Source organism: Corvus moneduloides, chromosome 11 (genome assembly GCF_009650955.1).
Source record: "Corvus moneduloides isolate bCorMon1 chromosome 11, bCorMon1.pri, whole genome shotgun sequence".
Lineage (NCBI taxonomy): Eukaryota > Metazoa > Chordata > Aves > Passeriformes > Corvidae > Corvus > Corvus moneduloides.
This window is the reverse complement of record NC_045486.1, coordinates 13047254-13150574: the sequence shown is the minus strand read 5'-3', so window position 1 is coordinate 13150574 and position 103321 is coordinate 13047254. Positions and strand designations below refer to the sequence as shown.

At 46.2% G+C, this 103321-nt stretch overlaps 1 protein-coding gene and 1 long non-coding RNA gene across 4 annotated transcripts; one reads left to right on the top strand and one right to left on the bottom strand.

The window, feature by feature from the left end:
* Positions 1-22458: 22458 nt before the first annotated feature.
* LOC116449173 lies at positions 22459-23547 on the bottom strand. The gene is made up of 2 exons (XR_004242264.1): positions 23137-23547; positions 22459-22751 (listed from the first exon to the last, which is right to left on the bottom strand). It is a non-coding gene; the product is annotated as an uncharacterized LOC116449173 (long non-coding RNA).
* Positions 23548-23613: 66 nt separating this feature from the next.
* Positions 23614-95669, top strand: FLNB (filamin B). Of its 3 annotated transcripts, XM_032120347.1 has the most exons (46): positions 23614-24086; positions 47682-47930; positions 48950-49047; positions 49933-50080; positions 53191-53309; positions 54043-54120; positions 54908-55070; positions 56345-56542; positions 58244-58381; positions 59532-59658; positions 60204-60340; positions 60713-60906; positions 61260-61373; positions 61878-62021; positions 62342-62465; positions 62714-62874; positions 63402-63492; positions 63730-63899; positions 66065-66182; positions 66874-67136; positions 67753-68350; positions 68573-68746; positions 69125-69287; positions 69673-69833; positions 70645-70812; positions 72320-72443; positions 72716-72872; positions 74448-74637; positions 76483-76730; positions 78473-78547; positions 79261-79363; positions 80259-80399; positions 81935-82063; positions 82542-82715; positions 82869-83027; positions 83424-83627; positions 84224-84376; positions 84681-84803; positions 85349-85615; positions 85849-85986; positions 86082-86197; positions 88002-88134; positions 89160-89336; positions 91716-91934; positions 92863-93066; positions 93853-95669. In XM_032120347.1, exons 1-46 carry the CDS (start codon positions 23738-23740, stop codon positions 94038-94040), a joined length of 7869 nt encoding a protein of 2622 aa, XP_031976238.1. In that variant the 5' UTR covers positions 23614-23737; the 3' UTR covers positions 94041-95669. The 3 variants fall into 3 exon arrangements, with proteins under 3 accessions (XP_031976238.1, XP_031976239.1, XP_031976240.1); XM_032120348.1 differs by lacking the exon at positions 78473-78547 and having other exon boundaries at positions 23674-24086; XM_032120349.1 differs by lacking the exon at positions 91716-91934 and having other exon boundaries at positions 23687-24086.
* The last annotated feature ends 7652 nt before the right edge of the window (positions 95670-103321 follow it).

Below are 103321 nucleotides of genomic sequence, written 5' to 3'. Positions count from 1 at the left end.
CCTGCCTGTGCAGCTGTGGGAGGCTGATGTCTGTCCCACTGCTCTGCCTGGAGACTGCCCAGCTCTGGGAAATCTATGGCTGCCATAGGTGCTGGGAAATGAAAAGGTGTCAGCTCGACAGGGCAGCCTGTAGGATAAGGTCTGGTTGCTGTCTGGAGCCTGTGGCAGCATTCCCAATGACTTGAGTGGGAGAAGCACCAAGACCCTGATCCCCTGAGATGATAAAGATCTAAGGCTTGCTAAATCTGGACAAAATCAGCTGTACTTTTGTTTTGCTGTGAGTTGTTCCATGCAAGAAGAGACTTTGAAATGCTCTTAATACCTCACAGAGGATTGTTGCACTTACGTGTTGCCAGTGGAATCAGTGGATGCTCCAGTGGGGTCCCAGGGTGCAGTTAGGTCTCCAGCCCTCTCAGCGGCAGCAGTAGATTATGGGCATCATTCAGGTGTTTTCCAAAATGTTCCGAACTATTTTTTGCTGCAGTCACTTCCAGCAGGTGTTTTTAAATGTGGTGACCATTTGTTCTTTTTCCAGCCTTTGTTTTTCTTCCCTGTTCACCTGTTTGAACACTGTTGCCGCAGGGGAAAGGATTCAGAGGGTTCAACCACTGGCTGGAATTTTTTTATTTTTATTCTTTGCCTTTTCTTTTTTTTTTTTTTTTCATGACTGCATTTTTAAATGGCATGTTTATAAGTGTGGACCTCATTTTCAAAACAAAGTGTACCACTAATTTTGCAAACAGCTGTTGCAAAGGAGAGCCCAGACCGGAGACCTTTCGCATCTGTATCTCTGACTGTGTCGCTGCAAAAGCAGTGTCAGCACAGAAGGTTCTGGGGTAGGTACAGGAGGGGCTCGTGACTCCCACAGGGCAGTAAAACAGCTGTTTTGATCTGTCCTGGTGTCCCCTCAAGTTCTTCCACCAGCTCAGACATCCCCAGCACTACTCTTCCTTGAGAAAATATGCAATTTTTAAAGTGGTTTAAATAGAGTAACTTGGGGAATCAGCATGTTGGTGAAACAGACCCTGTCCACACCCGAACCCCTTCCCCCTGCTCCTGCTCCCTGTGAGCACCAGCCTTGGGAAGTTGTGGCATTTACCAGCAAAACCAACACGTCTGTGGGTATGTTTTCAGTGGCACTTTGTGCATCTGCTTTAGATTGCTTTAAATTACAGCAAGGGGCCAGCTCTGTTTAAATGGACTCAGAGGTGAGACCAAAGAAATGAGGCTTAAAATTCAAAGCAATCCGACCTGCTCTGCCATGGAGTAATGGTCTGAGTAAGGCGCTGGCACAGAGCCATCTCCCTGACTCCTAGGAGAGATGCTTTAAAAGCTCCTCACATGGGCAGTTCAAATGATGTACACATGGGGGAAAAGAAAATAGTGTTTAATTGAAGCTCTGCACATGTATATATGTTTTTAGGATAAACAAAACAGATTGGGCAAATATTTACTTCTGCCCCTACTGCTACAAAGCAAACTTTCCCACAGCTTTTGACAGAGATAATCTGTTTTTTAGCCATGATGGTGAATTTGTAATGACAAGGTTTCATTCTGAATGTTTCAGGATTTCCTGATTGGTTCTCATGCAATTATTTTGATTAACAATGAGGTTTTCAGACCAACTTGAAAGGGTCTCAGAGCCTCAGGAATAACCTGGCTCTTGGTTATTCCTCTCACTGGGATTATTTTCTGCAGATTTCTATCACTGGAATCAAATTCTTTGGAAATCAAAGAAAACTACCTCTTAAAAACATTTCATATCTCCACCCCCCTCTGAGAAAGGCTTCTTTAAGTTTAGAAAAATGCTTGTACTCATGTCAAAAAAAAAGAAAAACATAGAACTGGAATAAGAATGAAATCCCAATGTAATTTTTAAATGAAAAGATGTATTTTTTAAAAAAAAAGATGAATGCTTTAGGTGGTCATTTCTGTGAGAAGGCAACATCTGAAAACAGAAACTGAGAAGTATTCAGGGCATTTCTGATTAAAAAAGAAATGAGATCTCATACTAGAAATCTCTGGATGTTTCTCTTTCATTTATAAACATAGGAGGGAGCTTAAGAAAGTAGGAAACATCCATTAGAGCTGTTTGCTCAGATTTCATTGTTCTGTTCTTATCACTTAGATTTTTTACCCTTTTTTTAAGATGATGTGGAAATCTCAGACTGACTTTAGAGTGCGCATGCCAGCAGGTTCCCTCCTCAGTGCCTGTCTCTGTAGTGCAGGCAATGGCATCTTTCTGCAGATGGGAACAGTCCTCAGGAGTTCCCATTCCCGGCAGAAAATGCCATCAGTGGCAAGTATCCTTAAGTAAGAGCAATGTATAATGTGCTTGGACCCAGTGCATCCTGGGCAGGTCCAAATCAGCGGGGACTGCACCTCCTTGAATTGTCCCCACAACTGCCCACAGCGCACTGGGTTCCTGTCATGGGCAGGTGAGAAATGAGACCTGGCTCCTGCTCACAAGAGATGCACGTGGGATAACCCACCCTCTCTATTTTCAGCTGGGAAGTCGCCAGCATTTAATGCATCTGCTTACCTGGCACCAGGAAAGGCTGTGGCCGGAGTGCTGGAGCTGCGTTGCCCCAGGGGGAGGGCAGGGTCGCAGCGCAGCTCCATACTGCCCACCCTGGTACTGCCACCCCTCACTGAACTGTCGGGGAAAATGGAAGGTTGATTTCAAGCAGGTGAGCCTAAACATTTGTGATGGAACGCTGTGAGATGTCTGCTGCGACAGATCTTGCATTCACCATGCCCTAAATTAATTTGTTACCTTATAAAAATTTAAATAGAATAGTGGATTTAAGTGTCATAGTGACAGAACTCAGTGAGGATTGAGAAGGGTGGTTTTTGATACAAGCTGAGAAGCCTGTAAATGAAAAAACCCCAGTTTTTGCATTCTGTGAAAGTGAAGCTTTCTGAGTTCAAGCAGATACCAAACCAAACTGTCCAAGTTTAGCAAACACACTAGCCAAAGGTAAGTACGTGCAGCAGCCTATTTTCTTTCACACCACCGAAAGTGGAAACATAAGCTGTGTGTCTGATGTCATCTCCATACAGATGGGTTTGAAATGCTGGCTCCCATCTGAAACATCATTACTTTTACAGTGAACTTTTAAAAACTCTATTATTGCTGCTAATATTATGTGTATGTATTTTAGAAGTAATTTCCCCAGACTCCAATAAAACGTTCTAACAGAGTTTTGTTCTCTTAACAATTTTAACTCGTGTTTTGCCTTTTGGGGAGTATTTTTGGCCCCCAGGCAACACAGAAGAAAAATTGCTGGCTAAGTAACACCAGATGCAGGAGAGAGTGCTGGCCACTAGAGAGCTCCCAGATGAGAGAGCCTTTCAGGTTGAAATACAAATATGTTTTGTAATGAAAGCAGAAACCCTCTTTTACTTTAGGGCACAGGGACCAGCCATGAACACAGAAAGGTTTCTTGCTTGGGTTAGCAAGAGGCATCATTATCCATAATTACATTTTTCATACCTGAAATGAAAAGCCCCAAAGCTGTTCTCCCTCCAGAGCAAGGTTTAGAAAATTATCTTAAATGTTGGTTTTTGCTGACCTCAGGGATGAATGAAAAGCTGCTGCAGCCCCTTCATAAGGGTGTCTGCATGGGGATTATATGTCAGCCACCATCTCATGCCCCATCAATGGTGCAGCCTCAGAGATGCCATGTGTCACCTGGAATTACAGCACTGCAGTCACAGCCTCCTGCTCTGGGGAGAAAGGGCAGGGGGGCACCTCTCCCCTCTCTCTCCCTCACTCAGACTCCTATTACTGGGGACAAAAGTCATCTTTTGCACAACTCACAGTGCCTGGAACCTGACGGGGTCTGGCTGGGGCATGAGCCAATAGTCCTTTGGGAATCACCTTTGGGACAGGAAGAGACTCTGCCAGGTGCAGCCCCTCTGGAGGGGCTGTCTGAGGGTCATGTTATTTATGTTGGGCTAAAATACACTGGATTGACTCAAGGGTCTCAGCAAAGCCTGTGCCTGGACAGCTCACAAATCAAGCCCAGCCACAGGGTGCAGGGTGGGACGTGCTGGTGTCGGAGCTGTGGGTTACAGGAGCCTTGTGTTGGTTGTTTGCTGTGAGCACTTTGTTGCCAGCGACGAGGACTTGTCTGGATTCCTGCGGATGCATGGGCTGGTGCACTGGAAAGGACACAGAGGTTGAGCAGGGGTGGGCAGCAGCTGGGCTCAGCATGGCGAGTGCCAGTGCGCTTGGGCCGGCAAGCGCTGTGCCCACAGGGCACTGCAACACCCTGGGTAGAAAACCTCCAACACAGCTTGGACCTGCTGCCAGCCCCATGAAATGCTCCTGTCCCTGCCATTTGTGGCCTTCCCTGTGATGTCCTGCAGCCTGCTCACCTGGCACATTCTCCTTAGGAGGAAGATGGTAAGTTCACACCTGTCCCTTTCCTGTGACTGCCACCACAGCTGGGCAAGAGGCAGCCCATGTGTGGCAGCGAGAGTGGGCTTTTTTACTGAGCCCTGATTTCATGCCTAACAAGTGGTGTTTGAAGAAGCCTTGCATGGGGCCAGATTTAGTTTTCGGGGGGGGGGGGGCGGGGCAGGAGCCTAAAATTTCCCATCTGCCAGCTCTGAATAGGCTGCAGAGAACAGTGTGGTGGCTGAGGGTGAGAGGGAACCCACAGCCAGGGATGGGGGCAGGACACAGTGCCTTGAAACCCAGAAAGTGTTTCCATTGCTCAACAGTCACACAGCAGAGGAGTGCAAGAGGGACATGGAGGTCAGGATTGACATCATCATGTAACCATTTTAAACATCTTGCTGGAAATAGCAGCACTTGGAGTTCCTGGTGGCTGCCACTACTCTGTCCTATGCATTTTGGCAGTACCACATGCAGGGCCTGGGACTGGTGTGCAAAGACCTGAAAACCCAGTGGGCTGTGAGGGCAAAGCAGAGGCAGCTTCTTCCCCATGCTCTTGCCCAGGCATCTTGAGCTGGACCACAAAACCCCATCATCAGGAACATCTCTCTGATCAAAGCAAGGAGGGAGGTGGGTCCCCAGGGATGGGCATGGCCAGGCTAGCACTGGCTGGGGTTTCCTGGCAGCAGGGTTGGGGCTGGGATTTTTTAGGGCCCCTTCCCAGTGTGCCCTTTCAGATCTGGGTTTCTCCTCTGCCAGAAGCAATTTCCACCCCCTTCGGTTTCCCAGGGACTTGGTGAGAAAGAGAAAAAGTGCTGTCAAAGGTTTTCCCCTTCCCTTCCAAAGTGTAAGCCCCTGGGGTCCCCGGCGGGGATTTGGCAGCCACAGGAATGCGTGGGAATACAGGAGACTTCAGGACAGGGCTTAGGGGTGTGTGTTGTTAAGAGAAATATCTCATCGAGGACTTCTCTGTGTCACACTCACCCCCAAGTCTCTGGGCAAAACTGCCCATGCCAACCCCCCGTATCCTGGTTTCTCCCAGGTGTGTGTCCTTGTTCTGAGCAGCCTGGGACAAGGGTGTGCTCAGCATCCCTGGCAAGGGATGAGCGCAGCGCCGCAGTATTTGCAGATATTTTGCCTTTCAGGGCGTGAAGGAGTTAAACTTTTCAGATGGAAAGCGAACTGAAGATCAGACCAGCAGCCTGGTGACCTCCCGCTGCTGGGACAGCAGCAGCTCCCAGCCAAGCCCGGCAGTTCCATCCATCCATCGGCGTGGTGGGGCCGCGGGGAGCAGTGCACGGTAGGTGCGAGGGGTGGCGTGGCTGGGCACCATGTGGGACCTGCCCTCGGCTCCGGCGGGACCCCGGGGCTGGGACCGGAGGGCGATAGAAGCGGGTGAGGGTCCGTGGGATGGAGGGAGCGCCCGGAGGGCTGTCCCTGTTCTGCTTTCAGAAAAGGAGTTGCTCAAAGTGAGCTTGTCCCGGCACTGCCTAGGGAATTGTGATTTCTTGCCTTTTGGGACACCCGGTCGGCAGATACCGAGAGTTTGGGAAGAGCATAGTTTTGTAATTGAACTCCTTGCATGCAGCAAGGGAGGACACTGTGGGTTTATTTCTCCCTGATGAGGAAGAAATGACAGCCACATTATTTAATCCTGTCCTCTGATGATGGCCAGCAATTTACCAATAAATGCAAAAAGCAGCAGATGTCAGTTTACAGTTTCTAAACACTGAAAGACTTTGATATAATGGAAATTGTTTTTTTTCCCTTGAACTGAAAACATTGTGGTCTGATTCTAAGTAGTATTAGGCATAGCCTGTTGTGCTAAGTTGTCTCCCTGGCTCTTCAGTTTGTTGAGCGATAGCAAAGACTCTCTGGTTCAAAGACAAGGTGTCAGTAATCTGAAAGTTTATTTTGCAGTAATAAAATTGTATTGTTTTACCTATGGATTTCCATAAAGATTTATCATATAATTTACATTGTAATGTAATAATTTTGCATTATAGAAATCTCTTGTTCAGAAATCATGGCTAAATCAAAAGTCATAATAATTTCTGGTGAAGAAACAAGGCTTACTTAACATCGTCAAAAGAAAAACGAGTAGAACCACAACCCTATAAAATTAAAACCAAAGTAGTATATTGTTCCCTTCACTGCAAGAATATCCTCAACCCTTATGGCATTTTATGTTTTTCCTTAGAAAGAAACCAGAAGTCATATTTCCCTAAAATTTGAGACTTCTTTCTTAACTGAAATGCTCTTGGGATGGTGTTTGAAGGAGGTTGCCAGGCTGCTAAGCGGTAGTTTCTGCCCAGGCGAATGGAACTGCAATCACCACATTTCAGAGTCAGAAAAGCTCAAATTGCTCTTTACTGGCCTCCTGGTCGCTAGAACTCGATTCCCCCTAGGTACTTTCTGGCCAGAGATGAGGCTCTTGATTACAAAAATGCAGGTCTCCTGGTAATTGCATTTGATTTATTCTTCCGTATCATGGAGAACAAGTCAGTGTTATTCTTTGGAAGTATCAACCCTTCCAAATGCTAATGTGTGGGGAGAAAGAAAACAGCAATTTTTATTATCTTCTTAACAACAGCCCACAGGAATGTGCTTTGCAATGAGTGCAGCTTACGAGTCCTCCTGCCTCAGCCCTGGCCTTTCTTGGGGGCTGCCAGCACAGCCCTCTGCCAACTGACCAAAAATCCATCAGGGAAGCAATAATCCAAGAGGGGGGAAAGGAGGCCATGGGATACGTTAAGAAAGGAGCTCTGAGAAGTCCTTAGTAGAACTGCAGTGGGGAGCCCCACTCCTGAGGGTACCCCAGAGACAGCCGGTGGCTGCTCAGTAAGATCTCATGGGGGATCTGGGGCCAGGCACCACCTGATGTAGGTGACATCACATGGTTCCCGGGTGATTTGTTTCTTAGGACTGCTGGGAAGGGATGCTGGATGCTATGGCTTTTGTCATTGACTTAATGCCTTTCTACAATGGTAGGGTTTGGCCTGCAGGCATCCCTGTCTGCCCCTCTCTCTCTAATGGATGTCACAGAGGAAATGTCCTTAGGCAGATGGTAATTTGTCTGAGGGGAGCAGAACCTGCCCAGGCTGGTGGGGTTTATTCGTCAGGGACTTGATATTGCTCTCATTTAAGTGGATAATAAAACTCCCATTGATTTTTTTCAATCACTGATGACTTTCTATGGAGTCTCGATTACCACTGCAGCCATGCTCAGAGTGTGCGAGTGTGCGGGGGTGCACAGCGCAGAGAAGTCTGCTGTATCCTGTTTTTGTAAAGGGCTTTTCCTCTTAGTAGTTGTAGTGAAAACAAACATGTGGGAGAACAATGGGACTTTTTTTCTGTTTTCCTCTAGATTTTTAAATACAACAAAAAGCCTATTAGAATTAAATAAAGTGTGTTAACACAAAAGGGACTCCTATATGTTAATGAGGAGAATAAGTGTAACTATGTGAACATACAATCACAAGCACAAAGGTAATTTGCCTTCTTGATCTCGGCCTGTGTTTTTAGAGTTGAAAGCCTATTCATTAAATACCTTGTGAAAACAGGGCACTGGTAAAGAATAATGCTTGTGCCATAAAGCTGTTATCTGTAATAGAGGAGGGTCAGCTTCACACCCCAGAGAAACACCCTCTCATGCTGCTGGGCACTCTGCAGGCTTTGGAGTTGGCAACTCAGCAGGAACCAAAGGGGAGTCCACAGAAAGGATTTCCTTTCTTCAGATAAACCCAGAGCTATTGTATTTGTTGTGTCTAAAATATTTTTCAATGAGCAAACAGGGATAATTCTAGCTGCTGTAAAAATGGAAGTAATACTAAGATGTTAATACTTTCTAGGAGTAAAACTTGGAATCACTGTTCATAGGATGAATTCCTCCCAAGAAAACAGGAACTAGGATGAAATACAGTATGTAAGGTGGGACGACTGCCTTCAACTGTTCCTATTTAAATTACATGGATTTTAGAGAAAGATCTGACATTGATTCTTCCATATTAGAGGTGGAGGATCTACTGTAAGAGATAGTTAAGGGTACAGTTAGCTGTTCACAAGGTCAAATTACTCCTGTTTGAACATTTATTTCCCTAGTGTGTGGCTGCTTAGCTGCAGCTTTCAGCCATGAATCACTTTTCCCCTGGGAAGTGGAAACCCCTTGCCTCTGACATTGCTCTCTCCATGCAGGTGCTGCAGCTCGTGACCGTGTCTGGCTTTGACCTTCTCGGCAGCAGATCAGGGTCCTGAAGCCCTTCAGTACAAGGTGGGTTTCCTGTGCCATAGTCATCATCCTCCTTGCTGCTCTTCTTTTTCTTGTTGTCTTTTCTGAGTGGCAAATACCATACTGGGATGCAGTTTTAAGTATGTTTATATGGAATGAGATTATTCATGCTACTGACAAAGTCCAGTGCTCTTCTGGACAGAGTAACTTGCACTTTACTTTTAGAAGACACCATATCCAGGGCTCTCCAGGTGTCACAGACTGTGTGTCGCTTTATCACCAATTTAATAAACTGGTGTCACTGGTTTATTAAAGAAGGGCTGCTTGTTGTCGTTGCTTGAAGTGCAGCTGTGTGTGGGCACCAAGGTGGGGACACTTTCCAGACCCTGTCCATCGGTGGGCAGGTGAGAAAGGCTGAGGAGACTTTGGTAGGACCAGATTTCATCCCAGTGTGTTTTGTTTCTGCTGAGATCAAAGTGCTTTGTGAAATCAATGTGAATTTGGAGGGATCATTTTAAGAGTGGGAGAAAGGGATAAAGTACAATAATATCAAAGTACCACATTCAACATTACTTGGAGTGTAAGATTTTGGATTTATTTCGAAACAACATATCCTTTCAAGAATTGGTTTGCTCTTATTCAGTTCTAACACATAATACGAAGTCAAAAAGAACATTATAGAAGTGCCTGAAACTGAGACAAGCAGCTTTTTGCCATCATTCTCCTGAGAACAGTATGCATTGGGGTCTTGGCTCCAAGTCACAGTGATGCTAAATTTAAAAAACCTTTCAAAACAGGGCTCAACCTTTCTCACAACTCTGTTCATAAAAAGCTCAATGTTGAAGTGATAATGTTCGGAACAAAGAACACTTAATATAAACATTTAGCTTGTACTAAATAAATTACACTTGGTCTTACAGTCACGTTACTGGTGACAGCTTGTACAGCCTGCACCCTTCCCCTGTAATTCACCAGAATGAAGCAAATATACATTGTTGGGAAAAATTTCTTGACTTTTGTCAAAGAGCCCAACTGCTGTCAGCAAACATATTGTGGGAATATGAATCTGGAAACAAACAGATCATTAGAGGGTGAGTTAAGGTTTTGTGATTTAATTCTAAACATGTTGAGTGAGTGAACCAGAGATGTGCAATGCCAGAAAAACTGTGCAGCAAAAGGGTTTTTTTCTTTAATGAAAGCTGGTATTTTTATTGAATACAAAGTACTTTGGGTGACAAAGATGGTTACATATGGAAAATATGAAGTTTTGCTTGTTCTGGAGAATTATGAAGATCACTTGATTAGAAGTAACGTTGTGCCAATGCAAGTTTAACATTCTTTCCTTTGTGGAAATTATTCATCCATTTACAGAACTTTATTAAAGTACAATAATTTTCCAATGTTAAAAAGAGAATGTATACGGAGGATCTCTGCTTGGACAGCAAGTAGTGACCTGGGCTTGTGCAGTCACATCTCTGGTTGGATATCATTCATGTTTTGCCCTGTTACAACTGTACTGGGATTGAGAAAATAAAACAACTTCCCTGATCAGAGCATCTTTTTTTGGGAAAAGCCTGAGCTGGTGTTGTGGTACTGCCCAGCCTGCTCTGACTGCCAGAGCCACTTGGGTCAAGGACCACCAGGAAGGCGGGGGAGCCAGAGGAGCTCTTTGGAGATCTCCTGAGAGGACCTGTAAGTCATCTGTGGAACTCTGAGAGGGCACAGCTATTCTCAGCCTTTTAGAGAAATGCAGTCATGTCAGGGCAGGAAGGAGGAAGGGAGCCAGGCCCCATTCTCCAGCATGAGACCCTGCGTCCCTTGGGATGAACCAACTGCCTGTGACTAGGCTTGGGCCTCTTCTGGGCTTTCATTGTTGTGCCACATCTCAAAGCCCTCCCCCGTGTCTGGAGACATCACTGTAGAACAGATATCCCCATCTGCCCCAGCCCCTGCTCTGCAGGGACAGCCACAAGGCGGTCTGTGTCCTTGTGTACTTTGGCAGATGCTGGAACTTTGCTCTCTCAGGGAAAATCTGCTTTCGTCTCTTCCCTTCCTATAGCCAGACAGCTACTGTCTTGGCCTCACTGCTATCTGAAAGGCAGCCTGAGCTGCTCTATTGTACTTGAGAGGAGAAGGCTACGGTGAGGGAGCAGCAGGACATCTCCACTTCAGAGTGTACCACCAAGCCCATGCAGACCTGGAAGTCTTCAAGGGTGGCTCCTCTGTGGGGCACCTGTCCCTGGAGCACTTTCTTCAGGCAATAGCAGCTCTGCCATTAATGGTTACCTGCACAGTGTCAGTCTCGTGAAAAGAGAATATCCTTTGAGATTGTCAACCTTGTCTACCCTCTGTCACATCCAGCTACACCCTGGGTTTCCCTAAAATTCAAGGATTTGCTTCCTATGATCTTCTTTTTATCCCACTAGCACCCTTAACCTGAATACAAATAGGAAATTACGAGACATTTCCCAGAGTCTTTGACAAGATAGCAAAACACTTTCTGAGGAGCAGAAAGATGTTTATATTGGAGTAAATGCCCCTGCAAAACTGGCTGCAGCCCCATGAGCTGCTTGTGGCTGGGGACACCCTTCCTGGGGGGGTAATGGATCTTGGACTTGGAGGTGGCTTCAGCTGCCCCTGCTGCAGAAGGATCCCTTCATGACCACAAGCCAGAGGCTTTCTCAGTGCCATCAACACAGCTTCTCTTGCCTGGCCTTTCTGCTGGGCTGTCTGCAGTGTGGTCAGGCTTCCAGTTATTTCAGTACTGTGTTTTATATGCTGTTAATTTTATAACAAGATAGAGGCTGATCAATACTTTCTGCTGTTTCCCTCCTTCTCTCACAACACTGGTTCAAATAGTTATTAACAAATGAAAAACTCCAGCCAGCTCTGTGAATCCAGCCCAGCACTCAGGGTATGGTTATGAGGGTTGCACAGGATGTACCAATGCTCATCTCAGGGTGAAGGAACAGCTTTTTGCTGCCCTTCATTTCCCTCTAGGAGAGAGCACTGATGCAGGAGCAAGCTGCAAGAACACGGGAGCACCGCCTGGAGATTTCATGCTGTCGCGAGAAGGTATCAGATGACAGTTTCAGAAAATCTGCCCATTGGAATCTGAGGTTCAGAAGTGCTAATGGCCGGGATAATGTGTTGTTTATTGCAAACAGGCATCTGCAGTGGCCTCAAAGGCCTGGATATCCAACTGCCCTGCTGCACACATCAAAACCCCTCTTAAGAGTCTCAGTCCTAAATTCAGCCTCCAATGCCAAACGGTGATGGTATCACATTCGCTTTTCATTTCTGTGTGGGCACTGTGCCCATGCAGTTATAACACAGCTGAGTCTGATTTTCATATAGTTCATTGTTTACTTATGACTTACTATAAAGTTGAGCTTGTCTTATTTATGAGCAGCCATGAAGATATGGGATTTCATCCACTGGGTGATGACTCATTCATTGGGTTGGACTCTTTAGCTCCTAATACGTGACATATTTTGGACTATTGGATGAACAGCATTTCTGCATGAACCCAAATTAAATGAGGTGAATGGAAATAATTACTTATTTGTTTTTAAAATCATGTTTGTAGCTGGGTTTGTGCTGGTTCAGCTCCGGGCTCGTTCTAGCAATGTGCACAAGGGCAGGATGAGTTGCTGTATGCTATGGTGGAGAGATGACCAGCATTTCAGAGTCAGACGTCTGAACATGCCAGGGGCGACTTTGCCTTGTTTCTGTTGCACAAGGAAAAGCTTTGCGGTGATGGAGCATTTGATACTTTCTATGAACTTTAATGACTGCAACATTTCTTGTGCTGCTGCAAACAATTTGAGAAACTAATTTGTAAAGTCACTCATAAAAATCTCATGTTCTTTCTGTAATAATAAAGCTTCTAAGCTGGAAAAAGAAATACAAATCCTCAGAAAGAGCAGCTCAGCAGGAGAGTATTTCAGCCACTCTTGTCTCGGGCATGCTCTCCCCTCCTGTGGGTGCGTCATGCCCCATGAGTTCAGCAGGAAGGATTCATGCACAGTCAGAAATATTGCCCCTGGTAACGCTCAACTACGTAAGGAAAATGAAAAGTTTTTAAAACCTTTTCCCCCTCTTCCTGCCCCCAGCTCTGAGGGATGGGACCGGGACCATGGGAAATGTCGGAGTAACTTTGTCGCAGTGAGAGGTTGTTACGGCTTACAAGTTTTCACAGCCAGAAGCCCTGCCAGCAGAAATTTATGCCTCCATTTCAGCAGTAACGATGCTTCCCAGAGCTGTCGGCCGGCGGCCGGCTGGGAGGCAGCGGCGGGGCGTGTGGGGGACTCGCCATGACATAACCACATTCCTGCGGCATGAGGAGATACTCCCAGGCCGCAGCAGGGGCAGCACAGCCCCTTCCCTGCTCCCACCCCACCACTGCGGTTCTCAAGCCCTGAGGAACACGAATGAACCCATCAGCTGCGTGGGCTTTGGGTGATTTTGGGGCAGAGCGGCTGGAAAGTTGCCCATTGGAAAAGGACGTGGGAATGTTGGTTGACAGCGGCTGAACATGAGCCAGCATGTACCCAGGTGGCCAAGAAGCCCAGTGGCATCCTGGCTGTATCAGCAATACTGTGGATAGCAGGACCAGGGCCTGACTGTCCCCCCGTACTGGGCACTGATGATGCCACAGCTCAAATCTGGGTTCAGTTTTGGGCCCCTCACTACACAAAAGACACTGAGGTGCTGAAGTGTGTCCAGAGAAGGGCAGCAGAGCTGGGGAAGGGGCTGGAGCACAAGTCTCCTTGGGAGTAGCTGGGGGTGTTTAGCCTGGAGAAAAGGAGGCTCAGGAGGGACCTTATGGCTCTACAACACCTGAAAGGAGATTGTAGCCAGGTGAGGGTTGGGCTCTTCTCCCAGGTAACAAGTAACAGGACAAGAGGAAACAGCTTTATGTTGGACCTGGGAAGGTTTAGATTGGATATTAAGGAAAATTTCTTCACCAAAAGCATTGCCAAACACTGGAACGGGTGGTCTAGGTCAGTGGTGGAATCACCATTCCTGGAAGTGCTTAAAAGCCACGTAGTTGGGGCACTGAGGAACATGGATTTAGTGGTAGCTCGGCAGTGCTGGGTTAATGGTTGGACTTGGTGATCTTAGAGGGATTTTCCAGCCTAAGCGATTCTATGGCTCTATGACTGCACCGCCGCGGGGTTTTTTTTGCAGGGATTTTTATCAAATTAAACCGATAAGGCGTTTTGCTGGGGCTTGTCCGGTGCCGGGAGCGGCGGGGCCGCCGTGAGGGCCGGGCCAGGCGGGGCTGCGCGGGCCGGCAGGGGGCAGCAGTGCCAAGGGCTTTGAGGGGGCGGTTCGCTGTGAGGGCGCGGCGGGGATGGAGCCGCGGGCATGGAGCCGGGTGTGCCCACAGGGACCCCCTGCCCACTTCATCAGTGTTCCTAGGAGCTGTCAGAGCGGCTGGATCTGCCGGGAAGGGAAACCGGCCTGCCGCCCCCTCAGACAACGAAGCCGTTCTCCAGTTGTATTTGACCAGTTTGCAGCTGCTTCATCACCCCCTGCCACTTCGCTACTGGATATTTGCTGCTGTCAAGGAACCTGGGAGAAGATTTCTGCTTTGCAGAAGGAAAATTTGCGGTTGCTGTGAGAACCGCAGAAAACTAAGCACACCACTGCCAAGGCTGGCGAAGGAGCAGGAGGAAGGCTCCTGTGGAGCCAAACCAGCCTGTCACAGGACAGGGAATGGCTCATCTGTCTGTATGGAGCTCCCAGGCTCTGGGCTATGGCTGGCCGCGGTACCTGTGCCAGGTGAGCACCAGCAGCCCCAGTGTGTTAACAGCCAGATTAGTGTTTTTCCCACAGGATCGAAGCCTCTCACTTGGAGTCTTCTCACCTACTGCTCCCAGAGAGATAACACAGGTGTGCTGGCATGTGCCCCACTCAGCCCCATGCTTTAAGATGCAGTCATACCAGCTGCTTGCCAGCCAGCGATGGCTGTGCCAAAGGGACTAAAGTCCGTGCAGAACAGAGGAAGAGTTTTACATACAAAGTTCAACAAAGGGGAGATATGTCCAGAAGACAACTGCTGTGCAGGAGGCAGGAGAAGGAGACTCCTTGTGGGTGCACCTGGCCCTCTTAGTGCATCTTGCAAGCTGGGGGCTGTTTCTGGTCCCTAAAGGAGCTGCTGCCATCTCCCTCCCCAGGCTTGAGTCTCAGAGAAGCCAAAAGCAAACAAGGGCCCCCAGAGGTACCTGGGCGGCCACCATGCTGTGCCTGTGCAAACAGCCAGTGCCTCTGAGAGGGCAGTGGTGATAACCCTGAGCTTTGCAGAGGTCCTGCAGCCCTGCACTGGTGACATCCTCACTGCCAGGCCCCCATGGGGCTCCCACATAGCACAACTAGCCCCAGCTGGATCAGATCACCTCCATCCTGCTGCAAACTCTGTTATCACCAGGGCTGTAAAGATAAAACCACTTACCTGGGCTGCTCTATCTATAAATCACTCTTCCCTCCCTCTTCTCTACCAGTATTGCAGCAATGGGGCAGCCGGAACTAAGGCACAGTGACCACCCTCAAAAAAGGGTCTCAAACCATGCCCCAGCTCTGTCCCCCTGTTACATTTGGCTCTTGCTCACTCTGATTAGTAGGACTGGGCTTGGCAGGGCTCTGTTTTTCCCCTCTGTGTCATACCAGGCTCTTGGTTGCTGTTTTAACCTGTAGGGAAGTGACAATGCTTACAAGGACAATGTTCCTTGCTTGGAGTGCCGTACCAGATGGCTGATGTGCAGTGCAATGCCAGCTGCTGCAGTGGCTGAATTGCCCTTTGAAATACATAGTTTGAAAAGGATCTATTTTTACTTTTTGGTCCTTTTCAATTAGACAGCTTGTGACTGGGCTCACTCTCAATATTATCTCCCATTTCAGGACTATGAGGCACACAAGGAGCAAGAGGTGCCAGCTGCCCAGCTAGCTCCACCAGTAACACCTTTCTGATGCCATCTTCTCCCATTAGCGTATGATTTTGGGCCTGCTTCACAAAATCCAGGAATCATCATTTTGAGAAAAGCAGGAACCTGGGAATTTCAAGTTTTGCCCTATAAGCCAAAGGTTGAGCCAGAGCAGAGTGAGGATCTCCCAAGAGGAATCTCACATTTTTAGGGAAAGTATATGGCCAGAGAAGATCCTAGGAATTGGTAAGGCAGTGATTGTGCCATAGGGTGGGTGATCTATTCAGCTTTCTTCCTGCCCTGTTTTCTCCCATCTGAGAACTCTGGTTTCTTTGGACAAACCCTTACCAAGCTGTCCCCATACAGCCAGCCCCCTAGTTCATGCAGGGAACACACAGCCCAGGATTTTTCAAACTGCCACCTTCCTCCTGCCCACCCTGGGGTGGTGTCTTCCATTTGTTCTGGGACAACGGCAACACCCTGCCCTTTTCCCCCAGCTGGTGCTTCTTGCACCCACACACCCGCCTTTCCTCTTTGAGGGTGTTGCTGGGCAGAGCTCAGCTGCAGGACATTGTTATGCTGCAATATACTCACTAATAGCAGAACTGACTAACAGCTACGCAGGGGGAAGGGTGGCTTTAAGCTGGTGACTGCTGGCCAGGTCCAAGTGCTTTTCTTCTGCCTTTTATTATTCCTAATTCTCACCCAAATCAATGTGATGCTGTCCACAGAGGCCTCTGCCATTCCTTCTGTTTCTGCGACATGTTTAAAACGTTAGATTCCTTTTGAGTAGAGGAATGCCCCCGAACACATGGCCTCACACGTACAAGCATTTATGGAGGAAGTTAAATTCTCTAATTGCTTGGCTGGATCAAGCCCAGGCTGCTAGCACTGCACTGAGCTGAGCAGCAGAACAATGCACAGCCCTTGTGTCCTTATGCACCAGGCAAGGCTTATCAGCCCATGTAGGGGCTAATAAAGCAGCTTTCAAATGAGTCAGTAGACTTAAGTCTTCTTTTATGCAAGATTTCTGTCTGGGAATATTTTTGTGGGAATGTTTAAAAAAGAGAAAAGAGTATGACTTCAGCCTTTTGCAGAAAGCAAATCCACTTAAAATGCTTTTGGTGTTGATTATTCACCATCATGAGAACACTGCAGTGGGGACGGTAGAACCGAGCACCGCAGTGTCACGCCTTTCCTCTGAAATAGCTGGGATGTTGTGTTTTCACTCACTCTGTGCACTGGCATTCTCACCCCACTGCTGCATCCTGGGGCATGTGCCAGGAGAGCCAAACAACCTCTCCCTTTCGCTGGACACGGGTCAACAATTTTGTTTATGTCACACAGAAGAGTTTTGGTTTGTTTAAAAAATATACCCTGTTCCCCTGGAAAGCGTTCCTTCCTACGCTACATCCAGCTGTCCCAAGGAGGAGCTTGGCCGCTCCTCTGCAGTCAAACACAACTATTCATCTGTATCTCAGGTTAAAACAGCTCCTGAAGACTAACTGGGGAACACTTGGAATTCTGTGCAGTCCATGAGCTCTGGCAGATGTGAGCTGCTTAATTCCAACTTTACACCATCATTCCTGCAAGCTCCAACTCATGGAGTAAAAGCACAAGCAAAGAAATTCAAACCCTGAGAAAAATGGGTGTATCATCTTAGGAAGAGAGCTCTGGTTACTCTGAGTGCAAACACAAGCAGTAGGTAAGGTTGGAAGTAAGCACAGAAAATGTCTAATGAGGCCCGTGCCTGCGGTATCTGCTAGGGGCAGGAAACCCTGATTAGCTGCACACTGGAGCATTGTGTGGGTTTGTATAGGATCTGACTTCCCAGGTCATGAAATCAGATCCTGAGTTATTTTAAAAATGAGCTGCTATTTCAAATTATTTTTCAACTTCATGTTTGATATGTCAAGTCACATTTATTTGGGTAAGCTATGTTTCGCTCGGACACCCACAGCGCAGCCATCGCCGCATTCCTGGTGCTCGGTGGGGGTTCTGGCTGAGAGCAGGCACTGCTGTGGGGACATTTGCACTGCCAGGCATTGTCCTCAGGTACCAACACAACTTTGTTTGGATTTAGGAAAGAGAGATGCTTATACATGGCTGTGAATATATGTTTTTTCATTTAAAATCAACTTCACAAATCAGAAGTAAAATTAAACCCCCTGCAGCAGTTTATCAGTCAGAAAAACAGATGAACCAAGAAAAAGAGATGAACTTCACAACATTTCCATGGGAACAAGCAGCAAGGGTATTTTGGACAAATAAATTAGGTGAATTCCTGCATGAGACACTCCCAGGGAATGCCCTGTCCTTGCTTTTCCAGTATGTGCTAGATGGATTTCAGTTTAGTTGTCTCCTCTGATTTCAGGATAGCAGAAAGCACAAGCAACCTTGCTCTTGGGCTGTTTACAGCCTGTGTCAAAACCAGAGGTTTAAATTCCAGCTGTGAGTCTCCCTGGGACCCAAGGCAAAAGCAGCACTGTAAGTTCTGGCAAAACACTGTGTTTGCCAGATGGATGGCTGCTTTTGGCACCAGTTTCAGCTTCTGGATACATATATAATGCAGCAAGACATATATATACATACATATAATGCAGCAAGAACTCTGTGCAGAAGAAAAAACATGTTCTTCCAGACACAGAGAGATGAAAATTGCCCCAGACACAACTGCTACTAGAAGCAACTGTTGCCTGAATAGACCTTCGAATGATAAATTTCAATACAAATTCCAGAACAAGCTATATTTTTCAGCATACTTCTAGAGATTTCTCTGCCTAAAGACATCCCTCTGTCCAATTTGGACTGAACTGCTGCTGCAGGCTCTCATATTGCTGTCTTCCTTGGATAACAGAGCAGGAAACAGAAGATGGAAAAACTCAGAACAAGTTGTATCAAAGGTCTTAGCCGATATCTGTATAATGCAGAGCTTCTTTGCCTTCCATAGAGCTGCTGAATAAGGAAAATGCAATCCATATGATGCAATCCATTTGATTCATGCTTTGACTTGAACAGCTTGTCTGGGTTTGGCTTTGCTTGGTAGAGATCATGGTAACGAAAGGAGAGGTTTAATGACGACTTCATCAATTGAGAAGAAACACTTCTATTGTCTTGCAGAACCCAGTAAATAGGTAATGGGTGAAGGAGATGTGTGGTGTGTTTGGAAACCTTTGACACGGGAGGCTGGGAGGACCCAGCTGTGATGCTGAGCCAGGCTCGGTGCTGCCAACTGTGCGGCAATGCCATTTATGGTCACTTAGTCATGAAATCCCATCGAGTTATGGTGCCTGCGGCTTCTGAAAAAGCAAACCTTTAACTACTGTGAGCCTCAGCTGCTGGATCTTTAGTGTTACTAGCTGGATGCTGGGTTAGAGGATGAGCTGCCCCACGGGGATGTGAGGATTAGCATCTGCACACTGGCTTGAATGTGCTAGAATTTATTTTATGGCATTTGTTATGCACGGCTTTTGTTTTAATGCACAATGCTGTCCTGTGTTTGGATAAGGCTATTATGTGCCAAAAAATTATAAATATTTAAAATCTCCTGATTTATTTCTAAAGCTAGCCGGGTGCTATAGCCTGTGGCCCAGTTATTCTTTTTCCAAGCCATTGCCTTGACAACTCACAAGTTTTGACAGCCGCAGGGTACAAACCCTCAGTGTGCTGCCTCTTTGACAGAAACCTTTGGAAAAGATGGAGGCATCCTGCTGGTTTTTCCCCACACATTTCTGCTGAGACATGATGCATCTTCAAAGTCACTTGTGTGGGGTTAGTTGTAGTGTGGGGAAAAAAAAAAAATCATTGCTCCTTGTGTATTAGCAGCACCACTGAAATCTTTAAAAGGTGAAATTTCTGTTGCACAGATTCTCTGAGGTGATAATTAAACCACAACCTTCCAGGGGCAGAGAAAAGTCCTTCTACCTGTGAAGACTCAGCCTGAATCCTCAGCCATGGCCGATTCCTGCTCTAAGCAAAGTGTGCAGATGTTGGATTAACAGTTGAGATTAATTCCGATTCTTGTCCTCTTACAATCAAAGCAAGCTGTTGCTGAACAATGCGTCAAGCAGAGAGCATGTACAGTGTCCCAAATGGCCGGGATCTCTCATGTATGGCCCATGACTTGGAGTAATCCAAGAACATATCATCACATGAGACTGTTATAAGTTGATTACCCTGAAACAGACCTGACTTCATTAGTCACCCCATCATGCGCTGCCTGTTCGCTGATGTCAGTGAGGGCCCGTGCCGCCGCTCCCCACACCCTTCTGCTTTTGCACAACCAGACTTCAACAGACCTTTCCTCAATGAAACAGCCGGTGTTAGAGCTGCCATTTCCCTCTGCTGTTAATATGCTCCAAAAAAACTAATGGCAAGTGTCCACCATGGAGTCCCATGGTACCATTCCAGGGCCCCCAAAGATATGATAAATGAGATTAAATTTCCATTAAGGATTGTCAATGATCCCAAAAAGAGCAGCAACATACCTGCAAAGGCCAGCCAACTTTTATTTACCTTTACAGTTTAAACTGTGCTCCTAATTTTTTTTTTATTCCTGCCAGCAAAGCAACTCCCTGTGAGTTCAGAGAGCTTAATGCCATATTCTGGTTTGAGAGACATTCTGCAGTAACTTTTTGCTGAAAATAGAGTATGCCATAATGAATTGCCCTTACAATTTATTCCATTTGTCAAGGCTGTATTTTCGAACACAAAATATACTGAGCAGTTCCATGATAAAACAGTGAGTATGTGGCAGTGGAAGCCCTCTGCTGCTGAATTAAATTGTTTTTGTTTTTTTTTTTAATTCAGCCTTGCAGTGAATTACCATAGAGGAAGCCTATTTTTAAAACAGTGGAAAAAAATCATTGCTGTGTTTTTACAACTGCTTAAAGAGAACCAAGAAAGCAATGACAGTGTTCTTCCTTCCTTGTATCTGCCTCTAGCAAGTAAAGGAAGAACGGGATGGAAAGATCCTTGACATACAGGACAAATCAAAAGAAAAAAGTATCCACCCCAGAGCACAGTATTGAAATCTGCCTCCCTTTCTGCCTATATACATACATCCACACAAATATCTACCCATATAAATATGCACATAAGGTATTTCTGCAAGGCATACATTAGTTCATTTGTAATAATATACAGTACCAAGATGGTATTCCAGCAAGTACAGATTCATAGGTTAGCTTGTCTTTACTTCTCTGTCTCTTGATGAAACTTGAAACACGTGTTCATTTGTGTTAAAGTGTCTTCCAACTTCATTTCAAAGGAAATGCAGTTTTTCAGGTCAAATGTGACCCCCATAAGAATCCGATCACAGAGCAGTACAGAGGGACTCCCTCATCAGTAGATGAGACAAGGCATTGATGCCCAGCCTTGCAGTTGCTGCCACAGCCGGATATCACACTTGTGTCCAGGCAGGTCCCAGACAGAGCACCTCTCCTGATCTCAGTCACCCGTGCAGGCGAGGGGGTGCACGCAGGGACTGCTCCTCTTTGCCACCAGTCAACCAGAAACGTTGATCAGACCATAGCTGCAAGGGTCATCTGTGACTGGGAAGAAAGGAACGAAACAAGATCTGTTCCTCAGAGCAGAAATTATTTTGCTTTTTTCATTCTCTTGCCATAAAGCAGTCTTTGTTTCCCAATAATCATGAAAGCAGTCAGGATGCAAAAGGCTGAATTCTGATTAAAAGCCCTGTGATGTGCAGGGAAGGGCAGCTGCAACATGGGCTGCTGCATCCAGACCACCAGCACCCCATCAACCCTGCATGGTCCCAACAGCAGCAGCCCTGACTGTGCCACTGCCCTTGTCCTGAGTCTGACAGGGTGAGCTGGGTTTGCATGTCCATGCCAGAGCTTTGCTGAGCACTTCACATCTGGTTTTGTGCCTGAGTGCTTCTGATGGGATGGATGGATGGATGGATGGATGGATGAAATGGTGGAAAACCACTCAATGAAACTGCTGTCCTTATGTGTGCAGAGCATGGGATGAAAATTTGCTTTGCTGGGTCTATGGAAAAAATTACTTTTATTGAAAATTTTTAGTAAATATGTAAGTTAAAAATAGAGGTCCTAATACTAATTCTATCTTTTTCCTATGTAATTCCTATTCACTGTCTTTGTTATAGAAAAAAAATGTCTGAAGCTTCAACTTTCAGTATGGCACGGGCACAAAATGATATTAAAGAGTGTGCATTACTAGGTGTGGGAGTGAAAAGGAACGGAAATTAAAATATTATAAGCAATCAGCTAATCCGGATGTGGAATGGTTGCTAAGGAGTCCCAACCCAGGCCAAAGTCAATAAGCAATTAGTATCTATTAAAAGATGAAGTATAGGATGATGGGAGAAAAGCCCTTGAGAAAAGCCTCAGCTCCATGTTTCGAGGCTGCTTTCCCCTGGGTTGGACAAGCCTGCGCTGACAGCAGAGAGCTGCTCACAGAGGCACAACCTGCCCTGGTTGCAGCATCTCTATGTCCTGTCACTGCTTTTGCTCTGTGAATTAAAGCTCTCACTTAATGTCAGTTTTTATTTGAATCCTTCCTGCCGCTTGGCTCAGTAATTTGAAGTGGCTGCTGTGCCATGAGATACACCTCAACATTTCAGTATAGTAAATCTGATCTCTGATTTCTTTGATTTCAAACAGGAGACAATGCTGATTGGGAAACAATGGAAGCTTAGATATAACTCCCACTTTCCCTCATCTTCATATTTGCTTCCTTCTTAATTTATTGTCAACAAATGCATCTAATATAACTTAGTCCGGGGGAAGGATCTATTAGGTCACTGGAGAGAAACCACAGTGTCATGGTTTAGTGGAGGCATTAGAATAACACCCTTGAAAGAAAATAATTGAAAATCTGTGTTCTAATTTTCTAGCTGAGAATAGCTATAGTAATTTAATAAAATAAGACTTTATTGATTGTGTTTTAATGGATCTGTTTTATCTGACAGAGTTCTGCACCTTTCAGCGTGGCAGCCTTGATGTAAATAAGTAGACATACACACACTTCGCTTGAATCGGTGGAGCAGCTCCTGGTAGCAAAGCCAAGACCGTAAGTGCGTGCAGGATTGGACCCAGGAGGAGGGTGAGCGGGTGGGCACAGGCTTCCCTCGGGGTACGTCACGCAGGGACACCTCACCGCAGCTATCATTGACCCAGTAAGTGTCATGAGATGTCTCGGCGACCTGCAAAGATTCAGCATGCAGCAAGGCAGCTGGAGTAGTTCTATTGACTGCTGTCGTCAAATGAGTCAGCAGCAAGTCACAGTCTTGTATGTCAGCAGGGAGTGGCGCGCCAGGAAATCAGTCACTAAAGTAGGGGAAAAGCACAGAACCCCCCAAGAATTCGAACCTTAATTGACTGCTTTTAGAAGTTTCTATAATCTTCAAATGGCCGATAAAATCGTGTGTGTCGGCACAGAGGTTGCTGTCCCTTTGCCACATCGCATCTCGTGTAAGCACCCCCAGCCTCTCCCGGCGCGGGCTGTGCAGAATCAAATCCCCCCAGCCCAAAGCCCGGGCTCTGCCGGCCCCCTACACAGTTCTGCAGGCCCAGCGAGGGGTCACCCACCCGTGGCTGCATCCACCCGCGGCCGGCACACGGCTGGCGGCCTGACTTGTGTCGCCTGAGTGCGGCTGTCATAGGGGTGTGCGGGTGGGTCGGGGTCTGCGCTCCTGTTTCTATTGCGGTTTCATTTGTCTGTGGGGCGAGGGGGCTACACGCCGGCCGGGCACTATCGCCAGGCCAGCTGTGCTCCTGCCCGTGCCCCGGGGCCGCGCCCCGGCCCCGCCCGGCACCTCGGCCAGGTGAGTGTGGGCCCAGCGTGGCCCCCACTCCGTCGGGGGCTCTGCCAGCCCAGCCCAGCCCAGGCCGGCCCCCACGGGCCGGTGCGGCGGGGCGCGGGGTTGATTCGGCGGAGGGCGTGCCGCTCCCAGCAGATAAAGGCCGGGCGGCGGCGCGAGGCCGCATAGAGCCGGGAAGGAGCGGCGCAGAGCGGGCGGGTCGGGGCAGCGGCAGCAAGAGAAGCGGGCGCGAGAGCAGGAAAAGGAGCGCTGCGGCCGCTGAGCGCCGCGCTCTTCACTCTCTCCCTCCCTCCCCGCAGGCGGGCGGGCGCGGCCGGGCGGGGCGCGGGCGGAGCGCAGCGGATCGAGGAGGCGGAGCGGGGCTGGCCATGAGCACGCAGGCGCGGGGTCAGGGCGCGCGGAGAGCGGCCGATCCTGACGGCGAGATGCCGGCCACCGAGAAGGACCTGGCGGAGGACGCGCCTTGGAAGCGGATCCAGCAGAACACCTTCACCCGCTGGTGCAACGAGCACCTGCGCTGCGTCAACAAGCGCATTGGCAACCTGCAGCATGACCTGAGCGACGGGCTGCGGCTGATCGCTCTGCTGGAGGTGCTCAGCCAGAAGCGCATGTACCGCAAGTACCACCAGCGGCCCACCTTCCGCCAGATGCAGCTGGAGAACGTCTCGGTGGCCCTCGAGTTCCTGGAGCGGGAGAGCATCAAGCTGGTCTCCATCGGTGAGTGCGTCTCCGGCGGGTGGTTTTGTTGTTTTTTCATTTTATTGTGTTTTTTCCTGCGCTGGTCCTTTGCCTGGTGGAACCGTGACGGGGCTCAGGGCAATGGGGGCTGCGGGCTCGGAAGCTGCGTGGCTTCTGCTGCTTCTATCTTTAAAGAGCTATGTGTGCTGTGGGGCTGCCTCACAGCCCGGCTGTCGGGGCTGGCAGTGAGCTCCTGTACTCCTCAGCGTCCCTCTTGGTCACTACTTCATAAGTGAGGCTTTGCTTTCAGGTCTTTCCTGAAGAAACCTAGTGCCAGAGCGTGTTCTCTCCCCGTGCAGCCAGTTCCCCCAGGCACTGACCCCTCCAGCAGCCTGGCAGGAGTATGCGGCTGGGACGATGCCGCCCTAGCCGGGCGTACCTGGGCTCTGGCAGGGTGCTGGAGCCAGACTCGAGCGGCTGTGCGGAAATAGCTGCAGCCGTAGGTAGTATAGGAGAGTGGGGAGACTTTGCTCACCACAGTCCAGTAGATGATGCCAGCGTTCAGATTAGCACTGATGCTTGCCTAAGCATAGTTGCAGCTTTTGAACAGGATTGCGCTTTCTCCACAATCTTTCTGCTGGGGTAGGTTACGGCAGGAAACGTTCAAGGAACCCTGCTAAGCCCAGGCAATGGGTGCTTTGAGCTACTGCCACCCAGGCTGGTATGAGATATGCCTGCCCGTGTCATACTGGAGCGTGCAGTTGATAACTGGTGGTTTGGAGAGAAAGCTGCTGGTATGAACGTCGGATTGCGGATGATCCCTCAGGAATGCATTTGGTGACCGTTTGGGGGATAGCTCAGGTGTGGCCACAGCGTAGTCTGTAAAGCAGTAATCTGAATGCCTGAGATCTCTGGGAAGGAATGTGAATGCCTTTTCTAGTTCTTTGCCAGATAACTCTAACTACTGCTTCCTGATTACTCTGGCCTCGATGAATTGCACAGCTGAATTTGGGTGAGTGCAGCTCTCCTCAGTTGTCTAAAACACTTGGCCAAGGTGAAAGCTGTTTTTTTTCAAAGGCTTTAGCTACAATAGCAAGAAAATAGAAACTTCTCCGGTTTGGGGGAGACCTGGCCCTCTTTGGAAACCTGTAGCTAGGTACCCTCTTGTCCCTCTCTACTAATGTGTAAAAGCAGCTTTGGACAAGAAGTGAGAACTGTTGGTCCCGAGTGGCTGATTGTCCTCCCTGGGCAAAACAGCTCATGTATTTGCAGCTGGGAATGAAGCTGGTGCTAATTATTTACTTAGAGATGGATTCCCTTTGCACTCAGTGGGGTTCAAATTGCAGCTGCTGATTCCTGGGCTGAGCTTTTGCTAATATCAGAGCTCACCTTTCTGTGGCAGCTGCTGGAACTAGCTCCAACACCAGACCAGCAATCCCCTCCTATTGTATTGTTTTCCCTAGAAAAATGTTGTTGCTCCAGCTGCCTTCCTATTTGTCTGTGGAACTTCCCGAGGGTGACGGGTTTGGGAGATCAAGGCTATTCCAGTCAGGTCTGGCTTTCAGTGACTTCCTTTCTAGAAATGCTGCTGCAGCAGCACAGCTCCTTTACATGGTTAGGCTGAGCTGCAGGGTGGCTGTAATCATTTAAGACATGTATATTTGTTTTTACAGCTTACTTGCATTGTGTTGGCTATTAAAAAAACAAATAAAATTTTAAAACCCCAAAACCTGGGAAAACTTGAAGCTTTGAGAGAATGGAATGACTGTGATTGCTAATGCTTTTGCCATATCCCAGCCTCTGCATGAAGGGGTGTACAGCTCCATCAGTGCTCTGCCACCTGAGCTGGAGCCAAGGGAGTAGCACAGGAGCCTTACTGTACAGTCCTGGATAAACTGAGCCTGTCCTGAAAAAACATTCTGAATGCGCTTTCCAAGAAAGACTTTCTGAATGAGCCTTGCAGTGCTCTGCTGGGTTGAAGGGCTGAAGCTCTCAGCACCTCTCCTGCAGGTGCAGCATCTGCTGGAATCACTACCTGCCCCGGTGTGTTTTTCCCTGCAGGTTCTGAAGAACTTGAGACTTTCCTTTTGTTTCTACTGTTTACTCTTTTTTGTGCTGCTGAACAAAACCAGGTCCATTGCAGGCCGTGGAGCTAAAGTGAAAAAAAGAAACTAGTCAAGGCTTTAGGTAGAGAACTTTTATGATCAGGTTGGCCTTTAGGGCCTGGGGTGTTTAGGGCCAACTCTGAGCCAAATCAACTGGGAAAACCTGACAGCTGCGCCTGCTGGATTTCTGGCGTTAATAATGCCATCAGACCTCTGCTAAGTGGATGCAGTGCCTGTTCCAGTTATTATTTAACTTCCAGGAACATTTTGGAAGCCATGTATTATGGCTCAGCTACTGCTGCTGTACTACAACCACATTTTAAAACCTTTTCAGTAGCAAGCTTTTGGCATTCAATGTTTGTCCATATAAAATAAGTCTGCCTATACACAGTGTTTGACTACAAAGCTTTCTGGATGCACATCAGCAGCCCAATCTCTCCTGCTGTGGTTACCCCTTGTTTAGTCTCTGCTCAAAGTCTTTTGCTAGTTTCAGGAAGCTTTTCTTCTAGGCGTGAAGTGTCTTCACTGCAATGCAAAATTGACTGCATGTATGATCTACTGTAAAGAAGGCCATGAAGCACATAGGTGCTTTGTGCCATCCAGCAAAGATGGGAGTGAATGTGCTGAAAAAGCTGCTATGAGAGTAGGTGACTTCACGGAGCCTTCTGCTCAACATGAGGTGGCTGCTGTGCTGCTCAAGTGTTAACAAGTGTTAAGTCTAGCTTTTTTCCTTGTCTGCTAGACTGAGATAATTGAAAATTCCTGGGTGCTGAGTGGCATGCTGCATGACAGGCACTGGGAGTAGGATGCCAGGAATGTAGGGCACAAGGGCTTTGCTCTTGGCTGAAGGGGCTGATCAACTCTACAGATTGCTTAGCAGAGAAGGGAGGGGAATTGAAGCTAATTTGGCACTGAGCTTGTCCCTAGAAACTCTGGTAATTTGCTATAGGAGTCAACTGATGTAGTTTAGAAACAGAGGAGTTGGGTGGCTGAATGGTTTTGGGGTGAGACCTGGCAAATGGTTTTGGAGTGAGACCTGCCAAGTTGCACCCAAGCTTGCAGCCAGCAGGTCCTAGTTGCATACTCTGATGCTGCTCCATGCCCGTTTGGCAATGTTCTCACGGCCACTGCTCACCCAGCAGCCTCGTGTCACTGGTAGAGGCAGGATGGGTGCCAAGCTGCCTTGTTGGGTAAAACTTCAGTCTTAGGCTGCTACAGTCAGATTGAGCAAGCTGAAAAATGTGGTTTCTCTGCCAGGTTGCACTTTCACCAGGTAAGTGAGCTGACTTGGCTTGCCTCACAGCAGCAGGATGTCAAGTGGCAGTGCAAGTAAATGGATGGGCAGTGGCACATCTGCTGCTGTGGCAGTAGGATCCGGTGCTGGCCTTGGCTACAGTTGTGTGATTTGTTTACAGGTTTGTCTTTGTGGTGGTCCTGTGCCCTGCTGCAGTGCTTGCAGTTAAGCTATCCCAGGAAGGAGATGGGTGAGGAGAGGATGGTGTTATAATCATGGTCTGTTGGTACTTGCCTCATGGAGAGTTTGGTGGTCTTGGCATATCCCAGCTGCAGGAGTACTGACCAATCCTAACCTGTGTATTGGGTGCGGTTTTGGTTAATAACCAAGTACTTGATGCACACACTGTGGCCTGTCGGGTGCTAAAGGTGAAAGTATCTTGACTTATGAGTCTGAGGACCTTAAAGAAATCTTATTTTAGGAAAGTAGTTGAAACCCAGCTTTCTTCCCTAGGCTGTTGATACACTTAAGACTGACAAAGTAAACCGTACATTTCTAGAGGGAAAACTAGTCTCTTGTAAAACAGTAAATGTGTTGTCCTGTAACGCTTAGAGCTAGGTGCTTGAAAACTGAAAAAAGAAAATGTGTTTTCAGCCTGTATACATTTAAGGGTTCTTCTGTCTCACTCAATGTTCTATTAACACATCATAAGGAGGTAGTCAAAATACACTTGCATTTTGTCTGCCACTTATGTGTGACTTCCCTGGAGGCTGTTTTCTGGAAAATATCCAGTGTGTCTTGGAAGCAGATTTCTGCTTCTTGGAAATATGACACTTAATCCTTCCCCTTGAAAATAATTTTTGATAGACTGGCAGTGGACCTCTCTGCTGGAGGTGGCTTCAGCTTTGGAGGGTGCTTGGTCTCCTCAGGACCTTCTGTTTCAGTAGTTGGACTGCTGGTCTAATGAAAAAGTGCCTTTGCCTGAACTATGAGTTCCAAGTTACAGGAAACTTTAAGGTAGCTTACACAGACTGTTCTTGCATTCTTTTACATATGAGCGGAAACTTGTAAAGTGATCAAACTTTGGTAAAATTACTTGGGGCCAGTTAGACTAATGTGCTAAACAGCTTTTTCATTTAAGGCACTGGAGGCTATGCCAGCTATTCAAGATGGACTGAAATCTTAACTGCTCCATATTCTAATGCCATGTCCTGTATTGACTTACATGGGGATGTTTAAACGGATTAGGATAACTCTTTTCTAGCCTACAACTGTAATCTAAGAATGTGGTTAGCCTTGTGTGTGGTCATGCTGCTATGTTGCCAGCATTGTTCTGTGTCTGCTCCAAGCAATGGGAAGTAAAACAATGGTCTCTGAATCCCCCAGGCCTGCAGAGGAATTCTGTTTTCTCTCTTTCTCTCAGAAACAGACTTCGATGAGCAGCTAGTTCGGGTCCTGAACAAGGGTCTGCTAAGTTTAGGCTGCTAATGCATGTTTAGCAAGCGCACAGAGTGAAAGTGTGTTGCAGGTGATGCTGAAGTGAACAAACCTCTGCTGTACTGTGACATTTGCCAGGTCCTGCCACCAGCATCAGGTGGCCCTGTCTTCCTTTACTGTCTGGCATGATAGTGAGCTCATGAACATGGCACTTAACTTGTAAGTCATCACAGCGAAAAAGACACAGAGCTCAGTGCCCTGGTGTTTGGCTCTGTCTGGTGTGGTACCAGTGTGCCTGAAGAGCCTGTGACAGTGGCTCTTGCTTACAAAGCATTGACCCTGACTCTGGCTGTTGGTGAGGTAGCCAGGCTTTCTGTAGACAAACTGTAGGGGTTTTCTTGCTTTTTGTGTGTCCTCTGATAGTACTGTGAGTCATGTCCTAGAGTACCCACCCACGGGGAGAAGAGTGCACCACAGTAGTGATGGGTGCACATGGTGGGTAGCTGCAATCAACTTGGATGTGGCAAGAAAAAACGGAATCAGATATACCAAGTGTGTCTCTTCCAGAGGAAGGAAATGCTGTGTAGCTGAATGTTAACTGTTGCAGGAAGAATCCAACCCAAAATAAATGTAGAAAAGACTAAGGGAAGGCACTACCTACCCTTGCAAGTAGATCTGAGCAGTCTGCTACAGCCTTCACTATATGGCACTGCTTAGCTTGTTGTGGGCTGAATTCCTGCTAATGGTCAAGGAGTGGTGGTGGTGGAACAGTATCTTTACATTGTGTTTGGAGGAATAAGAGTAGCAGTTTCATGAAAATATTGTGCCTGTGAAACTTGTGCTAGCCGCTTCTGTATCTTTTCTTGATTGCTGTAGTTGTCTGTCTGTGTGTGTGGTAAAAGTGGATACTCACCCACCCTCTTGCAACCACCCACCGGGTGGGGTTGCTAGAGCTACCCCTGCTCTTCCTGGGAACTTGACCTCGGGTTCAGAGTTGAGTCAACTGAGATCTGAGGTTCTGTGCAATGGGCTAAGCAAGCTCTGCCTGTTTATTTGGATTTGTGCAATGAAACTCTAGTGAGTTTTTCCCCCTAGGTACTGCTTCTGGGGACTTGGCACAGATTTTCTTTCCCCACAAGGCAAAAGTTTGTGTAGTTGCACTCCTGCCTGTGTTCCTCCTGAGGAAGAGCTAGTGCTCTGTAATCTAGTAGGGAGGACTTTCTTCTAGGTCATCATTAGGAGATAAATCCCAGTTCTGTACTCAAAAGCCCTCTAGTAAGTGTATGCTGTATCTCAACCAGATGGTTCTCTGGGCTCTGATGTGGTCTCTAACCTGTCTGTGAGCCTCCCTTGGCTCTGTCCCTCCTACAACTAACCTTGAATTTTGAAAATGCCTACATAATATCTGGTACATCACAGTGAGGATTGGATCTGCTGTGGTGGGCTTTGGGTTCACCTAATGGATTGCAATTCCTTGTGTAAGCACTATTCTGCTGTCAGCAATTGAAGTCTAGCATCCATCGTGTATACATAGATGTACGCAATGTGTAGTTTCTACTGTGCTTGTACATGGCAACTGGGATACAACCACTGCAAGAATAAACTGGATTTTTTGTGTTAGTGAAAACAAGCTAGGCCTCTTCAAACAGCAGCCAAATGAAGCTTTGCCCAAGTTCCTGGGGAAGCAAGGGTTGCCTGGCACATCCTCCTTTGTGGTAAGGCAGAAGACACTGCCCTGGGCTGCCTGGGAGTGGGCAGAGGGTGGAGCAGCTGAATCCTGTCTCCCCTGGTGTGATGGGTTGAAGTTGTTTGGGCCTCCTGCTGATACTGCCCTTGAAAGACAGCAGCCATGTCCCTCTAAAGTGTCTGAGTGGCCACACAAGCAGCTGCACTGTCTGGTTACTAGTGGGATGTTTCCTCTGAGGTGACGGTCCTCTGCTTTTCCTTACAACCTGTAGAAGTAGACAACTCATCTAATGGGAAGGAATCAATAAATACAGAAGCAGTCTCTTACTTTAAAGCATAAATTCAGCAGATACTTCAGAATTAATTTCTCTGGGTCACTGAAATGTAGCAAGTTTTACTGATCAGGCTCGTGAGTTGATAGTGGCAGAGCTTTGACCATCCAGGCTGGAGCCTTTCTTACAAAGGGGCAAGCTGTTTTCTTCTAACAGCAGCAGCAGGTTGCATGAACTCTCCTGCCAGCGTTACCCAGTAACAGCACAAAAATTACTGTGGGCTGCAATGACATCATGGGCTGTGGCTCCTTCTCCCTTGCTTCAGGCCATGCTGTAATTCATGACGCATTTATTTGTCAGAGCATTGAATTACTCTGGCATGAGCTGGCCAGGCTTCGTGGCAGCACAGTTCCCAAATGATGGGTCCTCTTAAGGGCGAGGTGGGCACAGACTGCCACGCTGGCACACAGTCTGCCTGCTGAGAGGGGCAAATTGGGCAATGGCTGTCACAGCAGCACGTCCCAGTGTTGTATTGCTGTGCGTGGTTCTGGCATGGTGTGGGTGCTGTGCTGAGCAGAGTCTGTCAGCTGCCCTCTGCTCTCCCCATGCTGCTGGGTTGGCTCTTGCTGCCTCCTGCTTGTCTAGGTGGGGTGAAGGTGTTTGTGACACTGGCCACAGCCCTCTGCATGGCTGCTCTGCTGCAGAGCAGGAGCTGAAGGCACTGGAGGCAACTGCTAGCCCACAGCTGGTGTGCTTCCACACACTTTTTGTGCTGAAATCTGAGGGTTCAGCTTTTTGTACTGAAACCTGTGTGATGTGCTCTGGGCTGAGCTATTACATGGTGCTCTGAAATGCCAACTCCTATCCTTTGCATTGGTGCTGTGAGCATGTCTGGGCCTGGGGCCTGCCCCAGCCTGACCTGGGAGTAGGAAGCTGGTGGCTGGTCTCCTCTGCAGCTCACAGCCCACGGCAGTTTTGGGCTACCCTGTGTGCTTGTGGCTGCCTACTGGTTTTGATTTGTCTGTGGCCTCTCTTGTAAGGAGACAATGTATTCTGTATTTGTGAGCCTATATTAAAGGGCACTGTCGTGGTTGGTGGGCCCAAAATGAGCAACTGGTGAGCTGTGCTGCGTACTCGTCTGCTCTGGGGCCCTGCAGCACAAGGCACAGCGTACAGAGCTGTGCTGAGCAAACACCCATGATATGTGCATTTGAAGGTTATTCAAACACAGAAAAGGAAATACTGTTCCCCTCGGCTAGATGCTAACTTGCTCTATCTGTTTCCTTTAATTGTTGTAATTAACTGTTTTGCATTCCCTTTTCTCTCAACAACCTTGCAGTAGTAGGTACAGCAGTTTTAGTGGACTTTCCGTAGGCAAATACTGGCAAGCCAGGTCTTGGAACTAGTTTAAGTCTCAATGCTAAAACACTGATGAGTACATCTTGGAGGTGAGCTTTACCTTTTTGCAGATCTTCCCTTTGTTATAAGGTGAGTGATAGGAGCAGGTTTCCCTGGTCTCAGACTACAGGAGCAAAGAGCCTGGCCTGGGATGTATGTACAAGGTCCTGCATTTGTTTTTGATGCATCTTCCATGCTGGGAACTGGCAGTATAATAAATACACCTTGTATCTGTCATGGTGTGAGACGCAAATCTTGGATTTTTCTCTGCTTTTGATCCTTGCTACAGAACAGGAAATGCTGGCTTGCTAAACAGAATTGGTGTCTGTCATCTTGAATGGTGCAAGATATCACAGGTTACCTCACCATCACAGCTAGACAGTGAATTTCTGTCGGGTTTTGCTGCAAGACTAGAAGTAATTCTGCTTGTTGGTCTCCCAAATAATCTGAAGTCTAGGCATCTTTAAGCCTCCTCCAGCGCCTGGATGTTCGTGAAGGGCTGCTGTTTGCTGGTGTCACTCTAGTTGCAGTGACTCTGAGCAGTTGTCACTTGCTCGGATATAGCTTGTTATCAAATTTCCTTGTGGGGGACAACTTGGTGTCTGAGCAGACTTAAAATACTGTTTGTGGGAAGACTTGGGATGTTAATAGTGTTGTTTCAGCTTTGTTCCGGCTGTTGATTACCAGTGTGGTTGCATGCAAATATCCGATAGCTCATGTAACCGCTAGAACAAGATCAATGATCTAATTAAAAGTCAAATAGAAACAGTTTTAGTTGTCTCTGGGGATTATTTCTTTTGGTAACTGTTTTAGACATGTAGTAAAAATACAGCTTTGAAGAAGTAGAAAAACTAGGCTGGTGACTGCCAGGAAAATTTGTGGTGACGCTTGAAAGGGCAATGACTTCTGGTGCCACAGCCTGAGCTCACCAGTGCTGGCTGTCAGAAGTCAGGACAAAGACATGGAGGCTTTTAAACTGGGACCGCAGGACCCTCTATAGTGGTGTTGTCTTAATGCTCTCAGTACTTTGTGATTATGTATTCCTGTGCTATTTAGTGCTGACTGATGAGCTCAATGCTCTTAACAGAGGATGCAGCATGTGGGCTGGACACCTGAACAACAACATCAAATGTGGCCAGAGGGAGGAGGGTAACTTGCCATAGCCCAATACAGCTGCTTTGGAGAAGATCCCAGCTGGCAGAGGTTGCTGCGTGTTGATAAACCAGCTCCTGTACTAATAGTACTTCTCTGGCCTAACCTGAGTGCTGAGCAGGAGCAGGGATTGCCAGCTCAATCAAGGTGCCAAAGACCAAGTGAGTTGTCTGCTTGGTGGGAGGCTGCAAAGTCAGGTGACCCAGGAGTGCCTGCAGATCCCCAAGCTGCCATGTGCCCTGGTGCTCCCCAGAGCCATGTGGAGGCAGGTGCAGCTCCCAGGTGGTCAGTTATGTTTTTTGCATCCAAAAAGAGCCTGAGATAGTCTTCTAGTGGTCCAGCTTCTCTCCAAAAACATGAGTGAAGAAACCCTGATTGCATTCAGCTCATAGCCACTGTACAGCAGTGGGAGTACACCGGGACTGCCCTTGGTGCTGTCACACCGGATGATCCGTGGCTGCTCAGTGAGCATTGCTGAGCATGCTAATGACTTGCAGACATCTGCAGTTATAGGGATAGAAGCATGTGCAATGCCCTGGACAAGGTTATTGCAATGACCTTGCCCCAGAGAATTAACTGCATTGCCACTGGGATTCTCACTGGAGTATATCCCAATGTACTGCTTTCTAGAAGAAAGCAGTTTGGAGCTACTCTGCAAGGCTTATCTCATGGAGGAGGTTTGCTTTGCTGTGAAAGCACCAGGAGCAGCAGACTTGAGTGAGGAACTGCTAGTTCAGGCCCTGTAAATGGTGGAGATGTCAGCGATTTCCTGGGTGGAAAGCTCTGCTGAATGACTCTTGACTCAGAGTGAAGCCCTCTGAAGTTAGTGGCATAAAACCCTACTTAAACAAAGCTACTTCAAATTTTGCTGTGCTTTTGTAGCTTAGCTCTGAGTTCAGTGTTTGAGTAAAGAAGTATTTCTTCTGATATAGATAAATAACTGAAGAAAACTATGTCCCTTTGAAATCTTTTAATTGCAAAGAGAAGAAATGAACTGCTTCACACATAGTGCTGCAGCTATTGGTTGAAAGCACTGCCTAAGGCAGAGGAAGCTCAATATTTTAATTAACCAGCTTGATTACTTAAACATAGGCTTTAACAAGCTGCAGAATACTTCTTACTTTACCTGTAAGAAAAGTAACTCAAACTTCTGGAGCAGTACCTGGTTAGCAAGAGTATCCAAGCTCAAATGTAGAAGCTGAAAGAAGCAGCCCAGACTTCCTCTGGGAAGTAAGATAAACACCCGTGGGGCTCTTGTTGTGTCTGGATGGAGGTAATAGTATGCCAGTAAACATTTTTCACAGTGAAATGGAGGAATTGCTAACAAGTGGCATTGTCTAACACTGCACCAAACCTGATAGGTAACTGAAAGAGGTATGGGAGATCAGACAGAGCAGCATAGCTTGTGAAGTTGCTGCAACTATTCCAGCTCTAGAAAAATTGCCCCTAGAGCCAGTGCTCTCTATTTTTAGTGTTGTGTTAAAAATGTGAAATACAATAGGCTTGCAAATGTGAACAATGTGAGACTACAGATTAAAAATGGGATCTTGCAGCTGGGGGATGATTTGGGTAATTGCCTGCACCCTTCTTGGTCAGCATGTGTGTGGTGAAGTGCTGTCCCTGAAGACTAGGAAGAGATCTGCAAGCTTATGAAGTCTGGAAAGGCTTGTTGTGAAGCCTTTAGTTGGAGAACTTAAAAGTCCAGCCTCTGGAGAGTAAAGGTAGTATCCCTTTGAGCACTGGCTAGTTTGGAAACTCTGTTAGCAGCCAGAACCTGTTACGGCTGAGCAGCTCCTGACAAAGTTGGATTAGGCTAATGGTGTCAAATGAGCAGAGCTGCCTCTGCCGCTTTCTAGGAGAGTGGGAGGATGGCCCCTCAGCAGAGCCCTGGTGTGGCATAGGAACCACAGGGCAGGAGAGTAGCTCTGGGGCTGGCCAGCCCATGGCAGCTAGGGTGAGATGGGACTTGGACTACTCAGGGCCATGCAGAACTCACACATTTGAAGCAAAGCTTTGCTGTGCAGGGAATGAATTTGAGTGGGAGGCAGGGGTATGTGGTCTGCATGAGCGGGTGTCGCACAGCTGGGGCTAATGTGTGCTCAAGCTATACCATTAATCCCAGATGGTCCTCTTTAAGGTGCTTGGAGACCACCCGTGCAGACTGTGCCTCTGCAGATTCACCACTGTGTTCCCACTCATGAAAGCTCCTCTCAAAAGAGGTCTGTCTGATAGTGGCTGCCACAGTTGGATGAATTACCTGGGCCTCAAGCCAAGCGTCTATTCCTTATGTTAGCGGCTTGTAGCTGAAACCGTATAAACACAGCGCTGTCCTGTGTGGGATGTTAAACACACAGGGCTCAAATCGACACGGTGCAGGAGAGAGCTGTGTGTAATGTGCAGATGGAAGCGTGTTTAGGGCTGCGTTGCACAAGCATCCAAAAATGCGTTCAAACCTCATTCTTTCCCCAGAAAGAGGGGAGAGCATTTTTCCTTCAAGATGCAGCTGCACAACACTGAATATTTTTTTATTTAAGAATTGGTGTTCCAAGAAGAAAGTGACCCCATTCCTTCTTGGAGAGGGGTATTCGTGGTTTCCAGTGGAAGGGGAGGATAGATGTCTGTGTGTGAAAGCTCATGGGGAATTTAGTCTAGCTGGCTTACACACAGAAGCTTGAAGACACCTTCATAATGGTCATGGAAAAGCAGCAGTGCCTTCCAGGCCATGCATGTGTTTGTAGTGACTGTGTCCTGCTCATCCTCGCTTGGTGTGCAGCTGCAGAAAGCAGGCTGGCTGTGTGTCACCCCCTCCTGATGGACACTCGCATGGCAGTGTAGTGGTGATGGCTGGAGCTTGAAGACAGGATGGTGGCTCATTTTGGGTGTTTCACATCATCACAGCAGTGCTGAAGGGCAGTGGCCTGGTGAGACAGTTCTGGTGTTGGGGTGTGTGGGTGTCGGGCTACTTCTGGTGCTGTGTGTTTGTGTTGAGTGAATACTATGTCTGAATGTCAAAATGAAATTATGAAATTCAGATTTGGAGGGTATCTTCAAAGTGCCTGTTCCTATATGCACTGGGGGTATAATTGCACTTGTCGTAGTTTAAGCTCAGCCAGCAACTCAGCCCCACACAGCCAATCACTCACTTCCCTGCAGTGGGATGGGGAAGAGAAATGGAAGAGTAAAAGTAGGAAAACTCGTGTGTTGAGATGAAGACAGTTTAATAAGCAAAGCAAAATAAGGCATTTATTCACTACTTCCTATGGGCAGGAAGGTGTTCAGCTATCCATCACATGTAATGGTTACTGGGGAAGACAGGTGACATCACTGCAAATGTTCCCCCCCTTCCTTCTTCTGGTTTCGTGCTGAGTGTGACACCATACGGTGTAGGATATCTCTTGAGTCACTGGGGGTCTGCTGTCCCCTCCCAATTTCTTGTGCATCTCCAGCCAAATCGCTGGTGGGATGAGAGGCAGAAAATGCCTTGACTCAGTGTAAGCACTGCTCAGCAGTAACAAAAACATCTTTGTGTTATCAACACGGTTTTCAGCACAAATCCCAAACCCAACCCCATTCCAGGTACTGTGAGGAAAATTCACTCTATCCCAGCCAAACTGAGCAGAGCATGTTAGAGTTTGATTACCTTTCCTGTTGCTTCTCAGGGAAATGGTTGGACAGAGATAGCTGACCTGCTGATACATTCTGTAATGGCTCTGTCACTACGCTGCAGAGGGCTGCAGAGCATCTGTAACATGGTACCTGGGCTTATATGCTTCAAAACAAGCCTGCACAGAGCAGTGCTGTTGCTGCTCAGAATCAGAGATGATCAAAACTGAGACAAACCACAAATCTTTTGCAAAACTAAAGGAACTGGCAGTGTACTTTCTGATGTGTTACTAACCCCCGACCACAAAATGTGCTCCAGTCCTCCGTACTTTGGTGCTGCAGTATGAAGTGGAGATGGGTTGAGCTGTGCAGGGCTGCATGAATGGGGATTTCCTTTGAACAGCCCTGTGCACAGTGATTCACAGTCAGTGTAGCAACTCTGGTTTCAAATGGAAAAATTGAATCTTGGTGTATGTTGTGGCCAAGGATTTCCCCAAACAGTAATCACTTCTGATAATTTCTAATGTGTTGGTTTTGGCTTCACAAAGTCCATCCCTTGCAGCTTTTGTGCCTGGCGTCTGCTGCTCAAAAGATGTTAGACAGCCCTATCTGAATAGGCTCATTTATCTCGGCAATATTTTACATGCTGTTTCATCTAACTATCTTGACCTACCCCCAGTGTGAGTAAACATGATGTTAGTAGCACAGAGGTCACTCTGGTGTCTGGAAACCTCTGGATTATTCGTTCCTTCTTGGTCTTGCTGAGGCATCTTTTTTTTTGTACCCCTGTCTCTTGCAACTCTTTCATCGGCAATGCCTGAGGTGCCTGAGGGTGGACCTTCCTGTTGTCCCCTGCACTGAAGCTTGGTAGCGTTCCTTCAGTAATGTGAGATACAGCTCATCGCTAATGGCTTATCACCTGATGTTTCTGCCAGTCCCGGGAGGTCTTTGCAAGAACTAGACAGGTTTTGGACCTTGATGAGACCTGGAGTAACCTGCAAGATTTAGGATTACCTTAATCCTACAGAGATGGTTACAGAACTCTTAGGCTTCAGAGACAATTTGTAGCTTTGTTGTATCACTTGCAGTATTCTGGCACTACAGCTGTTTTTTTCAGCTCAGCCTTTCTGATTGAGGCTTGGCATTCTAGTTGTGTGTGCACAAGGGGTGCTGTGATGAGGTGCTTTTTTTATTTGCACGTGTGAATGAAATGACCTTGAGTTGATCGGACTCCTAGAGATGTGTTTTGTGTAAGGTGTAGACAGTTCTACATTGAACTAAAATTTTAATGGCTTGCTTAAACTGAAGCTCACTTCCTGTGAATTGGCTAGCGGTGTTGCTGACTCGAGGTGTAGCTGTCTGCTCTGATGGGAAGGTGAAGCCTTCTGTGCCATGGCAGTAAATGTACTGACTCCTGGGGGGAGCACAGACCTGGTGTAGGATCATTCCTTTTTCACTTCTGTCTCGTGCCTGGAGGAGGAAGGTGTAGTTTGTGTTATGTCACTTGGCTTCAAAAGCTGAGCCAAGTGTTTCTCAGCAGAGTGTGGCGAAGGCAGGAGGATGCCTTCTTCCCCCTCCCTCCCTCATTTAATACAAATCCGATTCTGGCATGTTCACTCCCCACTTCAGGGACTTTCCTTCTCAAGTTATTCCTGGATGATTAATCAGCACTTGGGTGCCTTGTGGTGTGCTGTCCCCATGACTTCCTGGAGCTTCCCTCCACTTGCCTCTGAACCTGGGGCAGCTGGGGGTGAGTGTCTGTGTAGGTGCTATCCTGAAGCCCTTCTCTACAGCCCCATTCCATGCTGCCAGGTGCTGTCTGGGGGCTTTCCCAATCCACCTGCTGTCTGAGGTTGATAGGGTCAGTCTTGGCATGCTGCCAGCTCTGTCCTGGAGAATGGGGGGCTGCTGAGTCGACTTGAGCCCATGGGGAGCAGAACTGTCCCATGCAGGCTTGAGCTCCCTTTGCACACTGAAGCATGAAGGGACTGCAGACCTTTTCCTGTTCTGCCACCCAGCTTCCCACTCACTCCTCCGTGGAAATGTGGATCTCTGCTATCGAAGGGGTTGAATGTCAACTGCTGGTGCGGTGCTGGTGCAGGATGCCTGCACTGTCTGTCCCTGGCATAGGCACGTGGGAGCCGCGGTGTCCCAGCCACTCCTGGGGCCGGCAGCAGCACCGAGGGGCGTTGGGATGAGCTCAGCAGCGGGGAATGTGCTTTGCTGGTGCGGGGGCCGTGCTCACAGGGCCCATTGTGGGGTGGTTTTGGCAGGGATGCCATGGCCAGCGTCGTGCCGCGGCAGGCCCGGAGCCTGCTGTGCCGCTGGCTGTGTGCGGGGCGGGAGCTGCAGGTGGGGCACGGGGGTTCCAGGAGTGGGAGAACCCCCTTGTGATGCCTCCTGTCCCCCGTCTGCCGCGTGCTCGGCCGCGCCAGTTCTCGAGGCGAGCCGGGGTTTTGGGGTCAGTGTGGCGCTGACACGCTGCCCCGCCAGGCTGGCGAGGGGCTCGCTGGCTGCGGACAAAGCAGCACTCATGGCAACTTGCTGCTCTAAAAAGGCTGAACATTCAGACGCCTTCCTTTCTTCCCCGCCCCAAAAGGATCTCAGATAATGGGCGCAGCATTCCTGTATGCGGTTCAGCTGGGTATCTGTGCTGCAGTCCTGGCAGCTGTGCGTGGGGACCTGCTTGGCAGGCAGCAGCCGGGTCTGAAATAGCCACTGTGAATGGCAGCTCTCATTGTTCTGTATTGCACCCTTGCTCACTGCTGATCCCATCCCAGCAGTGTGCCGGCAGCGTGGAGCCCATCTGCTGCTCTCTGACAGTATTCACAGCAAGGGTTGGATGTTCACCAACACCTGCCTGCGGCTCGTCCTGGACATAAGACTAACATGTTTACTTTCTCATATCTTGACTTGGGATGTGGCACTTAAGGCAGAAGAAACCTAGGTGTGTTCAGACTGAAAGTATTAAGGTATTTGATAATAAACCACCCACAGTTTGACTCCCTCCCCCACCCCCCCCACCTTAACAATTCCTAATTTTGAAATTCTTGACTTCTCCTTCAAGCCCTGTTGGATTATTTCAGTTTCTCTTGGAGAAGCTGGGTTGGTTGCTATTGCTGTTATACTGCTGGCTTGAACTTGCTTTGTGTTATGCCTTTTTCTTCTGGATGTGAGACATGAGTGGTCTCTGGGTGCCTGTTAAGGGCAGAGCTATTTTAATCTGTATTTTGCTCCTGAGAGCTCCATTGGTTTGATTATTTTTATTCTTTACTGTATTAAAAGTCTGTGTGATATTTTTTTTCTTGCCAAACCTATGCTGAAAGGACTGGATTTGAACTTATTTTTTCAGTTGCCAGTTCCATCTCATGAGATCCTTTCTAGAGGCCCGACATGCACTAATAGACAGTACAGGGTGATGGATGCAACAGTGGCCTGAAGTTCTCTGACATGATTGGTTTCAAATCCAGTTAAAGTAAACACTATTTTAATAGTTTAAAACCCTCTGAAGTGTAATGTTTAATATCTCAAATCTGAAGATTTGTCTCACAGAGGAATCTTACACTTTTTTTTTTTTTTTTTTTTTTTTTTTTTTTTTTTTTTTTTTTTTTTTTTGTAAACAGTCACCCTGGTAGGCTTAGAAGAAAATGGTTTCTGTCCCTTACAAAAAAATAAAACTCCATATTCTTTTCCATCCTCCTGTCCATGCCCAGATCAGCACCCAGTTACTGTTCTTACAACCCTCCAGTGAAGAGTCATTCCTCCTCTGGGAAACCTACCTTGTAAAAAGCTTAGTGGATCTCTGAGTGTACATGGTGTATCACTTAGGCTTCCTGAAGATACACTTCCTCAGGTGATGAGCTCCCTGAGGCTCGTCAGTGAAGCTGAGGAGTGGCTGTGTCTTGGCAGGGTGTGGGAGCTCAGCTGGGAGCCAGTGAGCTGAAAGCTCAGGGATGCTCGGGTAAGCTGGATGCTGAGGAACAGCTGTCCTAGGGGTCACAGCACCTCCTGCAAACACTGCTGAGAAGCAGAGATGCAATGGACTGCAGTATGTCACTGTTGGAAGCTGGCAGGTCACAACCAGGTATCCCCAAAACCAGCTTGAGTTCAACCAGCTCTGTGCCATAGGCACAGCCTATGCTTCCGTGGGGTGAGCTGCTGCACGTGGCAGGACACAAGTGATGTGCTGACCCTGAGGAGCTGGGATGTGGACCTGGGCTTAAGGGACACTGGAGGAAATGGTTGCAGTATGTTCTCAAAGCACAGAGGAACCCCTGTAATTGATTTAAAGACATATTATCCCTACAGAGGATGTTGCTAATGTCTTTAGCAGGCACAGTAAGCCTGTGAACACGTACTGTATGCTTCAGGAAAGAATTTCCTTGGGCAGCTTGCTCAGCACCGTCTCATCTGCATACTTCAGTTTGGCATGCAGCTTTGCTCAGTGTGGTGTTTTCTCTGTTCCAGAAGATTAAACCCTAATCATTGCTTAATTTTTCTGTCCCCCAGCTGCTATAGCTATTTAGCAATAGGTGAGAATAACTAGATGTGGGGAAATGCTCAGACACTTAAAGACACTAAGATCTACTAAATTCCTACAGTCTCTTCATAATTGATCCATAATTGAAATGAACTTTGTGTGTGCTATGCAAAATTCCTTCCATGTCCGGAAATAAGGAGTAAGGGCTGCTGGTGAGACTGTGTTTTATATTGAGAACCATGGATTTGGGTTCTCCCTCCATATAATGCATAGAACAAAAGTTTAAATATGGAAGATATAAAAATATGAAGAAGATGACCACTTTTTAGAGAAGGTGGATGCAAAGATCAGTGCTGGTTGTGCTTTAACTTCTCTGTGTGAAAATCATCAGCAAAGCTTCTGAGATGGCTTTGTGAGATAGTGAACAAGCTGTATTGACTGTAGCCTAAGCTGTGAAACTATTTAAAAAAAAATAAAATTTACTACTCAAAAGCTGCTTTTTCAGTCCTTCATTTGTTTTTGCAATGCTTCCACAGTCTGTATGACTAGCTCGGTTTAGTAAGGAAGCTGTCTGCTTCAGTGGCTTATCTTGTTTCCTCTAATTGTCCAACAGAGAATGACTTGCAGCCCTGCTGTAGGGCAGAGTTTAAGGAACATTGCCACAGTTTGGGTAGTACTTATACTTAATCTGAATGCAGAGTAGACTTGCATATGAGCAAATGATACTAGTCACAAACTTGTTTATAATGCTTTTTTGTTTATTTGCTTTTTTTAAAATTGTAGAATTGTAGACCTAATAAAGGTCATGTAGTTCAAGCCATGTGTTCCGAATAGAATTTAGGGATTTCTACTGGAGTAGATAAATGTGCAAGCTTCAAGCCAGTGCCAGGTTTCAGTTCTGGCACTGGCTCCTGGGGCAGCTATAAGGACAAATGCAGACGACCAAGCATTGGCAGTTTTCCACTTGGTAGGTTGGATTGGGAAGTTTTTTGTGGCCCCAGCCATAAAAATGACACGCATTTGTCTCAAAATGGTCACACTGTTGGCTCAGACTAGTCACATTGCTAGCTGAAGCCCTGGTACTTTACCATCTTTCTTTTTCCTTTGAGGAGTGTGATTTTAGCAGTCCAAGTGTAACATATCGTATTAATATTTAGTATAGAGCAACAATTATAAATCGGTTTGAGCAGTTGAAACTTGGTTGCTTTTCAAGAGTGAGACTGGTGGTATGTACTGTTGGCCTATGGAATTGCCATAATCCATTTTTTGGGCTGGTTGCCATGTAGTTAATAGGATAATAAAAGTGGAAGAATTACAATCTAGACTCAGAGGTGTGATGGGGGAAGCAAATGAGCTCTGGTTCAGTCTGTTTTCCTCTTCACCCTACCAGGCAGCCACTTAATAGCTGACTAAGAAGCAGGATACTTCTACATAAAACTTAATGTTGTAGGCTATATATAGGCGCTTGTTTTTGGTTTGGTTTTTTTTGAGGAAAGTGCTTGGTTGTTCAATACTGTTGTTGATTCTGCAGAACAGCTTAAGTCTGGCTGGCAGGTTTTCCCCAGTAGTCAGCATGTAGGCCATGTTGAGATGCACCCTGACAGCAGGACCTCAGCAGTGGGCTGACAGCAGCCCTTCCCTGCAGATGGCTCCTGCCTGCAGCTGAACAGGGCTGCATCTTGCTGATGGTTGCTGCTATTTTGTTGATGTTGTATTGTCATCGGGTACTTCTAGAGGAGGAAAGCAAGTTGGAGCTGGAGAGTTGAAGTTAAAATGCATGTTGAACAGTGTAGGTGGGAATGAAGGTTTGTGTTAAATCTGGACTTGATTCTTTCTGCATTTTTTTGTGTCTTGCTGGTTCAGGACAGCATGTCTAGCCATGAGAACTTGCAGACTGTCTGAAAGTGGTCATCTTAGAGCATTCAAAATTTTGGAGTCCACAGCAAGAATGTCAGGAGGACTTGCATATCATACCCACAAAATTCTTGGTTCTGATAATAACTTAAAAAACCCCAAACCCACCAAAAACAGTGCAAAAACCCCCTTTCCAAACCCTTCATCCATTGGCTCTTCTAGATGGCATCTCTAAAGTTGTCTGTTTACAGTTGAGCTTAAAGTCCTCCCAAGTACTAGTGTGAGGCAAGATGGAGGTCCTGTGGCATGGATTCCTGCTTCATGCCTGGGCTTCCCATAAAAATGTGCCCTTTGAAGGTAGAAGTCCAGTGGCTGTCAGCAGGTATGAGTCAGCTGTGCAGGGACTTTGATCTCCAAAGCACACATCTCCTACCGGGAACCAGGAAACATTGCTCTCTGACACACCTGTAAGTGCATCTTGCAGATGTTAACATAAGCACTGTGACATGAATAAAGCAAATTATGCAGATGACCATACTTTCTCCAAGAAAGGTTACATTAAAGCTGTCTACAATGATGCTATAAAAGGTTGGTTCAGCCCTGCTAAATGATCTTGGCAGATGAGATCCAACAGCTCACTTCCTCCGAGCCATAGGAAGGCAGGGACCCGTGACTGTCCCCTGCATGGAGAGGGGTCCTTTAATCTGTGGAAACATGGCTGGTGCTATGCAGTAAACATGCTCTCACAGCTGAAAGCAGGCAATTTGCTCCTGTCCACCTAACTCATTGAAGCTGAAAGCCAAATGCAACTGGGAGTTGTGGAGGTGAATTGTGAAGAGGCTGGGCTGTTGCCATTCAGAAACACTGACCACAACTGTGCATCTCTATGTTGTCATTTTACTATGAACTCCAGTGGAGTAATTGAGAAGCATGACTTTGAAGACTCTGTATTGTTTGTGTGAGTAATAAGTATGCCTAAAAGTAATTTTTGTAGTAGGAAAGCAGTGGTGGAAGTCTGCTGTTTATGTAATCCATTTTCCAGCTTGAGATGGCCAGAAAATGTCTTGAAGCAGATCAGGGAATGGAGGGAATTCAGTGGAAAGCCAGCTGAGCTGGGGTACAAGCAGTGCCTGCAGTAATGATTATTGGTTCTTAAGTGTCATTGGAATATATTATTTTTTCCACTATCCCAACACCTTGGCACTATTACACTGACAGTGTGCACTCAGAGCTGGTGGGGGATTCTTGCAAATTTGGTTGTACTAAGAGTGTTCTCAGGGCCGGCTCTGTGCTCCCTGTAAAGAACCTGTGAGTGGATGTGCGTCTTCCCAGTTGCCACTTTCATCTTAAAGCCCAAGAGACCTTGAGGAGAATCCACTGAATATTTTTAGTCAGTTAATGAAAAAGGCAGCACTAAAGCAGAGGCTCTTCTGGAGAGGCTGAGTGCCCAGGTGGTGCTGAGCTTTACAGCAGCGCATGGAAGCTAAGCCTGCTGTGAGCTGGACTTTGGTTTTCTCCTGAACATTGGAGGGTTCTTTTATATAGTGATAGAGATTGTGAGCCAGTGCTGGAAGTGGGGTGCCTGCGAAAAGAGCATGCGGGCAGCTCTGCTGGCTGCCGATAAGGTCTCCTGTCCTGCCCAGGAGTTCTTCACCCTCCCTACTCCCCACCCCAAATGAAAGCAGACAAGCCCTCCTCCTTCTCTTGGAAAAAATTACATCATGAGATCCCTATGCCTGTCAGGAAGCTGGGAGGCTGTGAGAGCTTGCTAACTTGCTAACAAAGTGCAGTCGTGGCAATGGCACCAACCCCAGAGAGGAAGAGCTGTCCTGTTCCTGTGATGACCTTTTCCTGTCATAAGGGCAGCAGCCCTGTGCCCAGCCTCTCTGGATGAGGCTGATGAGATGGGATATTCTTGCTCTTGTTGTGAAGCCCTGTACAGCTGTTCTTCCCCAGGTCAAGGACCACAGGCCCGCTATGCCTTTGGAGAGGCCAATGGGGTGCTGGGGGAAGCTCTGAAGACACAGCTGGTTGCTGCAGTAACCACAGTGCAGCCACATATAGACATTATTTATGTGCTATAAATATAAAAGGAGCCATTCATTATCTCGAGTAATGTGTGCTTAGCATTGTACTCAAGGTGGTTCTGTCCTGCTGGCATTCCTCCCTGGAAATGCTGGACAGCCTTCTGAAATGAGCTTGCTTGTAGCATACTAAATCATCCCTGTGTCCCTCTAGTAAAAATGCCGACGTTGATATAAATCTGAAACTGAAGCTTGGAGGCATTTCTGGAGCAGAGATGGGCTGGCCATTGGTGTGCTCCAGCACCACTGTGTGACCTGGTGGTCATGCCATGGGGCAGGATGGAGGGGCTGCTGGCGCAGGGGGCAGGTGGGTAGTGAGGATTTGCACTGACGGTTTGGTGTAAGGGAGCATCTTCACACCACTGACCAGTTTGCAGCTCGGCTGGAAAGAAGACTGAAACGGGTAACAGTAGGGCATGTTTAGTTGTTGCTAGGAGACCCACTGCTTACATGATGTAGACTTTTACCTTGGAACCTGTAATTAAAACCTAGTGGGGCTTAATCACCTCATAGCTATCTGTTCTATCTTGGACTGGATGTGCAATCAGCAGTGAACATTCGAGTGGCAGACATGTATCGTAATCCTGTAACATTGGTCAACACCAGTGTTAAAAAATCCCATACAAACCAGACACTAACTATCCAGAAAGTCCGAATGCCATTCAAGGTCTGAAGTTACATTATTATCTGTTTAGGACATACTGCTCTATTGTGAAACCCTGTAAATATTAACCACTTTGCTTGAGCATTGGGTTAAAGGGAACACCCTGGTGATTACTATTCTTGGTCACTATTCTGTATAATCACTTGTTTTGGAAGTCAGTAGATCTTTTTGCATTGATAAGATGGTGCTGGGTTGCTGCTTTGATCTCTGTAGCTGAAGAGGAGCAGGTAAGGCATGCCCAGTGGATGTTGGGCACAGGGAGGGTCACCTTGGAGGACTTTGCCTGTTAACACTGAATTTGAACTGGAGAGTGCAATCCAGTTACAGAACACTTTTACTTTGCTAGCTAGGACTCTGTAAGGTGCCTGTACAATAATTCTGGTGGCATGAAAGGGAGTTTATACAGCTGTAGTTGTCTTTACTCCAGTGTCTGCTGCAGGAGCTGGAGAGTACACAAAAGCTTCCAGGTCACTTGTAACTTCTGTTGTCTGAAGAGGGATTTCTCTAACAGTTTTCACTTGAGATGGAGGAAAGAACAGAAAAATGCTGTGCTGTAACATGCAGCTGTGAATAAGAGAAACTGTCAGGCTGAGAGCATCCTGAAACATTGTGGAAAAGCTCTGGTTTGGGTGGGCTTGAAAAAACTTGAACTGTTAGTGTAATACAACCTGAGTAACAACTACAAGCCCAACGGGAGGGAGGGAGGGCATTTAATCTGTGACTCATTAAAGCTAAAGCAACTTGCATGAGAATTTGCAAACCTGTAGCAGTCACTTCACAAGGCCAAATTGATGCCCAACTGATGCATGCAGAAAAGCATCCTGCCCCTGCAGACGTTGCTTACGAAAATCTGATCTTGATACCCAGCAGCCTTAAACTTAGCTCCATAGTGTGTCTTAAAGCAGAACAGCAGCAGGGCCACTCTGATGATAAATTTTTCTTAAGCTGGAGAATGATATGGAAAAGCCAAAGCTGGCTCTTCTTTTCTATAACTCTGAATTTGTAGTGTGAAGGGATGACATCTTGTGTGATGGTGCAAAGAATCCTCCATGGACCTCCACTGCCCACTTCTCTGATTGTACACAGGTCTTGATATATCCAGACTAATTCCAAAGTCTGTATTTGCTTGTCTTCACTACATAGCAGCACTTTTTTTCCCCCTACCATTTTAAAGGCAAATTATTGATGTGTGTGGGAGACATGTTTCTGTATATAAATGCTGTTTCCTAAATAATGCTTTTAGCTATGCCCTGGAGTGTTTCATGCCTGTTGGGAGAACTCCATCACATGCTGTTTGGCCTTTTCATAAGATACAAATGCCATTCCAAAATACCAGGTGGTACTTATCCAAATCAAAATACCAGAGACTTAAACTGCCAGTTCTCCTAAGCTAAGACTGTAAAGCTGAAGGGCAAGTCATGCTCTTGGAGAGCACTGATCTCTCAATACAATGGGGGAGCACTGAGTCCTTTGACTCTTCTCTTTTTGTCCTGTCTAATGCACCCCTTGAGGAATGGTGTCTCTACCTGAGCAAATGCCTGCAGTGGCTTGGGTCAGTTTTCTTGTCCTTGATTATCTGTGCATGAGTGCAGGCACACTGTTTTAAAAGCATACCTCTTTGCTTTAGAATGGCAAATAATCAGTTGTATGTCTTTTGTCTTCCAGATAGTAAAGCCATAGTTGATGGAAACCTGAAGTTGATCCTTGGCCTGATATGGACCCTTATCCTCCACTACTCCATTTCTATGCCAGTGTGGGAGGATGAAGGTGATGATGATGCGAAGAAGCAGACCCCTAAGCAGAGGCTGCTGGGCTGGATCCAGAACAAAATTCCGTACTTGCCAATCACAAACTTCAATCAGAACTGGCAGGATGGCAAAGCACTGGGTGCTCTTGTTGACAGCTGTGCTCCAGGTAAGTCCTTTGTTCTGATGCCCAATGTTTTCCTTGCTTGTTGTCCTTGTGGCTGCTTTTCCTATGAGAGGAAGTTTTCACTACTGAGCTAGAGACTGGAATGAGGCTTTCAAGAAAACCAAAAAAGTCCAGAGACCAGCTGCAGGAAGCAGCAAGTTGTAAACTACTTGGCCCAGAGAAATTCTGGCCGGAAGCAGAATGTGTGATTGCATTTTGGGAGGCGCCACATCTAAACTTTGTATTGGGTGCAAGGGACAAAGGCACAAATGCTGGCTCCTACATGGAAGAAAGGATTGTTCCCACGGCAAGTGCCAACAACCTTTCAACTTCAGGGTGCAGTGGGAGACTTCATGTGTTCTCCTGAAATAGGATTGCAGAGGCAGCACAGAGCAGCCAGAAGCTGCACAGTACCTGAAACTTCGGTGTTTAGCAAGTTGAGACTGAGCTGCTTAAGGCAAATAATTTGATGAAGTGTGAAAAAGGCAAAATTTCCTCACCACCTTATAAAACAGCCTTGCTAGTATGATTGCTGGTGCTCATCTAATGCAATCTGGGCTGCTGTGGCAAGCGGTTGAAATTTTCTTTACCAAATATGCTGCAGGAGGACCAGGGAAACATAAAGGATGGTAGATGTATCTGTGCTAAATTTATATTGGTATCTTGCACAAGTTACCCAGAGAGGTGGTAGATGTCCCATCTCTGGAAACATTCAAGGCCAGGTTACACAGGGCTCCTTGAAGATGTCACTGCTCATTGCGGGGCGGGGGGGAGGGGGGGGTCAGTATAGATGACCTTAAAAGATTCCTTCCAGGCTAAACCATTCTCTGACTCTACACTGGTTGCTGTCTTAGAGGTGTTTCAGTGGTCAGCATATGCTTGTCTTGTTTTGGTTACTTCTGCAACACTCTGAATGTCTTTCTGCAAAGCAGTGTAACACAAGGGAATGTGGAGTTTGTGCTTGGTTTCTTCAGCTAGGGAAGCACCTTGGCAGGTAACACATAACTGAAATGTGCTTGCAGGTTTGTGCCCTGACTGGGAGACCTGGGACCCGAAGAAGCCCGTGGACAATGCTCGGGAAGCCATGCAGCAGGCGGATGACTGGCTGGGTGTGCCGCAGGTACGGCCACCAAGACGTGGGCTGCCTGTGGGGAGCACAGTGGCCAGCTTTGGCCTTGTGACTAGCTGGAGTTAAAATTGAGGAAAGCAGGTGAAGCTGCTTGGATGTTCTGAAAAGTTACAGTTAATTCATGTAGAGTTGCCTGAGAAAGGGTGCACTGTAGTGAAACACACTATTGCATTTCAGAGCTTGTAGGATTTTGTGTAGGTGTCTGCTGAAGACAGCTGCTGTTGCAGCGTGTAAGGTAGGAGGAAAGGGCTTATGTGGTGGTGCCTGATCTATTAGTCCATGGAGTGAGTATGTTTTGCTGCATTGAATTCCACAGAAGAAAAACTTACTGGCCTAGGAAATCACCTGTGATGACAATGTTCAAACAGAGAGTGATGTATTTACAAACTGGATTATTTTCATGCTGATAAAGTTGAACAGAATTCCAGAAGTCTCTGAAACAGCTTTTATTGTGGAAGCAGGAGAAGAGACTGGTCACAAGTTTTACTTTGCAAGCCTTGCAGTTCAGAGCTGTAGCATACAGGATTATGAATGACTAATTTTTTCAGTATCAGTTATCCCCATGTCACTTTTCAAGGGGAACATGACGACTGTTGTCTTGCTTTGATACCATTACACTTGTTGCAGTCTCCTGAGAACCCCTAATAATCAAGGCATGAAAAGCCCCCCCAGACTGCACTGGGACGATAATGAGCATCTTGATTTTGTTGCCTGAGATAATAAATGATGTTGTGTGTATCAAAGGGAAAATAAATGTAAGAAATCTCATTAGCATGTGGGAGTTTTGAAATCTAAGTCTGTGTCATAGCTCTGTTTCTTTGTTGACATGCAGTAACCAAGCACTGGTACAATATACTTAATTGCACTGTCTTTCAGGTTATTACCCCTGAAGAAATTATCCACCCTGATGTAGATGAGCACTCTGTGATGACTTACCTGTCCCAGTTCCCCAAAGCCAAGCTGAAACCCGGAGCTCCTTTAAAACCCAAACTGAATCCAAAGAAAGCAAGGGCTTATGGCAGAGGTAAGGACTTGATGAGCTGAAGCTGCATGGAGCAGTAACTCCTCAGAAAGCTGGGTGGGGTTTTCTGCTTATGTTGAACTTCAGACCTACTGTAACTAACTGACTTCAAAGTTTCACTTGTATACTCTTGGTGTGGTGCCTGGTTTCAGAAATACATGGATATAGTCCAAAAGACACTCCTAGTTCTAACATGTAAATTCCCCAGTCTGAACCTGTTCTGCAAGCTGCCAGCCTCCCATCCACAGCTGGAAGAAGTAGCATGCTATGGGGCTAAAACAACCTTAGTGTGGAATTCAGGCCAGCAGTGTTGCTGCTGATGGGTGATGATCTAGCACCTTGTGAATGCTTCTTGTGATAAAGCACTCCTTAAAAGAGGACAAACCTCATCACCTCACTGTCTCTCTGAGCAGGCTCTCTGTAGAGACAATTTTCCATTTACTAGCTTTGATGTGTGTTACAGTGGGCTAATTCTAAAGAACTTAGTTGAATTGATTGGTAATGTTGAATGCTTTGCACATATACAAAGATAGGTTGGTAAGCCTTGAGATATTAAAAAGCCTTTGTTGGAAAGGCTGTGTTTGCTGATTGGAAGGACTTGTCCACAGATGTTTATGCAACTGTAGATCTACATAGGCATTCTTATTTTTAACTGACCTTTTAAATTGATAATTTCGTATGAGTATCGATGAGGTTCTATTCTAGACTGGTGCACAGTCACAACTGAGTAAGTAACAGATTTTTACCTCTAATATGTTTGATATGTTGGAAGGCATCTCTTCAGCATTACGCTTGGCTCTCCATTCCATCTTAATTTTTTTTTTTTTTTTACATCTGGGGCTGCTGTTGGTCCTTCAAGATTTTTAGAATGAGTGAGTTTCAGAATTGGGTGTACGAGAGTAAAATGGAAAGAAACAAAACTTTCCATATTTTTTCCTGGCTTTTTTATTTGCTTGGGTTTTTTTAAACTTGATTTTTCCATTGAAACTTAACTAGTGGAATGAATGGACATGGACATTATTTGTGCACTTAGGAGCAGTTGCAACAGTCAGAATGGGTTTAGCACCTGTCCGGCTTGGGATTTATGTCCTTTGTTGGAGCCTTCCACAGCAAACCACAATACACAGACACATTTTTCAGGCCCCAAATGATTAGCCTGAAGACTGATTAGCCTGCCTCAATCTGTCAAGTCTGGCTTTAGTCATGTTTTTATTCATTCAGAAACTGGAATTACTTTGTTGTCTGCTTTAATGTGTGTGGTGCTCTGGAGCCATCGTAATGAAAACTACTTTAGAGTGAGTGGCTCTTCTTGAAAGATTGATGTTTTCCTGAAGTTAATTGCTAAAACAGAGTCACTAAATATACTAATTGATAATTCTGACTGCTAAGATATGTCAGAACTGGAAGGTGACTCCAGCAGCAAGGGGCTTAGTCCTTGACTGAGCAGGGTCTTTTGTACGATTGAAAAACAGGTTTTCATGCTTCCAGAAAAAGATGACTGTCAAGTGTGAAGTGGGTCAGTCTTAGCTCTTTTTATTACCATTTTTCATGTAAGCTACTCATAACCTCCCAATGCGAGTCTTAGCTGTAGCACACCTCCCTGGACACCATGGGGGTTTGTGCTGGGGGGACGGCCACGTGTAGAGCCAGTGTGAAATGAGCCTGCAGAGGGGATGTACAGAGTTGTGCAGGTTGTCACTGGTGTGCTAGGAGTTCTCATTTAACCATCCAAAGCAGACCACGGGTAAGATAGTAAAATCTAGAAGATGAAGTGTAGGCTAATAAAGTGTTGTAACTAATGCTGTCCTGGCTGAAATTGTCTTCAGAGGAGGATGATCAATCCTTCTTGTGCTTGCAGGAGGAGAGATACTTAACTTGAATACCATCTTCTAATGCTTGTGGGATGGACTGAAGAGATGCAGAGCAAATTCATAGCAGTTTCAGCTAGATGATAAGCTAGGGCTTAGTTTGAAAGAATGAATATGTCAATTGTTAATACCTTATCAGAATGCTCAGATTTCCTAGCAAAAACATGATCTTCCTTGCATTGCTCTCAAGTTACTGTTTTCTGAAGATAAGTTCAAGAATTCTGTTGTTCGCAACCACTTCCTTTATAATCTATCAGACGTTGTGCTTTCCACTAATTGTGCTATGGAGCAGTAGTGCCCACGATTTTATGAATCAGCCAAGGACTAATTGCCTTGGATGGAAGGGTATATGTGTTTGGGCTAGTCTGGAATCAGCAACTTTGGGAAGTTCTTCCACCCACTCAGTCTGACACCACCATGACAGATGTCATGACCTGGAACTATGTACAGGGAGATGATGAAACCCTGCTGGTAAATGCGTGCTGTAGCAGGCCCTGTGCTGAGGAATAAGGAAACTGATTAAAAGTTAAGTGGAAACCACACCAAGTAGCAGGATTTTTATGGTTTTAAGATGTTCCTGCATGCTATTTGTACAGTGTTCATTCTGGCCAGGTAGTTTGAGCAGATTTTAAAGAATAGTAAATCTGAGCAGTATCTGTACTGCTGGGTTTTGAAAATGGAGTAAGATGGGACAGTATAGGTAAAAAAAGTCTTGCTTAAAGTAAGTCTTTTACCTTTGGCTCTAGGGTAATGCCTTCACCTAAAGGCTTCCCAGAATTTCTCTCCTGCGTCTCTAGTCACCCATCCTGTGATGCAGCACACTTCAAAATTCAGCTGTGTGAAGCAGAGCAGCTCCTAAAGAGCAGCTAATGCACGTATCCCACTTGCTGTCAGCATCAGCCCTGCACTCACCAGCAGTGGGGGTGACCCTCAGTACCTGTCAGGGTAACTTGCTTTCCCCTGAATCCAGATAGCAGCTGGATTCCTGACTTGGTCAGAGATTGTGAGATGGGTTGAGTGCTGATGATTCAACCATCTTTTAAAAATGCTTGTATTGTAAGAGAAGGCCTTATTGTGAGCATGATGCTCTGGGCAGAGGGTAAAGACTTGTCGTGCAGGAGTCTGGGAAAACTGATTCTGGTGGCTTGCATGGGAGAATGGGTTGGACAGCCTTTGGGTAACCTCCAAACTATCTTTCAGGTTTTGTGGCAGCAGCTAATGTGTCGTTCTGTATCTCTCTCACAGGGATTGAGCCTCATGGGAACATGGTGAAGCAGCCTGCCATCTTCACAGTGGACACTATCAGTGCTGGGCAGGGTGACTTGATGGTCTTCATAGAAGATCCAGAAGGAAACAGAGAGGAGGTATGTAAGTTAAGTGTCTTGTATGGAAAAGTAAAGTTGGTCTGAATGCATAGATTTTGCGGTAACCTTGATCTTTCACAAGTGAGTTCTTCACAAATAAGTAATTTAAAAAGAAATTGCAAAATACTGTTTATCTAAAGTGCAAGAAGCCTCAAGCTTTTCTTCATAATTGCCTTGAAAAAAAGTCACTATCTGCAGCTAAGCAACACAACTCTAGTGTCCAGTAGTTGCAGAGCTTTAGCTTGACTGGCCAAGTACACTCTGACCTGCTTTTAGATAACATACATCACTAAATCACTGTCTGCCTTTACTCATTCTGCAAGAATGGCTAAAGTAGCTATTTAGATGCCATGAATCATTTTGAGTTAAAATGCTGGTTTTAATGTTTATAGAAACTTCTCATCCAAGTGTTCCACTCGATCATGTTACAACATTCCAGAAAAATACAGCTGTACATTGGACTTACTGTCTCCTCAGTTTTGGCCTGCCTCAACAGAGCAATTAACAGCAAAGGAAAGGGCTGGGGTGGGGAGAAGGTGGCTTGCTTCCTCTCTTGCAAAGACAAAACCAATGGGGTATTTTTCCGTGTGAGAAGAGGGAATAGCAAGAATCCCTGCTCTCACAGCAACAAGTGTCTAACATTGCTGACTCTGGAAATTGTTTGTAGTATCAGAAAATAGTTTAGCTGGCGTGTGTAGGCACAGCTCGATGATGGATGTGTTTTCTCTCTTAGGCGAAGATAACGCCGTCCAGTGACAAAAACAAGACCTACTCGGTGCAGTATGTTCCAAGGGTTACTGGACCCCACAAGGTGCGTTGTGTGTCAATAACCGGTATTCTCTTGCTAGACACGCTGCTCTGCTGGTTGTTAATGTGAGCCCCTGAGGGCTCCCTGTTCACTGATGGGTAAGAGCCACCTCAGGCATCCTGAAGAAGAGTTAAATTGATGTGGCCTTAGTTCTCCATCTGGCTTTTGGGCTGCTCCCCTTGTCAATGGGGAAAGACGTGTGTATTGGGAGAAAGTGCATTTGTGTTTGGGTATCTAGTGCTACAGGTGGCTCTCCTCTCACGTGGGGCCACTTTGTCCAACTCACAAAGCCAGTCAGAGATGCAGATGAAAACAACAGGTTGTTTCTATAAGGTATCTCTTTGCTGATGGTACCGTACACTATAGGGGTTTTGCAGAGAAGGGTTCCCTCCCTTTGTCCCTGGATGCCCACAGAAGCAGGTTTATGATGGTGGATCCTATTGCTTTGACACTTTCCAGAGTGGCTGGTCCCCACAGCCAGCCTGAAATGATAAAATGCAACTTCTGCTGCCACCTTATTGCTTGATGAAGATCCACCTCGTATTGGCACGTCCTGATGTAAGCTTCCATGCTGGTGTGGCTGACTCTGTAATCAATAGAACTTTAAGGAGGTGGCCAGCAGTTAGACTGCATGGATGTGATGAGGGTTGTGGGATGGATGGTCCCTCACCTTTGAGGGAAAGACTCTTTGTGTTAGGAATGTAGGTGCTTGGGCCTGCTCTTGGCTTTATGGTGGTGATCTGAGCTCTGCCTCTGCCTGGTGGTCCGAGCTGATGCTGTCTGTCTCTAGGTTTCAGTCCTGTTTGCTGGGCAGCACATCTCGAAGAGCCCATTTGAAGTGAATGTTGACAAAGCCCAGGGAGATGCAAGCAAAGTGACAGCAAAGGGACCGGGACTGGAGGCAGCAGGGAACATTGCCAATAAGCCTACCTACTTTGACCTCTACACAGCAGGTAAGCAGGATGAATGATGATGGAAATCCTGCAGTTTCCTCAAATGTGAGAACCTAAGGCCTTGGAGAAATAAAGCTGAAAAGTGCATGAGGATTTGTAGCCCCATCAAGCTCATAGGTGACATAACAGCTGGGCTGCTCTGAAGGCTTCAGGTGTGTATGAAATATTTGAAGTGTGGAGCCAAGCTGGGGCAAGAGGGCACTAAGCCTGACCCAGAAATTTGCCATGAATTTGCTGGATGGCAGCAGTCAAGTCTCTGTCTGGTTTCTTTCCCTGACTTGTTTTAAACAGGAATGTGACAGGTTGAACATAAATGTGAAGGATAAACTGTGAGCAAACTGTAAACGCATAGTGCGTTCTGTATTTAGCTCTACAGAAAGAACCTGCTGCAGTGTTACTTTGAGTTCATACTTCAATGATGAACTGGTTTCAACCTCTATTGTAATTATTAGAGGGCTACTATCTTCATTAGGGCATCTCCATCACATTATTTGTTACCTGCTATTAGGCCAATGCTGTAGCCTAGAGGAATGAGTCAATAAGATGCTACAAATGTTAATTCATTTAGAACAATGTGAAACTACTTAGGGCAGTTACTTGTAGCATTTAAACACCAAAATATGCTGAGTAGCATATTTTAAATTGCCTTCTGCCTGAGGGAGCTTAGGAATAAAATTAAATGTGGTTATAGTGAGGGAAGTACTATGTTCAGCCTCTAATTGGGAGAGGGAGTGGTCTGAATCATGTAAAGACATGTCTGGCCTCTGAAAGTGTATAGAAAACTGTTTTTCTTGGATGGTGAGTTGAAAAAGATGAGAGAAGCAGGTGTCTGAACAAAAGTGAATACATATAGTCCAGCAGAGAGGATCTTTGTCAGACCAGCATTCATTTGTCCAATCTCTTAATCTAAACCACTTCAAAGCTTGAGAGATTGAACTGACTGGAAAAGCTGCGGGCTGATCTTCGATAGAGGTGCTACAGGGTGGTAGCCATAGGGTAACCAGGCTGTGTATATTCAGTACTGTGTTGTGAAACCCTGTGGCTGGAGCAGCAGAGCCCTGTCAGTTTGACTTCATGGACATGCCACTATCCTGTCTTGCCCACTCCCTGCTCAAATGTTTGGTTGCTGTCAGCAAAAGCTGAACACAGAGACTGTGCCTAGCCCTGGCAGCAGAGGATGGCTGGCTGAGCCCAGACAGCTGGTGGTGGTCTGAAACACAGTGCCTATTGCTGCTGGGGAAGCCAAGACTCAGCTGGGCTTGTTTCCTTTGCAGGTGCTGGTGTGGGTGACGTGATTGTGGAAGTGGAGGATCCTCAGGGGAGAAGCCTTGCTGAAGTTGTGGTGGAAGACAAAGGCAACCAAGTCTACCGTTGCACCTACAAACCTGTTCAAGCTGGTCCTCACATTGTCAAAGTGACTTTTGCAGGGGAGGCAATTCCCAAAACTCCTTGCACTGTTCTCGTTGGAGAGGGTATGTTTTTTCAAAATGCGTATAAATGTAGATGGCCACTTTTCTCCTTGGATGTGATCACAGAAAATGCTTGGATCTTGCCTTTTTACATTCTCTGTACCTTTCAACATCTTGGTCCTGTTTCAGTGGATCACCTGGATACTCTGAGTAAACCAGTGCTCTCTAACAGTAATATGGCTTTTGTTGCTAGTTTCCTTTCTGCCTAGACTTACAAATGTTAAGCTGCCCTTTGTATTTTTTTGAGTAATTTATGTAGCTATGCAGTGTCTTGCTGTTTTCCACCCTTGTTCCTCAAATGACTGTATTTACTGTTTTCCTCCTTAACGGACACCTAATTTGCTTTCTGTTCCATCCTTACGTGCTCCTATGCTTTTAGATCTCTGCTCATCTCTCCTGAGCTACCCTCCATTTGTGGAATTTTGGACTTCACTGCTAATGGCTTCATAGTTGGTAAGAGGTGTGCAGGATGCTCCGTCATGTTTGCTTTTTGTAAGCTTCTAGCCTGCAGCTTGTCCCAGCCAAAAGGGTTTTTGGTTTTGTTGGGACTGGGGAGGAAAGTTGCAAGTGAACTGAAGCTTTGTGTGACCCAGTCAGTGAAACTGGCTTAACCACAGGCTGCCTGATGCAGTTGTGTAAGTGCTCTGCAAGCTGTTCCCACTCCACGTCAGCCACGCTCCTGTGTGTTCCCACTGAGCTTTCAGAGCTGGCAGATGGCACACGATCCCTGCTCACACCGTCCGGTATAAGATACAGGGGCGATGTTGGCTGCTGCAGGGGTGAGGGGAAAACCTGTAAGCTGTTGTAGTGAGTGAGAACCTAACAAGCTGCTTGACAGACTTGTGCTCCTGCTGTAAGCACAGTGTGTTTGGGGAAAATGCATGTTTGGTTTACAGTGCTGGGAAGCTGTGGTTGTTTGTAAGTCTCTTCAAACCTCTCAAGTCTCTGGCGTTGAAGACCTTATGACAGCTGGGATTGTGTAATGAAAACTGTTCATGAGTGTGTGGTACTTTATTTCTGCAGCCACTCTGCAGGTCCAGAGAAGTGCTTGGAGTAGAGAGGCCAAGATCAGCCTAAGCCAAGTGTAATCTCCTGCCCCTACCCATGGCTGCTCCAGTCTGCAGAGGGCTTGGTGGCTTTGCTTCTGTGAAAGTGTGAACTCTGACAAGCAGAGGGGGCTTGATGCGATGTCTTTTAACAAAGCACAGGCAAAACTCAGCTTTGCTAATAGCAGTTATCCCAGTCATGTGCTTCTCAAAGATCAGCACAATAATACTGTTCACTGGGGCTTATCTGCAAAAGGGACCCTTCACCCCACGCTGCAGTGGGCCTCAGTGTGAAAGGCGTCAGGAAGGTTGTGTCTGTAGTAAATATCTCTGTGTGATAGCTGTGTAAAAGTCTTGTATTGATAACTGGCACTGAATTGGAAAGCAGCAGGGCTTCAGTGTTTGTAACCATTCTAAGAAATGGCCTTGGAGGGGGTCAGTGTTGCCTGGCTGCACCAACTGCTATTGCCTAAAAGCCAGGGGGTATAGACAGTGGCTGGGCAGACTCCTGTCTGTCTGCCTTAATTCTATAACCTTGTGCTGAAAGCTAAGCTGTGGTTGCCCTGAGTCAACATTAAACTAAAGGTTGTCCCAGGCTGGCTAGGCTACCTGTATGTTGAGATCAGAGACAGTAGTAATGCCTGAAATTGCCTTGCAGCTTGCAACCCCAACGCCTGTCGTGCCACTGGTCGAGGTCTACAGCCCAAGGGCGTCCGCATCAGGGAGACGGCCGACTTCAAGGTTGATACAAGAGCAGCAGGGAGCGGAGACCTTGGAGTGACTATAAAGGGACCAAGTGAGTGCTGGAGTGAATCTGTGCTGTGCATGTGTTTTGGAGAATGGAAAGGAGCAGAGCCTGGGAAAAGGAAGAGCAGGAAGGAGATGGTGTCCTGATGGAACTGATGGGATCTGTATAAAAAGCCAGATTTCAGAAGGGTTTATTGTTACTTTGTGTCTAGTGGGGAGGTTTTGATCTGCAGGGCTGGTTAAGATTATATCTGGTTTTAGTTCTTTCCATTTTAATGCATCAGTTAGCAAAACTGAGGAAATCCATGCATCTGCCTGCTGTGGCCTCTAAGCTTTATGGGTACACACTGCATCTTCATCCAATCTGTGGAAGCAAGTCACATGCCAGGGTCTGTGGCAGGATGGAAATCCTGCTGTCATAAAGCTGGGAATGGCTCAGAGCAGTATTCCTGGTGGCACAAGCTGCTTGGGCACACAAGCGGGGGAGGAAAGGAAACCTATAGGCTGACAGAGACCATGTGTCAGGATCTATCCCCAGGTGCCTTGGTGTGTCCTGAGCTCTGGATGTGGCCCCTCTGCCTGGCAGGCTGGGAGGATGGGAGCACAGGAGCCGCTGGCTCATGCAGCTGCCAGCAGCAGTCCTGTGTGGTACTCTGAGCCCGCCACCTCCCCCCGCCTGGGGCAGCACTCAAAGGTGCATTGTATTGCCTTCACCTCCTCCACACACACAGAGCTCTGACTGTGTGGCTTCGTGAGGCTGGGGGGAAAAAAAGCAACAGACGTATCGATGTAAATTTTAGCGTATTAAGCTTTTCTTCCTAAATTCTTCATCTTGAAGAAAATGAAAAGTAGGCATTCCCTGCATACTTGTGGTTACAAAGTCTGACGAATGTTAAGCTTTTTTGTTTTAACATATGACACGCATCATACTGCAGACTTAAGAAAATAAAACACAAGGGAACTTATTAAGTCTGGTAACTTAAAATACTTTCTGCTGTATTTCTTCTGGAAGTGTTTGCTGTCTTTGTCCTAGAGGGCAGCTAGAGCTAACTTCCCTTATAACCTGACCTTTTTTTTTTTCTGGTGGAAGAAATTTATTCTTGCAAGCTAAAATAAATACTAGAAAACATGAACTTGTCTGAGTAATTGAAAGCAGGATGGAAACTGTTAAGTTTAATGCTGAACTGATCTTTCAACAGAGGGCTTGGAGGAGTTGGTGAAACAAAAAGGCTTTATGGATGGTATATATGCATTTGAATATTATCCAGCTACCCCAGGGAAGTACGTTGTCACAATTACATGGGGTGGACAAAACATCCCAAAAAGGTGAGTTAAAAGCAGCTTTTTGGGCATTTTTGTGTCCTTCAGTGGGTTGTGTAGCTGGTGGGCTTTTAAAGCAACGCTGACCTTTGAGAAAGCAGTGGGAAGACAAGTCAGTGGCAAACTTGTTGTAACATTTTATTTTTAACAGCCTGTTTTAGGGCTGCAGCAGCTTGACAAAGCTCTGAAGGGTGATTTGCATCAGTCTTTCTAACCCAAAATCAGGAACAAAAAAAACTAATAAAACATGGTGGATCATGCAGCTTGGACTTTGCTGTAAGATTTTGAAGGGATATGTTATTTCAGTGTCCAGGGCTATAGCAAGCAGAGCAAGTATTTGACATGCAGGATTTGTGGTGGAAGATGTAAGAACGTGATGGGTTGGATGACCTCTCTGCTAGAAAGACACTCGGCTGGGCACTGTGCCACCACATGGTAGCATCTATTAATTTGGAAAATCCAATGTAAAGCCTCATTAAAATGCCTGGGGAAAAACATGGATGCTATATTTGCCCTCATTTCTAATGCCATGCCTCGTTTTTCTCTTGTAGCCCCTTTGAAGTTCAAGTGGGTCATGAAGCAGGTCCTCAGAAAGTGCGAGCCTGGGGGCCAGGACTGCATGAGGGAATTGTGGGCAAGTCGGCCGACTTCGTGGTCGAGTCCATTGGCACAGAAGTTGGCTCTCTTGGTATGTTACTTGACTTAGTTTCCCTGAAATATTTGCATCTTGCAATGCCAGCAACGAACTCATGAGAAACAATAGGTTTCCCAACAGTAAAAAAAACATGTCTGTAAGATGTTGTGGTCTAAACAGAAACGTCTCTCAGAGCATCAAAGGCAAGTCCTAGAGACAGGAGTATGTGTGATGGAGAGTGTTAATCTGTGCTTTTGTGGGATGAGATCCAGAAGGGAATGATGGATGATGGATTATCTCCTGTATTGCTGAAGAAGGGTGATTGAGAGATCAGGTGTGGTTATGGCTAACAAAAAGCTATTTGTGGAAGTGGTGTTAGCAGCCACCACAAACCTAACGTGGGGAACCTACTTGTTCCTTTTTCAGGCTTTGCAATAGAAGGCCCTTCTCAGGCTAAAATTGAGTGTGATGACAAGAACGATGGCTCATGTGATGTGAAGTATTGGCCCAAAGAGCCTGGTGAATATGCTGTGCACATCATGTGTGATGATGAGGACATAAAAGACAGCCCTTACATGGCCTTCATTCGCCCGGCTTCAGGAGACTTCAATGCGGATAAGGTGGGGCATAGAAGTTCACCCATGGCATAGCACGTCTTTGGTGTAACTACAGTGGATGCTATATTTTATATAGTTTGGTGTAACTACAGAGATGTTTCTGAAGGATTCTGGTAGCAGACTCTTAAGCTACCTCTGCTTAAAGCTCTGAATTTGCCAAGGTATTACCCAGCCAGATATTCCCCAGCTTTTTCTAATAACACTGTTGTGGTTTTGATTTAATGTAATGAAAACTTGCTGAAGTAGTATCACATGCTTCATGGGGTTTGTGGAGGGGGCAGGTCTTCATACATAAATCACTTAGTTTTGCTTCTCTTTCTGAACTGCAAACTAATACTCTTGAGGTGCCCTTTTAGGTGAAGGCTTACGGCCCGGGCTTGGAGAGGACTGGCTGTATAGTGAACAATCCTGCTGAGTTCACAGTTGAAACCAAGGACGCTGGGAAAGCACCTCTGAAGATGTATGCACAGGTAAAAAGCCAAAGGCAGCTGTGTGAAACTGCAGCAAAAGGGCTTTAATACTGTTTAGAAAAATGCCTTAAGTATTTCTACTTGCTTACATGCCACTTTATTCTGGGCATGTGTAATTCACTCACAGCTCTGTGCTTTGATCTGTGTGATGTAGTCAGGCAACAACTGAAGACAAAGTGACTTCTCTGTGGTGTATGAAGTACATGGCTTTGCTTCCTTACTTGGAGTCTCCTCAGCAAAGCAAGGTGTAGTTTCCTTGAGTTGTCATTTGGAAGCACTGAAGTGTCTCTGAACCTGTGAATTTTCTATGTGTTGTAGGATGGTGTATGAATGAGCAAGTGTTAGATGAGGAAGACTTAAAGTAGTGTAAATTTCACATTTCTTCAGTATTTCTGAGCTGCAGTTCTGAAAAACCTGACACATTTTGGAACAGTCTTGGGCTGTTCAAACTATGCAAACATACTTGAAGTGCCTGAACCTTCTGCTTGTATTACTGCTTTTTAGGATGGAGAAGGAAACCCTATTGATATCCAGATAAAGAGCAAGCCTGATGGTGTGTTTGCCTGCTCCTACGTGCCAGTTAAACCAATCAAACATACAATTTCTGTTGTCTGGGGAGGAGCCAATGTGCCCAATAGCCCATTTAGGGTAAGTACAGAGATAGTTCTTAGTTCTAGCCAAATAGGACATTGGTGCTCACAACTACTTGTTAGGATGATAAAACCCTTCTGTGAATTTCAAGAAGGTGTGCCCTTCTGCTCCATTTTTTTAGGAATCTCTCCACTTGTATAAATCTTTCTGTTTTTACAAGCTCACATGGTGGTTTCCTATCAGCCCAGCTGCAGCCTGGGATATTTGGGGCCATTCATTTGCATCTGTTTTCCTGTAGCTCCAAACAATGCTCTGACTTGGCTATGATCTTGAGTGTGATGGAGATGTGCGATCCTGACCCTTGTGAATTTGTGTAGGTCCTTATAGGTCAAGGGAGTCATCCTCAGAAAGTCAAAGTGTTTGGACCTGGTGTGGAGAGAACTGGCCTGAAAGCAAGTGAGCCAACCCACTTCACTGTAGACTGCACAGATGCAGGAGAAGGTAAAGGCAGCCAGGGCTGTTCTGTGGTATCAGAATCACAGGTCATGCAAGGAGGGGATTATGTACTGTTCCATGCTGATTTTCCTTGTGTAGTGGAAAAACCTTGGAAGCAGAACATTGCAGTGACTTGTGATCTGGTCTGCTACATTAGTTAACATATGATGACTGAACAACTAGAAATGGGAATGGTCTGGCTGTTTGGCTGATAATGTCTGTCCAGTAGCAAAACCTCCACTTGCTTTTCCTAGGTGATGTCAGTGTTGGAATTAAGTGTGATGCTCGTGTGGTCAGCAATGAGGAAGAGGACATAGATTTCGACATCATCCACAATGCTAATGATACGTTCACAGTGAAATACTCACCCCCTGCTGCCGGGCGCTACACTATTAAAGTGCTTTTTGCAGGAGAGGTTTGTAATCTTCATTTTGCAGCCTGATGTTTCTAGAATCTGTTTATCTGCTCTTTGATCACCATGCATGTGCCAGTTCACAGCTGGCTCCTTCCATGTCAGTTCACATGCACTTTGTCTGGTCACTGTTTCTGTAACAGTGTAAAAAACGGAAATTTCTTTTGTAATACTTGGAGAGGAGTTGGCTGGGGACACTGAAGTTTAAGTGCAATGTGTTGGATTGGCATAATGAGTGTGGTCTCCATGGTGGGGCAAGGCTGCTTTCTAAAGGAAAAAAGCCTAAGTGACTTTTCAAAGAAAATAAGGGAAAAAAGTTTTCCTTAAAAATAAAAAACAGAGAGGGACAAAATTCCAGCTGTTAACTTTGCCCTAGATTTTGAATTATACTACTCAGTAAGGCAATGTTTAAGTGAGGTGAAATTTTACTCAAGATGCTGGAATTAGAGCAGAATTATTTTAAAATTATTATCTAATTTTGGCTAGTGAAGAGTGACCTGGTTATTTTTGGGGTTGTGTTTCTGTTGCAGGAAATTCCTGCAAGCCCGTTCAGAGTGAAAGTGGACCCCTCGCACGATGCCAGCAAAGTGAAAGCTGAAGGACCTGGGCTGAACAAAACTGGTGAGAGCTGGGTTCATGTAGTGTGGCCAGTACTGGACCATGAGGAGCTGTTGCAGGGTGGTCACAGCCTGGCCGAGCATTGCTGGGGTGCAGCAGCAGGGTGCGGTGTCAGGCAGTTGGAAACAACGCCTTTCCTTTGGCATTTTTCTTCACTGGGCTTTATTGGTACTGAATGCTTTTTGAGAAGAGTTTCTATGTGTGAGCTGGGTATAAATTACAATTAACATATTTCTTTAGGTGTGGAAAATGGCAAACCAACACACTTCACTGTGTTCACCAAGGGAGCTGGAAAAGCACCACTGGATGTGCAGTTCAGCAGCTCAGTGCCGGGAGAGGCAGTGATGGATCTGGATATCATTGACAACTATGACTATTCCCACACTGTTAGGTACACGCCCATACAGCAGGTAAGTCCGACTCTTGCAGGAGTACAAGAGTGAACAACTCAGGTTGCTGTAGTGCAATGACCTCCCTCCCTAGTACCTGTGCACAGACAGAAAAGCAGAAAAAATTGGCAGGGTGTCCTGTTCCCCAGGATCCCTAAAGCCTGCAGTACAATCGGAATTGGAAAGGGGTAATCCAATTTTTCTGGTGTAGTTATTGATAGCTTGCCACTGTTTTATTTTCTCTGGAAAAGAGAGATATTGAAGTGGTAGCACACAGCTCACATTGCCATTCTATACCTTATCAGTTGAAGAAGAAAAGTGGCAAAGCTTCTTAGACTCCACAATGGAGCTGACTGCTGCCCCAGCTGCCGTGGGCTGCCACAGTCCTGCAGAGTTGGGGTTGTAGTGTGCTGCCTGTCAGCAAGCTGCTCATATCAGGAGCTGGAGTGCAAACCTGAGCAGGGACAAAAAGAAGGGTTTGGGTTTGCACTAGTTCCCAGTAGAAAAGCGAAGAAGTTGTTGCTGAGGAGGGAAGCTGAGCTGCAGATTAAATGCATCAAAGTATTTGTCTGCAGTTGAGGTTTGCCCTTAGGTTGGAAAAAATCGAGTCTGACTTGATTTCACAGAGGTGCTTCCTAGCAACACCATTAAAGAGCTGAAAGTGGAAGCTGCTAATAACTGGAAATATTTTTCCTTATGCTGTACTTGCATGTTTGTAAAGGGCTGCTAAACACCAGAATGCACGAATCTTGTATTTGAGGACATAGGTGCTCTGGTGCTGAGATGAAAGTGTTTTGCTGCTCTTGTTCTCCTTAACAACCAAATGAGCTACTAGGTCATCTACCCCAGCTTCCTTGAATGGAGCTATGTGAAAGTGGACTGATAAGGAAGACTGCAGTATTATTTAGCTGATAATGCTGGATTAGAATTCTTGGAAGCACCATAGAGCTAGCATTTGTTTTTGGATAAAGCAGTTACATGATCTCAGGATATGGCTGGCGTGCCTTTTTGGAGAGGCTTTGCTTGTTCAGTCAGGGTTGGTACACAGAAGGGAGCACTCCTCTGTACTCCATGTGTTTATGAGCAGTACCAGATTGCTGTGTTTCACCTGAAAAGCACTGGTAAAACAAGCTAAGATGCCCAAACCAGGTTTCTCGCTTGGGTCTTCCATCTGGAGAAGTACCACGGGTCATGGAGGAGCTGTGGGCTTACAGGAGATGCTTGTGGACAGCAGTGGCAGGAGAGCAGTGGTTAAAGAGAGGTGAAGATAGACTGCTCAGTAATTAGAGTAGCCTCATTGTCCCTCCACGCTGTGAGCACATAGGTCTTTCCTGGACCCTGTCTTGCTCAGGTTCCTAAGCAGTAGCTTATGAATGAGACTCTGGACTCTTCAGAGCAGGGGAAGGATGGAGTAGGTAGTTAAATTCCTGAGGGGCAGCGTCAGCCGCAGAGCAGCCTTGGTTTAATGCTGTTTATTCGGTCTTATCTATCTCGTGGTGTTGCTACAGCTACCCATGTGTGTGTTTTCTAAAAACAACCAAAAATAATCATGGAAGCTATTCACTAGCTTGCATGAAATATCCATGATTATTTCACTTGGGAGCCGAACCAGCCAAGAATGAAAAGTAAGCAAACAGTGACTATAGCTAAAATATGGACTGCGGTAGGAGAGAATAAAAGGAGCACACATCATGGGGCTGGAGCTTGCCATGGCTGTGCAGCATTCCAGCCAAAATACACAAGAGCATTAATCTTTCTGACTTGTAGAGCTTAAACCCCTGGTATTTCAGATGCTGTAATAATACGGCCTCTTTGCAGTCTTAGCTTTGGCCTCTCCATGTGGTGGAAGGGGATACCTGGTCTGGAGCAGTGGGACATTCATTCAGCTGTCGGATCTGAGCACCGGGAGGGTGGGAGCCAGCCTGAGCTAGAGCCTTTGCCAGGCAGCTTGGATATAGTCTAATTAAATGTTGGAAAGAACTGTCTTTTTCTCTCTTCCTGTATTAAATAAAAACCATTTAGTACTTTGAAGGGCTGCAGTGGTGTGAGAGCTTTAGTGTCCATAAATCAGTAAGTTTGGCTGTGGCCAGATAAAATGGATTAGTTGATGTGGTTATGTACTGCTTGGGTGTTGGTGTGTCTGTACGAAGTGGGGAACTGAGCTAATTTGTAAATTCTCCAACTAGGGTCCAATGAAGGTTTTGGTGACTTACGGTGGTGATCCTATCCCTAAAAGCCCTTTCACGGTGGGCGTTGCTGCTCCTCTAGACCTAAGCAAAGTTAAGGTCAATGGACTCGAAAACAGTAAGTACCTGTGGGCTGGAAGCCTCTGAAGGGTCTCTGGAGTCTTGGTGATAGGCAACATGTCCTGCTGGAACAGGAGCTGGCAAAACAATCTCCTTTTTAACTTGCTACAGCTGGGCATCAACCAGCTCCAACTTTATAACTTGACCACTCAGTCCTCATGAGGACTGAATTTTAATTTAGATTTTTTTTTTTTTCTTTTTTGCAAAGATTGCATAGTTATGTGGACAAAATGTGTGTCTGGTCCTTTGTGGTGAACAGAGCTGGATGCTTCACCAGGCTGAGCACTCACTGATGAAATCTGTTTCCCTGAGGGCTAGATGGCTGTTTGTTTAAATGTGTCAGACTGCTACAGTTCACAGTGTCATTCATACAGTCTTTTTGTTTTCCTAAAGTGGAAGAACTTAAGGCAGTGAAATATGTTGCTTTCCTGAAATGAGCCTCTGATACTGTCAGACCACATCTTACAGGCTTGTTTCCCCTATAGCTTTGTAGCATCAATTAACTAAAGCATTTGATTTTAGTTGGGTTCTTTTTTGTTTGGCTTGGGAGGGGTTTTTGCTTGCAGAGGGATGTAAACTGGGCAGGGCTCTGGCAATACCTGCTCCCTCAGTGATATGTGCATGGGAGATTCCTTGGACCACTGTCTGATGTTAAGTAAGTAATGTAATATGGGTTTTGTCTTTTTCAGGAGTGGAAGTAGGGAAGGATCAGGAATTTGTAATTGATACCAAAGGAGCAGGTGGGCAGGGTAAACTGGAGGTTAATATTTCCAGTCCTATGAGGAAGGCTGTGCCATGTCTGGTGGAACCAGTTCTGGGTAAGGAGTGCAGCACTGCAAAATACATCCCACGGGAAGAAGGACTGTATGTGGTGGATGTGAGTTATGATGGCAACCCAATCCCAGGGAGCCCCTACACTGTGGAGGCCACATTACCTCCAGACCCCTCCAAGGTAAGTGAGTGGTATAGGGCTGTAACAGCAACTGATACCTGAAAACTGAATTGTGGGCTATTGCATGAGACTTGGCTTGGTCTTGGCCAAAACATACCCCAGAATGGCCTTACTCAGAGCACTCAGTGATTCCTTTTGAAGCCTCTAGGACTTGTAGAATTCATTCCTGTAACACTGTATTTAAAAAAAACATTGAGCTAATCAAAAATATGGCAAGCATCCTGCATAGTGTGGTAAACTTTAGCATTGCTCCTAATTTAATAGGAATCTTTCTGATAAGCATCTCTGATATATTAAGATACTTTTTTCTAAGGAAATATATTTCAAGAAAAACATGTGTCCAGCCATCAAATAGTTTAAAATTTCCACCTTTTATTTCCCACGGCTATATAAAAACAGCTATGGTGAAATTACAAATATCCTTGCCTAGAAACCTCTTTGGAGGAGGAGTACCAACTTTACAGTAAAAATGGGATGAGTGGCAAGGAGAACAGTGCCTTCTGTGTGTTTTTAAGAGCCTGTTGATTGAGTCCCACATACAAACAAGTCTAACTAGGCAGTCTTCTGGCAATAACATGGAAAAGGCAGTTTAGCTCAACTGCATATTCTCTTCTAGGTAAAAGCTCATGGTCCAGGTCTTCGAGGTGGCCTCGTTGGAAAACCAGCCCAGTTCACAATAGATACTAAAGGGGCAGGAACTGGAGGTTTGGGTTTGACAGTAGAAGGCCCATGTGAAGCTAAAATTGAGTGTTCGGACAATGGCGATGGAACCTGCTCTGTCTCGTACCTGCCTACGAAGCCTGGAGAGTATTTTGTAAACATCCTCTTTGAAGAAGTTCACATTCCCGGTTCACCCTTTAAGGCAGATATAGAAATGCCATTTGATGTCTCTAAAGTCATTGCCACAGGCCCAGGTCTGGAGCGTGGTAAAGTGGGCGAGGCAGGGCTGCTGAATGTCGACTGCACGGAAGCGGGCCCTGGGGACCTGCGGGTGGACATGGTGTCAGATACTGGCTCCAAAGCTGAGGTCCAGATCGATGATAACAAAGACGGAACCTATGTCGTTACCTACGTGCCTCTCTCGGCTGGCATGTACACAATCAAGATGAGATATGGAGGAGAGCAAGTGCCTAAATTCCCAGCCCGGGTCAAAGTGGAGCCAGCTGTGGACACAAGCAGAGTTAAAGTGTTTGGGCCAGGTGTGGAAGGAAAAGGTGAGAATAATTGTTGTTATCAGAGTTTGTAGGACTTGCAGTTCTTTTTGAGTATTCTGAGCATTGAAAGTTGTAAAAGCCTTGCATGTTTCCATGGTGATCCTTGGACAGGAGGGAGTCTCATGTTCCCAGCTAAGTTGTTTATCATGCTGCTTCACGAAATGTTTTGTTGTTGAGAATATATGCACTTCTTGAAGTGACTCTTCAAAATGTTTCCTGCAGACGTCTTCCGAGAAGCTACAACTGAGTTCACTGTGGATGCTCGACCTTTAACAAAGGCTGGTGGTGACCACATCAGGACACAGATCACGAGCCCATCTGGCTCCCCCACAGACTGTCTCATCCAAGACAATGCCGATGGAACATATTCAGTGGAGTACACACCATTTGAAAAGGGTAACCGCAGGGCTTGTTTTCTTTTACTTGAAAGGGGAAAACCGAGAGCAAGCAGCTCTTCTGCTACTTTCATTTGGCAAACCCCTGAGGTGTGCCAGTAACTTGTTGGCATCTTTGCAAGAGGTCTGCCAGTAGAAGAGCTAGTTCTGCAGGGAGTAGCTCTACTTGAACTTGAAGAACTGACTTTTACGGTAACTTGGCTTTAAAAGAACAGCGTGTAGATGGCATCTCAGTTACAAAACACTAGTGAAGTCTTGTGAAATGCAGGAGGAAATACTTACCCATAAACTGACATTTAAGTCTGTAGCATCTTGTAGAATGATGTTAAATTATGAGCATGTTTAGGGAATTCAGAAGATGTTTCCCTCTTCTTAACAGGTCCGCACACAGTCAGCGTGACGTACGATGGTGTGCCTGTGCCAAATAGTCCCTTCAGAGTGAATGTCACAGAGGGCTGCCATCCATCACGTGTGAAGGCCCAAGGACCTGGACTCACAGAAGCTTTCACAAATCAGCCAAATGCCTTTTCGGTTGTCACCAGGTGACAGGGCCTGCTTGATCTTGAAGGAATATCTGAGGGGGGGAACAGTGTAGTGGTGTGCACAATGCAGGATGCTGAACTCCATACAAATATTTATAAAAAGGCCGAGCTGTGTCCTGCTGATGACTGTGTGCTACCTCATCATCTACTCTGCTCTGCAAACATTTGACATTAGGGATTGATAGTTACTGAGGAGAAAATTCTAGGAAAATGTGAATGAGCTAGTGCTGAACAGCTTTGCCTGCCAGCACATGCTGAAGGCTGAACATCGCAAGTCAGGACACCATATTCCCAGAAAGGATGAAAATGCAGCCAGAGCACACGAAGGCTACAAAGCTGCCATTAGAAGCAGGTGATTCTAACAATGTGTGTTTCTGTCTTACAGAGGGGCAGGAATTGGTGGCCTTGGAATAACTGTTGAAGGACCTTCAGAATCTAAAATTAGCTGTAAAGATAACAAAGATGGGAGCTGCAGTGCCGAGTATGTTCCTTATGTTCCAGGAGATTACGATGTTAACATCACGTATGGGGGAGAGCATATTCCTGGTAAGAACTCTTGCTCAGTGGCTTTCAGAAGAGGGAAGAAGTCAAACTAAGGACTTGGAGCTCTCAGTTGGCTGCATCTCCCTTGTGCTATGAAATGTTGATGTGATTTTGACTTTCTGCTTTTCCTCAGAACTCAGGCAGAAAAGGCAGTGGCATTTGCTCAAGTGGGTACAGATGAGTGGGACAGGGAAAGGGACACTAACCCTTGACAAATAACTGGTCTTATGCACAAGTGGTGTGTAATACTTTAGGTCATGAAAATAGCCCTTTGGTATGTGGGTACATAAAAGATCCTATTCTGCAGTAAGAGGGTCTAATGGGTGATCCTGTCATGGGGATTTTATTAAACACTGCAATTTTTGGTCACTGCAGAAAGCATAGTAACTGTTCCCTAAACCAGACATTTACCTGTGCATGCATTGTATGTTGCATGTAAATTGGATGTTTCCTGTTGGTCCCATTCTCTTTGACTTACTGAACTTGGTAAGATATGAAGGAAACGCATTGCCTCCATGATGCTTCATTTGCCCTTCTGGTTTCTTTCATGTTTGCTATTTTTCCTGAGGTGTGAGAAGCAGATGGATCACAACAGAATTGTTGTCAACAATTATATGAAAATGTAGAAGCACCATCACTATACTTCTGAGTTTTGCAGAAGCAGAGGGATAGTGTGGAAGCTGTGGGGTTGTCATTCCTGCCTGCAGCAAAGGCACAGTAATAAAAAAGCCTAAGGAAAAGTGGGGAGAAAAGACCTTTTGTTCTCTGTAACTGTTAACTTCTTGTGTTTAACACTTGCTATGTCAACTTCCAGGCAGTCCTTTCAAGGTTCCTGTGAAGGATGTTGTGGATCCCAGCAAGGTGAAGATAGCAGGACCAGGTCTGGGAACAGCTGTCCGAGCCAAAATCCCCCAGTCCTTCACTGTAGATGCCAGCAAGGCAGGAATAGCACCTCTTGAGGTGATGGTGACAGGACCCAGAGGTAAGAACCAAAGTATTCCATCTAACTGTGCCCGTATCTGTATTTGGGCAGGTAACATGGTCCTGGCCCTGCTTGCAAGGGTGGCAGTGCCACTTGAATGAGCATTTACTTCTGTTCCTGTTCATCTGGCATGTGCCCCTTGGCAGCTGACCCACGTGTCATGCTGTGAAAGGAGAGCTGTGTCCTGGGTGGTGCTGCTTTGGACAGTGTCTTTGATGGCTTTAGCCTAATCTTCAGGGCTGGGAGAAGTGATGTGAGTAACCATCACCGGTGAACAATTGTGTGTTAAGTTTTAGACATCAAAAAGTAAATCCACAGGTCTAGCATGTGAGCAGTGACTTGGGAAACCTGTGTCAGTGTATTGCAGGAGTCTCTGAATCATGGTGAAACTTCCCAGTGGTCCCCAGAGAGCAACAAGGCCCTTGAATGATAGCGTTAATGGTGTTTGCATTAACCTAGAAAGCCGTGTCTCAGTGGCACAGTATCTTGGCAGTGAGTACCTGTTGGCTGCCAGTCTCGCCTTGCTGGGAGGTGAGAGCTGCCTCCCCATTGGAGTGTCAGGTCCCGCTGTGCAGGTGCCCCGCAGGTAACACTTCTTTAATTCTAGCGGATGAGACGGATTCCCAGGGATGGCGCTCCCCATTGAAAGCAATTTCGGATTTCTTTAAAGGTGGTCCCAAGGGTGACACTGAGACAGGTTTGAACTCTCACTAACTACTGGCAATTTTGGCTCTTGGAAATCCGGTTAGCAGCAGCAAGAATCATCTGGAGGAGGGAATGGGAGCCAAAGGTGTTGCTTTTAGGCTGTGCATGGCAACTGTATACATTTCTTTTGTGCTTGCTTTATTATTAATCCTTTCTATATTTTAAAGCCAACTTGTAATTGTAGGCTGCTTTGTGTGTTGATCTGAACTGATATGTCACATAATCTGTTGTAGATTTAGCTTAATGCAAATTGAAATGATTGATCCTGCTTTCTTAGTTCTTTGGCAGCTTGCAGGGTGTTCCTGCCTAGGCAGCAAGCCTGCCTTTCCAAACACCTGATTGTGAAAGACTCAGCTGGTGAATGCTACACACCAACTGGCTTTAGGGCTCAATTCTGTGCTGTGAATCCCAGTAATAATAAGTAATCTTGCAAATGACAGTTCAGACAATTATAAGCATTACTCATTTTCTGTCTTGAAAGATCTTCAATGCACTTTTAGCAATTGACCTAGACTGTACCGAAAGGCAGATCTTTCTCCAGTATTTTCATGCTAGCTTCTGTTTACAGCAAGAAGATGGGAGCCCAGAGAGCAGTGGATAACAAATCTATCTCAAGTCAATGGCTTTGAATACAAAATATGGGAAACTGATCATTGATCCATGCCTGTTGCTTTCATTAAAAAAAACCCGTTGAAATTTAGCTTGTTGCCAGCTGTAAATGAGCAGTGCATCTTGTAGCTTTGTGCAGCAGATGACTGTATTTTAATAACACAGCTGAAAAAAACATTTGTTGCTTTTTTAGGAGTTGTGGGACCTGTTAATGTGGTAGACAATGGAGATGGCACCCACACGGTGGTGTACACCCCTATGCAGGAGGGACCCTACATGATCTCTGTCAAATATGCTGATGAAGAGATTCCTCGAAGGTAAGGTGATAAGAGAAACTTTGGAGAACTGAAGATTTAACAATCCAGTTGTGTTCTCCCAGCACATGAGCACCATTTAAGGACTGGCTGTGGTCCTTTCTACTTAACCAGTGCAGTTTCTTGCACAACTTCAGGGTTCAGTGATATTTTGAGTCCACTGCACCTGCAGCAGACACTGTAGGAGGAGTGTATCCACATGTACCTCAACGCGTACTGCAGCAACTAGCAGCCATTGACTTGGGAGGAGGGGAAATAATGGGTTTCTCTTTAAGTCCCTTCAAGGTGAAGGTGCTTCCTACATATGATGCCAGTAAAGTGACAGCGAGTGGACCAGGGCTCAGTTCCTATGGCATTCTAGCCAGCCTGCCTGTGGAGTTTGCTGTGGATGCTAAGGATGCTGGGCAGGGACTTCTGGCTGTACAGATCACGGTGAGTAACAAAACCAAGGAAACATGTTTTCTAGGTGGGCATGAGTCTCTCCTTTCAGAAGTGTCCGCAGCTTTATCCTCACATACCCAGTGTCCTGGAGACTGGGCTGCTGACTGGACTCTAAGGTTTGGTACAGGAGAGTCTTGCACTCTGCATTTGTGGAGCTCTTGAGAGTGTTTTTGTGAAACTTCTGTCTTAGTCATCAGCTATGCTCTGTTTGGCTCTTGCCTAACCTTACACTCTGCAAATGCCCAAAATGAGATAAATAGTCGCTTGTAAGATTATGAAAATACATTGAAATGGAATAACATTTGAAATGGAAACAGTGTTCTAGCAGTGTATTTCAGCAAGGCCATGAGATAATGACCACTCTGAGCATCACATTATGATGTCTCTCAAGGTTGCCAGAAGTCATAAGTTGCTTAAGGAGATACTGCAGGAATGTTTTGATTTATCTTTGTTACTACTCTTTCTGAAGTTTCTGGTGCCTGGACTCTGTGGCCTCAGCAAAAAGGTGTCTGCTTAGTGGACCATAAAGCACATAGCTCAGCTCTGGCATGCCGAGGTCACGGCATGGCTGGTTGTACTGGCCCTTCTGCATTCTTGCTCCTGTACTGTCTCAATGCCTGCTCAGGTGCACCAAAGCAGTTGCCATTATTCTGGCGTGCAAGTGTGCTCTTAAAGGATCCAAAATGCTTATCAGAGCTCCCAGCCTGGCTGCGGCTTTGAAGATCCAGTTCCACAAGTCTGATACGGTAGAAGTGCACAGGTGATCCTCCTGGCAGCATTTGTTTGTTTCTTGTTCTGAGCTGTTGAATGTCAAACATTTCACAAGCCTTCCTGAAAGAAGTAAGCTTTTTTGTGCTGTACCTAGAATCTCAAGTCCTTTGCAGCTTATACTGTAGCCCAGGCAGTGTTAAGTTATAAAATACAAAGTGGAGTCAACATGTGATTCCCTGTAAGCAGGCTTGGAAGACTTTCTAAAATGCTTCGTGCTTTGCAGCTGATGAGAAATGGTAGTTGAAGGGACTGCACAGACCTGCTTTTAACTGTAGACTTTGCAGTGTGCCAGCAGCAGGATGCCTCATGCAGGAGGGTTGATAGCAGACTCCAGAAATGCTTCCCTCTCCCTTCTGACCTGTCAGGGAGCAGCTGCCTAAGGCTACCCAGTGCTTACTCAGGACAGAGCTGCACAGTCTGACTGCCTGTCTGTGCCTTAGGGACCTGGGAAGTTTTCTTCATTTCCAGTAGAAGTATGACAGTGAAGCCCACCCGAACTTCTTACAATTAATATAAAGCTTATTAAAATGGCTTGCTGCTCTTATAAACATTCTCATACCAACCAAAGAGTAGTTAATGATACCCCTGATTGTTTTATAGTGGTCTGATAACCTTCCTCCTCATAATAGTCTACTTTTCTTACTAGTCTTTGAGCAAAATATATTTAAACTTCAAGAAGCTGCAGTTCTGTATCTGTTTGAGACCACCTAAGTATGGCTGTGAACAGATTTGATGCCCAGCTAAGGAAATTCAAAACCTTCATAGTATCTAAATCTTCTGGTTTGCATTCCTCAGGACCAAGAGGGCAAACCCAAGAGAGTGGACATTCATGACAACAAGGATGGCACTTACACAGTCACCTATGTCCCTGACAAAACAGGCCGCTATACAATTGGCGTTAAGTATGGTGGAGATGATATCCCGGCCTCTCCCTATCGGATCCGGGCATCTCCAGCTGGGGATGCCAGCAAGTGTTTGGCCACGGGTGAGTGTTTGACTCCTCTCTTTGCTGTTGTTCTGCATGTAAAGCTGCCTTCTGAACATGGTACAGTGGATGTGATGGGTGTAGAAGACGTGCTTGAGACTTGTGTCATCTGGCTGCTCGTACAGAAGGGGTTTTCCTAAAGATAAAGTGTCCACCCTCTGGGTGAGCAGGGATCTCTTGCAGCCTCTAGCAAAATCTGTCAAACTGCCTGGGCTGTTACAAACAGCCAGATGCAACTGTCTGATGCTTATTTTGGCATCAATAAATCTAGCTGAGAGCTTCAGTGAGGTTGATTTAAAAATAACACATATGTGTGTGTCCACTGCATCGTGCTTCTTGCACAGTGAGTGTTGCAAGAAGCTTTTCATTCCAAGCTAAAACAGAATTATTTCCGAGGATGTACATAGCTGGCCATGTGCTTCTATATTAGCAAAGCTTGTTCAGGCTGGGTGTTATTAGTGAAGATTTCTGCTGCTTTTCTGTCTGGTCAAGATTTGCCTGGGTCTGAACAGGCTTTTGGGAAGGAGAGAACCTAAAGATAAGATATTACTATGACTCAAAAAATCATTGCCTTGGTGTAGGGGAGGGACCAAATTTGTTGCTGTAGGAGCACACAGCTTTGTCCCTTACCAGTTCTAAGGATGGGTGTTCATCACATGGCTTTGGGCTGGTCGCTGTGGCATGCTCCCACCTCCCAGGAGGCTGTGACAGGGAGCAGAAGTGACAGGAACTAGTTACAAGAATGCCACTGAACATTATTTATTCTACAATCAAGAGACTTAAATAAACTAGGCAAGGCCAAATTGAACAGGGAAACCTAATCTGTTGTTGTAGACCTGTGAGTGTGTGTGGGCATTGTGCTGGACCTGGACATTGTGCAGTTAGAGTGCACCTGAAGCCTGTCCAGGAGCTGGCTGCTTTCAAGTTGTTTTAAACAGAAATACATTCCTGACACAATGGAAGAAAAAAGAGGTATCCCGTTTGCCTCAAAATTTGTTTAAAAGATGCCTTAATGGGTAAATCTGATACTCTTCCAAGTAACTCAAGTCACTAACTATTCAAAGTAACCGAGATGGAGATTACTGCCAGATGCCAGCTAAAATTTCCCTTTTCCAAGAAGTGCTTCTGATTCAGTGCTGTAAAGCTGAAATACAATCACCTTAGGAGTAAGTGCTGGAATACTGCCAAGGTATTAAACCAGCAGGTTTGTTGCCACTTGAAAATGAGCCATTTACCTGGTAACAAGTGCAGGTCAGAAGCAGGAGTATTCACTATGTACTACTGCAAATAAGACATAATAGTTCTCATTTAAACACAGTGTTCTTCAAGCTAGATCTGATTGCTACAATTTTAGCATTGTTGCATGATGTTTTTTTTGGGATGTGTGGCAGAACAGTGGAAAATTGTTCGTGGATAATGGTGGAGGAAATGTGGCCGTGGCTGCTACTGTGCCCTTTTACAGCTGCTTACACAGGGAGGTTTATGTTAAAGCAGTGCAGCCAAGTTGCTGGCTGGGCAGAAGAAAGTGCCTTTGGCTCTGCATAAAGGAGTAGGATGATAAGAGTATGGGTTAAGGCATTGCTTTCTTCAAACTTAGCTTTTTTCCTCTCTGTTCCCATCCATCCTCTGTGATTGCAGAGGAGAAGGAGAGCTGGTAGCCAGCTCTTGCATACCACTGTGCTGACCAATTTAACAAATGTCCCTTGTTGTACATCTGCTCCCAAACCCACATCTGTGACTCCCCGGGACCAATGTCTTGGTGCCATGCTCCCCAGGCGCCTTGCAGGCGGCCTGCCTGGGAAAACTGTCCTCTGAACACTTTCAGTAATGAAAATTGCCTTGTAGGTCCTGGAATTGCACCCACTGTGAAGACTGGTGAGGAGGTTGGTTTTGTGGTAGACGCCAAATCAGCAGGGAAGGGAAAAGTGACGTGCACTGTCCTCACGCCAGATGGGACAGAAGCTGAAGCAGATGTTGTTGAAAATGAGGACGGGACTTACGATATCTTCTACACTGCTGCCAAACCAGGAACCTATGTGATTTATGTCCGCTTTGGTGGGGTGGACATTCCCAACAGTCCTTTCACTGTCATGGTAAGCCAGTTCTGCTCCAGAAGTACCTCCCACTCAGATTCCTGCTGCCACGTTTTATTTAGCGATAGGTTAACTCTGTGTGTAAATGTTTGTACAGACATTTATTAGGCTAGCAGGAGCTAATGAATCCTTGTTCCTTGCAGAGCTTATTTTGAGCAGGCAATACAGTTAAGTGAAACGGGATAGAAGCCATCAGAGAATGAAGACTTAGCTTTTCTGAAGAAATTTGTTTTTCATTTCCTGACTATGTAGTTATTTTTCTAAATGATGTAAGGGTGGTTGTAATCAGCTTCTACAACTAATTACGTTAGCCATTGTCAGATACAGTGCTCTGCCTTCTCTGTCTCTCACTTTTTATTAAGTTGACCCCAAAACAAGGAACGGTCTGCTAACAGATCCCAGGGAAGCAGACTGTTAGCTCACACTTAAAAATTATTTGTAAGTGCTGGTTAAACTGTTATAGCCAAATTCCCCCTCCTTCTAATTATCTTCTTTCCAATGTGCAGTACTCCACATTTAGCAAACAATACCCCAGCCCCCTGAGGAGCAGACTAGGTGCCTCTCAGGGCTCACAGAAGCCCTTCTTATGAAGAACATCTCTCTGTGTTGGCAAAACAATTCCTGGTCTTGTAATCTCATCCAAAGCAACCTCTGGTGCGTCTCGGTCTATGAAATCACAGGACTGTACTTGCGCTGAGTCTGGATGGAGCTCATGAGCAAGTCCTTGGGGCCAGCAACTCTGGCTCTTCCTACCTGTCTTCCTGGCTACGGGTGTCTGAAGATTTCCTTGAGAGAAACGACTCCCTTGGTCACTGCTTAAGGTTCACCACAGGAAATGCCTCTCAAGGTCAGGGAGCCCAATCCTGGCCAGCCAAAATTCCCACTTCCTAGCTGCCTGATACAGTATGCGTTTGACTTGGGTGTCTCAGCTGGGGACAGAGAACACTGAAACAGCAGCCTTTCTGTTTTGCATTGGTTTTCTTAGTGGAGTCCATCCATGCAGAAGTTTCCAGTGGGTTATTTTATTAGGATGGTTTGCAGTGGTGTAAATGGGCAGGAGGGGCTGGAATGGCTGAGCCTGGGGGAGCTGCCTGTGTGGGTGTCAGTCCCAGCCACTCATGTCAGGTTAATGGGAGATACGGGAATTTGCAAGTCATCCTCTTGGCATGCCTGGTGAGAAGAGCGGCTGCGCCAGGGGAAAACACATTCAGTGTCTTGACGACGCAGTCCCAGCTATGAATCAGAAGAATGGCTTTGCTGGATGTGGGCTGGGTCATTCATCCAAGTGCGTGAGCTGGAGCAGCCTTCCCACGATAGCCAGCTCCCCTGCCTCCCCGCTGGCACGTCATGCTGTGCAGTCCTCGGGGACTCTCATCTTAGGTTTAAACCTTTCCCTTCCCTCACTGCATCAGTCCCATAAGAAAGCAACTCTGATATTCAATTCCACCAGTGTTCAGGCACAGCTTTCTGCTTCCCTCGCAAGCATCACACAACAGCACGTACTAGCTTTGTCCCTTTGCTGTGCCACTGGTGGCTTCCCCCAGCACCTGTGGATAAGGGCAGTTTCCCAGCTTCCCTGACTGGATCCAGGTCTTTGCTATGGCGAGAGGACTGGGAGGGCTACATGGTGGGGGAAGGTGTTGAACTAGAAAGAGCTGTGTGTTCTGAACTGTGAAAGGTGGGACTGCCTCCATGCTAGAATAACATCTAATAACAACTAACCTGCCTCTACCCCTGCCCAGGCTGTAGATGCAGATGATGTCACCGCACGGTCGCAGGAGCCAGTGGGCGCTTCCCCACCCGGATTCCGCCCTTGGGTACAAAATTTTTACATTTTTCAGCTATTTTTTCCCCATCTGTGTTCCATTTCAGATGACAGCCTGCTTCTTGGGACTGCTTGATCGCTCTGGTCATTGTGTTCATTCTTTCTGTTTCATCAATTGTTCTTGGGATCCAGACCTTGTTTTTTCTTTGCTGCTTGAAGGGAATCTCCAAATAAACTTATGTAAACGTGAAGAGGATCATTGCACCCACAGCTTCCACTTCTGAAATGTCTACTGTTGGCAAATGCACCCTGAGTGCACTCCTTTGTTTTCCCAGTAAAATCACAGTGTCTTGAGTTCAGAGTCGCATTGTGAAACTTGTTTCTTTTGTCCATTTTGTGTTGCAATCATTCTGCCCCATTTAAAAATCACTTTCTCTTCCAGGCCTTAAGCAACTAAATCCTTTCAGATGGAGCCACTTTGGGTCTTGTGTGCGCTACATTGTCTTCCATCCCTTTGTGTTCCATTTTTATCTCTGACTTTTTTCCAGCATGTCTTCCGTCCGCGCCATGTTTGATTTGCTCTGCTCTGCGGTGTGGTGTTGTGAAGGAGAGCTTGGCCGGACACTGCTCTGGTTGAGCCCAGTCCTTGGCTGGCTGCAATAATCACCGCACACTCTCTTCTGCTTGTGCTTGCAGTGGAGTTGCTCAGTGTTCATTTGGCTCTACCATCCTTTTTGAAGTGACCCATCTTTTTGCTTCCTTTAGGTTACAGAAGAAGCTTATGTCCCGGTTGGAGACATGAATGGCATGGGGTTCAGGCCCTTTGATATGGTTATCCCATTTGCTGTAAGGAAAGGAGAAATAACAGGTACCTGGAGTGCCTCTCAGGGAGGTTTATGCTTTTTGTTAGTGTGTTTATCCATCTGCAGCTAACAGACTGGGTGGTCTAGACCACAGTGTGTGGGGGAGGTTTGTATCCTGCCAGCAACTTAGTTGTTTAATTTCACATCGAGTGGCACCCGCTGAGGATGAGTAGGATACGCCCCTTCAATGGTTTGAGTTAAATCAGGGGATTCTTGGTGCTGCTGTGGCCCTCAGTGCTAGCCTGTGAGCTACTACACTGCAGGGCCTGTTGATGCTTTTTCCCTTCTACACAGAAGCTACACACATCTTTGATAAGCTCCATTATTTCTTTTGTGCAGATGCTGTAAAGCAGTTAATTCTGCATTCCTGTTACATCCCTTCTCCAAATCAGGTGACCCCTCTTCTACAGGTCTGGCAGTTGAGAGCATTGCTCCAGTAGTACTGTGGTTGCTCTAAGCTCCTGCTCACAAGGCCTGTGTCCCCTTTGCCCCCTAGCTCAGCAATCCCACCCCAAGCCCTGTCCTGCCACAGCTTGAAAGAACAGTCAGTCTTTCCTTTTCAAAAGTGCAACAGAAGATGGAGCATCTTGCCACGAGGTAGATCAGTGCTTTTTCTGCAGCTTGCTCTGGAAAGCTCAGTGGCTGCAGCAAACAGCCCTGCCTGTAGAGTTTGTAAGGTCACAGGACTGTTTGCCAGATGTCTACCACTGCCTTGTATTCATGTAGCTTAAGCAGAAAACATGTCTGGTTAGTGTTCCCATTAGTCTCCTATTTGTGCCTGTGGGTAAGGAATTTAACAATTTTAAATGCTTGTTTAAAATGGCTAGACAATTCTCTGTGGGTGGGAGAGGGGAAGCAGGCAGCTTCTCCTTCTATGACTCCCATGGTGGCATTTTGTAGGTGAAGTACACATGCCCTCTGGAAAGACGGATACGCCAGATATTGTGGACAACAAAGATGGCACAGTAACAGTGAAATATGCTCCTACTGAGGTTGGGCTGCATGAAATGCACATAAAATACATGGGAAATCACATCCCAGGTAAGTCTGAAAAAGCAGGCGATGCAAATCTGAGTGTAGAGTCCTGCTGATGCATCTGCTCCTTGGTGAGGTTCTATAGCTGAGTTGTACATGCTGTGGAAAGATCTGCCCAGGATATTTTACCATTCAACAGCCCTTTCTCTGCAAGTAGTCCAGAGCAGAGCTAAAGCAAAGGAGTAAGTGACGGCATATATGAGCTTCCATTGTGGTTTAATAGTACCAACCAGGCTTAAAATGGATTTTGGTTTTGGGAAACTAGCTTTTGTGGCATTTTATTATGAAGAAGAAACATACAATTTTCTAACTACCAGTTTTTCAGGTTGAAATTTACTGCCATGGTGCTCAACAAAACTACTGGTTACAGTGTGTGTTTATCCTTAAAACTGCATTGGCAAAAAATCTCAAAACTGTGGGGAGAACTGATTGGCTAAAATACTATAGTTACTCTTTCCATCTGATTGCAATAAAATAAAACACACATGCACATCATGCTGTAATCTTTGTTTCTTCCTGGCTGCTTCTTAACAAACAGAAATCACTGCCTTTCATTCCATTTCTCTTCTTTTGTCCTTGCTTCACCAGCTCCCCAGCGGAAGTGCGCTGCCTCGCCTGGAGGCTGTGGCTGGCCTGTGGTTCTTCAGGCATGCTGGATGTGGGGGGCTGGGCAGAAAGGGGCAGACCTGTAGAAGGATGTGTAGACATGAAACAAAATACCTTCAGTACTGCCTGAGAGGAGCTGCTGGTTCTGTTGGTACAAAAACGCAGGATAACTTAGGCTGAAGTAGGGAGCTCAGTGATGTGATGCATGGTGCTGCTTCAGTCTCTTCAGCCCTTTATGGATATTAGCACCTCCCTAGGTGCTGACCTGTCTGATGTATTGGTTCACTAAGACCATTACCCTGTGGTGGGATAGAAAGATGATGTGCCATAATGTTTCTTTCTTGAAGGTTGTCATGAACTAAACTTTTTACTGTCTCAGCTGCAAAATCTAACTTCGGACTGAAGAGCTATCTGTGCCTTTTTTTGAAACCGTTATTGGCTGTTGGTGACTGTACTTTTTGTTCTTGTGCACCAGCTTAGCTAATCTGAGGCTGGCAAATACATTTTTGGATACCCTTCAAATTTGCTAGTTCAGGTTCATTGAGTCAGACAATGTGCTGTGCTAGTTCCTAATTCTGAGCAACCAAAATTCAGAATCAGTGCCTGAACTGAAAGCCTGCCTCTGAGTCATGTTCTGATTTAATGTGCTAAAAATAAACTTGCAATGAACAGGAACCTTTACAACATCATTTAAGCTTATCTCTGGTAACTAGGGTAACACTTACTCTTCCATGACTGAATGTGGCACAAATTGTAGAGAAGTGTCTTTTGAGGGTGGAAACGGAGGCTTATTTGATTTTTAAGTGCATTACAGTCACAATGAGGTTTTTCAGATATCACATAATGAGAAGGGCATTCAAGAACATGGGCATCAGTTCTTGTAGTCCAGACCACCCATCCTTAAAAGTGCTTCTTTTTGGTTTTTTCCCCTTTAGAGAGCCCTCTGCAGTTCTATGTCAATTACCCCAACAGCGGCAGTGTGTCTGCTTATGGGCCTGGCCTCATTTATGGGGTTGCCAACAAACCAGCAACTTTCACCATTGTCACAGAAGATGCAGGAGAGGGTAAGTCAGTTCTTTAAACCCATCCTACCCTAAGCAAGGAACTTCTTGGTAGTGTAATGCACATTGGCTTTAATTTGCATTCATCTGTCCAACTCTGAATCTCTGATGTGATACAAATGACTTATGCAAATATCAGGCTGTAACTTGCAGTAAAAACTGGTTTATTACCCCTCCTGAGAGCAGTAGATGTACCCTGTGGTACAGGGTGCAAATTGTTTGTTTAATTAAAAATAAACTGAAAGCAGCTTAAATCTAGTGGATGATGACTGGATGTGGAATCACTGTTGGGTAAATCTAAAGACTGAATGGAGCTGTGGCCTTAGTGGATTGGCCTGAGCTAGTTTTGCTGCTGTCCTTTGAAAACATGCATTTAAGATCAGTGTTCAGTACCAGGTACTAGATATTTCTCTTTGGACCTAGTCTTTGGACCTCGTGTTCACAAAGATTTATGTAAGTGCCACTCTACTTTTTTTCCTAGGTGGGCTGGACTTGGCTATTGAAGGACCTTCAAAAGCAGAGATCAGCTGCATTGATAACAAAGATGGGACGTGCACAGTCACGTACCTGCCTACTCTACCTGGGAACTACAGCATCCTGGTCAAATACAATGACAAACACATTCCAGGCAGTCCATTCACAGCCAAGATCACAGGTATAAAGTTTAAACTTCTGGAAGCACTTCATATTAAAAATTAACCTCTGATAGCATGGGGAACCTGGTTTGTGGCAGGAGTTTGAAGTCCTCTGACTTGTTCTGCACTTAACCTTATACTGTTTTGTGACTCGTTTCTCTTTATGCATTCAGATGATAACAGAAGGCGGTCTCAGGTTAAGCTTGGTTCTGCTGCTGACTTCATGTTGGACATCAATGAGACTGATCTCAGTCTCCTAACAGCCAGCATTAAAGCCCCATCTGGTCGTGATGAGCCTTGTCTTCTGAAGAGGCTGCCCAATAACCACATTGGTAAGCTCTGAGAGATTACTGTGATAGCCTTTACTCCAGTTTGCTTTGCTGTGTAAAATGACTGACTTCTGTGCTCCTTTCTGGAAGAGTGTTGTCCAACCAAGTAGTTGATAGTGTTTGCTACACTTGTTCAAAGACAGAAAAGTATGAAGAATAACCTCTTGTCTTAGCTTGTGTGTGATGTGCCAGGTTGTGATTGAAGTGGGTTTATATATGAATATAATGAATGGCCTTGGCATATATGAATGGCCTTGTGGTCCACTTGACAGCAAGATTTCAACATGAGTAAAGAGAGTGCTCTTGCAGTATTTCATTTCTTGGTGTGATGAAGGCATTTAAATCAAGTATAACATGAATAAAAACTGAATAAATTTCTCACATTTCTCTGCTTTGTAGGCATCTCATTCATTCCACGGGAAGTAGGAGAACATCTGGTTAGCATCAAGAAAAACGGGAGCCATGTACCAAACAGCCCTGTAACAATCATGGTGGTCCAGTCCGAGATCGGGGATGCCAGACGGGCAAGAGTTTTTGGACGTGGCTTGGTAGAAGGACGAACCTTTGAAATGTGTGACTTCATTGTAGACACAAGAGATGCAGGTTAGTTCCCTCACAAAGGGACCATGAGATGCTGTGAGATATATATTGACTCTACACAAGGGCACCGCCTCCCTCAGCATGTGACCACCAGGTCACAAGCTGCCATTAAACACAGTCATTATTGTCAGTTATTAACGACAGACAGTGCTCTTAACTTAGAATATGCTTTTTAAGGTCCTGGCTCATGTCTTTGTTACAACCAACAGGGACTGTCACTGGGGCAGTGATGAAACTTTTTAGTTTGGTGGTGCTGGCTCTAGTATCATTTGGTACAGCAGGAAGGAGATGAGGAAGATATTTATTTCCCTGTTGGTTTAATTTGAAGCCTTAGATAACTTTTTTTAGCTTGGAAGATGACTTTTCAACATCAATGAAATGAAAGGGATATGGTCAGAGAATTTTAGGAGCTGAATGCATGCTGTGCCTCAACGTCTGACTGATGAGGTATATGGAAATGCCATTAAGGCATCATGCAACTCCCATGTGCCCAGTATGATACAAACCTACCAACTAGCACCTGCTATGGGTTTGGACTATTTTATGTCAGATTTAGAGTAGAGTTATGGAAATCTGAGGCTAACTTATCTATATTGTAGGTTATGGTGGGATCTCACTGGCAGTCGAAGGACCCAGCAAGGTAGAGATCCAAACTGAAGATCTAGAAGATGGAACTTGCAAAGTGTCCTATTTTCCAACTGTACCTGGTGTGTACATTGTGTCCACTAAATTTGCAGACGAACACATTCCAGGTAAGCAGAAGTGCTGGGCAAATTTTTGGTTAGTACAACAGAAGTCTTACCTGGCTGACCAGTGCTCTGGAACTGTGGGTAGGCTGTGTGGTCTGGCTTGGGCCATAGGTTCCAAAGATTCAAGAAGGTTCTCCCCAGGCAGCAAGCATCCAAAACTGTTCTGGTTATGTGGGTGTATTTGACTTGGTTAGTTGGCTATAAGAGTTCCCCTATGATCCCCTACAAGTCAAAGGAAGCTTTCATTTCTGCCCTCAATGAAGTGTGTAATGAGCAGAGGAGGAATGACCTGCTGTGATACTTACAGGCAGCCCATTTAGTGTGAAGATAAGTGGTGAAGGAAGAGTTAAGGAGAGCATCACACGAACAAGACGGGCTCCCTCTGTTGCAACAGTAGGAAGCATATGTGATCTGAACCTAAAAATCCCAGGTAAGAACAACATCCTTATCCCCAAAACCACAACTTGCACTTGTGTAGCATGGGTGTACCTGAAGCAGGGAAAATACGAACTTCAGTGTTGTAAAGACATTCTCATATTAATATAGCTTAGGGAAGAAACACTGGTAGTGTGTCTTTTCAAACAGTTAAAAATAAGTATAACCATGATCAACACATGGAGAAATAAATATTGGTGAGGCCTTATTTAATGTATTCTGTGCATAGCAGGCTGGAGAATGGGCTGCACAGCTCACCCCAGCTCCAGGGTTTTAAGATCATCCTGTTGGCTGTTAAATGTTTGTACTGCTGTCTGGAAACTGTGAATCACGTAGGCCAGGCTTAGCTGGCTGCACTTATCGAGCCACTTCACCTGCCTCTGTAGCACCTGGGAAGCTGCAGCTGGCCAGGTTTGCTGCTCAGAAGCACACATGAAGCCTCTTCTGTTATTTGTCCTGGGTAATCACTTGAGCTCAGGTCCTGCTTCCAAAACCCTTTGTCACTTTCTAATATGTGGTTTTTTATTCTCTTCTTTCTAGAAATTGATTGTGCTGATATGACAGCCCAGGTAACTAGTCCCTCTGGGAGAAACTTCGATGCTGAAATTGTAGAGTGTGACAAAAACACCTACTGCGTCCGCTTTGTGCCACAAGAAATGGGGGTCCACACTGTGGATGTCAAATACAAAGGGCAGCCGGTGCCAGGCAGCCCCTTCCAGTTCACCGTGGGGCCACTGGGCGAGGGGGGAGCCCATAAAGTGAGAGCTGGAGGCCCAGGGCTGGAGCGTGGAGAGACAGGTGTTCCAGGTGAGTCCTTTGCCCTCAATGGGCTCCAGGATCTGCTGTGTGCAGGTCTGCAGTGCAATATTTTGGCTAACAGCAGCCTCCTGGAGAAACTGCTAAGCAGTATCTCCCAGGATAATAGGATGAGTTACCATTCTTCAAATACTCTCAAATGTGGAACTTTACAGTCTGTTAGGAGGAAGCTGAGCTGCAAGCAGCAAACTTACTCTTGTGTGTGCTCTCATGTGCTTCAACAGCTGAGTTCAGCATATGGACACGGGAAGCTGGAGCTGGAGGATTGTCTATTGCTGTAGAAGGCCCAAGTAAAGCAGAAATCACCTTTGATGACCATAAAGATGGATCTTGTGGTGCATCATATATAGTTCAAGAGCCAGGTATGTACTGAGACAAAATCATGTGGAAACAACACTGAATGTGACTTTGAAAGAAACTAAGGACACTCACTGCTTCTCTTCTCTTCTCTCTGTAGGCAACTATGAGGTGTCCATAAAGTTCAATGATGAGCACATTCCTGAAAGCCCCTACCTGGTTCCCGTCATCGCCCCCTCTGATGATGCTCGCAGGCTCACTGTCACTAGTCTTCAGGTGAGACATAAGGAAACATCTCTACAACTTACCACAGAAACTGATTTCGTCCTTGTTCTCCAAAACCAAAATGGTTGTCCTTTCTTCTTAGTAATAGCCTTGCCTTGGTTGGTGCTTGTTTTCAAGCTCAGCTTGCAGTCAGAGAGATTTTTGGCAGCTGGCCCCTGGATAACTCTGGCTAGCCAGAGTTCAAAGGCAGAAGGCTCAACTGAGTGTGTTACAAGTGATAACACTTAGGAATTAGTAATAAGAGGCTCCAGAAATAGCACTGGAGGAGCTAAGACATGTTTCCCATGCCATTAGCTAGGGGAAGGCCAAGGAGAACTGAAACTCAGGTGAACTACCAGTGATCATGTTGGTACCAAGTTCCTCGTTTGGCACGTGGATGAAGAGCTGCATTTCCATGGGTGAGGTAGTGCAGGGCTGCATGGTTGGAACATCACTGCAGACTGGCTGGGCAGACAGAGGTGGCCCCACCGTGAGTTCAGAGTGCAGATTTGCTCTGGCTGATGTCACAAAACCACAGAGTCACAGCTCAGATGATTCATGAACAGTAGTGAATCTCAGAGTGAATCACAGCTTTGTAGCTGGTGTGGGCTCATCTGGAAACCTCACAATATAATTTGTGTGTGTGTGTGGTTACAGGCATTAAAATACAAGTAACATTAAAAGCCTGACTGAAGTCTCCAAAGCCAGAAGCTTGGATGTGAGACTGAGAATCTGTGTCTAAATATACTGTACCTTAGTCCTCCTTGAGTGGTGATTAGTACTTCAGCTGAGGCTTTTTTTTGGCTATGTCCCAGCTGTGATCCCCAGGAGTTTGCCTGGGCTGCAGGAATTCTCCACCTCAGCTGTGTAAATGAACCATGACAGCCTGATCCGATAGTATCTCTTCTACCCAGGAGTTACAAGGGCGTTAATTAGTCACTGTGATATTGATGTTTGCCTTGTGTTTCATTTAAAGACTCTTTGACAGGAATACTCACTTCAGTTAAGTCCTGGAGAGGCAGATAAAGCTGAGTATTCGGTAACGGAGTGCATTGTGCAGCATCAGCCTCCACTAAACCCACATCAGGGACTTGTTTATACATTGTACCTCAGTTCTACTCAGTTGCATTTATTTCCCTCTTCAGGATTTAGTTGAAAACAAGATGAGGTAAAGTATGTTAAACATGAGATATTACTGCTGGATAGCTGCATGGGCTGTGCTGGTCGAAGACCACTGTGGCTCAGATGCGGAGCTGCCTCGCCTTCCACCAGTGGCCTGACAGCACCGCAACATCTGGTTTCTTGTTTTAAATTACTTTCTCATGTTTAAGACGTCTTGTGGTGGTGTTCTAAATGCAGCCTCTTGTGGCAAATATAAACATGCATATTACTCTTTCAGACAACTGGATTATCAGAGGCTTTTCCCTGAATGAATCTGGAATAAATGAATGGGCTGAAAAAGCTATAGCTTAAGCATCCTTTAAATCAAGTGCCTGAATACTGAGGGCTGACCTCAGTGATAACGGGTGACTAGTATTGTAAACCTGCATCTCTTTGATGTGGCACAATTGTCTGACTTCCAAAAACAGTCTGTTACCGTGGGAAAAGTCAGCCTAGCCAACGTGGGTGACTCCTGAATCAGCCACCCCCTAAGAGAGAGAGAGCTTCTGATTTGAGAGTTAATGCAAGTCACAACTTTATGCCTTTTGTTAAAATCTGAAAAGCCCTCATGCTGAAGTGGTTATTTTCCTGCCACAAATCTTGTGCTGTCTGAAATGAAAGTTTAAATTTGATAATCTGACTGTTGCATTCTCAGGAGTCTGGATTAAAAGTTAATCAGCCAGCATCCTTTGCAATAAGGCTGAATGGGGCAAAGGGCAAGATCGATGCTAAAGTCCACAGCCCCTCCGGAGCTGTCGAAGAGTGCCATGTGTCTGAGCTGGAGCCAGGTGAGCACAGCTTGATGATGATCAACACAATTGCATGACCTCAAAGCACTTGCTGCCCCATAGGAAATTCAGTTCCTTTGGCTTACGAATAGTGTATCCCAGGGATGAGCACGTTGCTTGAAAAATGACTTTTTTGGTGTCAAGAGTTGTTCAATCAGGGTTATGTCCATGCTTTTCCATGAACTGAGTGAGCCCCAACTTGTGTAAGATAGAAATATTTAAATCTTGGCTTGCCAGCGAAGGTACAGTGACATTAGTAATAAATGAAATATGATGTGGTTGTTGAATTTAACCAGGGAAGAAGTTTATTTTTCAAAGCTATGCTTCGGTCTTTGACTAATAGTTTATTTTTAACTCGCACTCACTCCTTCACATGAAATGTCAAGGAAGCTGTCTATAAGCAAACACTACAGAAAGTTCAACACCTGTTTCAGCAATGAGCTTTTCTTTTTCACTTGAAGTCTGTATGAGTTATGGTCTGTACTATGAACAGACAGCAGCTGTCCAGCTGGGGGAGATCAGTCCCGCCTCTGAGCTAACATGCAATCAAAAATGTGAAATATCAGCAAATTGCTAAATGACTTCATTAGATAAAGGTGTGGTGCCAGAGCAGCGCACTCAGCTCGCTGGTAAGATTTGGCTTGCTCTGACCAGCTGCTTTTCTTCTCTGCACTGCTCCCTCAGCTGCTGACAGATGGGGCTGTGATTCAGTTGTCATGTTTTAGTGCACGAGTGAGGCAAATAATCCTAAAATTCACCCTGCAGACTAGATGACAGCTGAGATCAAGTCCTAGTGAGCAAGGTGAATACTCAAGCTGTAAAACCTTCTGTGATAAATACAGCATTTTCCTGCTTAAATACGAGTTTAGCAGATCGTGTAGCTGAGTTCACTTAAGCTGGGACCAAAATAGGTCAAAGCCTTTCAGAAGCTTGGGTTGCTAATCAGCCCTGCGTTGGGTTTAATTGGTGGTTTATGGTTGGATTGTTGCCTCTGATTTGTCAGAAGAGCCCCTTCTCCCTTGCAGATAAATACGCCGTTCGGTTCATCCCCCACGAGAACGGCATCCACTCCATCGATGTGAAGTTCAACGGGAGCCATGTGGTGGGCAGCCCTTTCAAGGTGCGCGTGGGCGAGCCCGGCCAGGCGGGCAACCCCGCCCTCGTCACAGCCTATGGATCCGGCCTGGAGAGCGGCACCACGGGTAACCCTTCTCCTACAAACCTGCTTGCACTTGGGCTTTGAGACACACAGAACCTATTTCTAGGCATACTTGTACATGACTTCACCTGCTAAGGCAGCTGAACTAACCCACATTCTCTGCTGACCTGAGTGCAGGCTTATTTTGCTTTCTAGCATGCTCCTCATGTCATAACCATCACTCACAAGTCTGCACCCTATACTGAGCCTTAACAAACTTAAAACTTCTGTAAATCAGCAACTGCAACATGCATTCACTGAACTGCTGGTTAGCAGCTGGGCTACAGCACTGCTGGTTAGCTTAGCTCCACGTCGGTGGTCCCTCGAGCTCCAGAGATGCTCTGGCTCCCTTCCACACGTGAACACAATGTCTGAGTTGGCTGTCTAGATGAAGGAATCTTTTTTGACTTGTGTTAATTAAATGAGTATGAGGGTGTACCCTGTCCCTTTCCTTTGGTGCTTGTACCTCTAAGAAATCTCAAGTGAAATGCAGTAGGATGTGTAAACCCTAGGGAGAAGGTGGGTTGTTCTGTTGGTAGTATGCTATGCATGCTCCAGATGCAGCGTGAACAGTCTCTTCTTGGAAATCTGACACCTCGTTGTCTGCTGTGGCTGCCTCATCTGATAGTTCTCAGCTCAAGAATGTAGGGTTTAGGGTTTGTTTTTTCATTTCTATGATTTGTGGCCGTAGTAAGAAAGTATGAAAACACTCCAGGATATGCACTTTGATTTATTTAATTGTGTTCTTGCTCAGGCCACACACACAGGTAAATAGCAGAGTATAACTGATTATTTTTCTTTTCTTTTGTTGTGTAAGAGAATAGCTAGTTCATCTTATCCTATCCACTGCTGTCTCCTGTGGGTTCTATTTCATACCATTTTTCTCACTGTGAAAAAAAAAAAAAAAATACTGCAGTTATTTGGTCAAAGCTTCTGCTGTTCTGGAGGAACCAAGCAGTTGGTTTTGGAAACATGCAGATACACTCTATAAAATAAAGATATAGCTCGAGCTGCTTTAATGGGTGGAAACAAAAGCACTCATTAATACCAGCCAGTGAAGCATCAGGGAGAAGGGAATATTTCTTCATCTATAAAGGTGCTTGGGGTTGTTTTTAATCTAAATAGACTGCTTAATTTCAGCAAAGCTGCTCTGTGCCCCGTTGTTGAATCCTGGCCACTGCCAAAAGTGCGGTGCCCTGGGAGCTGCTGAGCAGCGTTTTAGAACAATGACCCAGTGTAGGGGTTTCAGTGGCTGAGCACCTGAACCATCCCCCTGGGAGGGCTGAGCGTCTGCAGCCTCCAACAATGTGAGCCTTCATTTGAGGCACAGGAAAAAGCAGTGCCTCTGGAGCAAGAACTCATAGAGAGAAGCTGTGAAGCTTGCTGGCTTTGAGAATTAACTTCTCTCCAGTTGAGCAGGGCATTGTGGGCTGATGACTGACCTCCCGGGCCAGCGGTGCCAGGGGGATGGGCTGCTGGAGCACTGGAAGATGGCACAATCCTCTGTGGGAGCTGGGCTCTTCCAGCATTGCGACACAGCCTCTTTTGTGGGGAGGCTAGAAACTTCTCCCGAGTTTATTCCCATGTCTTCATGCTTCCATCGCAGCAGCAGTAAACTTTCCCATGGCTGTCCTGGTTTTGAGTGAGCCCGAGCACTTTATTCCTCTTCAACAGTGTCTCATGCAACAGCCCAAAGATCATAAATATTTGAGGCCAGAGTCTGACAGTAAATTATTTGGGGGCTGAAAGCCTTACTTAATTTTTTCTTGTGTTGCTGGCATTGTGTCATTGGCTTAGTATTAGCAGCAATAATTCAGCTGTGTTAACCAGATGCTGTAATTAAACAAGCTTTTGTTTCCACAAACTGCTTGGAGTGCTGTTGCCGAGCAGTTCAAACACCCATCTCCTCCAGGCCATCTCCTGCCCCTTGTCTCTCCTGCTTTCTTGTGCACCCTTCACTGCTGATTTACAGTCCAGGCAGTGAGACAGCTCTGAGCTCTCCCAAAATTTGCCTTGCTGGAGCTGTGTGGGTGTGGGCTCTGATGCCCAGCAGAAAAGCTCTTGTTTTCTGTCTAAGCCAGTTTTTTGATACCCAATTACTTCCATTTCAGTCCTGAAGGGCTCTTATGACCCCTTCTCCAACACAGTCACATAGCCTAACTGGAGGAGGGAGCAGGATGAAGCCGGGGAGGCTGCCAGGGGTGCAGAGCTCCATTTGGGGCTGGCCTGTGCAAGGCTGCTGGGGTTGATGTGGTGTCCCTCCTTGCCTGCAGCCCTGGGCAGCCTGATCTTGCGCCGAATTAGCCCTGATGTAATGCCTGAGGCTGCGTGTGTAACATCGGGTGTGAGGAAGAGTGTGTCTCACTGTGCTACGTCTTTCTAGGACTGCAATCGGAGTTTTTCATTAACACGACCAAGGCTGGTCCAGGTACCCTCTCTGTTACAATTGAAGGGCCATCAAAGGTGAAAATGGACTGCCAGGAAACTCCAGAAGGTTACAAAGTCATGTACACACCCATGGCTCCAGGAAACTATTTAATTGGAGTTAAATATGGTGGACCTAACCACATAGTGGGCAGCCCCTTCAAGGCAAAGGTTACAGGTAAAAAGCTAATTAGTATTTACTCTGTGCCTGAAGCAGGTCATGTCATTCAGCGAAAACGTCCCTCCGAGATAATGTGGTGTTCTGGTCTAGATGCCCAAAAACATTAGAAGCAAAAGCCTAGATGAGGGGTCTCAGGAGCAGCTACAAAAGCAGTAGTCATGGAGCTTGGCAGCTCAACTCAGTGATGAGGCATAAAAAAGCTTTATGGGGTAATATTAAGTCCTAATCTAGTGCTAGGGTCTTCCATTGGTAGCTGGGAGATATGACTTATTTACCCATTTCCCCCCACCCCCAAAGCCTGAAATCTGCTCACCTGTAGCATGTGTTGCCTCTCTTGGTCTAATTTTGGTGCAGGTATCACCTAAGCAAAGGTCAGTAATGTCTGGGAGGCTTCTAGGTGAAGTGAGGAAGGCTGGTTTAGGAAGCTTGTTCTCTCTCCAGCACTGTGTTTAAGCACAGGCTGAAGCTCATCTCTACTGCTGCCTCTGAGCTAGTGACATGAGCCCTCGTGGTGCCCTTGGTGTGGTGTTGTTCTCGGGAGAGGGTGGCAGGGACTGCGCTCCCTCAGGCTGGGATGCTCTGCTTTCAAAATGTGTCATTGCAAAATTGCACCTGCTTTTCTGCCAACTCGTCATTTTTGGCATTTGGTGATTGGAGCACAATTAACTCTTCTTAAGCAGCTAGCTTTGCTTAATGAATCCTGAAGTTCCTGTGGTCCTTTAGCCACTTGAGGGCTCTGGGATGGGATTGTTGCCAGCAGTGCTGGAAGATGTCAGCTTAAAAACCCAAGTAGGAAATTGCTCCTCTCCAAAAATGCATTTTGGATCCAGAATGCATGCTAGTCATTAGGAGGGTTTCGAAACCTCCTTGTGAATGCCTTTCAGATGGGGCGAATCTGAATGTGAGAAACCTTTTCTGTTTCCAGGGCAGCGACTGGTTGGTCCGGGCAGTGCCAACGAAACCTCTTCCATCCTGGTAGAGTCAGTGACAAGGTCATCGACTGAAACTTGCTATAGCGCCATTCCCAAATCCACCTCGGATGCCAGCAAAGTGGTTTCCCGGGGAGCAGGACTCTCAAAGGCTTTTGTGGGTCAGAAAAGCTCCTTCTCTGTGGACTGCAGCAAAGCAGGTATGGATACAGGAACCAGATGGATGTTCTGGGTGGGTGGTTTAGCTGGGCATTTTTTTCCCTAACCCAACTTGCAGAATTAAAATTCAGAGCTTGAGGTAATGATCTGGTTCTAAAGAAAATTGCTAAATACTATATACTGTGCTTACCAAGTGAGTCCTAATTCAGAGGCTGTAAAGATGCCAGTTCCTTTCCAAATGGCTTCATCTGAGCCAGGTGCACCTGAAAGACCCACAGGGTTATGGCATGAGAACAAACAGGTTGCTGAACTTAAGCAACCCTTGTGGTACATTGTAGCATGTAATGCATGGTGTTCCTGTAACCTTTTGATGCTCATCATCATCATCATCATCTGGGATCTCTGTGGTAGGTGGATTACAGGCCAGCTGTGTCCACTGGCCCCTGCTATTAACTTCTGATGAAGTACTTGTAAAGCAATGCCAGCTTGTTTTCACAAGCAACATTGATGTCTCCTGTGCTCTACTTCGATAGTGGTAACCTGTAGTTAGATAGTGGTAACCTGTAGTTAGATAGTGGTAACCTGTAGTTAGATAGTGGTAACCTGTTAGGTCTGGCAAAAAGCACAGATTAAACCCTCGCCTCTGAGGTTGAAAGCATTTTAATATAGGATTCCTTCTTATACCAAATTAATCTGATGTATGACTCAGCTACCACTCTCTGAATTAAAATAACAAAGTCCATGTGTTACAGAGCCAGTATGTTATGGTACAGCCACCCTGCCTTGTTTAAGCTCAGGAATATTAACAGTGGTGTGTTTTGCTGTAGGTTCCAACATGCTGTTAGTTGGCGTACATGGACCTACAATACCGTGCGAAGAGGTGTCCATCAGGCATTTGGGCAGCCATCAGTACAACGTCGCTTATGTTGTCAAGGAAAGGGGTGACTATGTCCTGGCAGTGAAGTGGGGTGACGAGCACATTCCTGGGAGTCCCTTCCACGTCGCCGTTCCATAAACCCGCTGAGTGTCAGGCGCTCTCTGTGTTTGCAGTTCAGATGTAGAGTTGTACTGGGTGCAGTCCTGTTGCAAAATGCAGTTTCTAGATACACACAGCTCACATTTCAATAGTCAGACATAAACTCTGTAACTGTTTTTACAAGCATTTCACTTCTATCCTACTTACCAACCTAATGTCAATCTATTTAATATCTCCTCAAATTGTACCTTTGTAGTACTGTCTGGGTCACTGTTAATGTTTGGAGAATCATGTGGATGACTAGACACTAATTTCCCTTGCGGATGTTAAAGACTTTAGATGTTAATTGAAAACTGGAATTTGTCTTTGTAATTGGGTATCTTAACTACTGATTTTATTTGACTGGAGACTTTACATTTTAGTTATGGAATATGACTTGGGCTGTCCCCAGTTCAAATTCTTTTCTGTAAAGAAATGAGGTAAAACTGGTACTATAATAGGTGCCTTTGTATACTTGATCAATTTTAACGCTTAACATTATAAAAAGCTACTATAAGTAGCTTTACCACTCAAATTTAAAATGTTTCTGAAAATGCTTTGCTAATGGTTTACATTTAGAAAAAGTTTATCTTTTATAGCAAACCAAAAGCAGACTGAAAATGACTTCCTGTAATCTTTCAGCCTCTCTATGTTAATGCTTTGTAACTTTATAGACAGGTAGCTTTTTGGCCATGATGCTAGTAATGCGGTTTTTAATGAGCTTGGGATGCTGGTGATGTTTCTGTAACTTCACAGGTAACCCCCCCCCGCCCCCCACTCTTTTGATTTAAAAACAAGCCCTGGGTTGGTTGGGTTAGGTGAAGCCCCTGAACTTGCTGAGCTAGGCATGGCTGTCACCTGTGAGACCCAGAGTCGCTGCAGTCCACAGCACCATGGTGTGTTGAGAAGATGACCAGTGGTTTTCCCTGGAGGCTGCAGGCCAGGCTGGTGGCTGAGATGGGGCGCAAATAAGGCATTCTGAGATTGGGACCTACATCTGCAGTGGGACACAGGGTGGGTCTGTGAAGTTACCAGTAATAGCAATACCAATAATAGCAGTACCAGTAATAGCAATATCAATGAACAAACCCCTCTTTGGTGCAAGGTGTTTATTGTATCTCAGTCCAAGGACATGCCTGAAGCAAACTCATCTCTCCTGAAATCCCCTTTGTGCTGCAACCGCTGTTGCTGCTGAGGGTTAGGGAGTGGAAACTTCCTTGTAACTTGTCTGTTTGTCCCAGATTACTCCATACTACTTCCCAAGTGCATATCTGAATTGCTGTCAGCTGCTGGGGCTTCAATAAACTCTCCTGATGAGCTCTAACTCTGCAATTTGGAGAAGGTAGAATTTGTTGACATGTAACTGTCCCTCGGGAGAAGTTCATGCTTACAGTTCTGTAGTTATGTGTGGATGCACTACTCTCCAGCACAGTTATTAGGAAAATAAAGGAAGGTTGGGTTTTTTTTTTGCTGTGCTTTTTTTGTGCCTTAATGTGAAATGCTCACTACATTGTAAACTAGAAAGTAAAACCAAAATAAACTGGAATAAAATGCAGGATTGTAAAATTGTATCTTATAACTTATTAAATAGAAATGTTTGCTTCATTAAAATGTGCATGTTAAAAACAACATCGGATTCTTTTCATATGTAGTCAGTAGAGTTCACACTGAAACTTCACCACACAGCAGCTTCAGGCAGACCAAATAGGCCATGGCCTGTGCAGGTAGCTGTGAAAATTTAGGCAGAACCTCAGCACCATTAATTTTTTTTGAAACCTTTTTTTTCCCCCTTAAACAAAATGGCAGAAGTTTAGTACATGGCATAAACGTACAGGGTACAGTGGGCACAGTGTGGATGGGGCATTACACAGCTGTGCTGGTTTGCACTGTGCAGACCCCAGGCATGGAGGCAGTGCTGTGTGCCCAGAGCTGCCAGCTGGGCTCTGATCCCAGGGCGCTCCCAGCACCCGCTGCTCCCCCTGGGATCCCTGGGGTTGTTTGCAGAAGGTGTCTCCCTGCACCTGGGGCCGGCACCTCCAGGCACAGCCATGGAAACCAGCAGATGTTTTCCCAAACACTCTCCTGCTGAAAGCCCCGGTGAAACCTGAGATGCAGTGACTGCCAAGGACTTTCCTGCCTGAGGTTTATCAGATTATTTCCTTTTTATGGTTAACTGTGTTTCATTAGCCTTGTGCTACGTCAGCGTGAGCCTCCTATTCAATGTTTTTAAACAAAACAAAAAAACCTGGATACAGCTGTTGGGGTGAGTAAACCTTGAGATGTCTCACCTGTGTAACTCCTATGTTCCAGTCATCCTGCTCTTGCCTGGCCTTCTCTTGCCTGTTGCCCCTTGTCTCGGTTTAATGACACTGGCTGAAATTAGCAGGAGTTGGCTGTGAAGTTGATGGACCCTGGTTGTTACTGTGGCTGGGGTTACCTTCAATAAAAACCGAGCTCTGCTTCAAGTGACCATCTCTGCCTGGCCTGGGCACTGATGGCTGTGGAGTGGCCACAAAAATTACTTTGCTAAGGATAGCAAGCACCCAGTGGTGGTGTTGGGAAGAGCTTCTTGGAAGGGTTGATTTTGGGCAACAACATTCAGCTAACCCCAGCAGCTCTGCCAGCTGAGGACTGACTTTGTGTTGGGCACAGATCAGTGCTTTGGGGGACATTCTGCCCTGCTTTTGGCACTTAGAAACCTTTGTGAAAGTGCAGTGGGGCTGGTGTGTCATGTACTCGGTTACTGGTGTCCCAGTGCCTCCTGCTGGGTAGACTTGCAATAGTACAAGATGCACTTTATTCAGCATAGAAAGAGGACTGGCATCAGGTTTTTGCCTCCAGGTGTGGAAGTGCCTTTCTACCAATTTGGCTGAACTTGTTCTTTTTCTTTGTTTGTAGTCTCTCTCCTTGATGGTGGTTAGCAGTAGGATTTAGCCACTTACTCCCTCAGTGCCACTGGGAACTCCTCCATCCCTCTGCAGCTGGCCCAAGCTGTCTTGCGAGCACTGCACCAGATGTGGCAGTGCCCTGGTAGCCAGCTGGAGCCCTGCCTGCTGCTGGCCAGTGACCCAGGGCAGGGCACTGCCACCCAGGAGCACAGGCTGGGACCCATGGCACATCTGAGGGGTTCACTGGGTATTTTGGTGGGTGGTGGAAGGTAAGTCCCTGCAGCACAGCAGTTGCCATGGGAGGGTAACTCCAGAGCATTCCATCCCCCTGCCTGGTGTTGGTGGGATGCATTTGTACATCTCCATGGGCAAAGAGAAGGGGTCTTTGGAGATGGTGTCCTGGAGCTCCTCACAACCCATACACTCAGCCTGTCCTTCTCACCCTGCAGCTCAAGTCTGCCCTGTAGCCTTCCCTGACCCTGGGCTGTGCTTGTTCCTGCCATACCTTGGGGTCTCACCTGCACTGGTTGCCCACTGGCCATCTCCTTTGGTTCGGGGAGCTGTTGGAGTTCCCTCTTCAGCCCCCTCCGGCTGTCCATGGCCGTGGCTCTGTGTTTCTGATGGACATCTCTGCAGCCAAGCATGGCCAATACCTCATATACTGGGGTGTTGCTCAAAACTGAGAATTGCATTTTGCCTTGTGCAGCTGTGAGTATCTATAATAAACTAAATATATACATTTAAATTATTTTAATAACTTTAACTGTTTAAAATATTTGAAATAATTTAAATTATTTTAAATACACTATTTATTTTAATAATTCAAATTATTTAATCTTTACACAATTAATCTTTACATTAAATCTTTACATAATTAATCCTTGAATCATTATCTATATATGTATGTATATGTGTATGTGTATATGTATATGTAAAGGCGATCCAGTATACTTAATTTTTTTGTCCATGTTGCTGCAGTGGTCAGTCTTGAGGCCTGGGCCTTGCAGAGCACTTCGTGTGTCCAAGCTGGATCTCCCTTCACCCCTAAAAAGCCCTGACCTGCTCTGATGTCTGCCAGGTGCATTGACAATGTGGGTGCTGGGGCTGTTGCTTAGCAGGGCTCTGGGTTTGGTCAGATGATGCAAACCCTTTAATTACTTTTTCCTCTAATTGTCCATTGAAAGTGAGATTGTGAAATTTCTAATCCAGAAGCTGCTTTTTTTTTCTCTACTCACTTTTAACTTCTGCATTTACTTGTTTTAAACTTACTTGATTTTTTTCCTTTTTTTCTTTTTTTACTCCAAATTGAAATGTACTTGCAGTGCGGACAATGCACCTTTTTCAACTGGAAAAAAGGGAACAAACTGTATAAATCACATATAAAAGCCTATCCAAGGTGGTTACATATAAACAGACATCACTTGACAGAAACTGGGATGGAGTTGCATGAAACTTAATTCAGGGAATGGCACAATGCTTTTTTACACAGTGTTTTTTGTTTGTTTGAGGAAAGACTCTTTCCAAACCATTTGTTATTACGACAGCTGGCTGTGCCATGCTCTCCCATGAGCCAAATGAAACTGGTTGCCCAGTTTGTCCTCTGCCAGGTCAGGGACAGCTCTGGCACCCAAGGAATGGGGCCTTGCAAAGGTGCTGGCAGCAGCCCCAGGTGCTTATCTGTGCTTTGTGCTGGCTTGGAGGATCTTCTTTTTCTTCTTTTTCTTCCTTATTTATTATATCTGTCCACATCCAGAGCAGCAGAAAGGAGTGTTTGGAATTTTGCTGCTGACAGCAGCGGTGCAGATCATGCACTGGAGCACCCAGCCCTGTTCCCAAACCCAGCTGGTACCTGAACCTTTCAGCATCAAACTCCCAAACTCCTCTAAAAAATGTTTATTTTTTAAAGTAATTTTATTTCCTGGTGTTACAGTAACTTAGAGATATTCCCATCCCCATCCCAGGTGCCACATCTTCACAGCTCCATCTGAGCTGGAAAAGCAGCAGGGAGGGCTGCAGCATTTTTTTCCTCCCCAGCCTCCAGTAATGGTTAAAATTCTCAGGTTCCTTTCACTGAAGGTTATCAAAACAGCCCTGCTGCCAGGCTCCCCTCTTGTGTGGGGCTGTTTCCCCAGGGCCTCCTGGGAAAAGGCTTTTAAATGGCTTTTCAGAATTTCTCAGACTTTCAGGGTTAATTTTCATAGTTGTGAATTTATATTGCATGCTTAGAAAAAATATCGTCACTAAATCAGGTTGGATTTATAGCTCCTGTCGCTGTTAATTTGACTGAGATTTAAAGCACATTCTTTAAATGCCATGAATGAAAAGCTAGTATATATGATTTTTTTTTAAAAAATTAATGGGAAAATATTATTTAGGAGGACCTAGAGGTATGTTTGACAGCTCTTTCCTGTGCTGAGCTGCCTTTCTGCAGGACCTTGGTACTACAAATATTTACATCCCTGCTGAGCTGGAAGCCCGAGTCCTTTGGGCCCCATGGAGGAGTTAGCCTTCCTGGGGAGGGTATTTCCTTCTGACAGTGATGTCCAGCTAGGGTGTTTTGTTTGGGGGATGGGATTTTGCATCTGGCTTCCCCAAAAATGGCTGGGGTCAGGCTCTCCTCCCAGCAGAGAGGCACAGAAAGCCTTCATGTCTCAATGCCAGCATTTGCAGAGCTTTTCAGGGGAGGTTTTTGGTTACTTTGCCAATATGGAAATTAATTCCTATAAATCTGTCTTCTCCCTACCAGAAAATTGCCCCTGCAAACACTGACAGCTGAGACTCTATATTTAAAATGGCACACAAAGCATTTAACCTTGTTTTTCACACTGGCTGGAAAACCAGCCTGCAGAGAAAGGGTGCTTGTGGTTTTATACCAGGTGAGAGTGCAGAGGTTGTGTCCCTGAACCCTCAGGATGATGAAGAAGAACATGGGCTAAGCCCAGCTCAGGGAGGTTTAGGTTGGCTGTTAGGAAAACGTTTTTCACCCAGAGGGTGGTTGAGCCCAGGAACAGGATCCCCAGGGAAGTGGTCATGGCCCCAAGCCTGCCAGAGTTCATAAATGCTTTAGACAATGCTCTCAGGCATGTGATGTGAATTTTGGGGTTGTTGTGGGCAGGGCCAGGAGTTGGATTTGATGATTTTTGTGGGTCCCTTTCAACTCAGGATATTCTGTGATTCTGTGATTGCACAGAGCCTCTGATCCAAATTGCAGTTTCCCCTGGCACTAGGGAAGGGGTCAGTGACATCTGTGACGGAGGGGATGATGGCACTGGTGCCAGAACGGCCTCACATCTTCCCCCAAACCAGGTACAAACTACCAAAGAGCAGAAACACAGTCACTAGAAGACATCCCAAGGGGCTGGACAGCCAGGAAAGGCTGTGGTCGCTGCTGGACCAAGCCAGCTGCCCTGGTGCTCCTGGTGCAGGGATGGCAGGGACACCAAGGGGTCCCGGGGGCAGATGTGCCCTGTAACCTGCCAGCACCTGATCCTGGGAGCTGCTGCCACCTCGTGAGGGTCATCACAGCGCGTTTCCCAGCTAAACAACTGTGGGCCATGAATAACCAGGCCTGGAGCTAGCAATGTGCTCCCCCTTTATTGCAAAACCCATTTAGAAACACGGGGCCCAGGGACTCCTTGAGGTCAGCCAGGGGCTGTCTGCAGTGAGTGAAGAGGTCTGCGTGGAGAGCACGGGGTCATGCAGATCCATGAGCTCTCAGCTGAGGAGAGTGACATTCCCATTCCTTGCCGCGGCTGGGTCTGCTGGCCGTGCTGAGGGGTCTGGGTGTGAATTCCACGGGAATCCCCCAGACAGCCGGGACTTACAGCGATGCCACCAGAGGGGGCCCTAATAATAGTTCATGTGTGCCTGGCTGCGCAGGGCAGGAGGGAAAACCGCGTTACTCTGGGCAAGGGGCTGATGGAGCTTGCAGGTGCTCTTAACGATCCACAGATGGAGGGGGAAAAGCGATTTCTAAAACTGTGGATCTTTTGACTAGAGGCAGGAGAAAGATGACTGCTGCCCTCACCTCCTGCGCTCCATATCCAGGCTTGCTTGGCAGAGAAAAGCCCCCGCAGGGACCACTGAGCTCTGGGCTGCTGGCAGAAGCTCCCCGAGAGTGCCACAGGAGCACCGCCCAGGAAGCCTCTGCTCCACTCGTGCTCCTTTTCCGTGGCACATGCTTGGTCAGTGAGCGGCCAACTCCAGCCCGGGGCACGAGTTCTTCCCACAACCCCTCCAGAGGCTGAGGGAGCCATGAAACAGCCAGGCTTGGACCGGCTGCTGGTATCACACTGGGTGGCTCTTTGATTTTTCTGCCTTTGATTTTGCTATCAGTGCTACCGGGCCTGCTGTGTGACAGCACAACACAGCCCTTCTGGGAGCTGCAGCTCTGTTGTTTGCTGCACATCTCTATGTGGCCAAACATCTGTACATGTGTACATCTGGTCTGGGGCACACGTTTTGTGAGGAGTAGCTGAGGCAGGGGTTGTTTAGCCTCGAGAAAAGGAGGCTCAGGGGGGACCTTATCACTCTACAAGACCTGACAGGAGGGTGTAGCCAGGTGGGGGTTGGTCTTTTCTCCCAAGTAACAAGTGACAGGATGAGGAAACAGACTCAAGTTGCACCAGGGGAGGTTTAGATTGGATATTCGGTACAGACCCTGAAAGAAGAAGCCGGGTGGGTCCCTGTGGGATTTTGTACCAGCTCTCCTGTGTCCTCATTGCTGCCAGTAGCTCAAAAGAGGCAAAAGGAGGTAGGCAGAGCCTTGCCCTGGGCCAAAGGGTCTCTCACCCTGTGGGGCAGGCAGAGAGGTGTCTGGGCTGTGGGTTAGTGGGGAGCAGTGCCAAGGCCAGGAGGAGGACATGAGCCCTCTTCGGGTGAAGGTGCGAAAGGACAAACCTATCCAGGGGAGATGATAGAGGCTGCAGAGAAGAGGCAGTCCTGCTTTGGGCTGCTGCTGTGGGTTCCTGGGGGTTTCCCTGCCAAGGGACTCACACTCCCAGGGCAGTAAAAACCTTCCTCGTGTGGGTTTCTGTGGGGTGAGGGGCAGAGAGACCTTCTGTGGGCTGGGGAGGGGTCTGTCTGTGGGGCAGTGGAGACCTCGGGTCTGTGGGAAGCGAGGATGCCCAGTACCATGCACTGTACAAGGGCTTCCCAAGGACCCCAACCTGAGGGATTGGGGGTCTTAGCACTTTTTGTTCAGCTGAACCCTCTCTGCTCTGTGTTCTCGCCTGAACAGGGCTGCTGGGGAGGAAACAGAGTTTTCAGCTTCTGAAGAGCCTCTTTGTTTCTCTCTCAGCCATGATCTGAGACCTGGCTTGCATGAGACAAAGTCTCTCCAGGAATTTTGGATTCCCAGTGAAAAACTTCTGTTTGATCATAAATAAAGCTCAAGAAGCCTTATTCATCAGAAAGAGAAACTTTGTTTTGGCTGCAAAATATATTGAGACTCCTGCAGACTGGAACAACTTAAAAACCCCTTTGCAGTTGGGGCAGCTGGGTAATTATCCCCAGTGGGGAAAATCTAGAGATGACATGAACTGTTAAATATTTTAGGATGTAATTATAATATTGTCTAATGAATATCTACAGAGATGGACTGTGCTGACAGTAGGAGTTTGGGACACCTCCCAGCCCCTATCAAACATACAATCTGAGTGCAGATGCTGTCTCTCTGCTGTGAATCCCACAAAACAGTGTCCCAGCTCTCCATGGAGGAGCATCATTTTGCATTACGATGTGTCTCTGTTGGTCAGGTGCTCAGCATCTCTGCAAGATGAACCCTTCTTCTTCCCCAAGCTTTGAGTGCTGAGCAGGACTCCATTTGGTATGGGATATCCCTTGGGTCAGTGGGAATCAGCTGTCATGGCTGTATCCCCTCCCAATTTCTTGTGCATCCCCAGCCAACTCGCTGGTGGGGTGAGAGGCAGAAAATGCCTTGATTCAGTGTAAGCACTGCTCAGCAGTAACAAAAACAACCTTGTGTTATCAACACGGTTTTCAGCACAAATCCAAGACACAGCTCCATGCAACTACTGTGAAGAAAATTCACTCCATCCCAGCCAAACCCAGCATGCTGCTCTGGATCCACAGCCACTGACATCACTCCTTTGCCCACATCTCTTATCTTCAAGTGCTGGATAAAGGGCTATACCCAATACTGCAAATAAGGACAAATATTTTCAGTAAAACTTAGCTGTAATTACACCTCTTTCATGACTGAATGTGTCCATTATTGCTTTTCTGGAGGGTGATTTCTTTCTCTGTGTACTGCTCCTTTCTGAAAGCCAGGAGACAGAAGGTGCTTACATAGGAGCAAGATGTGAGTGCAGAGACCCAGACTGATTTCAACCTTCACATGAACCATCACTGATGTCAGCCAGACGGTGGCAT

Bases quoted from the DNA above. Each gene is read 5' to 3' on its own strand.
- FLNB (XM_032120347.1), top strand. From the start codon at position 23,738: ATGAGCACGCAGGCGCGGGGTCAGGGCGCGCGGAGAGCGGCCGATCCT. The intron at 69,288-69,672 runs GTGACAGGGCCT...TCTGTCTTACAG, and splicing joins GCCTTTTCGGTTGTCACCAG to AGGGGCAGGAATTGGTGGCC. The intron at 89,337-91,715 runs GTAACCCTTCTC...ACGTCTTTCTAG, and splicing joins CCTGGAGAGCGGCACCACGG to GACTGCAATCGGAGTTTTTC.